The sequence below is a fragment of the Rousettus aegyptiacus genome, unplaced genomic scaffold, assembly GCF_014176215.1.
Source record: "Rousettus aegyptiacus isolate mRouAeg1 unplaced genomic scaffold, mRouAeg1.p scaffold_m13_p_5, whole genome shotgun sequence".
Taxonomy (NCBI): Eukaryota; Metazoa; Chordata; class Mammalia; order Chiroptera; family Pteropodidae; genus Rousettus; species Rousettus aegyptiacus.
This window is the reverse complement of record NW_023416308.1, coordinates 61,558,554-61,664,004: the sequence shown is the minus strand read 5'-3', so window position 1 is coordinate 61,664,004 and position 105,451 is coordinate 61,558,554. Positions and strand designations below refer to the sequence as shown.

Genomic DNA, 105,451 nt, shown 5'->3' with positions numbered 1-105,451 from the left:
CTTTCCCTACGGTCTGGAAACTTTCTTTTTGAAACTTTCTGTTTTTCAGTTCAAAAATTCCTCTGCACCTGTTTCAATTCTAATGCTCTGCCTATCTGTTGTGTTCTTAATTTTTTAATTAGTAATTTTTTTAGTCTTAGAATTTCCATTTGGTTCCTTTTCAAATATGCTAGGTCATATTTCACATTCAGTGCTCCTTGCAAATTTTTCAATCTTATCTTTTATTTCTTTAAACATACTATCCATATTTTTTATAATCTTTATCTGATTCCAATATCTGAGGCTTCTGTGGTTCTGTTTCCGTAGTCTGATGTTTCTGCTGGTTTTCCTCATTTTTCAGTCACATATGCCTCATATATTTTCTTTTAACCATTTCTGATTATATTTTATATTTTATTCTGATTTCGCTGTGTCCTCTCTCTTTCAGGACTGAGCTCTCACCAGCACCCTATTCACACTCTTCTTCCTTTCTTCCCTCCCTTCCTCCCTCCTTCTCCCCTTCCTCCCTCCCTCCCTCTCCCCTTCCTTCCTTCTGCCTACAGTACCTGGTATTCCTAACTGGTCTCCCATCCAAGTACTAACCAGGCCCAACCCTGCTTAGCTTCCGGGGATTGGGCTTGTTCAGGGAGGCATGGTTGTAGACTCTTCCTCTCCTTTAAACTCAGGGGCTTTCTGTTCTCTTCATTCATTTCACCTGAATCTAATAATAGGTACATTTCAGGGTAAATTCTTTTTTGTAGTTACTTCTTACTTGGGGGGGTGGGGCGGGGGGCAGTGAGGGATATAGGTAGTTCTTTGCATTTTAAGCCTTAAGTCTCAGCCTGAAATAAAAGCCATTATTCCTATTAAATTGAATGTGGGTGGGGGGGATTCTATTCTATATTTATATTTTCTTAAAATCCATCACAGTGTGTTCTCTCATATCCTTATGCTTTGTAAGCCCTGCCCACATCTATTCTTTCTGGTGAAAATGTGGCTTTAAATACATCTACAGGTACCTCTGCAAGATTCTGACTGCTAAAGAAACCTATCAAACCTTAAATTTGAGATAGCTTGAAGAGTATTAGACTTGGAGTAAGATCACCTAGGTTCTTAGCTGCACTTGAACTAGAGGTGTCATCTTGGACAAATCCTTTATTCTTTCTAAACCTTAGGTTCCTAGACTGCTAAAAGGAGCTGTAATAATACCTGTTACACTTGTATAACATGATACTTCAGAGTATCTAAGGGAATAATGTGAAAGTACCTGGCAATGGTAAAGAGCTACACTGTGTGAGTGATATTGGACATCCTGAAACTTCATTAAATTTTGTTCCTCGCTCCTTTTTCCTTCTTGGGTCAGAATAAATACATTGACCCATTCATTTTAGACAAGAATAAAGAACAAAGCTAAGGTTTTCAGAATAACAGGAAGTTTCAAGTTAAGATAAAATGATTACTTTCTTCAAGCATAATATAGGAACTATGGAACACTTATTAGAACTAATAACCTGAGTTGCTTTTACACAATTTGTCTATGAAACTCAATTTGTCATGAAACGGCAAATGCTCTTTTGGAATTCAGGTGAATCTGAATGGAAGGATTGGTGTAGTTTATAAATTGATAGCCATATTAAAGTAGCAAATTAATGTTAATGTTATAAAAGTGGAATGAAAATAAAAGATTTTAAGAATTAGAAATTAACTGACTTATGTATTGGGAAGGAATTTTGTTCCTAAAATAAGTGCAAGAATATTTTTCAAACACAAAAGTTAAGTATTTATAGACACCACTCAAGGTGTTAGTAGGAAAAAAATGTATAAACATACATGTATATATTTTTTCCTATCATTTCTTCGAAATCAGGGACTGTGTGACAGAACTTCTGTTATCAAGTATTCTTGGAATTTGGTTTAAAAAGGAAAGAATTTGGAACCAGTCACTCTGGGTTCTGTCCCACTTAGGAGTTATTTCCTTCTCCCTAAAAGGGAAGCAAGACTGTCTGCTCCCCCTGATTTGCAGAATTATTCTAAGAACCCAATGCACTGTATGGGAACGACAGGTACAGTTCTGCTGTTATTGCGACCACAGTAACTGGGCCCTGAGCGATGCTGTTAAAAGAAACCCACCTCTTCATAACTGGAAGACATTTTCGTGAATAGAAAAGTATCTCCCTTTACCCCAAGTCTATTTCTTTTTCATGCCATTTCAAATGTGGGTAAGAGGGAGGAGGGCCAAGAGGATATAAGAAACTTGGATGTAGATTCCAACGCCAACCCCGCTATTTACACTTTGTTCGTTGGTTCGTTCATTCAACAAATATTTCTCAGATCCCTGTCGGGTGCCGGACACTAGGCTAGGCCGTGGATGCCACAAAAAGGAAAGAATTCCGATGTGTTCTCAAACACTAGACGTAAAACTGCTGGACTGCGAGGTCGCGCTCGCGTGGGTGAAGTTTCTGCGGCCAAGGAGCCCTATTCTTGGCCGCTCCTGCCGCAGGTCCTCCCATCCCCCCACTCGCCCCACTCCGGTTGGCGGCGAGTTCGGTCCGCGTCCCCATGGCAACTAGTGGCGAAGCGTTGACTGCGCGGCAGGCGGGCCCGGGAGGCGGGAGCGCGCGGCTGGCGGCGGCTGGCAGGGCACCTCGGGGCGGGCGGGGCTGGCGGTGACCCTGGCGTTCCTGCTCCCGGGGACTCAGACCTCTAGGGAGAGCACGGCGTGGTGCGGCGCAGGTAACCCGTCCCGGCTCCCCGGCACTCGCCCTGGGCTTGGCCAAGAGGAGCTGGGGACACCGGCAGGCTAACTGCTCCAGGGAGGTTGGCCTTGAACCCTGCACTGGTCGGGAAGAAAGGTCGGAGTCCGGGTGGGCGCGCATGCGGCAGGTGGAGAGAGCTCCGGTTACCGGGATGGTTCTTGCAGAATCCAGAGCAGAGATTCTCCCTAAATTAGAAGGCCTAGATTTTAGTTGTGTGTCCTTGGGCAAGTCACCTAACTGGTGCCTCGGTTTCCCCGATGTTAAAGTGCGGGATTTGAGAACCAACAAAATGAATTTATTAATCTATCCGTGGTTCCCCATTCCTGCTCCTCACCCCTCCTCTCTCCACACACAATTCCAGGGTCTCTCTTAAATCCTTTGATTTGAGAGTGACGTGGGCCCAGGATTCTACCTCCTCCTCTTTCTACCATCTTGAATGCTATTTAATTGACTTTTATTCAGTAATTCAGAGAAATTGAAGTCCTTTTCAATATTTCTTCCATTTATCCTCATGGATTATTTTTTAATTAAAATTTTATTGCTGGGAAAACTTTTTTTTTTTTTTTTACTTTGGGCAAGTACTAATACCCCAATTTGTCAAAAAGGTGAGCAGGTGCCCACAGAGGCACAGAGGAATTGTAAGATTTCTATTTTTAGAGAATCCTTTGTCCTAAAGCTCATGGTATTCATTCTAACAAAACTCAGAAAGGGCCAAAGAAAGACATTTCTCAAATAAAGGCAAATCCCTTAGAAGATCCACAAGAAAGGAAAGTTTGAAAGCATTCAGCTATAACTCCTCTTGAACGGGAATTCTGTTTTACGCATCTCATATACTGAGCACTTTGCAAAATACCTGGCACCAAGTTGTTGCTCACTATATAGTGAATGAATGTTCATTTGAGTCAGTACCACATATTTCAACTCATCATTAAGACAACGTCATAAATGTATGAAGACACACACACACACACACACACACAGAGGCGCAAGTTTATATATTTTGTATAACCAATAGCTACTCCATTCAGAAAAAAAACATACTTAGTGGTGTGCCAATAGCAAAATTTTCCTGTTTTATGGGTTAATAAAGGTAAGCATTTAAAGAATCTAGACCGTTTTCCCCCTAACAGATTAAAAATCAAGAACTTTAAACCAGTTGAAGCAGTTTCTTGACATGGAGAACCAAGCCTATAATACAATGGGGTAAGTGCTGAGAAATTTCTATTTAACAAGTTCGAACTTAACTATGACAAGAATTCCCTGATTATACATGAATTTGAAATTTAGTGTTAATAGAAGAATGTACCAATTGTTTTTGTTGAGTGAGGTGGGAGAAATTCAAGTGACTTTAGTTAAGAATCTATAGTTGGAGTATTTCTGATTTTGACTATGGATCTGCACTTGAAAATCACCGTTTTCCAACTTTCAGTGATTTTTTAAAAAATGTTTTAGGGTGATGGGTGCCCATACAGGCCCCATGTGCTCTCGGGTTTCCACAGCGTGGCACCTCCTGGCCAGCTTGCTCCTTTCTTGTACCAAGTGTTCAAGCATCCTAGTACACTTGCCTTTAAGGCTGAACCCAACACTCAAACATACCCTCAAAACAGATCTAGCTCCTCAAAGCAGCAATGAGAACTGGATATTTTACCAAATTTTCCTGGAAGAGAGAAGGAATAGGGTTTGTATAGCATTTGCTGTTGTAAATAAATTCCTTTTCACAAATATCTGTTCCCACCCCTTCCCTGCCACCAGTACCCCATAGTTTTCTCTTCCTATTGCTTCATTGGCCAACTGGTCATTGACTGACCCCAGAGCTGGGTGGGGGCAGGAGGTGGTTGGTAGGGGCAGTTGGTAGGGGCGGTACTGCAGTGCCTAATCTTGACTGAGACTGACTTTGCACTAGTCAACCACTCCAGATGTCTCCCTTTCAGTTTTTCTGCTCAGCCCATGACTTTGACATCAAGCTAAAGGAATGCTCCACAAGTCTGGATAATAGTAGCTATCACTTTCTAAAGTCCTGCTTCATACTCGTTCTGCCTTGCTAGGTATTATTGTCATTTCACAACTAAGAAAATTGAGCATATTAGACTATAGTCTAAGTTCTCGTGGCAGAGACCCCACAATGCAGTGGCTTAAATAAGATTGAAATTTATTTCTGTTTCATATACAAGTCCAGAGATAAGAAGCTCAAGACAGCTAAGGAAGCTCTGCCATCCTCACTACATAACTTCCATCTCTGGGCCCAAAGTGATTGCTTCAGCTCCCACCATCGTGACTGTGTTCATGATGGGCTAGAAGGGCAAGAAGAGAGAGAGTAAGACCATTTTTGGGGGGAGCGTGAACTTGAGGTGGCCTGCCTCAGCCTCACTTCTGTTCTCTTCCCAATGGCCAGAACCTAATCTCGAAGCTACAGTTAGCTGCACGGAAGGAAAGGAAATGTGGTCTCTAACTGGGCAGCCATATGGCAAATGGAAGCTGAGAAGTTCTGTAAACAAAAGGAAGACAGCTAGCAGCCTTTGCCATACTGAGCTCAGAAACGTAGAAAAAAAAAAAGGGAGAAATGAAGTAAGAACTTTCTCCAGAATATACAACTGGTTAGTGGGGGAGGTAGGATTTTAATTCAGATATATCTGACTCCAATCCTTGCATTCTCTGCTACTGGAAATGGATGGTAGTGAGATGCGGGGAGCATCCTGCCTAATATCAATAGCAGAGCCAGGTTAGTATTCTGGATTGAGCAGGTGTTAGGTCCTTGGTGTGACAAGGCATGGAGGGCTAACCTAGATATATCACTTCACTCCTGCAGATCTGAGGCCTTGGAGACTGCTATTTCTCTTCATTCATTCTTTTGGGAAAAAAAGTATGGAACACTGAATGCATGCCAGACATCACACTAAGCCCTACAGTTCATAGGAAGATCAGTGACGAACTTGGAATTTAGTAGGGAACCATAGAGTGTGTTTGGGTACAATGCATTCACAACTCAGAAGTGAATGAGAGTAATTGGAGATTTCCATGAGGAACTACTGCCCTCATCACAGCAGCTATGGGCCCAGACATTGTCTACCACGATCTCCAAAGCATGGAGAGCCAGTGTTGGCTTCACCTCTGTCTCACATGCTATTGAGAAATATGTAAAACTCTAGATCATGAAGGCAATAAACCCTCATTTATCAAGGACTTGTTACATACTTATCAACCCATGTCATCTACATGCATGGTAATGTTTTGTAGACCAGCCTGTATTTTACAAATATTTTTCTAGAATCTATTATAAGTCAGTCATTGGTCAAAGCACCAGGAAGATAACAGTGAACAAAATAGAGATGACTGCTCTAAGGCACTTACATGTTAGTGGGAGAGACAGTGGGAGATATAAACATGTTCCAAACAGTGATATCAAGAAAAATAAAGCAGGCTAAGGAGGAGAGGAATAGAGTGTGATGGGTGATCAAACAAGGATTCCCTGGTAAGGCGCCATTTGAACAGAGATTATTTCTGGGCAAAGAGAGTTTCAGACAGAAAGTGCAAAGGCCTAAGGTGAGAGCTTTTACATAGAACATTTATAATGTGGGTGAATCATTATTCCCTGACATCTGGATTATAACAGGGTTTGATTTTAATTTATCTAATATTTCTCCTAATTATAGGTGTTTGTATTTATGCCATAATAATCAACCTAAACTCCTTCTAATAGAAACAGTCATACTCGAGTTTATTCTTTTTATTTGTTTTTAGACCATGTGCCCAGAACATAGTGATAGAACAAATATATGATCTGTTTTTATTGGCCTTTAAAAGAGAACCATGTCTAGATATTGCTTTTCGTTTTCTTATTCACGAATTTTTACTCATTAATTTGTTCTTTTATGATTTATTTTATCTTGTTCTTCTGATTTTTTGAGTTGAAAAATACAGTTCAGTTACTTTCATGATTCCTGGATAATTTGCTTGAAGTGTTTCCTTAGATAATTTTTTCGTAAATGTGAAAATGGGTGGTATACTTTTTAACTTTTTATATGTCCAAATGTCTTATTTTTACTTTAATATGCAAAGTCTGTAACATTATTCCCATTGCCCTGAAGAATTGAGTATTGCAGATAAAAAGACCAACGCCAGTTTCATTCTCTACCTTTCAAGGTTTTTTTTTTAATGTCTGGAGGCTTATGGGACTTTTTTTTTTTTTTGGACAATGGATCTTCCAGATGTATTGTGATTATTTTATTTATTTATTTTTTAACAGTAAGGTATATATATATTAACACTGCGAGTTCACCTCCCATAGTTAGATTTCCTTCTGTCACCACATATTTGACCCCCTTGACCCCATCTACCTTCCCCCTCTCCCCTCCCCCTTATCCTCTGGTAACCACTAGTCCATGTCCATAAGTCTCTGTTTGTTTGTCCTGTTCATTTGCTGCTTTTAAGTTTATATCCCACATATAAGTGATATCATGTGATTTTCAACTTTTTCTGTCTCGCTTATTTCACTTAGCATGATTTTCTTGAGATCCATCCATGTTGTCGCTAATGGCACTTTTTTTATCCTTGGAATTTTCAAATTTACCAGGGTAACATTCTAGGTATGGTTTCTTTCTCAATAATCTTTCACAGCATTTTGTGAACACTTTTGCTCTACAAATTCAAATCTCTTCAGCTCAGTGAAATTTTCTTCTATTTCTTTGATTAGTAACTCTCCGCTATCTTGTTTCATTTTTATCTCCTAGAACATTTATGTCTTTTTCTTTTCACTCATACTTTCCATCACTATCTTTTTTGCTCTGTGTTCAGGAGGAATTTCTTGAGTCTTCTCATTTTTATTTCAGCAACGATTATAGTCTCTTTCTTTTCTACTGCCTCTACTGAGGTATTTAATATTCGGTAAACATGTTTTTATTTCCAAGAACAACTTTTTTGTATATTTATTTCATTGTTCCCTTTGCATTCTAAGTTCCCTTTTTAATCAGTGCGATACACCCTGACTCGTTAAAATATGAATAAAAATTGTTTGAAATCGTCTCTGGATTCTTACGTCAGCTTCTTCACAATCGGTTATTCTGTTGGTGTGGCGCTGGTGTATTTCTCCCCATGCTTCCTTTTGTGCAGCTCCCCAAACCGTAACAACTGCTGCACAGACCCACCTTTCTCCTAGCCTCTGCTGCTCCAAAAGAGAATTCAATTAGGTTTTCCAGAGAAACCTGTCCACCAGCTACAATGAAGCTGCAGCTCTCTGAGGGCCCAGCATAGCCACCAGCTGATATACATAAGATTATTAAAGTTTATGTTTAATAAACTTATCTATGAAGGTCATTGCTAAAAGGGAATTCCACAAGTGCATTGAGCAATGCTGAGATCAATGAAATACATACATAGAGTCCCGACATACATAAATTCTGGTGTTGTTTGTAAAAATGTCATTTTCCTTTTGAGTGGATGTACATATGATGAATTGTTTCTTTTAAATCTTATCTAATTGAAATAGAACATATTATTTACACATGTATATAGTTTGAGAAGTCATTTGGTTTTTTATTGTTTACCAAAAAATAGCAATCTCCTGTTCTCTCCTTAGCTTTCTACTCCTCAGAGGCACTTTCTTTTGGCTAATTCTTTGGTATTTACCTATTTGCCTCTGTATCTCTAAATAACACATTTATATTGCTACTTCTTGATTTTTTAGTTTTAGACATTGTCGATTGACATGCATAATGGTTATTTTTCATGCTTGCACCACACACACACACACACACACACACACACACACACACAGTCACACTTCCTGTTCCTCCATTCTCCTAATATACCATACTTTTGGTTGGCGCAATATCTGTTTGCCTTGTTATGACTTTATAAATGCTCTTTACCTCTGAGCCATGCAGTATACTATGATTACTTCTCCTTTCCTATACAATATTTTTTTTTCCTGGCGTTCATAACTCTAGTATCTTAATTATAAAATTTCTGAAGTTTTCTTCTTTCTGCATAATTTTCTTCAGGAAAGGTCTTTCTGTTTGTATTTGGCCTGGTTGTGTGCACTGCTTCCTTCAGATGGCTGTGATCTCTGCCTGCTTGCTCCTGTTTAAAAGTGATAGAGTCGAAGCTGACAGGAACTCCAGTGTCAGTGGTGGAGCTCACTGACAAGGGTCTCCACTGTATGGTCGTTAGCCTGGTAGTCTCTTACACTCTTCTGTCTCAGGCTAAGCAGAGCCAGAGAACACTCTTCTAAATTCTCCTGCTTGGAAAGTAGAAGTTGGGCTGACAGCCTTTACCCCCGACGTCCAGAAATACCTGCTTGGGTTGCTGCTTGGTTTTCTCCACTGCCAGCTCCCATTATTTTTGTTCTTGCAGGTTTAACCTTGTAGGTTAAAAATATCCTTTTGCTTTATTTTAGTAGTGTTTGGAAAGGGAATAAAATATATGTTCATCTATCTTCAACCAAAAGTCTCATTTTTCTCTACTGAATCATTTACTTTACTTTTCATTCTGTGACTTACATTTTAGCTGTTGATCTCATTCACGGAGTATTGTCAAATCCTTCCTAAAAATCTAGGTACTGCAACACGATCTGCCAATTTTTTTTATCTGCCATGAAAGTCATATTTTCAAAGAACTGAGGCAGATGAATATTAAAGCATAATTTCTCGCATATGAATTTAGAAAAATCCTTTAAAGCGGTACTCTCCTACGTGTGTATCTTTCTTAACTTTTAAAGGGTTCTTTCCCTGTGGCTATATTAATTGATAATCACAACTTTACTTCCTAGTTTCTTATGAGTTAAATACAGTTTTAAATATAGTTTGTAAAAAATTCTAATGTAAGTCTATTGGTAATTTAATAAAACATAGTAATCTTTTTTGTGCACTGAAAATTCATTTTTAATTTGATTGATTCTTTTTTTAATTTGATTGATTCTCGCTTTCTGAATGGGCCAGACTATACACCATTGTTCTCCCTTTGTCATACATAATCCCCACCCACCCCCACATACTCTTCTCCATAGTTGAAGAGTTCTAGTTTCTTGTTTCTCTGAAGAGAAGCAAAGTGAAGTAGACCTGGGGGTAAAATCCTGATCTGTCAAACTTTGAAGGTAGATCTTGAAATGTTAGCATAGTGCTGAGTGGTTGCAGGTTTTCAATGAGTGATTTTGAAAGGGGGGAGGAAACTAGGAAGAGAATAGGGAAGAGAGGGAAGGAAGAAAACTGGATAAGAGGGAGGAAGGATGGAAGGAAAGGAAAGAAAAATTCCTTTGGGAGACCAGTTAAGCTGTCCACTGGAAATAAGGCCAAGCACCTTGAAGTGGTAAGTATGAGGAATGTGTAGGATACCAACAGCAACTGCTGTGGCCCTCTTTTAAACAGTTTTGTGACAAATTCCATTATATTTCACAGGCCAGATTTTGTTCCATGGTCATGACCAGCTCCAGGGGAGACTGGGAAATGTAGTTGTGTTTTCAGCTGGACACATTTTAACTCTGAATAGCATTAGAGCTCTGTTAGTAAGGAAGAAAGGAAGGATGGTGGGTAGGCAACTAGCCACGTAGGAAATAAGAATGAGATACAGATTTGGAAGTTTTCAGAATAAGCTGGTATTAGAAGGTTCATTAGAAATTTCCAATATTCAGGAAACAGTATATTTCTTAGATTTCTAGTCTTTGAAAAGCAGATTTTATTAATGTTTGCCTAATTTTTCACTGTTAGGATCCAGTGAAAGAGCTGGCTTTAGTTTTACATAGAAAAGGGTAAAATGACTATGCTCACACACACTGACACTGTGGTCTCTCATCAAATAGAACTTTTGGAAAGAAGGAATTTTAATTGTCCTAGCAATTGGCTTATAGAATCAAAGCTAGTGCATGTGTAGATATTTATTTTTATTAATTGTATCATATACTTAGTAACATGAAATAATATTTCAGACATATAAATTCATGAGGATAGTAAAGTTACATCTAGATAATTATAAAAATAACCCTGAAGATTACTAGATATTAGTTCCTGCCAATTTTTCACTGTCTTCTTACCATATTAATCTGAGACATTACTCAGAATGTGAATAGTTATTGTAAAAAAGGTTTCAAGTAAAGGTTTGTCCATAATGTACATATTTTAACAGATCTTCCGGTCTTTTTAGAACATAAAAAATAAAAATTTTAATTTGTATGTGCCTAGAATTCTTTTAAAACATTATTAGGGACTTGGGAACTATCACATTGCATTTTATTTCTATAAATGTCTTTCTTTGATGATTATAACAAAGGCTTTAAACTAAGGCCTTTACAAGCACATTTAAGCATGCTTTTGTGGAATAGTGGGATTTATATCTCCTTCATATCCCAACATTAAGCTTACTGCAAATAAGAAAGAGGAATGGACTGAATGTGAGCCACCATCTCAAATATGCAGTAAAAATAGCCATTGGAATGCTCCTAAGTCAGCGAACACTAATGTTGACAGTAAATAACATTTTCGGGACAACAAGAAAAGTGCTTAAGGAAAAGCTATTTTTAGCTGTAATTCGATAATTAATTTAAACAAGGGCAACCATGAAACTGTGACCCAAAAGTCAAAGTAATAAATCTTTCACTTTACTGTTATAGGAGACAACTGGCTAAAGAGCAGGCTGACAAAACAGACAGGTCTACAAAAGTGGTTCTAGGATTCCTCTTGGAGTCTCACCTGTTTGGTTCTATTTATGTTTCTGGTGTGATACAGTATTTGATGTGCAGAATAGGGTCTGTGTGTCAACACAGAGAAGTTAAATTATATTTAGTATAGCTAAATGTATATTAATATAAGACAAATATACAGCCACATACTTTAAAATGAGTTTCATTAAACTATTTTGAAAAAGTTAATATGATTGTTCATCAGTCTTTTGGAAACTCATTTTCTTAGACTATTCTATTTCATAATGAAATAGTCTTCTTTTTCTCTTTTCTCTCTGCTTCCCTTCCTCTGTCCTTCCCTTTTCCCCATAACTTCTTCCATATTTGTCTTTTAAACCTCCTCTTTTCCATCCAGAGCTGAAGATCCATCTCTATTCAGATGTTTCTCATGTCCCAAACTGAACTCACTCTTTTTCCCTTTTTTTCAGACCTGTTCACTCACTTCTGTTTTCCAGATTGCTGATGGGTAGGGTGACCCCACATCCCAGTTTGACCAGAATAATCACTTTTTACACCTGTTGTCTTGGCATAATTATTATTAGTGCCCCCCTCACTTTCAAAATTGTCTTGGTTTGGCTAACAGATCACATGGTCACCACAGCTACCTGTCTGATGAAGGTCTGCCCTTCAGACAACCAACATGTAAGCCCATATGTTAAAGGGCTTGGGAGTGACATATATATCCATGAATCTTACCTCCGCTCTTTTCAGTCTGACTGACTCTCTCCGCATTCCTTGCCCCTGTCGCCTTCCAACATTCTCGCCTCTTCTACCTCCAGTTATATCATAAGCTTTCTGTTTTGCTCTCTCTTCACCTCCAAAAGTGATATCCTGATATTTTTGATGACTGTACGCTCACCAGAGTGGTAGATCACACTGCAAGTCTCAGTGTGCCCCCTCCCTTCTGGTTTAATGCACTTAGATCTCTGGCCTAAAACCCGGGATCTTTCTCCTGGGATTGCAACCAAGGAGAAACCCAACAGTGAGTAGCCATGGCGGGCATGTCTCAATAGTCCATCAAACACAATCCACCTGGGCTCCAAAGCTGGAAAACTCAGAGGATTTTTTTTTTCTTTTTTAGCTCCTCATTCAATTTTTCTAAAATTGGAATAATAAGACCTACTTGATGGGATGTTGTGAGGACCCATCAGAGGAGAGGAAGTACAAGAAAGTAATTAGCATTGTGTGAGTCAGCATTTGACTGAAAGAAGAAATGGAAATATGAACAGTGTCAGTGCCCAGCTCTATTAGGGGGAAAAACAAAGCCTTTGTATTTTGTTTTAAAGTTCACTAGATTTTAGGAGCAGATATTGATGCTACTAAGACAGTTGCTGCTACTAATTATCTCTGAAAAACTGGAGAGATATACTAGATGATTAGATGACTGAATTTCAAGAAGAAATATTAAATCGAGAAACAACTAGATTTGATGTAAAAATGAATTTGACTAAATCTTAGGTAAGACTCTGGAAGAGATTATCGGTGGTTTGTGAGCATCCAGAAGAGGAAGCAGCAGCCACGGGGACGCAGCCTGAATGCACCCTAACCGCCGCATACGAGATCGGCCTTGGTTCACAGGGCTAATATGCTGGTGCATATCGTACCTGGTTCCATATGAGGGAACGTGCAGAAAGAGTTGTATTTGGGCTTTGACATGATATTTTACAGGGCTCTTCATAACATTTTTGTAGGGAAAAAAATTGTAAGGTTAATTAAGTGGATTGGCATCTGATTATAAGAAAAGAAATAGTCAGTGGATCACTGTCACTCTGAAGAGCTTGGTAGTAGAACGTAATAAAGCTCTGTCCTCTATCATTGCCCTTCATATTTTATAGCTACTTGTATGAAAAAACATCTACATATAAAACAAGTAATGCTCATCAAATCTGGGAGGTATAGTGACTTTAATCTCTGACAGAAACAGGATCCCAAATATAAGCTCAGGTGTTACCTCCTTGAGGAAGGCTTCTGTGATTGCCTACCTGTCCAAGTTTGTATTCAGTACCCTTCCTTTCTACTCCCAGAAGAACTGCATGTATTCATCTGTCTCTTATTGTACCTACCTGCCTTGCAAGTCTCTCTCTATGCACAGGCAGTTTGTCTTGTGTCTCTGTCTTCCCAGTTCCCCATCCAGTAAACATCAGTCGCTTAGAGAATGTTTGCTTCATTAAAGAACCAGTGATGACGATCCACACCAAGAGGCTGAAACTATCCAGCTGAATTTTAATAAGGGAAGATGTAAAGACCTGCCCTTGGAGCACCCGAAAAAATATAAAGCACAAGAGAATAACTAGCTGGCTTTACTTGTAACATGCATGAAAAAGAAATATGGTGTTTAGACAAGAATAAGCTCACCTTGAAAAGATACGATAGCACTGCTTTGCCCTTCCCCCTCCCCAATTCAAAACTGAGGTGATCTTCATCTGCTTGAATAAAAGTGCACAGCACCTAAAACAACGGATGTGAGAGCCCCTCTCCAAGCTGATAGACCATACTCAGAGTATTATGTTTTCTGAAGGTACATTTTAAGGAAGAAATCAGCAAACAGGAACTTGTTCAGAGGAGAGCCACCAGGATTGTGAAGGGCCTGAAATCTTACAATAGTTATTAATTTTCATTCATTCAATAAATGTATATTAAGTATGTACTATTTTCCAGGCAGTATATTAGGTAGTGAGTGGTAGAGAAAAAAATCCTTATGAGCAATTAAAGGAAAAAAAAGACACTTGTAGAAATAAACACAGACCACCCAGATGAGAACAAATGAAGCCTATTTATTTAGAATTGGCTAGAGCACGGGAGTCAGCAACCATCACTTGCATTTGGCAGAGACTCAAAGGCAGACGGGGTGGAAAAGCTCTATAGTGAACAAAAGAGACGGCTTCAGTTATGCTCTAATTGGAGGCAGTGGGCACAGGGAAGCAGGGCATCCTATGTGATTAATTTGGGGAGCAAATTTCACTTTCTTTAGCTGGCCCTGAGTTGGAAGTAGAAGTAAAAATTAAAGAAGCTATTAGTTGTTGACCAAGTCCTGACCATTCTAGTACTATTGTTGTAGAGGTTATAGGTCAGAGTCTATAGTCATACGTTCTGGCCATTATCTGTGAGACAGAGGAGACTCAGAAGAATCTGGAGGTCCACTGATCATCGTATTCAAGTATTTTTAGGGTTGACTATATTGAGAAATCATTTGTTCTGAATGGTCACATGGATCAAATTAAGACCAGTAGATGAAAAAGTTCTTCAATATAAGAAAGAACTTTAAAAAACTCATTGCTATGTAAATACAATCTCAGACAGTGGTTACCTGGTAAAGGAAGAATTCAGACATAGGCCGGATGATACTCTTGGCAGTGATACTGCAAAAGAAATCACAAACCTTGACATGTACCAGAGTTACTTGATATCTTTGTTACTGATGCCGAACTTTAGGCTCTGTCCTGGATCAGTGGGGTATGATACATGATTCTCGTAAGAAACATTTGTGGAAGATATGTACACATTGGATGGGTAGTTGGACTCCATGACTTGTAAAAATCCTTCCACCCCAAGAGTCTAATATCATAATGTTTGCATAGCAGAGTCATAAACAGGAAATAGACTATTTGTTCATTTATTTTAACAATATTAATCGAGTAGCTTACATTATGCCACACTCTACTTAGATCTACTTTTTAATTCTATTAGCTTGATGCATTCCTACATACCAAGAAGACAGTGATGAAAAGAACTCATTTTGTTCATTTTTCAAAGATTCATTGAGCTTCCGGTGTGTGCTGGGGTGCTGTGCCGAGCTGTGGTGAGACAGTGATGAACAAGACTGATATAGTTCTTTTCTTTCAGATCTTATAGTAGCAGAAAAAATAGGCAGACTGTATTTACAATAAAGGGTGATACACATTGTTATAAAAAAGGAAATGGTGTGAAAACCACTCTTTTTAGGTTCTCTTATTTTTCCCCACATCAGAACTCCAATTAAAATTTAATAGGGGGCAGCGAACACACAATACTGTGTGTGTGTGTGTGTGTGTGTGTGTGTGTGTGTGTGTGTGTATGCCTTACTGTTGAATTGTACACCTGAAACTTACTGGATTTTATTAACCAATGTCACTATAATAAAAAAACTTTTTTAAATTGAATCGGATTATTGACAGAGGAATTAGTAATTCTTTTCCTCAGATTTGTTATAGATTTTAAGTAAACATTGTGAGCCTTTGGCATTAGTTCCGGAATGCTAGGAGACTTCAGAATGCACTGCGTACCGAGAACCTCTCTGTGGTTGAATAAACCATTCAAAACTGTTGAGTCAAGGAGGCTCTGGTGCTGCTGCCCACACCGAAAATGGAAGCATTGATGTGTTGATTATATATGACAGTAACTGTACTTCAGAAATGTCATTTAAAAAAATTTAATGTATGTACACTGATAGCTCTGAAATTACCTTTCAGTTTTAATTTAAAAATTAACCTCTACCTTTCAGACATCTTCCTGTTTAAATAATTGAACGATTTGAGAAAATTATCTATTCGGAGAAATATAATAATTTTTCCTGTCCTTACATTTCACTCTTTAAAAATGTATTTTACTTTTCTTCAATTGGCAGAGCTTCTCCTTGTGAGGCCGAGCTTCAGGAATTAATGGAACAAATTGACATCATGGTCAGCAACAAAAAATTGGATTGGGAAAGGAAGATGCGAGCTTTGGAGACAAGATTAGATCTTCGGGATCAAGAGTTGGCAAATGCACAAACTTGTTTGGATCAGAAAGGTCAAGAGGTACGAAATATATGTGTTAACAAACTGTTAATTCTTCGGGCTGTTAAAAATAGGATTTAGTCTATTAGAATATGATTTTTTTTTTTATTGCACATAGTTTTTATCAGGCATCAGCAATAGCAATTATTGCTTGAAATTCTGTCAGTACGCTAAAAGTGACAGAGCCTAAAGCCATAAAAATTTGGCTGATGCAGACAGACACATAATACCAGTGCCTTTGTTGGCTCCATAGTGTAGTGGTTAGCAAGTCGGCTTTACACGCAGAAGGTCCTGGATTTGTGCCCCAGGTGGAGCCACAGACCATATCCTGAGTGCGCCAGGCCCCGGGTGCACACCGCACACACCGGGAGCCAACCCAGCAACAACTGACAACTGAGCGGAGAGTGTGGGAGGAGACGCCTTGCCTTCAGAGATCCAGTTCTTAAGGAGAAACGGCAACATCCATAGGTCAGGGGCGGAAGTGGGGGTGGGGGTGGGGGAATTAAAGAGAAAAAAAGTCATTGCCATCTAGAAAAGAAAAAAGAAAACAAACATTTAATAGATTGTGAAATAAATATTGTTTGCAAGCAAAGATGTCAGTGCTTTTGCTGCTGTAGAAATAAAGAAGTACGTAGTTGTCAAAGCTTGGTCTTTGGACAGGGCAGAGGTCAAAAGCATTTGCATTTTCTAATCTACTAGAAAAATCTTTCCTGAAAGAAATGAAATGTCAAGATGTGATTGTAGGACAAGGGAGAAAAGTGTTTGGTGAATGAAGGATATGTATGTGTGTACCTGGGCACCCGGGTAAGAGGTGTGTTTTTGGCTCCTGGGTGGCTGCTTAGGGTTAAGCTGGTTATTATAGAAAAATGTATGCATGATCTCAGGCCTGCAGAGGAGTTCGGGAAAACCATATGCTTTACCTAAGGTGGATGTTTGTGTCTCCGAATTTTTCTTTTGGACAAAGCAGAGGAGACATGTTTACTAATCATATACTAAAACATCATCACTCAACGTATTCGGCAGCCATTTTTCTACCTGGATTGGCCCCTCAATGGAACTCAGTCTGTCTGGCATAGTTAACTTAGGTTTCCCTTCACAGTACGAGCAGGTCATCACACTTGGGATATGCAAGCGGGTCGTCTCTCACTTAGATACCTGTAATGGCGCAGATGTGTCAACAGGTGCCTCGCCCGCTTTTTAAGCAGACAAATTCTGTAAGCCAAATCCCTAAGAACTCTTCGACATTTTCCTTTTTCTTTTTAATAGGTTAGTTCTTATAAAAATGTAACAATTATTCCATCGTTGCACCAAAGCAGAGCTCCTATGGAAGGCCGTGGGGTTTAAAATGAAAGCTGGGAGAGGTTCTGCCAGAGGAACAATGACATAAACCTCCCAAAAAGATAATGCAAAGTAAATTCTAAACCTTAATTTAAAACGCGACGGTGATAAGGATCTTTGATCAAACATCCATACTGTACTGTCCTAATGTGTACCCAGTGGAATAGTGCTAACAATATTTGGCTTTTGTGAATATAATTATCAATAGCTATTTAAAAATTATAATACAAATATTTATTCTTGGTTCGGTTCAGCATTTTTGTTTGCATTGTACCCCTCTTTTGCCCATTTCCTGATTCTTATCAGGACAAATTTAACAAAATCAAAATTAAATTTTATTCTTAATGCAGGTGGGGTTACTTAGACAGAAGTTGGACAGTTTGGAAAAATGTAACTTAGCGATGACTCAGAATTATGAAGGACAACTACAAACCCTAAAAGCTCAAGTAAGGAGACTTATTACAATTTAATATTACTCATTTTTATGTGTGCTTTAATCTATAAAATTGTTTTAATTTTATTAAAATGAATTGTTTTCAATACAAGCAAAAGTTCGTATATTTTAACTATAGGTTATATGTTTGGCCCTGTATTTCATCGTTTTATATGTATTGATTTTGTCTTTTATTAAATCGTCAGTTCTGTATCCCTTTAACTGTTAGCACAATGTTAGACTAATAGCTTTCGAATTATTGAGTGACATATTGATTATGTGATAATAATTAGCTATGTTGACAACAAAAAAACAAAGTTAGTATTTTATAGTCATTACTCCCTCTTAGGGAAGTCCTTTTTTCTATGGCAGTTTAAAATATACATGTATGCCCTTATGAAATAGGTAATTGAAAGGACAAAACTGGTCTTTATTACTTCATTGCTTGTAGGCTGTTTCATAAATGACAGGCCTCTGCACATGTGATAAGAGGGATACTGATTTCTCTCTTATTTATCCCTGTATCTCCCCACTGTGCTGGCAAACAAAAAGTCTTCTCTCCCTTACACAGATAACACATAGAGCAATCATCACCCAAGCATCTCAGGTCTAGTAGATGATATATCCTTGATAAACTTAGTAAATGAATCAGTGGGAAATATGGTTTGATTATGGAATTTTACTTTACAACCAATTTTTGTTGGAGTATGAAGATTTCATAAATGATAATATAGTGAAAGCAGCACAAAGTAGCTAATGTTCCTCCTCAAGTACCTTTTTAAGGAGGGCACCACCCATTAATAATGAATATGAAACATTTGATGCCACATAATAGATATGATCTTATAAGACTAGCTCTTAGGTCTACCTAGACATTTTGCCTACAATTTAAATAGCTGCCACTAGAAGATAGCTTGAATTATGAAATTGTAAACGGTTTTCCTTGCTAAGACTCAAAGCATTTAACACTTAAGTCACTCAACCTTGCTTGTTCTATAAAGATAAAGCTCTAAAATTGCAACATAAATATTAAATCACTGTAATTGTTCAGTATAAGTTTGAAAATATATAGGAATTTAAATACAAGTTAAGTATCATCTCTAAATTATATTTAACTAGTTCAGTCACTGCTCACTAAATCTTTAATTTCTGGGGTTTTTTATGCTTGTCATTAAAACGTTTGGGGCCTTATTTCCAGGTGTTGAGCAGTAATTTAATATATGAATCATTGCCATTTGATGCTTTGCTGGCTTACGAACAAATAAATACCGTTAAGGCAATTTCACAAAAAAATTTTTCTGTGAAACACTGGTACCAAAAGTTTAGGAAATGCTCTTTACTCCTTCTCTGCTCCTGGGTATTCACAGTGCAGATCAGCGTATTAGAAGCTGAGAAGTCCTGCTCTAAACAGATGTATTCAGCCTTCTCAATCTACCATTTTCCAAGCATACATAGCCATGGAACCGTTTTTTATTTTTTAAAGTAAAACCTACTAACACTATAGTACAGTATTACAATGTAAACACTGTAAACAGGTTTTTCGTAGAATACACTTTGGAAATACTACATTACTGTTGAAAGAACAGCCATCTGCTTCCACTGACATTTTCTGTTTCTCTTTTCTTCTCTGGTTACAAGAAAGGAAAGAAGAGAATTAGGGAGGGAGAGCAGAAGAGAAAGAAAGAGAGAAAAAAGTAAAAAGGAACAGAAAAAAGTACTATGTACTTGACTTGGTTTGCATAATAGTAATGTCTTTTTCTAACCAGAAAATGCTATCTTGTGGCAAACATGCTTTTATTGCTACTAGCTCACTCAACTTCTTTGAAACTCCTCGTTTATTTACAATTTCATTTTCTAAAATATCTTAAGGATACACTTTACTGCTTTTTGGCTTGAATAACTCAACTCTGTCAAAGCTTTCTTTTAGAAATTACTTTCTTTTTTTTAAAGGGAGTATTTTCTTTTCCTTCTAACCATTATAAAACTGTAAAATATATATATATATACGTATATATAACTGTAAATATATATATATCTATTTGAGATTTCTACTTCTCAAAAAAAATGGAGTAGATGTAATTTTCCCTATTCCTCCTACTAAATGCAACTAGAAAACCTAGACAGTATTTATAAAACGACATCAGAAAACTGAGAAGTATAAACAAGAGACAGACCAACTAGGACCTTGGGACCCAAGGAATGACATGCTGGTGAGTTCCCTGGGATTTCTTTTTGCCTCTTATATTTCAGACTGGGTAACAGAGAAGCTGGCAACCCGGACACTCCAATGGGTATAGATAAACAAACAAACAAAAGAACCCTGAAGAAAGCTTATTCTCTGCAGTCAAAACAAACAAACAAACAAACAGGAAAAAGACAGCCTAGCAAGATTAAACACTTTTGGATAATAACTGCTCTACTCCAGCCAAACCCCACAGAAAAAGACTATAGGCCCAAACCCACTTTACCAGCAGAGACTGAGTAGACGGCCTAGGTTTCCACCATCACCAGGCTATAACAAGGTATCCCAGGCCTGAGGAGTGTCAAAGAAGCTGAGTAAAGAGCCAATACTGTCATTACCACTGGCCTTAACAAGACCTTCCCAGCCCCCAACCCACCGTGTCAGTAGAGACCATGAAAGGAGTCTGGACTTCTGTGCCTATCTGGTGGTGATGAAGCACCCCTCCCCCTCCTCTCTGGAATGGTATCAGGGAAGCCTAATGAGGAGTCAGGACCTTCACTACAGGATCACTGAAGGCCATGTGAGAAGCACTAAGAAGGCATCTATGGCCCTGCAATCAAGGTGGTTTAGTGAAAGACCAGTGGGGAGCCTGAACTCCCACTCCTCACTCAGCAGTAGTAAGGAACACCTTTCCTGGGTTACCAACCGAAGCTAAGACCTGGACTTCCGCTGATACCTGGCAGTGATGAGGCAGCATTCCATTTTCCCTGCTGAAATGTCATCACAAGATGGCTGCTAAAACAAAATATTTAAATAAAATCCAGAATCTCATAATGATACCCGAAAATGTCCAGGTTTCAATAAAAAAAAATCACTCATCATACCAAGAACCAGGAAAATCTCAACTTGAATGAGAAAAGACAATCAAGTGACGCCAACACAGAGTTGATATAGATGTCAGAATTATCTGACAAGGATTTTAAAGCAACCGTTATTAAATGTTTCAATGAGCAATTACAAACATACTTGAAACAGATGAAAAATTATAAAGTTTTAGCAAAGAAGTAAAATCATAGAAAACAACCAACTAGAAATTTTATAACTGAAAAAGTCAATAACCAAACTAAAAAAAAAAAAATGAATCAATCAATGAGCTCAAAAGCAGAATGGAGAGGATAGAGAAAACAATCAGTGAACTTGAAAATAGCAAAGTAAAAATTACTCAATCTGAACAAAAGAGAGAAATAAACAAACAAACAAAAAAAGCCTCAGGGACAGGTAACACCATAAGATTGAAAATTTGTGTCATCAGAGTTCCGGAAGGAGAGGAGAGGAAAGTGGGACTGAAAAACTGTACAAAGAAGTAATGGTTGGAAAGTTTCAAAACTTGGCAGAAGATGCAAACATACAGATTCAAGAAGCTGAATGAAACTCGAACATGATAAACCCAAGAAGTCTACAGCAAGACACATATTAGTCAAAGTTCTGAAAATCACAGACAAACTATCTTGGAAGCAGCAAAAAAGAAATAACATCTTGCCTATAGGGAAAAATCAATTCAGATAATGGATATCTCATATGAAATCATGGAGTCCAGCAGAAAGTGGAACATTTTTCAATTACATAAAGAACAGAAATGTCAATCCAGAATTCTACATCCAGGAATTCTTTGTCTAAGAATGAAGGAGAAATCGAGACGTTCCCAAATGAAGGAAAACTAAGAAAATTTGTCACAAACAGACCTACACTAAAGGAATGGCTAATGAAAGTTTTGTTAGCAGAAAGCAAATGATAAAGAATCTTGAAATATTAAGAAGGAAAAAAAACACTGGAAAGAGTATAAACTTCCTTCTCTTGAGCTTTCTAAATTATATGATAGCTGAAGCAAAAATTAAAACAATGTCTGATATAGTTCATAATGCATGTTAAGGAAATACTCGAAGACAATAATGTTATAAAAGGGTCATGGTAAAGGGACATAAAGAGAAGTAAGATTTCTATACCTCACTTGAACTAGTAAATGTCAACACCAGTAGACTGCAATAATTTTGTTTACCTAGAGAAACACCTAAAAAATCTATACAAAGAGATACAATCAAAACTCTATAGATAAATCAAAATGGAATTCAAAAATTGTTCAAATAACCCAGAGAAAGACAAGAAAGCTAAAACAGAGAGAAGCCAAACACTGGAGAACAAACGGAAAACAAAAACAAAAGTCAGACGTAAGCCCTAATGTATCAATAATTACATTAAATGGAAATGTTCTAAATTTACTAATGAGAAAAAATGGAGATTGACAGAGTAGGTGAAAAAATATGACCCTACTATATGCTCTGTTCCAGAAACTCATTTCAAATGTAACTGTATATATATATAAGTTGAAAGTAAAAAGATTTAAAAATATATACCATGCAAATATTAATCCAAAGAAAGCAGCAGTGGTGCCAAGATAAGCCAGTGGACAAAGAACAGTCTTTGTCAACAAACGGTGAAGGGATGACTGAATATCCACAAACAAAAGAATTAAGTTGGACACTTACCTAAACCATAGACAAAAATTAAGTCGAAATGGATCAAAGACCTAAGCGTAAAAACTAGAAAGAAAACATAGGAGTAAATCTTTGTGACTTTGGATTAGGCAGTGGTTTCTTAGATTTGGCAGCAAAAGCACAAGAAAAATTCAATAAATTTGACTTCATAAAAACTGAAAAACCTTTGCACTTCAAAGAACACCATAAAAAAAAGGAAAAGACAATCTACAAAATAAGAGAAAATATTTGCAAGTCATATATCTGATAAGTGACTAGTATCCAGAATTAAAAATAACTTACTAGTAAACAATAAAAAGACAAATGACCAAATTCAAAAATAGGCAAAGATATGAATAGACATTTCTACGAAGAAGGTATACAAATGTCCAATAAGTACATGAAAAAATGCTCAACATCATTAGTCATTATGGAATGCAAATCAAAACCTTATGTAGATACTACTTCAGACCCACCAGGATAACTAAAAACAAAAAGGTGGACAATAGCCAAGTGTGGGTAAGGATATAGAGAAATTGGGACCCTATGCATTGCCAGTGGGAATGGGAAATGTTACAGCCACTTTGAAAAACAGTTTAGAAGTTCCATAAAAAGTTAAACTTAGAACTTCCATATGACCCAGCAATCCAATTCTTAGGTAAAGACCTGAGAGAAATAAAAACATGTAACTACACAAAAACTTGTACACAAAGGTTCATAGCAGCATTTTTCGTAACATCCAAAAAGTGGAAACATTCCAAATGTCCATCAATTGATGAATGGATAAATGAAATATGGTATATCCATGCAGTAATATATTATTCATCCATAAAAAAGAATGAAGTACTTATCCATGTTAGAACATGGATGAACTTTGAAAGCATGTACTAAGTGAAAGAAGTCAGACACAAAAAACCCATATATTGTATGATTCTATTGATTTGATCAGAATAGGGAAATCTACAAAAACAAAAAGTAGATTTTAGTGGTTTCCAGGAACCTTGGGAAAAAGGAAATATATAGTCACTATTAATAGGTATGACATTTCTTTTTGTGGTGATAAAAATATTCAGAAATTAAATAATGTAATGGTTATACAACTTTGTGAATATAATAAAAAAACAGTAATTGAATAATTAAAAGGGTGAACTTTAGGAACACAGTTTTGTGTTCAGCTTCAATAATTTAATAAAATTATGAGAAAGAAAAAAGAAGGTAGAAATGACTACATTGGTATCAGATAAAGTAGACATAATAGTCTGTAGCTTTCTTTGTAATAGCTCAAAACTAGAAATAACCAAAGCGTCTCAATATGTGAGTTGTCAAACAAACTGGTTACATCCATACCATGGAATAAAACTGAGTAATAAAAAGAAATGAACTATTGATACATACATGCATCTCAAGGGCATTATGCTGAGTGAAAAAAAGCCAGTCTCAAAAGGTTATATATTGTTTGATTCCATTTTATAACATTCTCAAAATGACAACATATAGAGATGGAAAACAAATTAACGATTGCCCAGAGTTAGGGGTCAGGGCATGGGGGGATAGGTGTCACTACAAAGGCACGAAGGATCTTTGTGGTGATGAAGTGGTTCTGTACCTCGATCGTGCTTGTGGTCACATAAGTCTACACATGTGATAAAATGGCATAGAACTGTACACATATATTGTACCAACGTCAGTTTCCTGACTTTGACATTGTACCATAGTTCATTATGATGTAAATATTGGGAGAAACTGAATGAAGATAATTCAATATCTCTAATATCTTTGTAACTTCCTGTGAATCTATAATTATTTAAAAATAAAAAATTTAAAAAAGCAAAACACTCTTGTAAACAGTTACATAGAAATTTCCTCACAGATATTGACATACCATGATGCTTTAAAACTATTATTTGAAGATAGAACAGAAACAAAACAAAATAAAAACAACAATACAAAGACTAAATTGTAAAAAGAATTATTGGTAAGAAAAAAATTACATCAACTTTGAAATTGATTTAAACTTATATCAACAGGAATAAGTCATTTATGTTGTTTGTATCTTTTAAATTAAACATTCATTTTTCTTGAATAAAGTATAAGTTGATTATTTTATAGATTGTTACTGAAATTAAAACTGTCAACACAAGATGGCACTAATTAAAAGTGATAAAAAATGAGTTTTTTTAGTTGTGAGCTTTGCTGCATATGGTTAAAACAAAACTGAACAAAACATTTATCAAGTAAATCATTGTTCAACTGTGCAGTTAATGAAGTCCCAAATTTACATGAAAGCTGAATTGTGTTCAGCTTCAATAATTTAGTTTTAATAACTGGTTCTACCTTCACTAATTGGAACATTTAAGTTTTGCTGCATTTTCTAGTCATGACTTTAATTTTCAAAGAGGTACCCAAGAATAGAATTATAGTGAAGTTAGAAATTACCAATAATAGTAAAATGTCAGCATTCTCTGTTTATTACTTACAGTTTTCCAAACTAACTAATAGCTTTGAAAAACTGAGATTACACCAGATGAAACAAAATAAATTGCAACGAAAAGAGGTACCGCACCTCAAAGAAGAAATACCCTTTGAACCGAGAAATTTGAACCAGAAATTAGAGGTGAGCTATATTTTCTTAGTTTCTTCATGTGTATTAAAGATCGATTTTTGTTGCGGTGGTGGTGGTAGGCTATTTTGTCTCTAGTGTACACAATGACATGTACAGCTGTGGTAATAAACACCACTACAGATCGACTTCTCATTGAGTATATTTTCATACCGTACCTTCCCTTCAGCCACTTAGCGAATTAAAATATCACTTTGACTTGCACATCTTTTATACCTATAGGAATTTTTGGAGAGCCAAAAAAAAAAAAAAAAAATTCAAAGAAACTGCAGATGAGAGTGAAATTGAAGGACATCCCTGGGGTCTGTTAAAGTGAATATCTAATAAATCTTTTAATGCCTATTTAACTATTAGGTACTTAAATCCCAGTGAAACCTCATAACATTTTCAGAACAGAGCTTGAAGTGCCAGGGTTTTTTCTTTAAAGAGGTAGTGCCACTCCAATATAGTGAACCCGTATCACCCAGAACTGCTAAATTCTCGGTCCCTAAAAAGGTTTACTATGTTATGAATGCATTTATTTTTACCCTTTTAACTTTCCAACCTTGGAAAAAACAAACCAGCCATTTTTCTTTTCTGTGCGCTTGAGCATTCCTGCTATAGGTCATGTAACAGCTGATATTCTACTATAAATTCCTTTTCTTTAACCTTAGCTGAGTTACCAGTGTTGTTCAATTGTTTTTTTTTAATTGACCTCAAGTTAACTCTTATCACGTTACCCGACTCAGCTTATTTCATTGTTCTCAAGCCCTAAACCTCAGTTTCTCCCCAGCCCCAGCCAATAATTTCAGTTTCTTCTTTGTTGACAGGTAATAATTCTGTGCCTCCCCATCACCAAGGTAGGAACGTCTTAGGAATCTCTGATCTGTTTCTTTCTCTTATTCCTCATATACCAGCCCTGGTTTTCCCCTTTCCCTTGTCCAATGCCTCCTATCTCCCTCCTCCTATCTAGTTGTCATTGCCTTGTTTCATACTTTATCATCTTCCTCTTCAATTAACAGTCCTTCTCAAAAAATTTTAGGAGCAGAAAAAAATAAAATCTGGGATTACAGTCCTAAAACTAGCCCATTGAAAGTACTTTGTTGGAAGTTTGAGGTTTTCGTGTTTTAATCTCTGGAAATTTCATATCTACTGAATAATGAATGTACATTTTTAAAATAGAATTAAGTAAGTAAAGTAAAGATGACCCTCTAGGAAAATGTGCCATGTATAACCCCTTGGCTCTTGCAGTGGTGTAACTGGACTAGCTTTGGTAACATACTAGTCTTGCAGAAGATGCCTAAAGATGTGCACTGTAATGCACAAATGCTTTTACTAAAAGTGCAGAAGTCAAGTCACGGACTATCCATTCGATTGACTTCTCATGGGGTTTAGTAGAAGAACCATGTTCATATAAATTCTTCAAAGAAAAGCCTTAAAATAATATTAAGTACTTTGTGTGTACACATTTTACATTTGGGAAACTAAATATTTTCATAATATATGTCATGAAATTATAATGGAAATTAGCCACAAAATATGACTTGATATGTTTGTATTTATATAAAAAATTTTAAACACACTATATACAATTTAATCTATGTAATTATAGAAATGTTTCACATACCTGTTTTAGAGTTATCTGAAAAATTAATATGTAAGAGATGGACTGTTCTAGTTTTAGTCTGCATCTCAGCATTTTGTCCCTTTGGGACAGACATTTATACACTGATATAGTAATAGAGAAATGGAAATTGGCATGCTATAGTGGAAGAACGTGACAGTTTAAAACTGAAACCACATCCTGACTGACTCATTTATTTGCCCTGCGAACTTTGGGCAGGCTGTTAACCTCACAGAGATTCCATTTTATCATCAATAAATGAGGCCGAAAATATCTTATAGGTGACATTATGATTATGAAAGAAAAATATGTATGCACATATGTGAATTTAGATGCACACTGAAACATTTAGGGGTGAAATACATGAGGTCTGGAAGTAGCCTTTAAATAGTCCAATAAAAAAGGGTAAATAGAGAGGTGAAATAAAAACGGTAAGTCAATGGTCATTAAATTGGGTGAAGGGTACATGGGAGTTTATTATATTATCTACTTTTATGTAAGTATGAAAATTTTCATAATAAAAAGTTAAACCTGTCTTATATGTGGAGTTTTGCAGAGTCCCTGACCTACAATAATTACTGAAGAAGCTACATGTGCATACATACATACATACATACATACACACACACATATATGAAAGGTAGCTTCTGCTAGAAACTCTAATTTTTAATGATCCTGACCCATTATCAACTTTAAACACCCAGAAAAGATTTTTCAAACATGGAGAACTTACTCTGGGGGTTTAAGCAAGTATACAGACCTCCTGACACTTGGGCGGACACTTTCAGTCTCTACAAAAATCTTTATAAAGCAGTCTAGATCTCTGCAGGGACCCATAACTACTGGATATTTTTTGCTCACTTGCTAATCTTGAAACCAATACATCTGTAAGACCGAGGAAACCAGGACCACTATAAGTACCTGCTGATGATGTCTGTGACACACACTTCTAATCTTGCTTGGCCTCATATCTGCCTGTTGTAGAATTTGTAAGTAATTGATGTTAACACTCTTGCTTCTTCCTAAAGCATGCTGGGAAATGCTTATTTCAAGATTGAGGTTGTTATATGCGTAATGCTAAATATTAGCATTATCTGAAAGGTATGAACTATGTAAGTCAATCTTGCCCACATTTTGACTTCTGACTCCAAAGACTCCTTTCTAAATTAAAAGTAAACAGCAATTTTTTTATAGGCCCTGTATTGATTTGAAATGTTACTTATTTTCCACTAGAACCAAGTTTTATAAATTTCTCATTATTACTAAAGACACTTTTTATGTACTTAATTTTAAATTGTCAAATGTCAGAATCAAAGTCAATAACTGTAAATGAACTGTTTATTTATCCTAATATACAGTTGACCCTTGAACAATGTGAAGACTGTGGTACCGACTCACCACGCAGTTGGAAATTCATGTATAACTTTTGACTCCCTGAAAACATTACTAATAGCCTACTGTAGACCAGAAGCCTTAACAATAACATAAACAGTTAACCTATATTTTGTATGTTATATGTATTATATGCTATATTCTTATAATAAAGTAAGCTAGAGAAAAGAAAATGTTATTAAGAAAATCATGTGGAAGAGAAAATATGTTTACGGTATTTATTTGTATTTAAATCTACATATGGGGGACCCATGCAGTTCAACTTCATATCGTTCAAGGGTCAAACATAGTCTGTTTATCATAAAGCATTATTATATATTTTAAAAGGAGGATCTGTCCATATTTCTCCAACTTTATAACCACCATAAATTTCAGGTCACCTTAAATTGCTATAAAAGCCTCCTACTTTATACCCTTCAATCACTGGTTATTTTAGGACTCGAGGATTTATAAAATGAAAATTTCCCCCAAATGTTCTTTAAAATCATATCTCTGTAGAAAATATGAAATGCCCTATTCTTCTCATTTTAAGCAAGATGTAGCTTTCATTCTCTAAACAAGTATATTTATTTAACACATAGCCAAGCTAGTCATCTAGCCATTTTCAAAATAACACAAATCACTCTAGTCAAATTAACTATTCCAATGTGACATATTATTGGAGATAGCTGAGATAACCGTGACATCCTCTGCATGGCTTTTATGTGAAACTAATATCGTAATTTCACTGTAAAATTATTTCTTTACATGTACATTCCCCTACTTTATTGTATATTCCTTGATTTGTTTTCTTTCAAAAAAAGTTTAATCATGAAATATTTCCAATTTCTCTTCTCTCCACAATATCTGGTGAACACTAAGTGCTTAATAAAAATTACTGAGCTGACGATTGGAAACATCAATACATTCATGTTATATATCTCTATATATTCAATAATATGTGGTTATGGACTTGGTGACTGTAGAGTTTTTGTGAACCATTTTGTTTCCTTTGCAAAAATAAGTGAGAAATGTTTAAGTTCTAGAAAATATTAATACCGTGCTTTTGTCTGTACATTCACGGTCCATAAGTGGTGCCTGGTACTCTGTCAGGCACTGTGAGGAATATAAAAGTAATGAAATACACAGTCCTTACCCTTAAGTTACTGACAACCTAGACAGAGAGATGATACAATGTCCAACCATGAGCAAACTTGAGGAGCAATGAAATTTTCTTTGGCATGCCCAAAGCCGTATCCTTCCTCATGTTAAGTGTGAATATATGACTTGGGCAAAAACTTGAAGAACGGAGTATGCCATATCAAGCTAGTTCTCCCACTTCTTCCCTAGGTTAGTTCTGCCTCAATGAGACCTGAGAATGATCCCAAGAATGAGTTGAGCTGAGCTTCACCTTGGACTGGTAGCTTTGAAAGCCACAGTCACGAAATCAGTCCAAGCTCTGTTACCTAAAAAATCATGGAAACAGGTTTGGCGACTGGGTATAGAGAACAAAAGAAGAGAAAAAACTTCTGGTGTTGGCCCAGGAATTTGGAAGTACTGGTTGATACAAAAAGTTGTTTGAAACTTCCTTATAGTAATGGCATTAGTTACCAGAGAAACTTTTTATATTTTTAACAAACAGAATGCCTAATTTTTTATAGAAGGATTAAGTTACAAATTCTATATTTTCCTAGCAAACATTAAAAGATATGTCTAGTAATAAATCCAAGATGAGTGATTTGATACTTTTTTGTTTTTCTAGTGGAGGAAAAAAATGGATACTTTTTATCCTCTGAATGAAGATATACAAATGAAAGAAGCCCTGTTCATTGTGCTTTAAAATGAATAATTTTCTTCAATTTATGTTTATCCCTCCACTGTTCTTTTTTAAAGGAATTTAGAGCAAAGTCAAGAGAATGGGATAAGCAAGAGATACTGTATCAGACTCATCTGGTTTCTTTAGATGCTCAACACAAAATATTGTCTGAGAAGTGTAGTCAATTTCAGGTACATTATCTAATACTATCTAAATTAGAAGAAATTAAAGGTAAAATATTACTATCTTTGCCATTCAGTATGTAATCTTTTTTACAGATAGAAATCCCAACTAACAGAAAATAACCAGAATAGGTACAACACTGGGTAAAATCACAAGTGCATAAAATATCTATTATGGTGAGTTTAGTCTACATGCTTAAAAGGATGTTGCTATTAAAAGTGTCCATTGTTGTTATGTCATTAACTAGCATATGTTTTTGCAAAACATTTAAAAATCTAAGATTACTTGGTCCCTGACGTCAAGAACTTTACAGCCTAGACACAGCAAAAATAGAAGTAGAAAGTTACAGATAATTAATAACAAGTGAATGGAAAAGATCCAAATCCTTTTAGAAGTCAAAGGAGTAAGAAAAACATTGGACTCAGATAATCAGGAAACATCCTCCAATAGGCATGAAACTGGGCCTGAACCCTGAAGAATCTATTTTGAGAGAAAAAATAATGTATTCTAGGTGGGGGGAAGTAACACCAGCAGAGTCACTGAGGCAAGAGAGCAAAAGGCAAATTCTGGGAATGGGAAAATGGGCCAGCTGGCTGGGAGTCCCTGTAGAGATGGGGAAGGGTAGTAGGCAGCAAATGTGGTGTGTTGGATACAGATTGTAATAAGCCTTGAAAACTTGGCTAAGGAATTTGGAATTTTTCTTAAAGCCAGTAAGAAACTACACTTTTTGTTTGGTATATTTATTTTTCATTCTTTCTTTAAGTTACTTGAATTATATGTTATACATGTTCCCTGAATTCCATGATACAAAATAATCTAAAGTAAAATTAATAGCTTCATTCTCTACTCCATTTTTATCTGTTTAATATAAACACTGTTAATAGTTAGGTGTTTACATACTTTTTCTTTTGTTACACAAAATGTAAATATGTATTTGTGTGGAAGTTGTACATTTTTCCTTTTTTTTTTCTTTTTAATTTAATAGTAAGCCATGGATACCTTTTGAGTTACTACATAAAACTCTAAATTCTGCGTATTTCATAGTCTATAGTAGATATGCCATAATTCTTTCAATTCTTTCTGCTATTACACTATTGTAACAAACACCCTTCATTCAAAGTTTTAATAAATATTAGCAGATACTCTCACCAGCAAATAATGTTATGTCTTTTGATTTTTACCTATTTGATGGACTAATAGTAGTATTGAGTTAATTTTCTTTGCATTTCTCTGTCTATTTGTAATATTGAGCATCTTTCTATATGCTTCTTAGCCTTTTTCATTTTTTCTATGAATTATCTGTTCACAAACTTTGCCCATTTTTCTTTTGTGTTTGTTTATTTTTCTTATTGATGTGAAGATTTTGTACATCAGAAATTATTAACCCTTGTTATGTGTTGACAACCTTTTTCTACAATCCAGTTATTTTTGTGTCATTTTGTTTATTTTTGGTTATAGAGACATTTTGAACTATCGTGTAATTGAATCCATAATTTTCTTCCTTTTATATCTTCAAGATTTTCTTTCTTTCAAATAAAAATTCCCTACACCAAGCCCTCTACCCTACTCTACATCTTTGCTCTGAGATTATACAAATATATTTTCTCTTTATGCCATCCAAAATTGAGGTTTTATAATAAACACAAGAATTATAAAGAGTGAGGCTTCATTATCTGAAAATGTATTTAAAGATGTTTTTTCTAATTCTTTTCTATCATTCTTGAACTTTATGTAAGCTCAAATATGATATTCTCCATTTAATTGACACAGTTTTTATATTTCTCAGAAACAGGCACAAAGTTACCAAACTCAACTAAATGGAAAAAAACAGTGCGTAGAAGACAGAAGATCTGAAATTCCTCAGTTGATATGTGAAGCAGATCCCAGTTGTGAAACGAATGAAAGAGATGAGTTCATTATTGAAAAATTAAAATCAGCTGTGAGTGAAATAGCATTAAGCCGGAATAAGTTACAAGATGAAAATCAGAAGCTCCTACAAGAACTGAAAATGTACCAAAGACAATGCCAGGTAAAGATTTATTTATTTTTCAGATTATATTACCCTTGAGTTGTATAAATGATAACTCAACAGGTATATGGATTAGAAAGCTAATTATGTATTACATGTGTAATTCAGCTAATATTTCCTTTTAGTGAGTAATGCTAACTTGATGAGTAAATTCTATAATCCCATAGGTACTTTACGCCACTACAGTTCACTTTGGTTCTGCAGTGGCATAATAATAATGTATTACCAGTGCAGTTTAACAGTCACTTACAGACCTCTATGCCTAAAAAAACCATGGCCCTTTAGCTATATACTACCTTCTGTCCCCCTTATACATTCTCTCTGGCCCTGTGCCTCTTTGACTGACAAAAACTCTAAGTTGGAGATCCAGGAATCCTTAAGGGTTCTACAATCTAATAACCTCAATGAGAATCATAGGGGTCACTTCCTATAATTTATCACTGTTAACCTTACTATAACCATTTATCAAACAGTAGCCTGGAGTTAGTTTATTTGTCTGTGTTTTGTTAACTTCCACATTGGCAGATATGATTGATGGTTTCTCTAAGCATTAATTTTTTTCCTTAACACAAAAATATTTTTTCTTTTCTTGTCTCCCTACTTCTTGCAACCACTAGGAAGGATATACGGCATTCGTCAAAATTGTTCATTACCAATTTCTTTACTATATATGCATTTCTTATTCACAGATATCCTAGTTACTCGAGACATTCTATGGTTTTAGCTCCCATTCTAGGTCTTATCTCCCACCTCCAAACATTCAGCCTCTCTCCACCAGTTCCTCTGTGTCAGCTGGCCCATTTCTCAGTCCCACTATGTTCTCTCCCCATGCCAAGGTGTACTTTTTCAGGTCACTATCTGAGCAGACTTGCACTTACTTCTCTAAGAGATTCCACCTCAAAATCTGCCACTTAAACTCCTAGGGTCACTTCTTAGTTTTGGCCCAACTCCTCATTCCCCTTCCAGCCAGATTATATGTGGGATTGTACATAGGATTAGTCCTTTTAACTTCCTTCTCTGCCAGCATCTTCTCCTCTTTGTCCCCCTTTCCCCAAGTTTGCAAGGGGACATAACACAAGGCTCCCAGCTTTTCCTATTCCATGACATTTCTTAGAGAAGTATATTTCCCAGATCCTAAATTCCAACTTTGTTTTGGGGAGGTAGATGTTATTATAATGCAAATTAGAATATAGATGTAAACAAGCAAACCAAGCTAAACCACAGATACTAAACACTGAAGAAGCCATAAATTTTCTAGAAATAGAAAAGTTATTGGTGATGTTTTCTTCTGGTTTCACTATAACATAAATGACATTAGTATTACTCTTATGCTCTAGAGGTTGTTCAAGTGGTTTCTAGTGTTTAGCTTGCCAATGGGCCCATACAGTATGTCAGAGCTGGGTTTGCATGACTGCTGGTTCTGATGGGATTCTCTCCCTCTCAGGGGCTGCTTCTCATTCAATGCCCTGGGTAGGGTACAACTGATTAAGCTTCTGGTCCTGATTTAAAGACAACCTAAAGTTACATTATGCAGCTGTCTTTGTTCTGCGGGAGTCTGCACGATGATCACGATCAATAAATAAGATTATTTTCTGGGTACTTTTCTGAACATTCTCCCCCTGGGTTTCAGATTATCCTGTACAGACTGAGGAGTTCTCTTTGTCCTTTTCTGAGGTCGTTTTGGTTCTAGTCCCTAGGAATCTTTAGTTTGCCTGAAATATATTTCATGAATGAGCTCGGTTATAAAGTCTGGTTCTACTCTGCACTGAAGTTCAGCTTCTTCACTAACATTAGTTCCTCTTAATTTCCCCCCAAAGAATTCTGTTTGGACCTATTATGACAGCCAAGGACATCCTCTTTTATAGGCTGAGGGTCAGCTTTTGTTCTTGGCTCACTATAGAAATTGCTATTCTTACCCTATATTCTAGAAAGAGCCTCTGTCACCCTTTCTGGGCAGCATGACTGACTTTCTCTGTAATGCTTTCCTTTACCAACCTCACCTTTTTCCTTCTCAAAACTTATCTTTTATACTTCTCCAGGAACTAAGTTGGAGAATCTTGTTTAAAAAAAAAAAATGTTGCAAATAGAGGAAGAGGGTACATTGATTAACATCAATAAATTAACATTCTTAATTCAGATTATAATCTCTGTACTCTCCAAGTAAATACCTTAAACCTGTGCTTCTCACACTTGTCATACTGACACACTCCTATTGACAAGAGGAGAGAAAGTGCAACCCATGGGTATGAATGTGTACCCATGGATGTTAGAGTACTCAAACCACTGGATGGCCAAGGCCTCCCTGTCCCTGTCTCTTAGCAATGTCATTTAAATTTTAACTGACTTACCCTGCTGACATAAGATCAACAGAATATGACTGACCCCTCAATCCAGGTTTTGTACAAACTTCCAGGGGCTCACACATATTCTTTAGAAGGCTTTGTAGGTTGTCTGGATAAGGAAAGTTCATGTTACCCACTTTGATTTTCATACACACACACACACACACACACACACACACACACGTATATATGTACTTAATAACTGATTAATGTTCCTAAATATATACTAATAAAACCCAGCTATTCATAGAAATCAATATAATTGTGAAATATTTGTATTGATATTTATACGAAAGGTTATAAAATAACAGTATTAATTGTCTAATTGTTATGACTTTCCTTTAAATCAGTGGTTCTCTACTTGGGTGATTTTGCTCCCCATAACACTTGGCAATGCCTAGATAGTTTTGATTGTCACAACAGGGGAAAGGGGTATTAATGGTATCTGGTAGGTAGAGGCCAAGGATGCTGCTAAATATCCTACAATGCAGAGTTTAGAGAAACATAGCAGAGTAAGAGATGTCCCCAAATCTCTCCCCTTGAAACAATAATAAGCTGAGTATCTAAAACTCAACAAAAAATACCCAAACTGCACACCAGCACATTTGAGTGTGGAATTTGTGCATAAGAGCTACCACAGGTCAGAACCCCAGGTGTCAGGCGGTGGGCTGGGAGAAATGAAGACGCTGCCTCTCGCAGCAGCTGGAGCTCCCCGTAGGGGGAGGAGAGAAGAGAAGGTCTGACAAGTTCCCTGAACAGCTCTGCCTGGGAGTGCTGTGAGCTCAACCAGCTGGGCCTGCGGCAGGGCTCAGTTATCAGGGCAGAAAGCAGAGAAGCGAGACAGCAGAGAAACAACAGTTAATTTTTACCAGCCACAGTTGCAAAACTGAGGCTGAGCCACAGCCCCAACCCTCCAACCTCCCAACTCAGAGGGCCCCTCCTCCCAAACCCTCCAAGATCGATCACCATGGAGCCCGGGGGAATCTGAGCAAATGCTACCGAAACTGTTGCTAACACTGACAGGAACTGAGACTGAGGGTAGTGAGCACGATTAAATATCTACGAGAAAATAGAAAGGCATTATTAAAGCTTTATATAAAGCAGGGATCCAAGAGGCTTAGATGCCACCTATTGGAAACCAAAAGAAAAGCACCTTCTTTGCAACAGGCTGAAGAGAGACTTTTATATAATAAATTTTCTTTCTGGAAAAACAGCAGACTACGCTTCCATTAATGCCTACATGGCGAAATAGTCCATAAACACCATGAACAACCAAGGAGACAAGGCATCTCAGAAAGAAAGAAAAAAATCTCCAGAAAATAAGCTTACAGACATAAAATATGCAATTTAAATGACAGAGAATTCAGGATGATACTTCTGAAAAAACTCAGTGAGTTTCGAAACGAGTTGTATCAACAATTTCAGGAACCAAAAAAACCACCTAGATGGGCAGAGCAAGGAGATCGAAGCCCTCAAAAAGAACAGAATAGACCTTCTAGAGATAAATAAAACACACTGCAAGAGTTGAAAAATGAAATAGAAAGCTTGGGAAATAGAGTTGACCAAATGGAGGAAAGGATCAGTGATATCGAAGACAGAAATCTAGAAATAAATCAAAAGGAAGAAGAGAGAAACTGAAGAATGAAAAATAATGAAAGAGAAATTCAAGAACTAACTAATACCATCAGGAGAGGAAACATAAGAATAATAGGCATTATCAAAGGTAAGGAAAACGAACAGGAACTAGAAAGCATTTTCACACAAATAATTGACGAGAATTTCCCAAATTTAAGCAATGAGCTGGAGCTTGGAATTCAGGAAGTCAACAGAACATCCAATTATCTCAACCCAAAAAGGCCTTCACCAAGACACATTGTATTAAAATTATCAAAAATCAACGATAAAGACAGAATTCTCAAGGCAGCCAAGGAGAAGAAAATGGTAACTTATAAAGGAAAACCCATTAGATTATTGTCAGACTTCTCGGCACAGACCTTATAGGCCAGAAAGGAGTGGAATTAAATATCCTACAATTCACAAGACAACCCTCACAACAAAGAATTATCTAGACCAAAATGTATATAGTACCGAGGATGATAAACTTCACTTTATATTTTTAATGTTATTTTTCTCATATGCTTCACCAGCAGTTTTCTAATCCTACTTTGTGTTGTTTTTCATACTTAATCATAAATTTTAATGTAGCTGTTATTTATTTATTATCCAACAATTTCTATGAGAAAGTATACCAAAGAATTTTTATTTATTTAAAAAATAATTTAGTTATCCTTGGATCGGGGAACATTATTAAATTTAAACTAAGAATCTCCATTTTATATTTTACAAAAGAATCACATGTGTTAAAAAAAATTATTCGTAGTATATTTCACATACAAATATGTTATAATTCTAATGAAAAGATTTTTGGAAGTAATTTAGTTTTAAAAATTCTAGGTAAGATTTGTACTCCCCGGAAACACTATTTTTCATGCATTTAGAAAAAATACTGAAAATAATGCTTTCATTTGTGCTATTCTTGTTTTATTTCAAAATTTTACTTACATTTCATTCTTTTTCTTTAGCATAAATACTAAATTAGAAGATATCGATTATTTACTATTTGGTAGCTGATTTGAAGGTTTAAAATCATGGCTTCTCTCAAATCATTTAACAAATTTCTAACTAAACAGATGGGCCTTAAGCTTGTTTTACAAAATTTATATTTTACCAAACAAAAATAATTAGAGGTAAATGATTACTGTTTTCAGTGCATGTATTTAGAAAGAAGTTTCTTTTCTCTTTTGCAAAACTGTCATATGACAGTGTGCCACATCTTGTACATGAATTTGAAAAGACAATCATTTTAATTTAAATTACTGTCACTTGTTGTATATAAAATTCTCTTTAGTTTACAACACACTTTAATGACATATGCATCTGAACTTTCACATGAATCACATCTTCTCATTTTTATGACCTTGAAATGTATCAGTATATGAATTAATTCCATTGCATTTACTATGCTGCACGACACTAACATTTTTAAAATATGCAATATTTCTCATTGGAGGTTAATGACAAAAATAAATTGTGCTGCATTTTTCTAATATCTGTGCCAAAAAACCTTGACCATTTTTGTTTGCTTGTTAATGTGTCATTAAGATACTAGAGCAACACCATCCCATAGAAATATAATACAAGCCACAAATATAATGTAAATTTTTCTATTAGCCACATTAAAAGAAGTAATAATGGGTGAAATTAATATATAATAGTAATATATTTTACTCAACACAACATATATTTAAAGTATTATCACTGCAACATGTAATTGATGTAAAAAATTATGAGATATTTTACATTTCTTTTCATACTAAATCTTCAAATTCTGGTGTATATTTTACACTTACAACATACCTCAATTTCAATGCTAAGTATTCACTGGAAATTCCTCATCTATACTTAGATTTCATAAAATTTACAGTTAAAAAAGTAGATTTACGTATACAAGTTGTTCCAAACAAACTTCCTCATCTATAAAAATGGCAATGAATTTGATGATCTGGGTCAGGCACACTTAATAAATATAGTTTCCCTATAAAATTGAGGGGAAGAGACCTGATAATATGGAAGGACTCTGTCATTCCTTTCTCCCAGAGGACAGCCAAGTACAGCTGGAGAAAATTATTCAACAGGCCAGGATCACAAATCTCAAATGAGTACTCAATACTGCCCAGGAATCTTACTGTGTTGGTCTAATTAGTGAACTCTCCCATTCCTACTGCAGGCCATTTCAAACCTCCTTCATGCTCAAAATCACTCCCGACCCCCCACTTCCACTTCTCCTTCCACTGTCACCACCCAACGTTGCCTTTTCACTTCACAAGGAAAATAGAAGCCATGGTCTTATCTTCCCATATCCAAATGTACATATACTTGTCTACATTCCATCTTCCTTCCTTCTTTCTTATTGCAAAAGATGAGGGACTCTCTTTTGCTTTAGGCAATACTTGCCTTGTGCTTTGGAACTTATCCACCCACTTTCTCAGGAAACTGGCCCCATTACTATTACGCCTTCTCTCTCCTAACTGGATCCTCCTTCTCAACAGCTTTTAAACTTGCTCCAGTCTCTCTTACTAACGAAATAAAATGCTTGACTCACAAGATTGCTGGTGTTTCTAGTTGCCAGCTAATGTAGGGCTACTTTTGGCAGTGGTGGAACCACGATTTATAATTCGCTTCATCGGCCAGCTTTGAAATCAGATTTTTCTTGGCTATTATCTTGTTTAAATTCGGAATTATTTGCATTAATCCAAATTTTATGCCTTGATATTTTATTATTTATACTTTTATATTTCCCTCTTTCAAATTTACATACAACATGGTCATAGTTGTGTGATTATTGGATTTTTCTTTGTCTTTATCACTAGACTGTTATCTCACTGAAATCAGATTCTGTGAATCAGAACCAGTAAAGCACTCAGTATCAGTTTATTTGAAATTAGACTGGTTCATAGATGTTAAATACTTTTAAATGTATTATACATCATGATATTAAATAAGAGCATTGAAAATTTTTGTTTTTATTTAGGTCATGGAAGCAGGACTCTCAGAGGTGAAAAGTGAGTTACAGTCACGTGATGATCTCTTGAGAATTATAGAAATGGAACGATTGCAGTTGCACAGAGAATTATTAAAAATAGGAGAGTGCCAAAATGCTCAAGAAAATAAAAAAAGGTATATCTTTATATTTGGCAGTCTGAGGAAACTGTTCGAAAAAGGATGTTTGACTTTTCAAGACTTTTATATTTGAAACTACATGCTGTTAATTATTAGATAATATTAGATATTAAAATTAAATTAATGATTATTTTATCTTCAAAATGAATATCTTTACTTACCTAGAAAATTATATCATGTTCTGATTTATGGATATTTATGTGTCATACTGAATCAGAAATTTTCTTTGAACTTTTTTATTCTTCAGTAGATTACAAAAACAATACTATAGAACTGATATTTAATTACATATAAATATAAATAATATTTATTCCATATTTTTAAAATGCTTTTATTTCAATTGCCTGTAAACTTGTTATTACCTTTTTCACCAATAATTGTTGTATTTATTTTGGACTCCACATTCACCACATTAAGAGTTTTGTTAGAACATTTTTTTTCCTCTTTTAAAATCAGATAGATATTGCATACTCCATAACCACAAAGGAAAATGACTGCTGAGGATTATTAAATGTTTATGCCTGTAAATAGACAGTGTGACTGTTCTAATCATTCACTGACGTTCTAATTCTCATTAGAACTTGAATCCTTCTCAAATCTGAAGGCCAATGCCAGACTCATGAAAGGATTTTTAAAATTGAATAGCCAAATGGTGAGAGATATTTTAGTGAAAGACAATTACATTGTTTTAAAGGTAATAATTATTTCTTCAAAGTTTTGGGACTTGCTAGCATTTTTTGAGGTCTGCCCTTTGAAACGAATGGCAAATTAAAATTCTTTAAAATGACCTACTGTATGTCTCACCAAGGAAAGTAGAATGTCTATTAGCCAGTCAACATTATTGAGTGCTCTGTATACAAGCTGTACGTTATCACCAATCATTAATAAATCTATTGAAAATATAATTTGTGCAAGGCACTGTTCCAATGTGGTGAGCTCATCAGAAATGTCTTCGCACAAAGAACGTATATGCCTGAAAACATAAAGTTCCTAGAAGAGCAAACCTTTCAATCATGTCTCATTCAGGTTTTGTGAAGTGATGTAGGTACTTTTTATAGAGCTGTCTCACAAGGCCAGTGCTGAATTCCGAACATTGCCAGCTATCCCTCAATACACGATTTAATCTAAAATCTTACAGTTATTCACATATTTGGCCAATATAACTCTTCTGTTATGCTTGCTTGACAGCCTCTCTTTAAGTTGGTATTTACTTTGGTCTCCAAGCTATGTCTTTCTCATTTGGAGGGTACTGGCTCATTTCTAGTATTCTGAGATTTGATGAAAAGATATTAAACTTTTCACAGCTTCCATTGTATTTTAGACTTTGGGCATAGTGTTCTCGGCCTTCATCTTTCCCACTGAAAGTTCCTAATCCTAGTTGTTCTTATACGAATGCGGTTCTACCCTTTAATATTGTTTTGGTTTCTTTTATTTGGACTCTATTTCTTCTTTATAGTTGTATTAAGGTGAAGAAGCCCAGACTACTGAGAGCAGACATGCGAAAGTTTTATAGAAGTAGCATTGTAATGTTTTTATTCATTATCAGAAACTTTCTCAATAATGCTAAGATTTTATTAGCTTTTTATTTTTCGTTGTAGAAGCACCTTGGGCTGATATGTTCTGAAAGTTATTAAAAATAATTCCAATACACCTTTCCAACATCAAAAGTGACAATTCCCTTATATATTTATATTAGCATTTTACATTAGCATGACTATTATTTTCTTCTATGAACTTGTCCACATTGAAGTTTGACATTTGTTCCATTCACTCACTTAAATTTACAAGATCATCATGAGGTTTTACCATTCAGTTTAGCATTCCACTCCCTGAAATAGCCTTGGAAGAATTCAAGGGGGGAAAAGGAACTTTCATTTTCACCTCTTCTAAATGATAACAAATAAGAAAAATTTAAGATTTATCCTGAAATAATGTTTTAGGACAATACTGAGTAAAATGCTCACAATATATTACTGAATGGAAAACAAAAGAAGACTGAAAAATAATGTATACAGTACATTCTAATTTTAGGGGAAACATGTATGTATTTATATGCATACATAGAAAAAAAAGACAATTCATATACACAAAAATGCTAAGAATAGTTTTTCCTGGAGGACATTATAGCGGTATATGCTCCTAGGTACTCTGTTTTATACAGTTAACATATATATTTGATAATAAAACACACATACGCACACACACAAACAATCTAGTCTAGACACATTTACCTCAGGGATATCACTATTAATTTACACCTTTTGAAAGATCCCTTCATTTTTAACCTTTTCATTAGTTATTTCTCTAGCATTACTCATATTTTGTTTTGTGTGGTTTAAGTTTTTGATTTGTGGAACATTTTAAAAAATTATTTGGAAATCTAAAATTGTACTCAATTACAAGTGGGTACATTCCTCAAAACACCAAACTCTACCAGATTAGTCAAGCAATAGAAAAGCATGCTGCTTTCCTTGCCGAGTACCTTTATTTTTCTGTTTTAACAGTTTTTATTTTTCCAGCTTCCCTAATGTGGAATTGAGCATTACCTGCTTCTACTTCTCCAAACTTCCTGTGGAAATTGTACTTTTTGTACTAATTTCTGCTTTTCCTTTCTAGTACCCATACATGGTTGCAACTCCATTTTACAAATTGAACAGCCAAAGAATAGATCTAGTTGAGCGCGCTCTGGGTTGACCAGCAGGTCTAGTCACTTTGGGTCGCTTTTATGGAGTGGTGCTCCCCTCAGACTTCTCCTGACATAGTTCCTTTCCATGATACAGAAGCAAGTCAGATGGATTTCCGTTTTTTAATGGGTTCCCAAACTATTTCACTTTATTGTAGTGACATTGGTTAATAAAATTATATAGGTTTCTTTTTTTTTTTTTTTATGGTGACATTGATTGAAACCATATGATCCAGCAATCTCCCTACTGGGTGTTTACCCAAGCAAGCTATTTTATTACAGGAAACAGTCTTTTCTTCTTATCTAAAAATGTTATCTACATATGTAAACCCAGCATTCTGCCACTTTTTAATGTATAATTGAAATTCCATACTAATTGCTACCTTTTATTTTTTTCTCTAAAACCATTTGCACTTGCTGAACTGTGTAAATACAGCATCTGAATGTATTAGAACTTGCAATGTCTGTAACTAGAAATGTTTCCAACAAACTAATAACCTATCTCTGCAACCTACAATAGCCTAAACTGATAATATTATCCTAACAATTTACCAAGTTAAGCTTAATTTTTACTCATTTGAATTTGTAGATTTGAATCATCTTATTCACCTGTTAAAGAACAAGAAAGGAAACGGAAAGAGATATTTTCAGTAACCTCAGATCAACCAAATCATGAGAAAGAATTAAATAAGGTATGGAAAATAACGAGCTCCATTTTTCCAGGCAGATTCGAAGTCTTTCAATACAAAGCAGGGTGGGAAATCTTTCTTGTCACTCCCTTCTTTTTTCTCCTATATATTTCTCCTAAGATAATAACCTACCAAACTGCTAAAACTAACATTCTTCTGTGTGATGCTATAGAAAACACAAACCTTAGGTCATCACTGCCACTGGGAGACTGCCCATAAAACACGGAGGACCTGTGACTCCGTGAGAAGTATCTTGTAGCAATAAGTAAGAGAGCGCACTCAGAAAGATGTTAGGTGTGTAAACTTGGGGAAGTGCCTTCTGCAACTTGCTCAGGCTCCTCATTTCTAGGATGAAGATGAGATAATTAGTACCACCTCATAAGGTTGTGATGAGGATTAAATGATCTAATAATAGCTGCTACTTAAATAGCATTTACTATGTGCTAGGAGCTGTTCTAAGGGCTTAAAAAATTCTGATTCATTAAGTCCTCACAACCATCTTATAAGGTAGATAATTTTTTGCAATATTACATAGCTAATACATGACAGAGGACAGATTTGAATCCAGGAAATCTGGTTCCCGAGTCCATAGTCTTCCCTTAAATTAAAATCCATAAAATAATGTATATGAAATGCTTATGAAAGGGTCTACCTAGCTCAAAGAAAGCACATGGTACACTGGCTGCTAGTGTTTTTGGTTATACCTTCATTTTGTCACTGAGCACCTAACATGTGCCAAGTACTCTGCCAGGACCTAGGAATACAAGGATGAATAAGACCTGGGCACTGTCCTTGAAGGCTCTCAACTCTTCCTACAAAAAGTATATTCTCTTCTCCCTCCAGTAAAATCCAGTAGTAGCTTTCTTCCCATGAGTTTATCATGGCTACTACCCATTTCTCTGGTCTTTAGGCTTGCACAGAATATTTAAAGTTATGTAATCTAAACAATTGTTAAAAGTAGGAAGAACCTAGGCATGGCTTTGAATATCATTTAGTTCACAAGCACAGTACCTGACACACAATAAGTGAAAATAAATATTTAGAGTTGACTGGCAGGCAACTATTAAGTGTAGAAAAGGTGTCATGAATTAATTATCATTTTCCTTATATTCTTCAGATAATCCCATGAAACTGATTTTATTGATATTTAAAAATATAACTTTAAAACCTGTTCTTTACTGGTGTCTCCAGTGAGTGCATTATGATAAAATAGTGATCAAAGCCACCTAAAGTATAGTTATACCATTCTTAACCTCATAGATTTAGCTAGAGTAATATAAGGAATATACTGATTACACAGAGTTTTGATATGGAAGGAGTGCATACAAGGCACAAATCCCTTATAGGCTTTTGGAGACTTCTAGTTAATGCATTGCTGTGCAGAAGAGGTAGCAAGTGAATTGTGTATTAATAGCTTTAGTTTCCAGGAAGTGTTTATGGAGAGCATTTTTACTCTCTTGTAATAAAACCAATAAGAGCCTGGTATTATGGATCTTCTTTTATCAACATAGAATTATTTTTAACCATTTATCTGTGATAAAATTGACATTTTTTTATAAAGTCATTTAGAGTTAGGTAAATTAATCTCATTTAGAAAGCAGCTTTGCAGTATAGCACATTGTTTTAATAACTAAATATTGTGAAAATAATAAAAATAGTTTACTCCTTTTTCACAATAACATATTTATTTTTTTACATTTTAAAAGTTCCATTTTAAGAAAACATGTAAACTGTATCTCAGGGATGCAAACAGTAAAATATAAACTGGGACCAACTACAGAACAACCCAGTTATTTCATCAAATAAATGGTAAGAAAAACAATTGGAGAAAGAAGATTGGAGATGAAAGGAGACTTGTAATATTGTCCTCAGGGTGAAGACATTTGTACTCCACTTTTCTAGTTTTTTCTCTTGCTCTTAGGAGCTAGGTAATAGGCACAGTCAGTACCCCTGCCCTATGAGTCTTTTCTTCTTTTCCTATTTGTTAAATGATGGGGTTAGACCATGTGATTTCTAAGGTCATGTTCAACTCTGAAATTCTGAATGTGTTAGTACTAAGAATAGAATCAGATGAGGGGTTGGTGGTATAATGCCTGAGGATGGGTCAAGTTTGCCGGCTAGACATGAGTACTTTCCATGTTAAGTTATCCCACTCCAGCTTTGTGCAATGTGTGAACCACCTTCTAGGGCTCTGCTCAGAGAAGTTACGTAGTACAATGTGTAAGGTCCTGGAATCAGACTGCCTATCACCAGGAATGTGACTGTGAGCAGTTATGTACCTTAATTTTCTAATCTGCAAAATAGAGAGGTATGTGGTTTTTACATGAGATGCTATATGTAAAGTACTTAGAACCACACAAGCACATAGAAAAAGAGAGGCTTTAAAAAGATATCAGCCCGGTCTATGGCCATGCTATTGTGAACAAGTTCAACCCCATCTGATCTCGGAAGCTAATCAGGGTCAGGCCTGGTTAGTACTTGAATGAGAGACCACCTAGGAAGACCAGGTGCTGTACATGTAAAAAAAAATTTAAAAAATAAGGGATTGTAGGCTGACAAGGTCCTTGCAATCTGTGAGGTCAACCAAGGGTTGCATCGCCTAATAAATAAATAAATAAATAAATATAAGATATGAGCCAGTTGCAATGTGTGGGTCATATTTAGATCTCAATTCAAATAAACAAACTTAAAAAACATTCATTACACTTCTGATACACTTTTAAATTTGAATACTGCTTTGATATTTGATATTGATAAATTGCTAATATGTTTAAGATGTCTTATGGTATTCTGGTTATATTAAAAAAAAGAGTGAGCACACCTTATTCTTTCAGAGATATATTCTGAAATGTTTAAATATGAAATGAAAAAAGGTCAATTTTAAAAGTAGTGCCCTGGGGTAAATTTAAATAAATCTCTTTGTGAATGGCCTCTATTTAACTCTCCAGCCTCATTCTTGCAACACACCAAGTCCCAGCCACTCTAAACTCCTTTTTGTTCACCTAGTGTGCCACTGTGCCTTGGCTGCATTCTTTGCCTGGGAGCCCTTCTCCATCTCGTATCTTCTGTCTGACTTCCATTTGTCCATCAATATTCGATCTGATGTCCTCTCCTCTGGGAATCCTATCTTGACAACCCCAGGCTGGGTTAAGCACTCCTCCACTATATCCCGCCTCTGTTACATACCTCTGACATCGATTGCACACTGTGTTGTAGCTGTTAATTCTTCTGTTTCCCCAATGGATTATGATTTTTTTGAGATCAGTGATTGTGTACTTCGTCTTCAAATCCCAAAAATTAGAGACAATGAATGATTTCTAGAAAGATGGTAGGAAGGCTGGACTAAGTGGTAGTAGGAATGAAGAGTAGGGGAAAAATTTAAGAGAGATCCAAATAAAAGAGACAGAATTTGCTGCCTGACTGGATTTGGGAAGACAAGGGTGGGAGGAGTCTGAGGTGATCCGGGAGTTCCTAATGTGGAAGGCTTGGCTAAGGTTAGGAATATGAGACTCCATGGGCTTACAGAAAGGAGGTGACACGTTTTCATGGACATACTACATTTGAAATTTATTACATGATTCTGAAAAATAGAGTGTTTAGTCACAGAAAGAACAGCACAATTTAGTAAAAAAGAAAAGAAAGGAAAAGAAAAGCACTGAATTTAAAGCTAGACTCCTACCTTCTAGCCCTAGCTCTCCCTGCTAATAGCTTTATGACTTTAAGCAAGTCACTTCACCTCTCTAAGCCAATTTTTTTCTCCCTAAAAAGTGCTCAGTCCACCAATCCCTGAGTTTTGGGTTTAGTCTTCTTCCACCAGACCACTCTGGAGTGGTTGTCCAGTGGGCATAAAGTTCGGTTATATAGATGAGTAGGTTCCAGAAGTTGCTGCACAACATGCTGCCTAAGGTTAACAGTAGATCCCATGTTAAGTGTTCTTACTACAAAAAAAAAAAAAAAAAAAAATTTAATGACAAACATATATAAGGAAACTTGAAGGTAATGGATACGTTTATTACCTTGATTATGATGAGAGTAACATGAACGTATGTCCAAACTCACAAAATGGCGTACATCAATTATGTGCAGTGTTTTTGTATGCCAAGTATACTTCAGTAAAGTTGGGGGTGGGGGTAAATGCTTGATAATACTTTCTCTGCCTTCCTGTGAAAGTTTTCAATTTAGCATTGATCAGAAACGGAGGGTAAAGTGAGGCCTGCTAGAGTTTTAAGATAGGATAGGAAGACTGAACATGGCCAATAAAGCTTTAAGCTGTTTTCAAAATAAAAAGACATGTTAATATTTCCTGGAATATATCTGCTGCAGATAAGGAGCCAACTCTACCAGAAAGAAGAGCACCATAGCTCTGAGCAGGAAAGAATGAGGAACGAAATCTCTGACCTTACAGAGGAGCTTCATCAGAAGGAGATCACTATAGCAACTATCATGAAGAAAGCTGCCCTTCTGGAGAGACAGTTAAAAACAGAGTTAGAAATAAAGGAAAAAATGTTGGCAAAACAACAGGTATGTAAGTGGGCCGGACAGCACCTGTCCAGGTCACTCTCTTGCTCAATGCAGATAGTAGCCTTCATTATTGACTAATAAAAGCTTTGCATTTCTCGGTATTGTATCTGAGACTGGCATCACAGAAATGCTTCGTGGAGTTACACAAAACTTTTGTGAGATAATGCAAAGTGTCACCAAAAGAGAAAATTAGTGACAATGCAAGATAATTTCATTATATCTCATCCTAACATTTTCTTATTAGGACCCATAGTTTGATCACCTCCCACAGTATGCTCTAGTCAAAGATGTCTTAAAATTTTCTATAGTTCCCTTCCATTAACATTTTTATCTTTTTAAAAAATTTTCCTCGATACCTCTCACCCCTATTTTATATGTTTATTTTAGGGTTTTAAAAAACAGATGTTGAAACATAAAAATTTGTTCATATTTATGGAACATTGACTCAATGAAGAACATGGTTCATGGGGAAAAACAGCAATTACAACATTCTACTGTTAAAATACTGCAATTAATTCTAAGTCCTCCCTCCTTCCCTCTCTCCTTCCTTCTTTTCTTCCTTCTTTCCTTCCTTCCTTCCTTCCTTCCTTCCTTCCTTCCTTCCTTCCTTCCTTCCTTCCTTCCTTCCTTCCTTCCTTCCTTCCTTCTTTTCCTTTCTTTCTTTCTTCTTTCCTTCTTTCTTTCTTTCTTTCTTTCTTCTTTCTTTCTTTCTCTTTCTTTCTTTCCTTTCTTTCTTTCTTTCTTTCTTTCTTTCTTTCCCTTCCTTCTTTCCTTCCTTCCTTCCTGTCTTCCTTCCTTTCTATTTATCTTGAAATTCTCTTCCTTACTCACTATCAAATTGATGACCTGCAATTGAAAGCATAGGGTTTATGTTTTTTAACCTCAAATCTAGAGGATTTGAGAGTACCATTCAATAACTTTGTAGGCATTTTTAAAATTTATAAATTTATTTTAATTAGTTTCAGATATACAGTACATTGGTTAGATACCTATATAGTTCATAAAATGATCAGTTGCTCCCTCCCTCCCCTCACCCTCCACCTAGCCAATGTATGTATTAATGCTAACTGACTTCCCTCTGCCATGCTCCCCATCCCCATGACCAACTATCAACTACTAATTTGTACTTTTTTAACCCTTCACTCCATTCTCCCAGCCCCGCAACCTCCCTCCCATCTGTCTGTCACCTGATTGTCCACTATATTTGTATAACTTTGTAGGCATTTAAGGATCACTTCAGAAATAACATGGCTATTTAAATCCTATGTATTATAAAAACAAGAGAAGATTCAGCCTTTGCCCGCTTATTAAGACTTAGACTGTGATTAATTCATACAACACACAGGAAAACAGTATAGGTGGGATAGTATCATTGTTTGAACCTGTATAGGAAAGGATATTTTACACATGTTAACAGTTATCTGGATAATTGAATTATAAATTTTCTTTTCATCTTTATATTCTTTTATGTATTTTTAGGTTTTTGTAGAGGAGAATATATTTTATAATTTATAATAGTAAGTCTTGTTAAGGGACGTGTTTTATACAGAAATGAGCTCTAGATAAATAAAGGGGCAGATACTATCTCAAAGTACTGCCAAATAGAAGAAATAAGTGAAAATATAAATTAGGAGACAAAATGAAGTAGTCACAAAAAAGAGGAAATTTGGCAGAAATATCAGGAAAAAAAACAAAATTAAACATGAAAGACATATTTGTATATTGTAAAAATTAATCGGTCAAGAAATTTAATAGATATGCAAATATGTTTTACAATTTGTGATTTTTCTTGTCATAATTTGCATACAACAGGAAATGGAAGTGAGAAAATAAATTTTGGAATTGGAAAGAAAAAGTAAATAAATCATTATTTAAAGTATGTTTTTAGTTTACACTGATCAGAAAGGAGCATGAAGTGTAGCCCGCCAAAAATTAAAGCACTAAATGAAAATACCTGATTTATAATAATCATGCCTAAGAAATATTTCCCTTCACTACATTTAGAAAACATTTAATTAACAAAATGAAATTAGTTATAATAGAATGGTGAGCTTTTATTATGAATTTTACATTCGCTTTTAACTACTCATCTCCTTTCAGGTCTCAGATATGAGATATAAAGCTGTCAGAACTGAAAATACACATCTAAAAGGAATGATGGGAGATTTAGACCCCGGACGGTACATGGTAACATGCTGAAATCATTCAGTAAATTGAACGGAGATTACTTAGTTGGTCAGGATTTACCCAGACATTTACTGAGCACTTCCTATAGAGTGGCAAATTATCTCGCACAGGGATTGAATTTATTTTTATCTTCTGTCTAAAGTACTTGAATTTCTGGTTTTCCTTCTTGTTCTTTTTTTAGATTGAGCTCGATTCTTATCATTTCCTCAAACATGCTACTTCCTCGCTTTTGCTCTTGCTATGGCCTCTGAAATCCCACATCCTATGTGGCCTGGCTTGAGTGTCAACCTTTCCCTTGATGAAGCCACCTCTGAAACTCCAGAATAAACTTTTCCATCCACACTTGGTTTGTATTTTGGTCTGACTTGTTTTGTAGTTTCTCATTCCCCCACTAGACAGTGAACAAGAACTGTATCTTATTAACGTCTTATTAATACACCGGCACCTCACAGCATCAGGGGTATAGTAAGTATTCAGTGGATGTTGGTTGAATAAAAAGATGGATGAATAAATGAATGACTGAGTTGACCTTGTGGTTTTAACCAGTGGTTCTACAGGTTTATACAGGGCAACTTAAATAGTCTCTGCGCCTTTCATTTCAACTGATTAATATAATAGTTGAGGGTTGGGTTTTATATGTAAATATGATAGTGATTACTTATTGAACTAATGAAATACCATTGTTAAATTCTGAAATAATCTGTCAATTATTCAGGGAACAGAGAGGATAAGAGATGAGTATGGTAACTGTTTAACCTGGCCTCAGTTTCCTCAGCTGTGAAATAAGGAAGTTGCATTAGGTATTTCCCATGGTTCTTTCTTAAGTCGTGATACTGTATTTCTGTAATAGTATGTACTTGTTCTCATAATAGTCCATATTCTAGCATCAGAGAGTGGAAGCGTTCTGGAAGCATTCCGCCTTCTTTAGGCCTGGCGATTGGAGTACTATATAGATGGATAAAAAGTAAAGTATCTGTGGTCTCCCGGTCTGTTACATAAAATATGTCTGACGCCTATTTCTAAACACTGGACACACAAGAAATTAAACTGGATTCCGCCCCCATGAGTGTCTTTACTCTCACAAAATGGTTTTGTGATATTTTTTAAATGCTTTATCTGAAAGTTTTGAGGTGTGTATTCTGTGTCATCACAGCCCCTACTGAGCCTGCTTCACTCTGGCTTCTGTAAACATTAGGCTTTGTTCATTTATTTGTTTTTATTTTTCAAGAAATAAAACATTCAAAGATGTGCAAAGAAGAAGCTAAGTATCCCTACTGCTGTCTGCAGTCCTAGTTGGAACTCCAGAGATATTCAGAGCTAACAAACCAGTGTGTAGCATTCTATAACTCTTTTTTTGCTCGTGCACACATACACAAGGGAATATTAAGTGTTCTTTGACAGAAATAAATGCATACTCTATACATTATTCTAAACTGCTTTTTGACTATATAGCACAGACAGCTCTACAAGTAAATAGAAAACATCTTTTGATTTTTCCTAATTTCTTAGGAAAAAATGCATACTTATGTAAAATGTATAATTTTTAAGAAATCAAATCATAGCTTACATACTCGTAATTTCAGTAGTCTTTTTTCTTGCTTTCTCTTTCTCCTTTCTTCTGTTTCTCTATCCCACCTCATATCCCCTCTACCTACCAGATAACACACGTTAACTATACAGTATGTAGCATTTTGTACTTTTTTATATATATGAATTCATATGCGTGTGTGAATATATATACATATATACATACATGTATATAATCATATACCTATTTAGGGGTTTTCACTTTTCTAAAAAAATTGGATTACATTATACACATTTCTCTGTGTCATTTTTGTTCATTCAACATTATCCTTTGTAAATCCTTACAAGTCAACTGGTTTAAGTCTATTTCATTCTATATAATGGCTTAATAATATCTGATGATAAGAATGTGTCAAAATTTATTCAACTAATTTTCAGAATTAATTCATTTATAATTAATTCACTGTTTTTAGATTTTTGCACAAATATAAAATACTGTAAAAAACATCCTTATATATAAATATTGGAATAACTGCTTAAGAATGGAATTGCTGATTCAAAGGATGTGTATATTTTAATTTTAAAACATTTGTGTCAAATCATATTTCAACTGATTTTTTCATCCTTACCAACAATATGTGTTATCACTCTTTTATATTGTTATCAGTCTGATGGGTATAAAGTGATTTCTCAATAGTACCTTAATTTGCATTTTCCTGACTATGGTGAGCATATTTTTGTGTATTTATTTGGCAGTGTATTATGAATTAGTTATATTCTTTGCTCATTCTTCTGTTTGGCTATCTTTTTCTTGTCGGTTTATAACAGCACTTTTCTAAATTTGTTGTTTGTAATTTTTTATTTATGATTTGCCAAAAAGTTTTAAAGTTCTATTTGTCAAATATGTGTATCTTTTTGTTTATAGCTTCTGCATTTCCTTCCTTGAATAACAAGGTTCTTCCAACTTCTAGACAATATCCACAGTTTTTTAGAGTTTCTTCCAAGATTTTTATATTTTTCATCTACGTTTAATCCATTTGAATTGTAATTTTGCATGTGATAGAAAACAGGAATCCAATTTAAATTTTTATATGAATGTGAAGCTCGAGTTATCCAGTTTCCCCTGGTAATTTCCTGTTGGATTCTATTTGGAATTGAATTAAGTTTATATATTAATTTTGAAAGAATTGGTGTTTTTATGATAGCATATTTTCTCATCCAAGAATATGACATGGCTTTCCATTTCTTCATATCTTATTTTACACTCTTCAATAAGATCTTACAATTTCCTTTGTATAGGTTCTGTGCCTTTATTCTTAAATTTATTCTCAAGTGTTTCATAACTCCCGTCACTGTTTTTCTTTTCCCACATGTAAGAACTTATTGTTAATATAGGAAGAAAAGCCAAATTATTAACAGTTTTCTCCTTTTCTACTATTTACATCAGTTATTTTTATCATATTATATTTGCTAAAACCCTCAAGAGAATAGTGATAGCTGACAAATTTGTCAATTCCTGATTTTAGATGAAATTGTTTTAGAGTTTTACTATTTAAGATAACATTTGTCTTGATTTATGGACTTTATTATATCCTTCTGTCCCTAATTTACTTAAAGCTAAGATTTGCTGCTGGTTTTTAGTAAATGCCTTTTCAATGTATATGACATCATGTATTTTTTATTCATTAATTTATTGGCATGCAATAGACTATGTTTGGCAGATTTCCTAATATTGATTCACATTTGAATTCCTGAAATAAACCTCGTTTGTAACAGTATTCAGTAGCTAGGGTCCTCATAACAAAGTACCACAAATTGGATGGCTTCAAACAACAGAAACTTAATGTACAGTTCTGGAAGCTAGAAGTCCAAAATCCAGGTGTCGAAAGGGCCATTCTCCCTCTGAAAGCTTGCGAGTGGGGCGGTTCTTTGTTGCCTCTCTATAGCATCTAGTGTTTGCCAGCAATCTTTGGCAATCCTTGCTTTTATAAGATGCATCCCTCCAATCCTCTGTCTTCACATGGCATTATCCTTGTATCTCTATCTTCAGATGACTGTCTTCTTACCATTTCTTCATATCTTCCCTCCATGTATGTCTGTCTTTGTTTCTAAATCTCTTTTTTTAATAGAACACCTGTCACATTGAGTTAAGGCTTACCCTAATGACATCATATTCACTTGACTACCTCTGTAAATGTCCTATTTCCAAATAAGGTCACAAGGTCACATTCTGAGATGCTAGGGGTTAGGACTTCTACAGACCTCTTTTTTGGGGGGAGGGATGGACAAAATTCAACCCATAATAGTCATACTTTAACAATTTTGATATATTACTGGATTCTACATGATATTTTATTAGAGATTACTCTGCATATGTATAAATGAGATTTGTATATAGTTCTCATTTTTTCTATTTGTTTTAAAGTTATGCTGGCTTTATAACATAAATTGGAAGCATTCTATCTTTATGAGTGGGTATAATAGTTTAAATAATATTGGAATTATCAGTTCTTTAAAGGTTAGAAAGAATTCAGCTATGAAACCATCAGGACATTGAAGTTTCAATGAAGTAGGGTACTTGGTGTGTTCAAATTTTACTACTTAGGTATTTTTTTTTGTAATTCGTATGTTTCTACGAAATCTTTACCCATTTCAATTTGTTTCCTTGTTATTGAAAATAGTAATATCCTATAATTCTTTTCATCTCTTCTATGTTCTGTGTTTATGTTCCTTTCTTATTCCTAAGCTTATGTAGTTTAGCTCTCTCTTTTGTTAAGTCTGGCTCACAAGGAGATTTTTATTCTATTAGTATTTAAAAGTACTGGCTTTTGGATTTATAGATCTAGATTAAATTTTATCTCCTCCATGAATTTATCTCCAGCTGCTCTAGGTCCCATTTATTTCTCTTTCCTTTGTCTTTTTTTTAAGCACTGATATTTATTAAAATCTAGCATTGCTTTGAATTGTCTCCTTTTATTTTTTAATTGTTTAGTGTATGTATGTTTTGTCTCATCAGTCATAAACTTCTTGTGACAAGAAGTAGATTATATTTTACACTCTTCATACAGGATTTCAATAAATACTTGTGCATTTATGAGTTTTCACCTGTAGTCTAGGAGGCATGAACAGTTATCATGAAAACCATTGCTAATATCATTAAGGACAATGGCAAAGCCTCGTCTTACTTCCTGTATGATCACTTTCTGTATGATCTCAGTCCATCTTGTTGCCTTTAATTGATTCCAAAAACTGAGTTCCTACTTGGTGCAACATAATTTAACACATAATTATACTTCATATCATTTACTATATTTTTATATATGGTAGTTTAGTCTACTCAATTTTATTGTATTTTCTATGAAGGGAGGTTCACTTTTTCATACTCAATTACCTCTGTAGTACTCAGCACATACATGTACAATATATATTTGTTTAAAGATTAGATATTTAGATATCATAAAATGGAATGACATTGATGTATGGCCCTCAATGTGATGCTTATTAAAATAGTATCTAATCATAAATATTTTATGTATATTGTAATTCATATAGGAAGTTGACTTTATACTTGCTCTCTATTTTTTGTGTGTGTGATGATTTGGAATTTACTTCATTGAAATAGTCAAGCTACCCCCCAAAGAGAAAAATCTCAAGTGTCTATTGAATAATAAAAAGAGTTTAATATAATTCTTCAAGAGTTTACAATCCATTATGTCACTCATTTAGGACTCAGTTTAAAGATTTCATGAAGAAAATTCATATCTGTTATGTCTTAAATTAATTACATAGTCAATTAGTTAATTCTTTGCGAAATAATTAGAATGGAGAAGTAAATAAAGAATTAAATAATTGGTGCTGAAATTTTACCTCAGGCAAAAAACCCCCAAATATTTATGTCATTATTTTTAGATCTTCTAAAATATATGGTACTTGAATAATTAAAATAACGATTTTTTTTTCCTTTCTAGGCAAGTGAAGTTAGTGATATTAAGGTAGGTCATTTCTAAATAACTATATTTTTGAGAACTTTTCTGCTTGACTGACTGTGATGCTCCATGCTAATTTATACCGAAGGAAAGAAAAATTTTAAAAGGCACCCACCAGTGGCAAGAATAGCAGCCCTGCACTCAGTCAATACCCCATTGTATGCTTGAAGTTATGAAAGTTCCTATTTTCCTCTGGAGAATGTCCTGGTGAGACTAACCACCTGATATGTAAGTTTTCCTTAGGTCTCAGTGAGATTCTCAGAATAGTAACAGAACTAATAAGCCATTCTTGGTTCTGAAAAAGATGTTTTCCTTGGATTTGTGCAAAAACTTGACTGCATTGAGAAAGGTGAGGGGTTTAGTTTTATTCTGCTGCTGAGCAGCTAACGAAGAATCAGGTTTATCATGATAGTTTTTTTGTGATTCCATGTTGACTTAGACTTGTAATTATATTTATTAAATTTTCTTTCATTTAAGGAAGGTGTCATAAAATCAAATTTAATCAGAACTCAGAATTTATGGTAATTTTTCAGACTAATTTTCCTTTCACTATCCGTAAAGTTTGCTAAATAAAATAATAGCGTAAATAATCGGTACCCTCACAAGTATCTAAAACACCCTTTTACATATTGTTTTACTACCATAAAACAATTAAAGCCAATCTTTCTGTAGATATATTTTGTTAGCCTAACTATTATTGTTGAATGTACATGATTTAAAAAAATAAGGACATATACAAAATGCTATTATTCAGACACTTCATTAATTCAACTGGTCTCATGCTAGTGCGTCCAAGTAAATAGGCACAGGAGGTTTTGCCAATTTAAAAAATTGGATTAAAACCATGGAACCCTACAATTTTGAAGGGAAAAAAAATTGAGATAATAAACCTATAAACTAACCCATGAGAAATATAGAGGTAGAATTTAATCAATGTCTATTTTCACATGATAACCATCTAATGGAATATATATTCCTGAAATTGTTAGAAAAGCATTTTCAAAAAAGCATGAAATGAAAGAGCTCAAAAAACATGTCAAGGAAAATGGAATATACCTTTAAATATAAATCATGTAAATACATTAGCTGTGTAATTCTTCCAGGGCATGCTCACAACACTTATTTAATTATGATACATTTAGAAAATTGTGGATTTTTAAAGAAATCATTACTTTCATTATTAATTACTTTAACACTGGGCCAAAAAGTCACAAAAAAATATCTAGCTTTATGAGAAAAAGTTTGAATGAAATTGTAATTGAGCAGCAAACCATCAAGAATTTTATACTTGGACAAGTAGATATCTTTTCAGGAGTAAAATTTTGAATCTATTCCATGACCTTTTCTACCAGATCTATTCATATAAATATTTTTTATGTAGGGCAAAATTTTATAATACTCTGTCTCCTTTATATTTATCACTAGTGTGCTCTAATTTTAGAACAAACAGTCCTTTCTCTTTTAAAGCAGACTGTAGATGACTCTTTTATCTGCACTGGTGTATCTCAGATGAGCAAATATTGACATATACTAAAAGCTTAACAAGCAGAGAAATACCTTCGATAGTCTTTTTCTAATGGACACCGTAGTCAATGGACATGTAAGCACATAAACCTTTCTGTTTGGGGGAAGTGTCCCCTCCTGGAGCATTTCTTTTTATTCGAAAGTGAAACTTTTCTAAAAATTTATGAGTGTCTATAATACATTCGGCAGTAAACAGAAAACGTAGGAAGGCTTGTCCTTTGAAACGAAAAAATAAAACAAACAGATAAACTTTTTAAATATCTAATATGTATTGAATTTTAACACTTAATATGTAATACCATATGAAAAGGCACTCAAAACTTTAAATTTAGGAACTTCAAAATGAAAGTTCTAAGCTATACTCATCTACAGTCTTACAGACTTTAACCATAGAAATATGGAGCTTCAAAGATATTTTATTCATGCTATTCTTTTTGTGTGAAAATATTATCCTTCTGACAGTAAAGAACTACTGTTTTATCAGCAACTATACAATTCATGGAGATTCAAATCATAGGACTAGAAAGGACTATGTAGAGTCATTCAAAGCATTTCATGAGTTTTCATGTGAAACTACATACTACTTTTAAAAACTTTATGAGAAGAAAAGTTCAGACTTTCCCTAGGAAACTTTGTATAGCATTTAATTCAAACTGTATCAGAAATCTTTTTTTCTTGCTCTAAACCTCTTATTTTGTGATTTAAACATGTTTCTTATTCTCTTATGAAGACACGTTAAAAAAATTAGGCAGTCCAAACCAGATAGTAAAACTTTATCATGAAGCCACATTGCTTGAAACGGGCACAATCTCAACTCTTAATCATTGATACAGACCCCAGTCTGTATGGATTTAGTATATACTTTGTAGCATCACCCAACAGTAGGGAATCAATATATGATTTTCTATTATTTCTATCAGAAAAAAAAATCTTTCAAATTAAAATATACATCAATTCCATTATTAATCAACACCAGAAGGCATACCATGTAAACACAAAAACACTGAACTCCAGCCAATATGTTCTAGATACAGAAAACCCTAATGCATGAGTGAGCTTTTTCTTTGTTGGAATATGGGCAGCAATGTACGCATTGCTTTTACTGTGCTGTGTTCAGCAGCAACTATCACTGAATGTGTCATTAGGAGGTGAAGATGGGAAAGGGTGTAGAGGAGGTAGAGCCACATGTCTCGACTCTAAAGAAAGGGCCTTTCCAGCACACTGGTCCAAATGCACAGGAAATATGCATCACCTATGAGGAACAATTTTTTCAGTGATGGTTTATCTTATTCTCTAGGGTATGGACTTCGCGAACAGGGAACGTTCAAGGCGTACATCTATTAACAAATTAGAGTATGAGAATGAAAGGCTCCGAAATGATCTTGCAAAACTTCATGCCAATGGAAAATCAGGATGGGCTAATCAAAACACCTATGAAGAAACAGGACGGTACATGTATCAAAACCAGATAAAAATGGAAAAAAATGAAGATAGGTATGCTGACTCCATTGTATAGGATATAAATGTATAAACATTGAAATTTATTTTAAACAATTCAAACTGTAATTTTACACACTTTCTCTTTAAATTTTATTTTATAGTAATAATGTAGTACGGTAGATATGTTGTTTTGTATGAAACTGAGTTGTCAACAGCTATCAAAATATAACAGTGAAATGGGTAGAGTGTTGCAGTAAATCTTATTCACTTCAGGCCCTTCTTATTAGCTGATGAGTCACACAAAACATACAAGTGTGTAACCTTATTTTTTTATGTCATGGGAAGAGAAAAATTTGAATTTACTAGTTATGTATATTGTTCAAACAAAAGAGAAATTCCATGCTTACTTCTGACTTCAAAAATCTATACACTTATACCGACATTCCAGCAGTGACAACACACTATTGGTTAATTTATAGGAAAAGAATCTATGGATGTATTAAGAGAGGGTTTCTCAGAATGAAGAGAAGCATATGAAAAAATCAATATCTGCTGTCCACATTATCCTCTTGCTCTTTAAAATGTCTTAGTTCAAAATTTAAGTAAACATATCAACCATAAAATTAGACTAATTTATTCAACTTTAATATTCATGGAGTCAAAACTGTCTCTGGAGGCTTTTCACTGTTTTTCTAAACTTGGAAAATTCTCTGTAAAACAAACAAGTTTCTTTTCTACAGGATCTCTCGGAGTCATTAAAATGCTAATGCACATTGTGAGTTTCTAGGAAGGGGGATGGTGTGGAACAGTCTCCAAACTTATTTGATATCAGATTTATTAACATTCCATGTTGTTGAGGAATAGTGAATTAATGGGTCCAGACCCAAATCAATATAACTTTTGCTCAAAAGATCATAATACTTAGCATGCAAACCTTACATAATATTTTCATGTCAAATAATTAATATTTACAACCTTGAGAAATTTAGTTAGTGTTAGTAACTCTCAATTTCCCATCTGACAAATAGTGGTAATAATGATAAGATCATTGTGAGAATTATAGGAGAAAGCATAGTTCTGTGTAAAGTAGTATATATTATTCCATAAATGCTAGCAATTATTACTGATATTATTTTTGGTATTTGTACTAATAGTAATGCTTCTCCAACAACTCACAGTGCCTAAAAAGTATGTTTTGCTAGACAGAAAAATGGCCGAATCTGACATTTCCTCATAGATAGTCCTGTGGAGGAGGAGTGATGCCAGGCTCATCTTTGTAACTAAGCACCCGCAGTTCTACAGGTACATAAATCCATAAATCCATGGGACATACTACACAAACATTCCTCTTCAACACTCTTGTGGATGTAGTGTAGCTCTCTCCTACTTTCACCACCTCAGCCCTGTGTGTAAATATTAGGATATATCCTAATCTGATTCAAGAAACAGCAACCACTCAAAAAGGCTAAATTAATAACCTCTCCTCAAGTGGTTGTAGAAGGGAATGAGGGAAGATTAGCTGCTACCCCCATAAACACTGGTGGTGGGGACTGTGGTGGGCAGACAGCACTACCAGAGCAGTATGGGAGGGTACAAATGGACACAGAGACAGTTGTGGGCCAGGTCCCTGGTGAAGGTGCCCATGCTGACTGGCCAGTATGCCTGAAAATCTGTCTAAAGGGGTCTAGTTTTGAGTTTGGTGTATAGAATAAACCCTTCACAAAGTGTTTCCCCACTCATGGATTCATTTCTCTATCGGTCAAATCATGACCCCATGTCTACACTTCTCTCACTGTAAGAGAAAAGCAGGACCCTAAAGGTATTATAAAGGGTCTTCCTGTGTATAGTCACCTGACAGAGCACCCATCAGGTGCAGAGCATTGTTTGCTTGTCTTGCTTGGTGCAAGTAACTTCGAAAGCCTTAGGTGAAGGTACCAGGTGTTCCTATCTAAACAAAAAGACACTCTGCCTTTTATTATTTTTTAAAAAGTATTTTATTGTTCGGATTGCCCCTTTTTTCTCTTTGTCAGGCAGTACAGAATGTGTTACAAGTGCCTAACAAAAACAAGGCTATAGGGGACACAGAAAGCAGCATAACAGGTAAAATGCTCAGCAGGAGATTATCTTAATAAGCAGTTTGGACTTCTATTCCTGCTGTAAAGCCTCGTGTCCTCCCAGTCTCATTTGTTGAAAGTTTCATTAAATTTGTTTTAATGCCTTGTCTGGTTTCAGTGTCCTCCAGTGACCTGGTTTTTAAAAGAAACAGCATTTCGAATGTTCTGAATAAATTATTACCATGTAAAAGCCGCTATGGGGAAAGAGTCGCTGAGATGCAAGGACACTGTGAACTCAACTCACCAGTGGAGAACCGTAAAGCACATATCTATCACATTTAGCAAGTGAAAAATGAAATATTCTTTCTTTCACTCATACCACTGCCCAGCGAAGTCAAATAGTAAATGCTATATGTGTTTGTTAGGTTAAAAAAATCTGAAAATACACGAGTTATATTTACATATATCGACGGCTAATGCCAAAAGGTCTTATTAAACTACTTGAGAAAGGAAAATGCTTTTAGATCAAAGTAGATATGAAGATGATGTTCCACAAAATTTTAAAGACTGTGGTCTAATTTGTAGCCACTTCTTATTTAACTAAGAAAGATTTGTATAGTACATCGTTAAAGTAATCTTTTATGTACTCAGAAGAAACTCAATTTTTTGTTTTTCACTCCTGTTAGAAGCGATACAATGTTTTTCATGGTCATCCACTTAAAACATATTTTAGGATATTCCAAAGGATTTGCTTTCCAATAAGAGAGTGATTCAGCACTTTTAAAAAAAATGACGAATGAGATGTAATTGTCTTTGATGAAGATATATTGAATATTTTTAAAGTTTGTTTGAAGTTAGACTTTGGAATTTTAGGATAATTTACAAGCTAATTTGGAGTAGTGGTATTCAGAGCTATTAATATATAACTAATTTTAATGACAATGAATTTTGTAATAAGTGGAGTTTTATATCTATTTAAGATACATACTTAAAGTGAATTTGTGGTTTTAAAAGTTATGTCATGCACTGAGAAGATTTTAGTAATCGCAAACGTTAATCATTAAAATTACTTTGAGTCTCGTTAATAAATTAGAAGTTTCCAATACTAAGAAAAACACAATATCAGCAGGCTTGTCATAAGCACTCTCACAGGGTCCCTTGTCAAGGAGTGGACAGTCTGACATCTAGAAACGAAAAGTAAGTTGAGAAAATTTCATAGCATGGTGTTGCTTACAAAGAACAAAACATAGCCAGCCGAACAGTTCTAGGATAGGAAACACTGAGTAGTTCACAGACTAGGGAGAATTATATGGAGTGTTAGAAGGTGAGGCTGGAAGCAGTTGTGAAGGTATGCCATTCCATGCTGAGGACATTATCCTATAGCGTGTAAAGTCAGACGACTCTGAAAACTGGCTGAGTCGACTCAGTCTCAAGTGGGTGGAGTTCTCCCCAATAAAGCGATTAGATCCTGCCCTCCTGGCAAATATAGGCAGAGACCTTGAAACAGGGCCTGTGAAAAAGATAATTGAACATACAAGCCTTTGAGGGGGTATTAAAAGCCTCCTGAAATAATTTTTAAGATGGTTTTTAAATTGATATGCCTAGCATTTTATGCAAGGTGGTTTTATGAAGTATTTGAATAGCATGTTCTAGAAGAACTTGTCAGATATAAAGATGATTTAAAGCAAAAGTACTATACTTCATAACGTAGTCTTTCCTTTCAATATCTACATTTTATTGATCTTACAATAAAAAGAATGTTCCTATATAAATTTTAGTAATTAACATCATAAAACTATATCTCTACATCCAAAGCAAAATGGATAATTGAGATAATTATTCAGATAATTTAGGACAAATAATACTTTCCCCCGAATCTCTGTATAATTGAGATTACAGAGATGTGTATTTCTTGAATCACTTCTATAATTATCTTACTTTTGCCACCGTGCTTTGAAGTGTAGATGGTAGCCTCACTCAAATTAAAAGGTTCAGCTGAAGATTCTATGCAGATGTACTATGCAATTGTTATAATCTATTTGAATTTTGGGATGTTTTATGTGATTGTGCACATCATAAACCATGTTATTCCAGTTTAATTTGCTGTTCTGTTTCCATGGTAATTATGGTTTGGGAGAATGAATTTTTTAAAAAAAGATATATTTCAAGATAAGTAAAACTGGAACACATGTTGTGTTTGTTTTTATGGACTAATTTACAGATGCCTCACTTAACTTTTATTGCTACTGCTGTGCATAGCTTTGAAAATGTTTGCATAATAAGAAACAAGCCTATAGTCTTTGGATAAGAACAGAAAAAAAAATAATGTTTTTTTTTTCAACTATGCGAAATTAAAATGTGAAGGCTTTGAAAATGGTTAATCAATACCTGTGGAGAGTCTGAATTACTAGTAAAAATAAATCACTTTAAATTAAAGGGATGCTTATATTTTCATGGTCTTTGATGACTTTGATTAAATTTTAAACCCCATTTTCATGAATTAATGCTCAGAAAGATATTTATTTAGTCCCAAACATCCCATACCGTTATGACTTTTTTGGGTAAAATTTTGGGGTAAATTGGTTTGTTTCTTTGTTTTATTATTCATTTGTTAGTCAGCATACCAAAATTTAAAATCTCACTGGTATTTTATTCAGTTTCATCTTCTACCCTAGGTTTTAGCACAAACAAAAAATTCTTCACTATGCTTTTTGTCTAAACTGTGGAGTTCAATTCTTATAACAACCTTTTTTTATACATGAAAACATTAAAGTAACAGGAAGATAAAGTCACTTGCTCAAGGTCAACAGTGTGGAGGAGTTCAGGAGATGATGTAAATTGAAAACATGTCATAAATTATTAATTCCTATAAGAATGAGAATTATTATTAGACAAAGACTTGTTCTAGCATTTTAAAAAAGTACAATTATATTAAGAAAGCCAGTGAGGTTAAGTGGAATAGAGAATAGAAAAAGAGAATCTATTTAGAACTGTCAAGGGCAGCATTGTTAACTGTTTCGAGATTTTTCTCAGTCTGGTTTCATGTTATTTAAGCGGCAGAGATACAAAAGTAAAACACAGAAAGGGAAGCAATACATCCAATAAGGATAGAATATTTTTAACAATTACGGTACAGTTTTCTGCTTCATTATCATTCTAAGTCTTTTAAGTGGAGTGGAAATCATTCATCAGGAAAATCGTTTTCAAAGAAATACCCAGATAACAAGCCCAAACATTTTCTTATGTTTTCCCGCAGTTAGACACCAGAGAAATTAAAATCCGTAGCTATATAAACAAGCAGGTGTCCTTGGTAGCAACAGTGACAACCGTTCCTTCCCTTTCAGACTTAGCCAAGATTGTGAGCTAAATAGAAGTGTCACGCCTCCATTGCCACCTGTGCCGCCATTTCAACCCAAAGACATGACCAGTCCTTTGGTTAGTGATGAAGAAGTATTCACACTGGTGAGTTCCTGGATTTTTTTTTTCCTTTAAGGGGTGATTACTCTTACCCTGATACAGATAAACTGATGTATACATAGTTGTTAAAAAGAAAAAAATGTTGCTCCATGAATAGGATCCCCAGATGAGTCTGAGTCGTTTGGCCATGCCTATCTATAGAGGGAAAAGAGATCCATAATGTTTCATGAAGTATTGTAATCACTGTTCATTTACCTCTAGTGCAGGCCATAATTACAGTGTTGTTTTTTAAAATGCAAGTGCTTGGGACTCACTCCTGGACATTTCATGAGCCCTTAAGGATCTCTATATTTTAAAGAGCTACAGTGATCTTTTGTGCCTGTTTTTTTGTTTGTTTGTTTGTTTGTTTTTTAACTTTCTTATTGCTCCGGCATGCATACAGAAACATGCACATATCAGAACTGTACAGTTTGATGAATTATCACAAAGGAAACACCAATGTAACTACCACCCAGGTAATAAATAGAATATTAGCAGCACTCCAGAAGCTCCCCTTATATCCATTTCCAGTCACTCCTTCAACTCGCTCTCAAGGTAACCACTATCCTGACTTTTAACATCATAAATTAGTTGAGGCAATTTGTAAATTTTATATGCACAGTATGGTATTTTATGTGGTCTTTTGTGTCTGGCTTTTTTGCTCAACACTGTTTATGAGATTCATCATCCATGTTATTTTATGTAGCTGTAGTTTATCCATTTTTGTTTCTGTATAGTATTTCATTGTATATAAATACTATATGCAATGATGCTACAGTTTATCCATTCTACTATTGACGGACATTTATTTTCTGTTTGAGGGGCTATTACAAATAATGCTGCTAAAACCATCATATGTGTCTTTTGGTGCACATGTGTATAATTTCCATTGGATATATACCTTAGGGTGGTATTGCTAAGTAATAGGATATGCATAAGGTCAGCTTTAGGAGGTACTGCCAAGCTGCTTTCCTAACTACGAGCCAGTAAGCACCCCAACAAGTAATGTGCAAGCGTTCTCCTTGTTCTGTATTCTTTCCAACACTTGGTATTATTGGTATTTTTAAATTTAGCTTTTATGGTCAGCATGTAGAAACATCTTACTGAGGTTTTAACTCTTATTTTTCTGGTGACTAATGAGTTTGAGGACCTTTTCATATGTTTATTGGCCATTTTGATATCCTCCACTGTAAAAGTGTCTCAGTTTTCTTGCCTAAGTTTCTATTGAATTATCTTTATTCTTATTAATTCGTAGAAGTTTCTTTATATATTCTGGATATAAGCCCATAGCTGAATATACGTATCGCAAATATCTTCTCCCACTCTTACTTGCCTCTTCCCTTAATGATCTCTTTCGATGACCAGAGTTCCTAATTTTAATATGTTCAAACTTATGAATCTTTTCCTTTATGTTTAGTATTTTTTATTGTCCTATTTAAAACTTTGCATGACCCAAAGTTATAAAAATATTATCCTATGTTATCTTCTGGAAGCTTTGGTGCTTCATTTTTCATATTTAGATCAATACTTGGAATTAACCTTTGCATATGGTGCAAAGTAGGATTCTCAATCCTTTTACCAATGGAAATACTCAATTGAATTTGTACTCCAGTCCTGTGGATTCTTTCGATTTTCTATATTCATAATTAAAATAATGATAGTTTGATTTCCTACTTTCAAATCTTATATCCTTTTTCCTTTTTCTTGCCTTATTGTATTGACTAGGGCCTCCAGTAAATGTTGAGTAGTAAAACTGGTATTGCCAGCATCCTTCTTCTCATTCTCGATTGTGAAGGGAAAGTTTTCAATATTTCACCATCGTGTTTGATATTTGCTATAGATTAGACTAAACAAGCTAGAAGGATAATAGATGGGTCGCTTAAAATCTTGATTAGTAAATAATGCAGTTATCGTTGATGACAATGTCAAGAACATGACTATAAGAGTAGCTGCCTGAAATAAAGTGTCACCCAGGACTCCATTTTTTAACTTCTTTTATCTGTACATCTTGGATGATGTCGGTTGGACTTATGGCTTTAATTATGATCTCTAACTTCCAAATATATATCTCTGATCCAGACCTATGTTCTGAGACCTAAACAGATATATCCCACTGTCTCTTTGACAGTCTGTTTAAGTCCCAAGTCACCTGTAGTTCAGCATTATTCAAAATCAAATGCATTTCCTTTGTTCGCATATTAATTCAAAAATGTTACTGAAAATATACTCTGTGCCAGAATCTGTACTAGAACCTGGGGAATCAAAAATACATAAAACCCTACCCTTAATGAACTCCTTTTATGTTTTTCTTTTCTTGGTAAATAGCATTGATGTCACCCAGTCACTCAAGCCAGAACCTAGGCAATCTGAGGTCAGGTTTTCTAGAACCTGAGATGCAGACTCTTGTGAAAGTGATTTATTGAGAGAGTATTCTCAGCCAAAGAGTGAGGGAAGCTGGCAAGGGGAGGGAAAGAAAGCTAAACAAGGATGAGGTCTCAGCTAGAGATTAGTCTTATCTCACCAGGAGCTTGGAGCATGGATTGCACAGCAGAGTTGGTTCCCCTGGAAACAAGAAGTCTGGCATTTTGTGGCTCGTGTCTATCAGTCATTGCTTCTCAGAGGAAAGGGAATGGACTGGGGAGGTGGGGCACTGCAATTTCCCAGGTGAGGCCGGAGGCTCCAGTTCTGCCGAAAGCAGGTCTCCAGAGAAGTGGCCCACTGCAAGCTGTTAGCTATTAGCAGCCAACACTGCAACAGCTGAAGAACAGAAGCACCAGCCTGGTGAAGGGGATCCAGGTAGGGCACCAGCAGCACCCAGTATAGTCCACTATTTGAATCACTCAAATCTATGTTCTTTTCATGATCATTCCATTGAGGCATAGCTTCTCCAAGATTTGGGCTGATCATCATTTCTAAGAATACTTATAAGAGGAGGGTTAGTGAGACAAACTACATCCCTCGGTGCTGCAATTGGTCTCAAGGACTTAACTGATACTCATCCTCTCCTCACCCATTCTAGATTCCCTTCCTCTTCGGCTGGCACTTCTGTTGGTCCAGGTGACTTGCCTTTTTGGGGTGAGCTCTTGTTTTCCATGCCCTCGTCAGGATGCGGTTTTCCATTAACACTTAAAACTGGGCACGAGAGTACCAAAAGACCACCTTAGTAGACCACCTGAGTACCAAACATATTTTTCACTTTTCTATTATGTAGTAGTCTTACCTCCTTGTGATGACTAGAGTCAGTCACCTCTGCCAGTATAGTACCTCTTTTCTGTGCCTCTGATCTGTTAGCATGAGAAACCAAAAGTTACTGGGTGCCAGTAGAGCTTTAAGTTCAATGAAACTCATAGGTCATTTGGTAAAGGCCTTCCCCTCTATGACCCTTGGCCTCTAGACCAACAGAGCCCAAGGGTACAGAGACAGAGAGTCACAAATTCTCTAAGTGGATCAACAGAAGTGATAGAGAGTAGAGCCATTCCTTCATCCTCCCTTTTGTTCCCAGATCCACGTATCCTACCCTTCAGAAACACAGTAGTATATAGCAACGATTGGTTTAAAGTCTATACCACATCCTGAAGAATTGCACCTCATTCCCCACAGGATATAATTTCCAAGCTGATGCCTTAGCTGTGCCTTCAAGAAGCCTATCAGGCTAGCATCCTCTGAATGTTGTAGGACCAATGGATACCATGTGGTAGGACCCATGGATACCATGGCCATGCCCCCACTGCCATACTCTTCTGCTATAAAATAGGTTCCTTTAGTATTAATCAGTAAATCAGTCACTCTGTGACTGGCAAAGGCAGGAAAGGCAAAGTTACAGAATACATATCAATTCTGGTAAGGATAAAATATTGTCCTTTCAAAGACATAAGGGATTCGATGTAATCTAATTGCCACCAAGAGACAGACTGGTCTTCTTGAGGGATGATGCCATATTGGAGCTTCAGCTTGGGTCTTTACTGCAAGCAGATAAAACATTCAATGGCAATGAAAACTAGATTCACTTTGGTGAAAGGGAGACCATGCTTCTGTGCATAATTTCCACTGGTATGGCCAAGGACAGAGGCTAGTTCAAGTTCTCCTGTCCATGTCTTAGATGGTTTATCTCACCCAGGGCTCAACAGCATGAAAGGAACCATTTTGCAAACAGTGTACAGGTCTCTGCTAAAGACAGCATGGCTTTGCTCCAGAATCTTAAGGGTCTGCAGTGCAACTTTTCTACTGAAACTTGCTAGAGGCTCCACAAGGCAATTTTCTCTACGAAAGATTCTTCTAGTAAATCATTTGGCCTAAGTAGCAGAACTGCTAGTACCCCATTCCCAACCTACCACAGAGCCCTTTCTTGCTCTTGGCCCCACTCAAAAACAAACAAATAAACAAACAAGCAAACAAAAAATTCAGCCTTCTGTGTCACCCAATAAATGAGTCAGATTATTTTACCCAAGAGTGGAATATGCTACCTCCAAAACCTGAAGAGTTCTATCAAGCTTTACGCTTCTTTCACAGTGATAAGAAATGCAAGGTGCATTAATTTGTGCTTTAGAGGAGATCTGCTGCCATGCTGTGTATCACTAGACACCTAAAAACAACATGTCAAGCTCCACTGAATCATATATGGGGTTTGTCTTTCACTCTCACTCTCTGGAGTACGTGTTTTTCCAGGCCTTTGACATGCTTGCCACTTCTTGCTCATCAGGTCTTAGCATAATATTAACGTTAACATATGATGTCCTATAGCCCATAGTCCTTGGAATGACCAGATGGTCCAAGATCTTTCAGAATTTATTGTTGACAGCATCATTAACATGAAACATAACGTCGGCACAAAAACATGGATGTGTACTATTGTCTAGCCCATGTGCATGCTAACTGCATTTGGTCATCTGCCTCACTGAGCATTAAAAAGAACACATTTGCCAGATCAACAGCAGCATACCATGTACCCAAAGCTGTGAGATTTGACTTAAGTAAAGATACCGTATCTGGCACGGCAGCTGTAGCTGGGGACTACTTCTTAGATAAGTTTGCAGTGCTCTACTATCATTTGCCACGACCCATACACTTTTGGCAGAGGCCAGACTTGTTAGCTAAATCCCCCTATAACAAAGTTCACTGGCATACAGACTGTTGATTCTTCACTTTACAAAATCCTATTCTTCCTAATAAAACAAAAGTTGGAGAAGAGTTTAGGGACCACAGTACAAATTTCCCCAACATACTTTTAAAAATTAACTTAAAAATTCTGTTGAATAAAGCACTGTAAAATGATCTATCATTGCCCTTTCTTCCTCGGCCACAATTTGTGTGTGTGTGTGTGTGCATGTGTACAAATTGGCACTGACAGGTCACTAACAGTTAAATGAGCACTTCTTTATCACCATAAAGGGTGGGACCGAGCATTCATCACTGAGGCTTTCTCAGTTATAACTAGACAAATGAGATTCCTCCCAATATATGGCCCTCCCCACTTAGAAGCCACCCTCACCCCTCAGATAGATCATGCTGCCAGCCCTCCTCACCTGACTCACTTCAAGCAGCAGTTAGCCCCTATTTAAAGTTAATCCTTAATTTTTTTTTCCTGTATAACCTTTCTTTGCTCCACAATCTTTACTTCAGTTTTTTTTTTATTTTTATTTTTCCCCGAGTTGCCTATTTTCAAATGAAAATCATTGGTTTTGCAAATTAGGGGAGTATGTTTTAGGCAAGTTTCATGGTAATTATGTTGTTCCTGCATTTGCAGTTAGACGCTATAATATTCATTTCTAGAGCTTTTTAATGTAATGGAGCTGTGAAGTTTTAGTTCTTTGAGGATTTCATTAGAGACTGTGTTACACTGGCAGAGGGAATTCAGCTTAAGGTATATTATTTCATTAAGGGCTGCAGTGTTTGACAATATGTCAGGGAGGAAGCATGCCTGGAAATAGGAAGATTTAAAAAGGCTTCGTGTTCCTCATCTAACTTTTCTTCCTTTCTTTCTTTAGTCTCCCCCAGATATATCTTTCTCGGCTTCTTTGGCAACACAGCATTTTCTTCTGGAGGAAGAGAAGCGAGCAAAAGAACTTGAAAAACTTCTAAATACACATATTGATGAACTGCAAAGACATACAGAATTTACTCTCAATAAATACACCAAGCTAAAACAAAATAGACACATATGAGCTTTTAAACTTTTTTATTTGTTGCCCCCACCCTGTGAAAAAAGTTCTGGCAAATTTTTTACAAAGCTGATTAATGAAACTGAGAAATTTTGTTCTGTTTTCTTGAGTAAATCATTTCTGTATGGCAGCTAGAAAATAGTATTTTGTTCGATAAAGCTGTATTTCTGTATTAACATAATAAATTGTTCAGCTATAGAGTCGCTGTAAAATAAACATGACTACTCTAAAAGAGATTTTCTTCCAGTCTAAGGAATATTTCGGAATTAAAGATGCAGTTTTTTTCCCAACTCGAATCATGTATGCTGAAAACCCATTTCCTCTGTAACGACCGAAAGTGAGGGAAAGGGAAGGGTCGTGTTCCAAATATACACAAATCGAGTGCGGCTCAGTTGTACTAGGTTGGAGAACTCAAGGATTTTTTAAAAAATGAAAAATATTAAGTATTTTGAGCTATAAGAACATCCCCAAACTTCTTTTAGAAAAAAAATACAGATCTAGTGTTTCTACATTCATCTTTGTAATGTCTGTTTCAACACAATAAAGACATGGAATGTGCTGTTTAAACACTCAAAAGAGATTAATGCTTTCCTTTTAGCACTAATTACCTCATGGACCCAAAAAAGATAAAGAAAATATAAAGCATTACCGTTGTTACAGTCTTCTTTGTAATACCTCTATTTTTAATATAATAAAGGAATGCAAAATTCTATGGACTTAAAATATAAATGCCAACTCTGTATGGAACAGTAATAGCATGGTAATGAACAATAAAATTCATGTTACAAATATTGCATGCATGACAATCTATTATTTTTCCTTTAAAAGTGATATTTATATAAAGATTATGAAAAAAAAAAACCCTAAATAGTTTCTCAAGGTAAGTCCTACAGGTTTTATAGTTTTCTTTTTCTCTTTGAAGAAACTAAACCTCAACATACTGAAAGATAAATCAAGATGTCTTTTGGTAACACGTATCATCATCATGTAAAAAATGCAGAGTCCCGTTCACTTTGGGTGGCTCGACCATGTGGATTTGTATAACTCTTGATCAACTCAAAACAAGCCTGTGAAGTCAGCAAGGCTCGTGTCCTTGTTCCTAGAAATCAAGCTGTTAAGGAACTTCCTAGAATCATGGTGAGCAAGAGAGGCAGAAACGCCTGGCTTCTGATTCCAGGCTCCAGCTCTTAATATTTCCCAGTATCACCTCTTCTAAGTGAGCAGATGGTGAGCAAGGCTATATCCACAGAAGCCATGTCTCACGACAAAACATCAGAACAGCACAAAGCCTTCAGTGTGCCCTAAAAAAGCCCCGCGTAAGAAAAATGATGAAAATCACAATACTTTTAAACTATTTAATAATTTCTAGCCTGGACACAAAGAAAATAAAGTATTTTTCATTGTTGTCTTTAGAAGATGGGAAGAAAAAGTATGTTTAGGAAACAGTCTAAAACCTTTATATACCTCAGGCAAATGCAAACAATGCAAAAGTTTAAATATATACATCTTTATATCACTTATGTCTCTTTATTCTCTTCAGGATTAAGACATAACTGAACACTGCGTGGTGAAATAAAGAGCTAGGCTTCCATGTTCTTAGAACTTTGCAGAGTCACCAGAGCATGACCGTGGAGTATGTTCAGGACTAACAGTGAATCTGCCCTTCTGGAATATTATTTCAAGTCCATAAGCAAACTTCTTTTAAATCACCAGTTCAGCATTTCACTAACACCAGCTTTCTTAAAACAATGATTTTCAATATTTTTTGTTTAACAGCAGGATTTGGGTGTTCAAAAGGAATCATATGCTGAAGCCCAGCATATAACCAAGATAAAAATGAAGCAGCCTGGTTGAATGTTGAAAGGAGAAGAAGGAGGCCTACCCGTTGTCCATCCTTCCCCACTCCCCTCTCCCTCCCTCTGCAGAGCAAAGGGGTTCCATGGAGCAGTTCCCCTCTAGTTGTAGGAGGGATTGAAGGAGAGGCAGATCTGCTCCATTATTGCTTCAGCACAGAGTACATTTTCCTACAGAAACTGCATCAGAAACTGACTATTTTCCTACAGAAACTGCATCAGAAACTGACTATTAATTCCTCCGTACTACAAAAGCCAATTTAGCCCACAAGCTAGCTAAAACATGATAGAAGGAGTAGAAGGAGGGAAACAGGAGAAAGACCAATCAGGCCAGCAAACACTGGAAGCCAACTCAAAGAGGAAGTGTGCCCTGAGTTAATTTTTGCCTCAAAATGGCTTAAATATACTTCTCAATTATCCAGAAGCATATTAACTGGTATGAGAATTAAGCGAATTTTGGAGAAGGAAGGCTGCTGGAAAATCACAGACAACCCACAAATTTGTTATAACAAAATGGTAGACAAGTGTTGATTATCTGTCATCACAGCCATCTGGCACAGTGGAGCTTAGAGTCTCCCTAGTACCATGATCCTGAGACTGTGCCCCACCCAGGCTCTGACTATCTCCTCCCACTCTGGGAGAGCAACAGGAGCTCAGTAGCTTCTGCTGCTCAGTTATAGAGGCCTGCCCTGGAGGTTGGTTTGTCTAGGTCCCTGCTTTGCCTCAACCATGGTTAATCTGAGCCAAGCAATCTAGAGTAAACTAGTCTTAACAAAGATGTGGAGTTATCCTCTCCCTATCCCATTATCTCAGTTAACATAAATTTCCCCTTACTGTATGTGCCTCCAGTCTCTCCAACTGGCCTGAAAGCTCCTAGAAGAGAAGCATATTCCTAGGCTGCTCTGCCTCCCCTGTGCACCTAGCCCAGGTCCTGGTCATGGGAGGTATCTGACAAGTAATGATTGATGGGTAGATTGAATCCAGACACGGGGATATTTTTATAAGGACAGAGTAAAGGAATTTTGAGGAAGTTTAAGGTACAATGACAAAATACTACCCAGGGGTCCCCAACCTCCAGGCCATGGACCAGTACAGTCTGTGACCTGCTAGGAAACGGGCTACACAACAGGTAGTGAGCAGCGTGCAAGCAAATGAAGCTCCATCAGTATTTGCAGATGCTCCTCAGTGCTAGCATCACCACCTCAGTTCTACCTCAGATCATTAGGCATTAGATTCTCATAGGAGCACTGGTCCCTGGTACCAAAAAGGTTGCGGACTGTATCAAATTGTCAGCTGCAGAAAAGTGCACAAACTGAATTTGTCTGAATGCTGGTGTTCCTGAGGGAGATTTCTACTCATACCTGACCTCACATAGGACCTTTTGAGCATCTACACACTCCTTTTGTATGTTTCAATTAATGCCTAATAGGAATCTACTACAGAACATTAGCCATATGCTTAATCACCAGAGCCAATGAAACCATAAGAACCCTAGGACTTGAGCAATGCAGCGGAAAATTGTGAGAGAGGTTTGGGCCCAAGTAGCAACTGCAACTGCCCAACCCTCAAACCCCACAGACCAGCGTATCACCAGTAGTTAAAGCCTAAGGGATAAAACATTCCAAACCGATATAAGAGGCTCTTTCCTCTTACAGTGAGTTTGCACTGTGGTCCACGGATGATAATGAATGGACCATTGGCCTACCAAGTCCTGGCTGAGGGAAAAACCTGAGGAAAGTTTTCATGATCTCTGGGGGAACTCCCAGGACAGAGGTGAGGCAAAAATATTGGCCCAAGTTGCAAAAGTCAACCAGTCACTGTTCAGAATCACATCCTCCAACATGGAGCAAGATGGGTTACAGTCTTATAACAAGAATAAACATGAGTCAGAGTCAGGTAGGTAATTACTGTGATGGTGACCAACAATCTCATCACATAGCTGAACTGTCAGGTAATCCAGAATAGCAAGGTTTCAAACAGGAAGCTTCAGCAAGGCCAAGCATAGAGATGCTCAGAGCCACCTAGCTGGCCCCATGACCAGACTAGAAATTCTTAGGTCTTAAAAGGTTCTCAATGCATTAGGACAGATTAGATCTGTTGAAGGCGAGATTCTCTATGCCTTGGCCCAGAGGCCTTAACAAAGCTTCCACTTCCTTATCTGTAGAATAGGCATAATAATACCACCTGTGTCAGAAGACTGTTGTGAGGATTACAGCAGGTAACATCTCTAAAGCAGTTAGCATGGAGTCTGGAACACAGTGAGTGCTCATAAAATGCTAGCTGTTAGCACTTCTTGCCATCCTTGACCTCCGAGGCATTAGGTCTGAGCTCAGAAGATGAAATACATCCTCAAAGAATAATACTGTTATTTATTGAGGACCATGTATCAGCCACTAGAATATAAATTCATTTAATTGTTAATAGTTTTATTAAGAAATAATTTACATACCATACAAGTTTACTTATTTCAAGGGTATAATTCAATAATTTTTACTAAATTTAGAAAATTGTGTAACTACTGCCACAACTCAATTTTGGAATGTTTCCATCACCCAATAAAGATCCCTAGTACCTAGTTGCAGTCACCCCTGTTCCCATGCCCAATGCCAGGCAGCTGCTAAACCATTTTTTGTTTCTATGATTTACCTGGACATTTCATATAAATGGATTCCTATACGTGGGTTTTTGCATCTGGCATCTTTCATTTAGTACGTTTCTATGGTTCATATTATAACATGTATAAGTATTTTGTTCTTTTTTTTATTGCTGAATAGTATTCTGTTATATAAATAAACAATGTTTTGTTTATCCATTTCACCAGTCGATGGACATTTGAGTTGTTTCCAGTTTGGTGGCTATTATGAATAAAGCTGTTACAAAAACTTATGTGCAAGTCTGTATGTAGATATGTTTTCATGTCTGTTGAATAGATTCCTAGGAGTAAAATTTCCGAGTTACATAGTAAATTTATGTTTAACGTGTAAAAGAAACTGTCAAACCGTTTTCCTAAGTAGCTGCACCATTTACATTCCCACCAGCAATGTATAAGAGTGCTAATTTCTTTATATTCCTTCCCATACTTATTATTGTCTTTCTTTTTGATTATAACATTTCCGTGTGTGTGAAGTGTTTTTTCATTCTAGTTTTAATTTGCATTTCCCTAATGGCTAATCATGTTGAGCACCTTTTTGCATGTTTATTGACCATATACATCTTTTCTGGTGAAATGTCTATTCAAATCTTTTGCCTATTTTACAATAACTTCTCTTCTTATGGAGTTATTATGAATTCTTTATATATTTTGATATTTCCTTTATCAGGTATATGATTTGCATATATTTCCCCTATGTTGAGGCTTATCTTTCCATTTCATTAATGATGCCTTTTAAACATATAAGATTTTAATTTTTATGTAGTAAAATTCATCATTTTTTTTCTTTTATAGATCATGCTTTTGGCACCATATGAAAGAAACATTTCCCTGACTCAAGATCATGAATATTCTCTCCTATATTTTCTTTCGAAAGTTTTATAGCTTTAGGTTTTACATCAGATTTATGATCAATTTTGAGTTAGTGTTTTTGTATGGTGTAAAAGACTATTATTTCCCCATCGAATACTTTTGTTGAAAAATCAATTGATTATAAATACAAGGGTTTATTTCTAAACCCTGAATTCTGTTCCATTGATCTATATGTCTATCCTTATGCCAGTACCATATAGTCTTAATTATTGTAGCTTTGTACTAAGTTTTGATATTGGGAAGTACAAGTCTTCAAACTTATGAGACTATTTTGGCGATATTGGGCCCTTTTTACATAAGTTTTAGGATTAACTCGTAGGCATCTCAATTTCTGCAACAACAACGACATCAACAACAACAACAAATGCTAAGATTTTGATAGGGATTAAAAAGGCATTTCTCTCCAAATTGACCTTTATTGAATACCAATTTGGGGACAACTACCATTTTAATAATATTGAGTCTTCCAATCAATCAGTGAATGTGAAATCTCTCCATTTATTTGGATCTTATTTAATTTCTCTTAGAAATATTGTAGTTTTCAATGTACAAGTCTTACAGTTCTTTTGTTAAATTCCTAAATATTTTATTCTAGTTGATGCTATTATTAATGGAATTGTTTTCTTAATTTCATTATTATATTATTTATTGCTAATATATAGAAAGTCAATTGATTTTTGTATACTGGTCTTATATTCTGTGACCTTGCTGAGCTCATCTATTCTACTAGTGTGTGTTTCTTTAAATTTTCTCTGTATATGATCATGTTGTATTGAAAGACAGATTTTACTTCTTCTTTTCCATTCTGGATGCATTTTATTTATTTTTCCTACCTGTCTGTACTAACTAGAAACTCTAATACAATGTTAAATTGAAGTAGTGAGAGCAACCATGTTTCTGATCTTAAGAATTTCAGTCTTTCACCATTAAGTATGATGTCGGTTGTATTATTTTTATAGATGCTTTTTATCAGATTGAGGACATTCTCATCTATTCTTAGTTTGTTGAGAGCTTTTTATGATTGGGTGTTAGATTTTGTCCAATACTTTTTCTGCATCTATTGAGATGATTATGTGGTTTCTGTCCCTTACATTCTTGAGATAAATCCTACTTGATCATGATGTATAATCCTTTCATACGTTGCTGGATTTAGTTTATTAATATTTTGTTGAGGATTTTTGTGCCTGTATTCATGAGAGTTAATGGTCTGCAGTTTTCTCTTCATGCCTTTGGCTTCATATCAGGGTTAATTCTTGCCTCGTAGAATGAACTGTGACGTTTCCCCTACTCCTGTGGAAGTTTGTAAATGACTAGCATCATTTCTTCAAATGTCTGGTGGAATTCTGGGCCTGGGTTTTCCTTTGCGGAAAAACTTTAATTCAATGTCTTTCCTCATTATAGCTCTATTCATATTTTCTATTTCTTTTTGAACCAGTTTCAGTGATATGTAACTTTTCAATTTAATTTAATATTGATAATAACCCCTCAAAGCAAGAATTAGGCCCAATTACCTCAGAGACTTAAAAGATTGAGTGATTTATCCCAAGGTGAGATATGTGGAAAATGCCCAGTCTGTTTGGCTTCAAAGCCCATGCCTGCTTATATCAGGCCACAATGCCTCTAACCAAACACAGTGTTTTAAAGTGATCACCTCTTCCCCAGGGTCACCACTAAAATCAACCCCCTTTTTTGGCTGCCCTAGTCCACCCAACGTTCTTTATTTCCCTCAAATACCTGTGCCCCCTTGCCGGCAGCAGGGATGCTAACCCACAGCCCAGGATTTTCCTTCCTTTACAGCCCCATTAAGAATTTCTGCCTTAAGTCTCATCATGGTTCTTGCAAGTAAACCCTCTTTTGAAGGTGCCCAACAATAGAGGCTGCACTTAACAATTTAAACTGACACATATTTTCCTCCCTTGCCTGCCGATGAGGGAAAAAATAAAATGCTTAAGGACCTAAGTGGTTAGAATGAACCACACTTTCTTTGACATTGAAAGCTGATGACTGATAATCTAGACTTCTGCTAGATAAAAGCCTGATGTGTGCCTTCCTATATTGTTGACTCACATAGAAATGATATATATGGTTGCTCCCCAAACAGGTAGAACACATAAGAGATAAAATTTATTTGGTTCTGTGGGCTTCATACAAAATACAGAATTAGCATTTTTACTTATCTGGTCAATATGTCTTTTATCAGATATGGTGAACTAGCTAAAAGATTATACAAGATGAGGCCAAGGGGCCCACACTAAGTAAATGTTATGTTGTACTTCAGGTGGGCACAAATCTTTCTTCATCAGAAAATTTTATACATCAAAATAATAAAATAGAAAAGAATTGAGCTAACATTCTTCACATCTGGTATATATTTTTTTTCATTTCTAAAAACAACAACATTGCAGCTTTGAAATTTCTCATTTTCATCAGCTTGAGGAAAATTTTCCAAAAGTTGGTACTGTTTGAGCTCAAATCATTTTCAGTCCCAAACATACCTCTTGGCTGAGATAAATTATTAGATGAGTCATTCCCAAATTATTTTGATGGATAAAATTATGAGTAACCAAATTAAAATAGCTCTTTAGCTTCAAATCTAAAGTCTGTTACATACACAGTTTAGTTTATAACCAAAGGTTTTTGTTTTTATACTAACAGTTGTACCCAAGAATTTTGAGAGAATAAATTTATATATATATACATATATGTGTGTATACATACACACACATATATATACATACCTACACATGAAGCTCCACAATAATCATCAATAAAAAAATAAATGGGGAGGGAGGAAACTTTTGGAGGTGATGAATATGTTTATGGCATAGAATGTGATGATTATAGGTATATATTTATCTCCAATTTCATCAAGTTGTATACATACATATGTACAGCTTTTTGTATGTCGGTCATATCTTGATACAGTGGTTGAAAAAACCACATAAGTCAAGAGCAGTCTCAGAGTTTAGAAAACAAGCACATAGTTATGTCATTATTTTTAATATTAAAAATGTAAGCACTTAAAAATATATAGGATTTAATGGCCAAACATATAGCTTCATTTTGTAGAAAATGCATTTATTTCACTGAAGACTCTATGCTAGATGTATAAGGCACCCCAAATTTTGGGTCTGTTGTATAAGCCACACACCTTTGTTACAGGAGCCCTAGCAAATGAATACACTTATATATCCCAGACTTGGAGCTGAAAAAAGATGACTACCTTGAAATGGCAATGGGCACAAACAAAAAAGCCCCAGCAAAGCCTGTTCTCTCTAGACAAAAGACAAGGAAAGGGCAGCATAGCAAGCCAAAAACTTTTAGACTATAACCACTATAATTCAGCCAGATACCAGAGAAAAAGCTGTGGCCCCACTGATACCCACATCAGAAAGGTGTACGGAGAGCCTCGATTTCCACCCACATCCCAAACCCCCAACGAAGTGGTCTCAGGGAAGGCAGAGTAGGGTAGCAGAACTTTTGACTCACCTAGCAGGTGATAAGGCATCCCACTTAGCAGTATCAGTGGAAACTACGTGGGAAGCCCCCATAAGGCAGAAACAAGGCAACCCTATCCCTTCAACTAAGGTGGTATTCATGGAAGCCTAGTAGAGAGTTAGGATATTCACCACAGAAGTAACAAGGCCACCCCCTCCCCACCCTCCACAGGATCACTGGAGTCCATGTAGGAAGCAGTAATGAGGCACCTCTGCCCCTCCCAGCCAGCATAATAGCAGCAGAAGACTACTAGGCAGCCAGAACTCCCACCCCAACCCAGCAGTAATGAGGAACCCCTCTGCTCAGGTAGTAACAGAAGCTGAGTCAAGAACCTGGGTTCTCATGGGCATTAACAATGCTGCACCCCATTTCCATGCTTGAGTATTGTCAGAACAGGCCTGCTAAAATATAAAATTTAAATAAGATCCAGGGTCTCATAGTATAATGCCCCAAATAGTCAGGTTTCAATCAAAACTCACTTGTTGTACCAAGAAACTGGAAGATCTCAAGTTGAATGAGAAAAGATAACCAACAGAGGGTAACACTAAGATGACATGGATATTAGAATTCTCTGACAAAGATTTAAAATGATTCAGCAAGAAATCATACACATGCCTGAAAAAATGAAAATGCACCAAAGTTTCAGCAAAGAAACAGAAGACAAAGTAAAACCAAATGAAAATCTCAGAATTGAAAAATACAATATCAAACAAAAATACAAAGGATAGGCTCAATAGCAGAATGGAGGAGAAAGAGAAGAGTCAGTAAACAATAGCAATTTTCCAATCTGAACAACACACAGACAATAAAATGGGGGGAGGGGAATCAACAGAATCTCAGGAATGTATAAAACTATAACAAAGGACCTAACAATTGTGTCATTAGAGTCTTGTAGGAGAAAAGAAAAGGTAGGCTGAGAAAGTACTCAAAAAATAATACTTGAAAACCTCTCAAGAACTTAAGTAAATTCAAAGAGCATAAACTAAAGGAAATCCATATTATGACATATTATAGACAAAGTTCTGAAAACTAAAAACAAAGAAAAAATCTAGGAAGTAGCAAGAGAAAAACAATGCCTTACCTATAGACAGACAAAAATTTTAATTAATGCAGATTTCTAATCAGAAACCATAAAAACCAGAAGTAATTGGCACAATATTTTCAAACGCTGAAAGAAAAGAACCATAACCAAGAATCTCATACCCAGGGAAAATACCTTTCAGGATTGATGAGTAGGGTCAAGACACTCACAAATGAAGAATTACTAAGAGAATTTGTCACCAAAATCTGTCCTCCCTAAAAGAATTGCTAAAGAAGTTCAAAGAAAAAGAAAGAATGAAAGAATGGAAGGAAAGAAGGAAGGAAAGGAGGGAGGGAGGGAGGGAGGGAGGGAGGGAGGGAGGGAGGGAGGGAGGAAGGAAGGAAGGAAGGAAGGAAGGAAGGAAGGAAGGAAGGAAGGAAGGAAGGAAGGAATCTTAGAATAATCAGGAGAAATAAAACACTAGAAAGAGTAAAAATATGGTTAAATACAATAGACCTCTTGTTTACTAAATTAAATTATGTTTGATGATTAAAAAATATTACGCTTTATGATGTGATTGTAAAGGTATGTAGAATTAATATTTAATTTGTAATTATAATTTTTGTCTATAATTTACATTATCAACAGGGCAGGGTAAAGGGACAGAAAAGAGGTTACTATACCTCACTGGAACTGATTGACAGTAGAAGATTGTGATAAGTTATGTATATATAATGTAACCTAGAGCAAACAATAAAAAAGCTAGGCAAAAAGATGGTCAAAAACACTAAAGAGTTAGTAAAAATAGAATTCTTTAGAAATATTCGAGCAACCCAGAGGAGAAAAGAAAAACGTAAACAGAAAATTTTAAAAATGTAGAGTATAAAAATATCAAATAAAATGTCAGCTTTAAGCCCCAATATATCAATAACAATATTAAATATAAATAGTCTAAATATACCAATTAAAAAAGAGTAAGAATGGCAGAGTGGATTAAAAAAACATCTACAAGAAACTCATTTCAAATATAGTGATATAGGCAGATCGAAAGTAAAAGGATGGAAAAGTCATATTATGCAAGCATTGAGGAAAAGAAAACAGAAGCTGTATTAATATCACATAAAGTAGACTTCAAAGCAAAGAAAATTACCGGAAACAGGGAGGGACGTTTTATAACGACAAGAGTTAATCCACCGAGAAAGCAGTCTTAAATGTGTATACATCAAAAAACAGAACTACAGAATATATAAAACAAAAACTGAGAGCATAAAAGTTAAGATACATGAATCCACAATTATAATGGTAGACTTTGACACCTCTTTTCTCATCAATTGATTGAATTTATTAGACAGAAATCAGCAAAGATATAGAAAAAATCAACAATACTTCCAATCAACAAAATTTGATCACTAAGTATGATTTACTTCACCCAACAAAAGTAGAATACACATACTTTACAAGTGCCCTCAGAACATATGCCAGGATCATCAAACAAACTATATCCTGGGTCATCAAACAAATCTCAACAAATTTAAAAGAAATGAAAAAATATAGAGTACATTCTACCATCACAATTGAATTGAAATAGATATTACTAACAGAAAGAAACTAGAAAATCAAAAACAAGAAAAGAACGAACTAGAAATCAATAACAGAAAAATCTCCAAATACTTGGAAACTAAACAACTTTCTAAATAATCAGTGTGTCAAAGAGGGGTCTCAATACAAATTTTAAAATCTACTAAACTGAATGAAAATGAAATTATAGCATATAAAATGTGTGTTAAACAGCTAAAACAATGACGGGGGGAAATTTATAGCACTAAATACATACATTAGTAAAGAAAAAAATCTCAAATCAATAATCTAAGCTCCTCATTCAAGAACCTGGTTGGGGGGGCGGGGAGCAAAACAAATCCAAAGCAAGCAGACAGAAAGAAATATAAAAGAGCATAAATCAATGAGATTGAAAGGAGAAAAACAACAGTGAAAATCAATAAAACAGTTGATTCTTTGAAAAAAAAAATTAGTGAAATTGACAAATCTCTAGCAAGACTGATAAAGAAAAAAAAGAAAAAGAAAAAGAAACAAATTACCAATATCAGGAATGAAATAGGGATATTACTACAGACTCTAATGAAATCAAAAGGATAAAAAGGGAATCCTAGCAACAATATTATTATGAATGCTATAAACACAAATATTTGACAACTTAGTCGAAGTGAACCAAGGCCTTGAAAAACACTAATTACCATAATCTACCCATTATTGAATAGATCGCTTGGACAGCCCTACAACTATTCAAAAAATTGAAATCATAAATTAACAATTACTAAAAAAAAGAAACCTCTAAGCCCTGATGGCTTTGTTAGAAAATTTTAACAAAAGTTTAAATAAGAATTAACATATATTCTACACAATCTCTTCCAGAAAAAGTCTTCTCAATTCATTTCATGACGCTATTATTACCATGATACTAAAACTAAACAAAGATAATATCAAAAAAAAGAAATGCAGACTATATTATCTCTCATGAATATAGATGTAAAAATCCTTACCAAAATATTAGCAAATGAGTTCAGTAATATATAAAAATAATTATACAACATGATTAAATGAGATTTGTTCTGGAGATACCAGACTATCTTAATATTCAAAAATCAATCAATGCGATCCACTAGGAAGACTGAAGAAGAAAAATAGTGATACTATCAATTAGCGAAGAAAAAAACATTTGACAAAATTGAACACCCTTTCATGATTAAAAAAAACTCAGAAAAATAGTAATAGAAGGGAACTTCCTCAATTCGATAAAGAACATTTACCAAAAAACCTGGTTGACATTTTAATTAATGGTAAAAACAAAATGTTTTTCTCCTAAGATCAGGAACAAGGCAAGAATGTCCATTCTCACAACTTGAACTCAGAAGTTCTAGCCAGTGTGATATATGAAGAAAAAGAAAGAAAAGATACCCAATCAGAAACAAAGAAATAAAACTTTTCCTATTTGCAGATGATATACCTGTCTAGTAGAAAGTTCCAAAGAATCTACAAAAAGACTCCTAGAATTAATAAGGGAGTTCAGCAAGATGGCAGGACATAAGATCGACATACAAAAATCAATTGTATTTCTATATACCAGCAATAAACATGTGGACATTGAAGGTAAAAATATAATACCATTTACAATCATCCAAATAAATGAAACATCTAGGTGTAAATCTAACAAAACACATGCAGACTATATGCTAAAACACTGATGAAAGAAATCAAGAAGATTTAAATAAAAGAAATAGACACCATGGTTTGGAAGACTCAACATAGTAAATATCTCAGTTCTTCCAAAACTGATATATAGGTTTAATACAATTCCTATCAAAATTTCGGCAAGATTTTATGGTAGACATAGACAAGATTATTCTAAAGTTTATATGTAAAGGCAAAAGAACTATAATAGCTAAAACAATTTTAAAAAATAATAAAAAGGATTTTTCCCCAATTCGAGACTTACTATATAGAGAAAGTATGCAAGATGAGACATTTAAGCATCATACTGTACAGACAGAGCTGACTCCATCTTGAATAGCTAACTTCATTTTAAAACCAACCTCTTGAACCCTTGGCCTCTACCTTTTTCCCTAGGTAGACTCTAGAATGTATACAGAGACCCTGGGTTAATCATGAACTACCATTAATCCTTCCTCTGGGCAAAGGTGCCCTCAATATCATCTATCTCTTGACTTCCCCTGGCGCCAGAGTCCCCATTATCTGGTCTTTTTGTTCTCCTTGATCACTCCTGCATTCCTTTCGAAGTAAATAGGTCCATTTCTTAGCAGGGTATAAAACAGGTGGCCTGGGGAGGTGGGGTGAACTGTGTGTGGATCCATTTTGTATTGCTGACACCCAGGACTGTGTTTTTGTAAGTTAGTTCCCTGTTCAATCTCATTAAACAGACAAGCTGGACTTTGGCAACTTCAGCAACTTGGGGGCTGCTTTGCATACATGGCCTCTTCACTCAAACATACTTTACATAGAATTAACTTTTTGGTAATTAAGTTATAAAATCAATTATACGAAAATGGATCATGAACTTAAATGTAAAAGGAAAAAAAATTTAGGACAAAAACATAGGAGAAAAGGTATAGGACCAAGGGCTAGGCAAAGAGTTCTTAGACAAAGAAAAAGCACAATTCATAAAAGGAAAATTTGATAAATTGGAAGTCAACAAAATTAAAAACTTTTGTTCTGCTAAAGTTCCTGTTAACAGAATGAAAAAAAAGATACTGGGAGAAAATATTTGCAACTCACATATATGAAAAAGAACTAGTATCTAAAATGTATAAAAGTCTCTTAAAATTCAACAGCGAAAAATAAATAATCCAATTAGAATATCAGTAAAAGACACGAAGACACGTTTCACTGATGAGAATATATAGGTTACAAACAAGCACATTAAAAAGATGTTCAACATTATTAGCCATTAGGGAAATACTAATTAAAACCACATAAGATACCACTACACATCTATCAGCATAGCTAAGAATTAAAAAGTGACAACTGTAATGCTGGCGGGAACACAGAGAAAGTGGATCACATTGCTGGTGGGAATGTCAGGTGGTACCATTACTCTGGAAGATGGTTTGGCAGCTACCATATGACCTAGAGATACTCATCCCAGAGAAGTGAACATCACACACATAAGCCTATACATGAATGTTCATAGCATCTTTATTCATAACAGCTCCAAACTGAAAACAAAGCAGATGTCCTTCAACAGGAGAATGGTTAAAAACAAAACAAAACAAAACAAAACCATGAGGACTCTCATCAGAAACTTATGGTGAGCAAAGGAAGTTAATCTCAAGTGGTTACATTTTGTTATAACCTTCTTGAAATGACAAAATCATAAGAATGGAGACCAGATTAGTGGTTATGTGGGCCACCGAGGGAGCGGGGACACGAGGGAAGTGGCTGCGGCTATAAAAGTGAAACAAGAGCATCTTTGTGGTGATCTGCTCTGTACCTTGACTGTGCCAATGTTGACATCTTGATTGTACTAGGAAACCGTGCTATACAGATTCAAAGAGGTTACTATCAGGGGGAGCTAGGTAACAAACAGGTCACAGGATCTGTCTGACTTCTTACAACTGCATCTGAATCCACCATTATCTCAAAATTAAAAGTTTAATTTTAAAAAATAACTTCTCTTCACACTCCATCTGTTCAAAAGCAGGTGGGAGGCTGGATTTGGACCATAGACCGTAGTAGTTTACAGTCTAGTGAAAACACTATATGTTCATTCAATGGTGTTTCAGATGCTAAAAACTTACAGAGAGCTAAACACAATTGGACGTCTTAAAATGTGTTTTCAGTCATTAGTTCTTATAATTACTACAGAGGTTTTCTAGAGCAGCAGTCCCCAACCTTTTCGGTACCAGGGACTGGTACTCCTATGAGAATGTAATGCCTAATGATCTGAGGTGGAGCTGAGGCAGTGATGCTAGCGCTGGGGAGAGGCTGCAAATACAGACAAAGTTTTGCTCCCTTTCCTGCTGCTCACCTTCTGCTGTGGGGCCTGTTTCCTAACAGGCCACAGACTGGTTGGTATCTGTCTGTGGCCTAGGGGTTGGGGACGGCTGTTCTGAAGGGCACCTGTCCAGTCCCAGTCTTATCATGAAGGGGATAAGAGCAGTGGGAATGCAACCTCCTCTGCATTTGGTATCGCCAAAGTCCTCTTTCTCGTGTTGCTTTCATATCAGCATGGTGAGCTCAGCTTCTGCAGTTGTATACCAGTATTTTCCTACATCCTGGATTTTCACTACATCATAGAAGCTGGTGTTTTACTCAACTCTATTGTAGACCATGTTAATATGATTGTTTTTTGAACAGGGTTCTGTTTGAATTATACAGATTAGTTTTAACTTTGTCTTTCCATTTACAATTTGTTTTGTCCACTGTGCAGAATACATGCAAAAAATAAAAACCATATCTTAAACATCTATATTCACACATTCATATTAGAAAATCTACATTGATCCAATGCAACAATCATTATTCATTCAGTCATTCAGGATAATCAGTTTTCTGTGCATTGCTTTTTAACTGTTTATTTTGGCCTTTAAAAAGTGTGTTATGATCCTTAACTGTCTGATTGCACATGTGCTCTGTGCCCGTGGGCGAGACTTGGTACAGCTTTGCCGCCCCACAGCTTTACTGAAGGCTAACTCACAGACTTTCTTTGTGTAGCCCACAATATTAGTGTCTTTAGGTTTTTTTCTCCTGGGCCTATTAAGTTACTTGGAGAAGATGCTTTACTTTTTTGTCTGAAGGGATAATCCTTGCCTCATTCTGGGGCTAGGTGTGGAAAAAAAGGCTGGGATCTCAGCATTTGATGTATCACAAAAGTCCCGTATTTTCAGTACAAGACCTCCTCCTGCAAACTATACCTAAGTGCCCTCGGCCAACACACCATGTTTTAACTTCAACCAAGAATCACCTGCCCTTTGCCAGGGTTGGGGAAGGAATCTGGAATACTAAAGAGTTTAGGCTGATGTTGAATCAATCTTTTCCCCTAGCTCCACCTTCACACTTCCAGAAGAATCTGGTCATATGATTCCTGAGCTTGATGAGGATCTGCAGTGAGTTAGGTTGATTCTTAGGCCCTCCCACTACCACCTTATAATTAGCACCCTCAGGTCTGCTCAGCCAGTTATCACTCATACATTTGCTTTCCATTTTCCAACATGTTGTTCCTCTTATCTCTGTTCACTTTCTCTTTCTCTTCCTTTTCATTTACTATTGTTTGATCACCAGAAGGAAACATGTATTCAACTCACCAGCATGAACCAGAGGTCTTTATTCATAGTCTGAGCCAACACAACAGAAACTAACATCAAGTGTTTAACATGACATCTGGGTTTGTCATAATTCTTACCCCATAGTTATTTCATGCACATGGATTCAAAGTATCATTCTGGATGTAGCTGAGATTAGTTCTTACCATGACTGCAGGTGGTTAGACTAGAGGGCAGGGTCAAACCTCAAGCCTAACTCGAATAAGTACAGTTAAGATATCCTTATTTGAAAATAGAATCTTCTTCAAAATCCTTTTTCTTCTGCTTTTTGTTTTAATACCAGCATTTGGGGTCTATCTTCTCTAGCGGTAGGTTCTCCTAATCCTAGATACTTAATCAGAATCTATCAGGGTGCTACAGGAAGAGATAGGAGATTGAAGCAGTAACTCCCTAGACCTTTCAACTCCAAGGTTCTAAAATTCAAATAGGTTTTTGTGGGATAGTCTGGAAACCTAACCATGAAATATGCACCTTTATTGCTATGTGAAAATGTGCTCTGAGTTCCATGTAGCAAATTTAAATGTTAGCAATAGGTCAAATGCCAGGCCGGGGGAGATATTCCCTTGGGAGAGAGAGCGCTGCACAGTTGGGGAAACTCACAGTGATGGACAACAGCAGCTAAATGGAGAGTTCCTGGGGGCCGTTTAAGAGTGAGGGTGACCTCTGTTGTTAGTCTATCAGGACGCTAAGCCATCCTGCCATGCCACCCACTGAATAAAGAAAAAGTTAAGATGTGACATACACAAGTAGCATCTTTTCTGAAGATCATGACTCACCTTGGATGTTCGCATGAAGGGATTAGAAACTGGGAAGAACTATTTGTGTTACCTATTCTGCTTGACATTTTGCGGAGCTGACACATTATCTAGGTATGCATTTATATATATAAAGCAAGGATTTAGAACATGTTGCCAATTTGATAGATGAAATGGTATTCTATTGCTATTTGAACAGAAATGTTTGTTTATAAAGTTGTGCTATTTTTTTCCCCAACAGCTTACTGGCCATTTGTACATTTCTTTTATAAATTATGTGTTTTCACTATTCAAAAATATTTACTGGGCATCTCTGTTAGTTCCTGGGGAAACAGGGTTAACAAGACAGACAAATATTAAATAAGTAACGTTATTTTTTTTAATGTTTCTGGAACTTGAAAAACAACATAGTCTCTTTTTAAGGACAGAATTGGACATATATGAGTCTGATCTCTTTTATGATGTTTGGATCTTCTAAACCCTTATCCTTTATTTACTTGCTCTGTCGTGGGCTGAAATCTAAGACTAAGGTCTCCCATTCACTCGTAGATTTGTCTATCGCCCCTTGGAGTTCCTGTAATTTTTGTTAAGAAAATTTTGATCATTTTGTACATATTCAGGTTTAGATCTTCATCATGTTATATGCTTTATTGTCATCATGTGTCTTTCATCTCTTTTATGCTTTTCGCTCCCCTTCAACTTTAATAGTGAGGTTGTGCACACTACTTCTTTGTTGTTTCCCTAACAATTTCATTTTTTCGTGTTTATAGAAATGCACTGCATGTTAATGCTATTGTTATTTTCTGTATCACTGGTATGGACTTTTTGCCCATCCTTTTACTTTCAACTGTTTGAATCACTTTAAGGTGTATCTTTTTTATATGTCACACATGTGGGTTTTCCCTTATAATCCGAGTCTTTTTCTTTAAATAAGTACCATCTAGGCCATTTTCAGTTACAGACATAACAGTTGTTTGATCTTGTTTCTGTTACCATATTTTACATTACACTCTGTGTTTCCACCGATGCTTTAAACTAACTTCAAATATATGACTTGTTTCCTTTGCTCATGTATGTGTTATTTTTTTTTATTTTCTTACTCTTAAATGGTTACCTTTAATAATCATTATTTTAGCGTCTATCTACTGGCATCACAAATAAGCAGTGACAAAACAACAGTATGCTTTCACTTCCTCATATTGCCCTCCACTAAATTAGCAGATTATATTACTGTTTATTCTTTCACTACTTACCTTTCTACTTTATACATTAAAGTATAACAGCAACGTTAAGTAATTTTTATTCCTAATGATAAAAGAGTAAGAAATCAAAATACTCATGTCATCTGTTACCTTCTCTTACTTCTAACTTCTGTTATAGCATTTTTGAAACCTAATATTCAGCAGTTTATCCTGCCTTCATTCTATAGCAAATTCTTTTACAGTAATTTTTCCATTGTCTTGTTTAGACTTTACATTCTTCTAGCTTGCTCATAAAATGCTCATGAGATATAGTCCTTACTTTTTCCATATTTATAAATGGACATTCACACATAAGTGGAAGTTTAATTGATCCCCTCACTGGAATGTATACTACCTAGACAAGAATGTGTGTCTGTTTTACTCACTGGTATTTACTGAAGCCAAGAACAATACCTAGCACATAGTTGCACTATAAATATGTCAAATGAACAATCTACAAAGGAAAAATACAAAACAAGTCCTGAGTTAGGCTTTTTCCTCCTGAGAATTTTGTTGGCATTGTTCTTCTCATGCTAAATGCTAAAGAGAAGTTTGAGGCCTGATTTCTACCCCCACTAAAATTTATTTCTGGTTTTCAGCATTTTGACCTTGAGGTGCCTAGATGTGGTTTTCTTTGGTTTACCCTATTTGGAGTTGAACTTCTTGAATCTGCGGGTTTATATTTTTCATCAAATTTGAAAATCTATAAGCCAATTTTTATTAATGTTCCATGTGTGCTCCTAAAAAATGTTTATTCTCTGTTGAGTGAAAAGATCTACATTTATCTTCTCTAGATCAAGTTTATTAATTTTATCATTCAAGTCTTCTAAATCTTTGCTCTTCTCAGCTGCTAAATCTATCCATCACTGAAAGGTAAACATTAAAATCTCCAACTAAAGCTGCTGATCTATTTCTAGTCTGTCCATAGTCACTTGCTTTATCTATTTTGAGACTGTATTGTTAGCAACACACATACCCATGATTACAATATCATTTATTACATTACTAGTAGATGTCATCCTTTGCCATGATGGCATGTTCATCTTATAATTATTCTGCTAATGTTAAAGTTGCTGCCATGGCTGTTGTTCATTCTTCCGGATATATCTTTTTCCATCTTTTTAATATTCAATCTTTAGTACACTTTTGCTTTAAATATATCTTTTATACACATTGCTACATCTTTTAGAAACCAATCTAGGAGGACTACATGAGGCAGAAAATTTAAATGTCTATGGAGAATATGAGTGGATGAAACAGATAAGCAGACCCTTCAGCTGAACCAGTAATGCAGTTGGAGGGAGAGGTATTTCAAAGTGAGGTGCTTGTCATAATGGGCGTTCTTAATTTATTCCAATCTAAACAAATTGATGCCTTGGGAGTTAGGCCTAATCTCAAAAGGCTTAACATGCTTTCTGAAAGAGCTGAGGTGATCAGCGTGTGGCCACCTATGCCTTGTTTCAATTGGAAAAGGAATATTCACAGGTTGGAAAAAAGTTTCCATCGTCAAGGTTCAAAGACAACCTTCATTTAATGACGGGAAAGTGAATGACAAAGGAAGGAGAGATCCTTAATCATGGCATCACTGAGCATCCAAATGCTCGCTCTGGTCTACATTCCTTAAAGTTATTATCCAACAGCTCAATGGATTAAAAGCTTTTTGAAAAGCCTGGCTGATTCCACAGAACTGGCAGGCAGGGAGATAATACAGATGACCCCACTGAAATACACTAAAGTCAGAGACGTATGCCTTGTAATGAGAAAATACTCAGAACAGGGAAGGATAGACTGGCTACTGAATTACCAAAAAGACCCGTAATGAAAAATTAGGCCTTATAGAGTGGGTGAAGCAAAACTTACGTGAACAACTGCTCTTCCTTGATCTTTGAAGCACGGGGGAGAGTAGGACAGGTTTCCACAGGATGTGCGAATTCTTATCCAATTCGAACTCAGATGTCTGGAAGGACTGAGAGAAAGCTACTCCTATCTACCTCATCCAAAGATACTATATATCATTTTTAATGCTTAAGCAAGTCTGTGGCAAATGCTGTACAGAACAGATTTAGACATGGTCCTTGAAAAATAAACTACATTCAAAATAAGGCAGACACTTTCAGGTGACAGACCATGTGGGATACTTCCAATACAGAGCTATGAAGAATGAATATATATATGTGTGTGTGTGAGTACATGCACATATAAATACACACACACATATGATGGTAGATTTCCACAGAGAAATCTAAGAGCTCTAATTTTAAGAGGTTCCCTTATTTTTCTACCTCTAGCAAGTAAATAATGATATGAGATCCTTTTGGGGAAAAGGAAAGGAGAATTATCTCTTTAATCTTCTTAACAACCCTGAGGCAGGTGTTACCATTTCCAATTTACAGATGAGTCTGGCTGCAGGTTTCCTTCCTGTTACCTCAAGGATGCAGGAAGGAAGGGTGGGCCTGCGCTGCTCTAAACTGACTAGAAGGAATTAAAGCTGGTGGCTTCAGAACCAGCAGATACACAAACACATTTTGGTATCAGGATTTTTTAAAAGCCATCAAGTGACACTTTTTAAACTAATGCAATGGTTTCCATTCCTTTTCTAACCTGATTCATCTTTTGGAATTTGTTCTTCAAGAAATGTTAGGCTCAGTAACGAGGCCTATGAAAGCCCAGAGCTCCAGATCCTGCAGAACCCCAGCATGACTTTCTGTTAAACTGCTAATAAATTATTCAGTTTTGCCTTGAAGCCACTGAATAACTGGGAATAATATGAAAGCCACTGTCTCAAAAAAAAAAAAAATATTACCCAGAATTCCCATATGGGAGTACTATTTACCCTGAGAATTGTTAAACTCCACCCAGCAAGTCCACAGTAAATTGGTATTTTGTTCCTGCCTAGAAGTGGCTCACATCAAAGTTGTATTAACTTTTAAAAGTCCATTTTCAGCCTGCTTTCACCAAACCTGTCTAGTAATTGCCTTCTCCTGAAAACCCAGTTCAAACCCACTAGGCCTCCTGACAGACAACAAAAAGGAAAACAGTGGGTGAAAATCAGAGTCAGAAGCACCTAAAGGAGCTATTAATACAGTGTGTGTTGTTGCGCCAGCCTGGCAAGTAAAGCCTTAGGAGCCTGGCCTCGGGTATGTTCTGTGAGGTGAACACAGTGACAAGAAGGAAGGGTACTGAGCACCTACAATATACCAGGCACGATGTCATGCCCTTTTCCTATTTCAATTTATCCTCCCAACACCCTCTACATAGTAAAATGAACTAACTTGATAGATGTGGGGCAACTGTAGCTCAGGTTATGGGACCTGACTGAGGTCACTTGCTTAGAAAGTGGCTGAATTAGAGTGCACCTACGTCTTTGCTTCTCAAAGACCATACCCAAAATGTTCTAAGCAAGAAAACCGAAATGTTTTAACAAGGAGCCCACAGAAAAGATATTTCTCTTTGATGGCTATGGGGGTACAGCTCCTCTCCCACTGAGCAACAGATGAGAGACTGAGCAGGGTGCTAAGTTACCCAGGGGGTAAAGCTGTTTGTCTAAAGATGCGTCTACGGTTGTTCCTGTGAACTGTTACCAAGTGAGGATTGTTCCCTCACATCTGGACAGGAAAGGTTTCCTTAGACTGGAAGAGTGAAAAGGAGAAAATTAGTATTAATGAGTAATAGACCTTAATGATCAAGAGCATGAATTCGAGCCAGACTGTCTGAATTCCATCTCCCATTTTGCTGCAAAATAACCCACTGTGCCTTTGCGAGGGTGTTTGAGTGGGGGGGGGGGGGCAGCAGAGATAATGAGTAGGCGTGGCCATGTGTGGTGTTTGCTGAAGCTGGTCAGTAGGTACATGAGGTATATTGCATTATTCTATTTTTGTGTACATATTAAATTTCCCAAAACAAAAGCATAAGAAGAAACAAACCTGGGCTCCTCCACTTACTAGTTGCATAACACTGCTTCAGTTTCTTTATCTGTAAAACTCAGTGCTAACAGTACCTATTTCATATAGTTGTATGAGAAATAAATAAGTTAACATACATGAAATGCTGAGCTACTACTACTATTTATAGAGTAACTAGTATGTTCTAGGTGCCAGACTTGGCTTTACAAATATACCATTTCGACTGATTCCTCCCAACAATCCTATGACACAAGATAACCTCCATTTTTACCTGACGAAATGGCCTCAAGGGGTTCCAGGGCAAAATCCTACTAGATGGCGCACTTCCCTAAGAGTGACTTTACCAGTTATTTACAGATGGGGAAATTAAGGCTCAGTTGGTTTACGTAATCCACAGTTCTGAGCAGTAGGCTGCGAATTAAATACAGGTGAGACATTTACACAGCATGCAGCCTGGGCTCTTTCCCTGTGCCAGCCTCAAGCATCTACTCTTTTGGGGCGGAGGAGGGGCCGTCATGAAAAGCAGGGATGGCCACAGACCATTCCTCCTGTCCACCCTGGAATGAGAGCAACAAGCACTGAGGCTCCTAAGAGAACCAAATAAGGGGGGAGGAAAATAGAAACCTAAGAGGAACTTTATGCGAGCAGCCTCCATATTTGGTAAGTATTTTAATAAATCTCTTTCCAAGGCCACAGGCACTTGCTTAAGGCAGCACAGTGTCTCTGCTGAGACCAGCTCGGTGTCTCCTGCTGAGACCAGCTCTCCAGGAGCAGCCCCCCTGTCAGCCCTGCCGGTCCCAGGATCTCTGAGCATCAGCTGGAGTCCTTCCTTTCAACAGCTGCTTGTCTTCCTGAGAGACTCGCTCCAAGAGGCCCCAAGTCCCCAGTAACAGCCTGGCCATCAGCGATTCATGCAGCATCCTAGAGTAGAAAAGCTTTTCTCCCCCAGCCAATCTGTCCATAATCAGCAATGACAGGAGAGCAGACACTCTTGGAACAGTCATCAGGAATCTGACTTCCAAAAACGGCCCTCTCTATCAGGAACCGGCTAACAATGCCTTTAGAATACAATGAAGCAACCCGGCTGGCAGGGGCAATCTGCATCGAAAACTCAGCCACACCGCCAACAATTTGCATCCTTTCAGCAGGAACGGAACCCAACCTGACCTTTACCTCCAGGACCATTTCTGTGCTGCTGTTTGCCAACTGCTGTAAAAAGTACTTGAGGTCATATTCCAATTAAAACTCTTATTTTGCTAAGACAGACCAATTAACACACCCTTTGTGCCTCTCTAAAGATTCTGTCATTCTTAGAATGATCCAGTCAAAAGGCACAATCTTCCCAGAAGTGATTCACAGCAGGGAGTGGGGTGGGGGTGAGGGGTGGAGAAACCCTCAAGGGAGAAGGAGCAAAGGGAAGGGGGACAGGGCCTGGAGAGCGAGCCCCACAGACAGACAGCGCCTCCCTGCGCTGTACAAAGAGCAAGGCCACCTCCTCGCAAAACAAGATAGACATTCAGTTTAAGGCTATTATCTCCTTTATTCAAAAAATAAATATTTCACTTTTGAGTCGACAAATTTCAAATCACATCAAGCACAGAGAAGAAATACAGTCCCTTTGGAAATTGTGAACACATGTAGGAAAGTCATGTTCAAAATAATGGGGATGGGGTGAGCACTGGTTCCAATCGATTCATTCAAGATCCAGAGATCCCTCCTCTCACCAAGTGGAGCTACACGATTTCAGGAGAGAAAAAGAAACACACACACACACACACACACACACACACACACACACACACACACACACACACGGCTTTGAAGTCTGAAAGGCACATGAAGTGGACCATAAGGTGTATGGCACGTTCACTGATAAAACGCTCCCTATCCCCTCCCAGGAAAGTGGAAAAACTTTAATCAAGTCAAAGACCAGAGAAGACAGGGTGCTCCTGCTTAAGAGCTCAGCATCAGGAAAATCTCTGAATATGAAAGCCATTTTCCTCTTGCCTTCGCCCTCCCGCAGCACTCACTCGGTGACAGTGGGGCGCGTGGCCACGTACACGAACACCACGATCAGCAGCACGACCACGGCCAGCGTGGGCAGCACCACCGTGGTGATCTGCTGCCGGGCCTCCTGCATGGCCTGCTTCCGCTCCTTCTTGTCCTTGGACGTCTCCTTCTTGGGCTTCCCTTTGAGCTGCCGCATCTTTCCTAGGGGGTGCTAGGAGGGCGCGTCCAGAGAGGATTTTGCAGGAAGGGCCACAGTCCCGGAGTCAAAGCGCAGAAACTCCTGTAGAGAGAACTGTGATCAGGAACCGATGGAGTGAAAGGAGTAAGAACTCGTAAAGTTAAAGGCAAATGCTAAACTAGAAAAAATACCTGTAACTTGTAAGGCAAGGGGTTAAGAACAGCAGAGGTCACACGGCAGAGGCCTTAGTGGTGGGCAGGTGGTAGGGATGAGCTGGATATACGCTCAGGTTCCCATCATCAGTGTATCCCAGCCAGCAGGCCCAGGTGCACTGGGAACCAGTCACCGGCATGCTGAGATAGTACCTCAGCTCCTCAGGCAGCTGGACATGACCCTGGGTTCCATATAAACATAATCACTTCCTGTGCATGCCGTGACGTGAAAGGGCTGGAAAGCACTAACTTCGCTGCCTCCACTTGAAAGAGAGTGGGGCACAGTCCTCCCTTCCGAGGCTCTACCTGCTTACTCTGTTGTTCTAAATTCCAGTCACCCCAGCCCACCTCCAGTGCTGAACAGCAGGCAACCTGCAGATTCCAGGCTCCCCTCCCACCTGAGTCTGGAGGCTTGACTGTCGGTCAGGGCAGCCTCACTGAGACTGAGGAGAGCCCAGAGTCCCTAACTTCTCTTGTCCTCCACTGGTTCCTCTACCCATCCATCCCAACCTTCCTGAGCACCCACTGTGTGCCAGGCACTACTCAAGGTGAGGAAGGGGTGAAAGACTCAGTGCTGTCCCCACAAGCGCACAGCGTAAGGGTGCATGATGCGTTGCAGGCAGAGCAGAATCTGGGTCAGACAACATATGCAGATGAGCTGAGCTTGCAGTCCAGTCGCCCACTCGACCTAGGAATCGTGTACCTTCTGTGGCCTGTGGTGGGTGCTCCGGTGGTAAAGCAGAGCTGTCAGGAGCCTGGGGATGAGTGGAACCCATGGAAAATTCCAGAGCAACAGCTCCACACAAGTCTGATTCTTGGCTTTAAGCAACAGAAATAAGACTTTGGCTGATTTCAATGGAGAAGTCTACCCAAAGGCCTCTGCTATCTCACAGGGTCCCCGGAAAAGCTAGAGGACTAGACTCAGGAAATGAGCAAGACCCACAGGAGCTGTGCGGCCAGCGGTGGAGCCCCAAGCCACACTACAGATCATGACAAGGCCACAGGTTGTTTCACCTGGACGCCGCCACTGGAGTAGGAGGCCTGAGGCCACAGAAACTAGATGCAGCTGCTGTCCCTGTCTCGGGATGAACTCTCCAGCACTCTGGCTCTGCATCACCAGCTCCCAAGTATATCTGACTAGCCAAGGAGCAAGATTTGGATATGGAGCAGGGAAATTAAAAAAAAAAGAAAAAAGAAAAAAATTAAAAGTCCATCATAACATCCTGGGAGACTAGCATGGATTCCGGAGCTCTTGGAGCCAGAACCGCAGTACACGCCAACATTCCCCTACGAGGCTTTTTGTAACAAGATATCGTGTGCCCAGTTCTGACCCACAGCAGTGGGTGGCCACCCGATGAGGAAGATGACATTTACACCTAAGTGACCATGTTAAGAGGCAGAATGTGGAAGGTGAATTGAGTAGGGAAAGGTATTATATACTATCCTAACCTCTTACCACAATCAGGCCAAGTTTCTCATGAGGCAAGATGGCTAATGTTATCGCGCTGGAATGAACTAATGACAGCAGAAAGCAGCTAGTAAAGTTCAGGGCAACCCCATTTGGGCAAATTTACAGTCTCCATTAGGCTTTTAAAAAGACCCACTATTACCTTCTTAAGATCTGACAGGTATAGGAACCCCTGGCTTTACCACTTATCCTCTTCAGTCTTTCAAAGAACTTCAGACAGACCTGAGTTCAAATTCCAGGACATACTACTCACTGGCTGAAGGGCTTGGGGCAGATCACCTACCTTCAATGGCCTCAATGTTATCATCAGAATGAGAAGTTTCTCTCACAGAGAATGACTAGGAGGACTTGAAAATGCACACGTAGGGGGCGCTCTGCCCACCCACAGGGGAGCGGTCCAGGCTAGCAGAGCAGGACAGAGTCAGCTTCCTCTGTGACCACAAGCCTGCTCGGCAACCCTGGGAAGAGTTCACTGAGCCTCTCAAAGCCTCAACTGTGTCCACTCCCTGCAGGACTGTAGTGAGGATGACATAAGAATTTGGATGAAACAAGAATCCGGGTAACACGGTGCTTGGCGTAGAGGCGGCACTCAATCCACGTAGCTGACACTACTGGAACTCACCCCAGCAGTTTGTGATTCAGGCAAAGCAGTCTTATTACTCCCATTTTTTAGATGAGGAAACCAAGGAGCAAGAGGAAAGTGTCAAAGGTCATCTAGTCTATAAATACTATTAAGTGGCTTCTAACAAAGCAATGGGTGGCATCCCTTATCCAAAGCTATGAGCTATGGTCCATTTTCTCTTTGACACATCCTCACAAAATTGTTTTAAAAGAGACAAGCCATTAGCAGCACTCCGATTTGTAGCCATTTCCCTGTGGAGTTAATGGCCCATCGGGCATTAAAAGGAGGACCCCACTGTGGCTCCTCACAGGACTGGCTGCAGGCAGGAAGCAACAGGGACCCCAGAGTTAAGAGGGGCCCCAGCCATTCTGGCTAAGAGCGCAGGCCATGACTTTTGTCCTGATCCTTTTACTGCCATCTGCATCTTGTCACATACGTGCGGTTGACATTCAAAGGCACCACCCTCCGTGATGATCAGATCTTGACATTTATAAGATGCATTAAGAAATTCTCAGAGGCCTGGAAAAAAGCCTTGAGTTGCTGGAGACAGTGCAGGTTGGTCAGGATTTAAAAGAAAAACACGCTGCTCCGAATTCTGCATTCTTTCTTAGGCTAATGTGGGCGGCCTCCCTTTCCCACTCACCTGTGCTGTGGGCCTCAAACCACAGCCCTGTGTTCTCCGTAGGGTGAAAGAGTCAGGGAAAGCATCCCTGAGATAACAACTTAGAAGAGGAAAAGGGACCAGCCAGGACAAAACTGGTTAAGAGCAGCCAGCAGAGGGAGTGGAAGGAACCAGGGTAAACCCAGGGAAGACAGGAGACCATCCAGGGGCTTGCAGACCATGAGGAGGAGTTGGGGCTTATCCCAAGAGCATCACAAGGCACTGAAGGCTTTCACGCGAGGCGAATGTTCTGAAAAGCTCCCGCTGGCTGGACCAGTCCTGTCTGTGGAGAGTAGGGCACAGGGAATGAAAAGGGAGGCTCTTGGAACAGACCAGGGAGGAAAGGGGTGGCTCAGAATTGGGGGTGATCAGTGCTGGTAAAGAGGAAGATGAAGTCGGGTTATATTTTGGGAGTATGACTGGCAGGAACCGCTAAGAGATTAGACATGGCACAGGAGGGTAAAGGGGAAATCAGAGACGGACCTATGGTCTGCTGCTTGGGCAACTGGTTGGTTGCTGATCCTGCTTCAGGAAATGAGGAAGAACAGTACAGGGTGGCGGAGAGGATTTGAGAAAGAACATTAAGTACTCTGTTCACACCTATCCATGTGTGAGGATGCCTATTAGACATCGCCATGGAGATATCAAGGAGACAGTGGAAGGAATGAGTCAGGAGCACAGTCTGGGCTAAAGATCTATATTTGGAAGTCATCAGCTACTGGACGAGGTGAGCTCACTGAGGCCAAGGCAGACGTATAAAAGGGCCAGGCAAGGGCCCTGCAGCACCTGATGGAGGAAAGCAGGCAGAGGAGGCTGGGAGAAGAGGCAAGTGAGGAAAAGAATGCAAAGTCCCGGGGAACGAGAGAATCAAGAAGGCACTGTCTCAAAATGCTGCTGAGAGACAAAGTGAAGCTAAAGAAGCACCTGCTGGATTTGGCAATGTGGAGATGTGACGTGGGTAACTTCAGTGGATGAGAGGTGAGGGTTCAGACGAGCGCTACAAGAGTGGCCCACTAACTGTTAGTTGTCTGAGAGGGAAGCTCATGCCAGTATGTAAACCAACATCCTACTTCCTCCATTGAGAAAATTTTGCCATGAGAAAATAATGTCAGCTGAACTAAATTATGCATAATACACAGCTGCTTTACATTCTAGAGCAAATTCCTTAATCCTGTGACAACTTGTGATAAATGGTTCACACGCCAACACTTGGACTAGCACTCGGATAGACAATAGGTCTGAAGTTCTCCTGGAAGAGCATGTGGGGGCCCAAGAGAGAAACCAGAGAATGTGTGAGGGGTCCAACTGCATGCGAGGAAACCCTAATGTCGAAAACAAGAGGGCATATCTGTAGGAGCAAGGTGAGGGCACCAAAGGACAGCTTCGCCTCCGAGAGAAGCAAAGACACAACTCTGAATCTGGTGGGAGACACAGTGGAAAAGACGGGTAAAAGAGGAGGCAGATCCATCTGTGTGGTGTGAATAAGAAGCTTCTATTTTTTCAATGAAACAGGAAACGGCTTCTGCTTCAAGTCTGCGGAGTTGGAAAGCAGGCTTGAGTAAAGAGAATGTATGAAATAACCATCTTGGAGGGTAGAAAAGCAAACGTATCAGGGAAACACCAGCAGTTATGGCTGACACTCTTAAATGCTTAATATCCAGGCCTCACCTCCCCCCAGGAGGGCTGAGGACCACCCTACCACATGGTCTGGCCTCACCCAGTGGAGCAGGTGGCCTCCCAGGCCAACACTGGCTCAACTAGACTCTGCTTTGCCTTAAAAAGATACGCTGGGCTAATCAGCCTCTATTTCAGAAATCTAAATTAAGAAACATGAAGGGACACTGAAGTTGGACAATCATGCAGATGCAGGCACCATGGAAGCCATCCAATGCCATGTGCAGAAGACCAGAGAGGAAGCCTGGTGGGAGAAAAAAAAAATCGAAGCAGAGGGGAGGACCTCTGAGACTTGGAGGGAGGGGACTCTGTTCTTGTCTAGCTAGTGCAGTCCTTGTAAGGCCCAGCTCTATTAAGGCTCCTGCCCTGATAAGTTTCTGTATCCTATGACAGGTACCTCTTCTAACTTGAACTGGCTTAAGTGGGTCTCTGTAGCTTCCAATAAAAAAAGCCTAGCTAAAGTGATTACTTTGGTTTTACAAATAGGAAATCCAAAGCTTTGACAACGTCACAAACTTCGGGAGTGTCAGAGTCAAAAGTCAAAAACCTACATCTGCCAGACCTCAAGGACTAAATCTGTGCCTGCCCCACACATTGTCCTGGCCCTTTACACACTCTGGGACCACATCACTGTTCATTAGCCCCCAGCAGGGAGGAAATCAAAGATGAGGCTCACCTGGCACAGTCTGGCTTCTTCCCACCAAACAGCCCAAGCAGGATGAATAGCCACCAGCCAAGTTCCAGGCTTATGGCTGAAGCTGCCACCTGGTCGCCCCACTGCCTCTAGCCCCCCTAATTAGAGAAACGAAGACTTCATAAACACCTGAGTTCTACCCAATTCTAATGAAACTCCACCTGCTCTGTCCCCTCCCCCATCACACTCACGGCAACTGGTCAGTACTGGACATTCCAACTGGTGCCCCAGTGTGTGTAGGCAGGGGGCAGAGGCAGAGAGGAAGGGAGAACACATCCTTTTGGACAGAACTGTTTTAAGTTTATAATTTTTCTCTGATGACAGCTTTCCAGTCATTTTTCTATGTATGTGTATGGACACATACAGATGCACACATATTAAATTCTTTATGTGTATTATTTTTTTTTTCCAATTTAGAGATCATAATGTACATACAATGTGGACCCTATCAGGAAAACAGCAAGAACAGAAGAAAGAGCAAGGGTTTAAAATCAGGTTTGAGCTTCGGCTCTGCCACGTCTAGTTATACGACCTTGGACAAGGTACTTAATCTCTCACGTGTTGACTTTCCTCCTCTGTAAAATGGGATAAGAAAACCTGCTTTGTGGAGTTACTGAAAAAATTAGAAAAAATGTATAATCTGAAGTATCTAGTACATCTGTGGAACAGGCCATAACAGATGCTCAATCACTGGCACACACAGATGGTGTCAGGTGGGTACCAGACTTATTAGGAGGATCACTTCGCAAGTTATATAAATGTCGAATCACAACGTTGTACACCTGGAACTAATGAAATATTGTATGTCTATGGTGATTGAAAACAAACTTAAAATTTTAATAAACGAATAAAGGGCACATAGTAACTTGCTATCCAGGAAGGTTTGTCCAGTGGAGATAGATGCACCATATAAGCCATGGAAGATGAAATTTCCCCATTTTTTTCTCTTTTCCCTGCTGAAAAATAGCAGAGTTACCAATCTGCTGCTGAGCAGGTCTGTTCAAAGGTTTGATGGCCGAAGAAGGTTGGTTCAAACTATTGAGGGAGAAGGTTCAGGATTACACAGATCAGTCCCAACTCCCATATCCCAGACCTACTAAACCAGCACTGCCCAATACAGTAGCCACTAGCCATGAGCCACATGTGGCTACTAGCATTTACATTGTGGCTGTAGTCCAAACTGATCTGTACTGCAGGGTAAAATACACATTAGATTTAAAAGACTTAGTACCAAAAGAGAATTTAAATATCTCATTAGGTTTTTTTATACTGATTATATGATGAAATGATAATATTTTAGATATGCTGGGTTAGATAAAATATATTGTTAAAATTAATTTCACCTATTTTCTTTTTACTGTTTTTTATTTTTTCACTTTGTTCATAGGAAAACTGAGGCACAATGAAGTCTAGGTAACTTTCCCAAATCACCGGGCTAGCAAATAATGAAGCTAAGATGAAAATCTGGACAATCTCATTCCAAAACCTGTTCACTTTTTTTTAATGAGTATATAAATGTCTCATGAAGACCCTGCTTTCAGTTCTTTAGGGTATATACCCAGAAGTGAAATTCCTGGATTAGGTAATTCTATTTTAAATTCTCATTCACATACACCCCAAACTGTACCTATAGATCTGTTTCTGTTCTATTAAATTTTTTTTAGATTTTACATATAAATGATCATACGGTATTTGTCTTTCTCTGCCTGACTTACTTCATTTGGCATGATACTCTCTAGGTCCAACCATGCTGTCAAAAATGGCAAGATTTCCTTCTTTTTTTATTGCTGAAAAATATTCCATTGTATATACACACCACCTCTTTTTTATGCATTCAACTATTGGTGGACATCTAGCTTGTTTCCACATCATGGCTGTTACTAGAACTGCTGCAGTGAACACAGGGATGCGTATATCTTTTCAAATTACGTGTTTTTATTTTCTTTGAATAAATACCCAGAAGTGGAATTGCTGAGTCATATGGCAACACTATTTTTAATTTTTTGAAGAATCTCTATACTACGTTCCACAGTGGCTGCACTAATTTACAATCCCACTAACGGTGTGCAAGGGTTCCCCTTTTCTCCACATCCTCGCCAGCACTTGTTACTTGTTGATTTATTAATGACGGCCATCCTGACAGATGATAGGTAATATTTCTTTTTACTATTTTAATGTGGCTACTAGAAATATTTAAATTCCATGAGTGACTCACATTAGACTTTCTCTAGACAGTCCTGTGCTTGCCCTACGCAACAAGAGGCAATGCGTTCTGCCCTCTTATAAGCTTTCCACATCAAAGCCTCAGCTCACAATGACAAGGACTTCCGAGCCTTCTCAACACAGTGAGAATCCCTCTCTCCAGCCTCATCATGTCCCATGTGACCCACTGTCACCAACACACCTGAACTCCCACCTTGCACGCCCGTATCTTCCTGTCTGTGCCAATGGAGTACCTCTGCCAGAACGCTCCCTCCCCTTGCGCCGCCATCCTCCTCTTTCAGTCTCTCATCCTTGGTCAACCTATGTGCACAGCCTTCAGCAGCCTCCCCAGGCAGAAGCAATGGCTCCCTTCTAGGCGCTGTCTCAGCACTCGATTTACACCTTTACTGCTGTACTGACCAGTGGTTACTGCTTAACTGGCTGGGACTCTGATGTCCCCCAGTGGAGTACGCATTCCTCAACGATGGCCAATGTGTATTGCCAGCAATATTATTCCCCTGAGCTGACATAATGTCTCTCACTTAACAGGTGCTCAACAAACATTTGCTGGATTGAATATCAAAGCCAGAATAGTTTAAGACAAGCAATTCATCTTATATATTAACCATAAAGTTATAGTAAAAATTCTAGAGTAGAAAAAGTTATAGTAGAAAATAATGATCTAGCTAGCTACCGCTTATAAATGCTCATTTCACTGTCAACATGGTCTTGCAAGATTGGTATTTTTACCCATATTTTACATGAAGAAAATGAGATTCAGAAAAGTATGGTGACTTGTCCAAGATCAAGGACTATTAGGAAACCAGGACAGTTTCAAGCCCAGTGTAAAATCCATAATGAGTATTAAGTATTTAATGAATGAACAGAATGAGGATTTGAACTCAGACCTAATTCTAAAGCCCAGCACTCCTCTCTGTGACCCCCACAATGCCTCCCAGTCACCCCACAATTAAGAACAGAAGCTATCATTTCCTGAAGGCTCACTGCCTGTCAGGCTTCTTCACAAAAGCCCTCTATAATAGCAAACATGACTGCGGCCTTTATCCCACTTCACAGACAAGGGGACTGAGGCTTAGGGAAGGCCCAGGTAGCAAGACAGGAGTGCAGCTGGGATTCAGGCCTTGCTCAGGAACTGCGCTCCTCCCATCCAACATAGCCGGCCGGACCGTCCCTTGTAAGTATGTGGAATGATGGGACGCAGAATCAAGAGTCCATGCCTGGTTCCTGCCCATAAGCTCCAGAGGCTGAAGACAGGGAGAGTGTGTGAGAGAGAGCCCAGGCCCTCCTGGTCTTGTCTCAGTTTGCAGCATACAAAGTCTGTTCCTTGTAGCCGGACCTGCTCTGATGCCTGGAAGGTATCCTTCTATGCCCTCCCCAGGCTGGGCAGTCGTCCTGGGTTAAAATAAGATGCTCTACATTCTGCTTGAATTCACAGGTGGCCAGAGTGCTCCAAAAGCCCCAGGATGCTACAGGCTGTTGGAGTAGGTACAGCTGAGCACAGCATGACCTGGCCTGGTGACAATATTAAGTGGCTTCAGACTGTGTCAACTGCACCCCCACCTCCCCCCAAAAATCGATATGAGTACAGACACCAAGCCAAGACAGTAGCTCTCCCTGGAAGACCTCTCCCAAGGATGAAGGCTGAAGACTGCCCGCCCACTCTCAAAGCCATCCATCATTTCTCAAGTGTCACAGCTCTCTTGTCTTCAGAATAGGCAGTTTAAGGTGCTCGCTAAGAAAATGGCTGCATTTTTCTCCTACTTCAAAATCAGGAAATTAAATGAATAAACACACAGGAAAGGTGTATGTGGGGAAAGCTCTACTATCTCTTCTAGCTGCGTCATATCACAACATGAAAATCAGAAGGACCGAACTGCTCAATGCTCTGTGCCACAATCCCAGGAAGCTGTCCTGGGTTCAGGGAAACGTAAATTGTGTGCCTGGGAGACAGCAGTAGCTCTGTGGTTCATCAAGTGTGCTTGCTTCATTTATGTCCCTGGTCTTTAGCCATAATGAGCCTGTGATCACTTCACTCCAGTCTGCTGCAGAGAGTGGGGGCAGTGGGGGAACAGGCTGCCAGGAGCATTGTGCAAGATGAGACTCCTGACACCCGCTAAGCACCTGCTAACATGAACACCTCCCTGGGAAAACAGACATGAACAAACGACGACAGCCACAGGCACACACGCCAGCACCAGTGCCCCCCACTGCTGACTGGCCACAGAGGTCGGGGGAGCTCTCCACGTGATGACCTCATGGTCAGTGGGTGGGGGGGGATCAGAGCTATAGACAGACAGAAGCCAACAGACACAAACACACATGCACTTACTTCTCTCGCCAAGGGCAGAAGGAAGAAGAAAATAGATCATTTGGTGGCAGCAGTATCAGCTACTCCTAAGTAAAACCCTGAGAACATAAAAGAACCTTTGGATGGGTTACTGAATAACACAGATACAAAAAGCTAGAGTTTGCAATAAATTAGATCAGTAACATTCCTTTGACACACTGGGGTTTTCGAAGTGCTTTCCTGCACACTATTTGTTTCATCTTCACAGCAATTCTGCATGTTATGTATTATCATCTTTATTTAAGAGGAAAAAGGAGAATGTAGAGCAATTAAGCTCATGTCAGGGTTTCAATCTCTATCCTGGCACTTCTAGGGTCTGGGGCCCTGAGCAAATAACTGAACCTCTTAGACCTTCAATTACTCTATCTGTAAAACAAGGATAAAAATACCAATCCTTCAAATACTTTTTGAGCATCTTCTATGTGTCAGGGGACATGTTGGGGGTACAGCTGAAAGACAGGCAAAATGTTGCCTTCATGTAGCTTACAGAAGATGTGGAGAGATAGACAACTAACAAATGAATAGAATATGTGTCAGATGATGCTATGTGTTACAGAGAAAACAAAAGGGGATTTGGATACACAGGCTGTAAACTTAGAGTATATCAGTCATGGAGATTGATTACATGGTGAGAAAGTGGCACCGGATCAGTCTAAGGAAGTGAAGAAGGGACCTGTGCAGATACCTGGGAAGATTTCCAGGTAGGGTGTGGCAGGTACAAAGGCCCTAAGGCCCCTCGCCCCGGCCCCCAGCATGTCTGAGAAGCAATACAGTGGCCAGGAGAGAGCAGAGGGGATCATTTAGAGCTGAGGTCTGAGTGGGAACAGGTAGAGGGCCAGACGGTGGCCAGCAAAGGTCTCTGCTTGTATTTAAAATGAGCACTGAAGGACAACTAACTATAAGGAGGAAAGGGCTGAGGCAAGAAATCAGTGAAGATTTATGCTTATGAATTATACAGGTCAGGCATGGTGGTTTAGTCCAGGGTAGAGGCAGATGTGGTAAAAAGTGATCGGATACTAAGTACACTTTGAAGGTAGAGTCAACATGATTTACCAGCAACTGGAATTGGATTGTGAAAAGAGAAAATAGACTAAGGCTCTGTAGCCTGAGCAAGGTAAAGCATGGAGGTGCCATTTGGGGAGGTGGAG

At 37.1% G+C, this 105,451-nt stretch overlaps 1 protein-coding gene and 1 long non-coding RNA gene across 4 annotated transcripts in view; one reads left to right on the top strand and one right to left on the bottom strand.

The window, feature by feature from the left end:
* The first annotated feature begins 2,640 nt into the window (after window positions 1–2,640).
* Window positions 2,641–70,342, top strand: DEUP1 (deuterosome assembly protein 1). 3 transcript variants are annotated; one of them, XM_016158712.2, is made up of 16 exons: window positions 2,641–2,712; window positions 3,866–3,938; window positions 16,004–16,175; window positions 17,843–17,938; window positions 25,118–25,252; window positions 26,068–26,097; window positions 30,126–30,239; window positions 32,018–32,260; window positions 39,194–39,339; window positions 42,615–42,717; window positions 47,038–47,235; window positions 49,336–49,422; window positions 54,918–54,941; window positions 57,757–57,953; window positions 63,298–63,415; window positions 69,394–70,342. In XM_016158712.2, exons 2-16 carry the CDS (start codon window positions 3,910–3,912, stop codon window positions 69,568–69,570), a joined length of 1,869 nt encoding a protein of 622 aa, XP_016014198.2. In that variant the 5' UTR covers window positions 2,641–2,712; window positions 3,866–3,909; the 3' UTR covers window positions 69,571–70,342. The 3 variants fall into 3 exon arrangements, with proteins under 3 accessions (XP_016014198.2, XP_016014199.2, XP_016014200.2); XM_016158713.2 differs by lacking the exon at window positions 26,068–26,097 and having other exon boundaries at window positions 69,394–69,570; XM_016158714.2 differs by lacking the exons at window positions 26,068–26,097; window positions 30,126–30,239.
* Window positions 70,343–93,734: 23,392 nt separating this feature from the next.
* The window catches only part of LOC107517696, a 61,421-nt gene continuing 49,704 nt past the window's right edge, over window positions 93,735–105,451 (bottom strand). Inside the window, exon 6 of the long non-coding RNA XR_004950854.1 lies at window positions 93,735–94,504. This is a non-coding gene — a long non-coding RNA (uncharacterized LOC107517696). The remainder of the gene's footprint in view (window positions 94,505–105,451) is intronic.

What these genes read in the sequence shown, in the direction of transcription:
- DEUP1 (XM_016158712.2), top strand. Translation starts at nt 3,910, where the DNA reads ATGGAGAACCAAGCCTATAATACAATGGG. An exon ending in TGTGCCTCCCCATCACCAAG is followed by an intron (nt 26,098 to 30,125) that starts GTAGGAACGTCT and finishes TCTTTTTTAAAG; the next exon opens with GAATTTAGAGCAAAGTCAAG. An exon ending in ATGAGAAAGAATTAAATAAG is followed by an intron (nt 42,718 to 47,037) that starts GTATGGAAAATA and finishes TATCTGCTGCAG; the next exon opens with ATAAGGAGCCAACTCTACCA.